The sequence below is a fragment of the Gallinula chloropus genome (genome assembly GCF_964237585.1).
Source record: "Gallinula chloropus genome assembly, chromosome: Z".
Classification (NCBI taxonomy): Eukaryota; Metazoa; Chordata; class Aves; order Gruiformes; family Rallidae; genus Gallinula; species Gallinula chloropus.
The window spans coordinates 22348701-22492879 of NC_140089.1; the positions used below are offsets into that span (position 1 = coordinate 22348701).

General features: G+C 39.9%; 2 protein-coding genes across 2 annotated transcripts; one reads left to right on the plus strand and one right to left on the minus strand.

Annotated features, from left to right (window-relative positions):
- Nucleotides 1-20944: 20944 nt before the first annotated feature.
- SRFBP1 (serum response factor binding protein 1) lies at nucleotides 20945-92729 on the plus strand. Its single transcript, XM_084278910.1, has 8 exons — nucleotides 20945-21081; nucleotides 45533-45621; nucleotides 46494-46566; nucleotides 69518-69589; nucleotides 89114-89195; nucleotides 90147-90900; nucleotides 91296-91333; nucleotides 91983-92729. Exons 1-8 carry the CDS (start codon nucleotides 20953-20955, stop codon nucleotides 92168-92170), a joined length of 1425 nt encoding a protein of 474 aa, XP_084135036.1. The 5' UTR covers nucleotides 20945-20952; the 3' UTR covers nucleotides 92171-92729.
- Nucleotides 92730-103503: 10774 nt separating this feature from the next.
- LOX (lysyl oxidase) lies at nucleotides 103504-110882 on the minus strand (the record flags this gene model as incomplete). Its single annotated transcript, XM_084278224.1, has 6 exons — nucleotides 103504-103623; nucleotides 103754-103849; nucleotides 106013-106169; nucleotides 108156-108293; nucleotides 109555-109663; nucleotides 110147-110882. 6 exons carry the CDS (start codon nucleotides 110880-110882, stop codon nucleotides 103504-103506), a joined length of 1356 nt encoding a protein of 451 aa, XP_084134350.1.
- Nucleotides 110883-144179: the final 33297 nt, after the last annotated feature.

Genomic DNA, 144179 nt, shown 5'->3' on the forward strand with positions numbered 1-144179 from the left:
ATTACAGGAATTTAAACTTTTCTTACAAATTGCATGTAGATAGATGGAAAAACTAAATAGCTAGAGTAGCAGGGGAGTTTAATTTTCCAGTACCCATGAGATCTTAAAGTAGTGTCTTACCATGACTACTGGCAATGGTAATTAGCTGAAATTGACAAGATACTCATTGTGACATATTATGACAAGGAAGAATTTGTATCACATCTCTACTTTAGCACTTCAACATGTTATAATAAATTAGTCTCATGGCCTTGAAAGGATATTCAAGTTTCTTTCTTTTAATGTTTCATAACTAACATCTTTTCTGGTGTATTTCTCTAAGTATACCATCAGGCTGTTTATAGGAGTCTCTATAAAAAATATGACTTGTACCTCCTAACCACTGGCTTGATTGTTATCTCAATGCATAGCTGCATAGAAGAATTCCTGCTAAAGCAGAAAAACCTTACAGCATAACTCCCCGTTTACCTTGAAATACAATAAATCTTTATCACTTCAGAAATACTCATTCTGTGTTGGTCATCTGATTTATTAATTGTTTGGGAATTATGAAGTTTTGATCTTTCTGCTTTTGTTAGCACTGCATTTTGGTGTATCTCAGAGAGAGAGAAAGAGCAAAGGAGTGTTGGACCATGTTAAAACTGGTTCAATACTTTATAACCTGTGCCTGCCTGAAGCTATTAATGACACATCATCAGAAACACTAGATGCCTGCCTAAACTTTACACTAATGACTCCTAGATGAAAGGATTTTTGACATGCAAAACAGCACAGGAAGACAGCCTAGGAGTAACTAGAAGAGAATACTGCATTTAACTATTTTTTTTTTAAATTGGTTACTAAAGAAAAATGAGGCTTTTTTGCTTCAATCGTAATGTGCAGTGTAGGGAAAAGTGAAAAGTGCTCTTTCCTTCAGCAGTAGTCACAATGCCTATTAATGTAAACACCGTGGAAGTTTTCAAAATCTCCTGTAAGCTATTGTTATTCAATCAATAGTTCAGCATCCTAAACTGAATTGGAAGCTCTCCAGCAAAGGCAATGTACAATTAAGTATTTAAGCAAATTGAAAAGATAAACAAGTCTTTTGTCTTTTAAAACTTAGAGCCCATGGAGCATTGATACATCTTTTGTTCTGTGTCAGATTTTTTATAATTCAACAGTTAAATATGATAATTTCCACTTAAAAATCTTGATATAAAAAGTTATAATTAATTACTGGAAAGCTACAGTACATAATATCTAAGGGCTTCTTTTGGGCCTATGCAATTGTCTGGCCCAATTATAAGAGAATTGCTTCAGTGGTACTTTGTGTGCTCATTAAATGCACATGAACATAAATGGAGGGCAATCTCCTTTCGCCACTCACTTGACTTAATAATAAATCATAAACCCTGGGTTCTCTGAAGAAAAATACTATATTTGGATACCATCACCAGTACCTTCGCATGAAGATTCTGCACAGGGGTGCCAGTTCATTTCCTTTCAAAAATTAGCAAAGCAGCAGTTCAGCGGTAGGAAGACTGAGAAATTGAGGTGATACTGTTAAATCTGTTAAGTCACACAAAAAAGTAGAAAAAGTCGTCATTTGTGTTTCAGATCCTGTGACTCTTCCTGAAGGTTGTTGGATTCAGATTAAACATTTATTAGAGCTACCACACCTTCACATGTGTAGTGACTGAACAGTTGTTTAATTAATATTAATAATAAAGCTCATTGTGATTTTTCCACATGAATGATTTTATATAAAACCTGATTTGCTGATGTAAAGTAAAAAATCAAATACTTCATTGCAGGTGTCCAACTCATACATTTTGTGCTGTGCCCAAAAGGACACTTATTTTTGAAATAACAAAATACGGGATTGCATTTCCCAGGCACTATACTGCACTACAGAAATTATGCACCAAGCTTCCAGTCTGTCTTGGCTTAGGCTCTCCAAATTACTTTTCTTACAATGCAATGGGAACTCCTCTCTGTTCAAGCTGTGTGGTGCTACATGAGAGAAAAATCTAAATTAAACTTAGAAGGAACTGGAAAGCAGAAAGGACCCTGGATGCAAAGGCACTGCGTAATGTGTTCAGATTAGTCTTTTCTTCCCTTGTCAACTACTGGAACATTGAAATGCCACTGTATAGCAGTTCAGAAAAGAAAAAGCTGAGAGCTGACTGGTATCTATCAAAGCAGTGTTTATCCAAAGTTCTGTCTGGGCAAAACAGATGATAGCCTCCATTAAACTTCCTTTGCCTTTGTGTGTACCACACTCTTTTACCACAGACTTCACTTTCTGTGCTGAACCATTTTTTAAACAAAATCCAGAGACCCAACATTTTCACTAATAAGAAACAACATGTTCCTAAACTGTTTCCACTGGACTGTTGATGAGGCAGAAGATGGGTAGCACTGCAAATTCTTGTCAGTGAAACCAGGACCAGCTCTAACAGACTGCTTTGTCTTGACAATTCTTTGGAGCGTCTTGGCTCTTCTGAGGCAAGTGCTCACAAAAGAAGGATTGCTGCCCATTGAGTCCTGGTAAGTAATTTTCTCGTGAAGGATGACTTATTCCAGATCAATCGACTGGCAGATCTATTTGCAGACCACAATCTCTAAAACACCTCTTGGAACCTGATAATCATCTATCAGACGTTTTTTGCTGCCTTTCTTCCATCTTAAAGTTGGATAGATTTTTTTCCCTTGGAGAAAAAAGAATAATGGTGAATGCACATTCACATGTTCGGTGCTGTAAAAAGAAAACATTGCAGAACACTTTTGCCTGATCACAGTTTTAGGGGACCAGAAACTTCTTGTTATTTCTTTGTCCTTTTGGCATCTCCATTTCAGAATGAGGCCCAGATGGGGCCGGGAAATAAGGCAGCACAGAAAGTTCAAATAAGAAACAGATGTTGGAAAAAAGTGTTGAAACAATACACAATATTCCAACAGCTATTTGTTTCAGCACCCAGAATACCCCAATAATGAAATGAAAATATAGTACAACAAGGCATTATATCAGTATGGTGATAGAAATGAATAATATAGCAGCTTTTAAAAGTAAATTTATAAAGTAAAAAATTCTGAAAACAGAATTCCATATTTAAGTTGTTACTTATAAACTAATTAATTTATGATATATTTAATTACATTCTAACCTAACAACATCGAGCTTGGTAATACAATTCTGTAAGTTATTAGACAGTAATTACTCTGAAATTAAATTCAGGCAAAAAAAAATTGATGTGAGTGTTGTCAGTGAAATGCTAACATTCCACTAGCTCCAGCAGGAGCTTTTGTGACTACCATGGTTTCACTACATGCAGAGTAAACTAAATGCAACCTGGGCTGTGAGCAACTTGATCTAGTAAAGGTGCCCTTGCTTACTGCAGGGGAGTTGGACTGGATGGCTTTTAAAGGTCCCTTCCAACCCAATATATTCTAAGATTCTATAACATTATATAACTAATGACTGTGAAGGTTTTCTGAACAAAAAGACCCATTTTGCTTTAAAAGTCACAATGTAGACAGACCCAACTAAGGACACTCATGCACCATTTTTATCTCTACAGGCAAGCTAACTTCCCTGTTGAGTTAGATACTAACACAGTGACATCTCCAAAGATCTCAGAGCATGTATAGCAAGACAGTTTTTCTATCAGAATGTTATATAAATTTCCTGCTCCATACAGTATATGAGTTTGGGAAGAGAACATGCCATATGGAATAATTGTTCCTTCATTTTCTTCCTGTGCAAGAGGGAACTGTTATATTACATTCCACCCAGGTGACTGCAGGTAGTTGGTTAGCCAGTCTAAGGGGCTTTCAAGGGCACTTTGTCCAGTTATATTTTTTCTGAATGGAATGCCACCTCAGTGCATGCTATTATACTTCATAAAGAAGTCAAAACAATTGAAAAAATGTACTTCTTACCTTGGTTGATCTGGTTATAATTCACATACACATTCATATATTTATGTACTGGTTGAGCTGTATCACAGTATATATCTCACTACTTCATATATTACAAATCTTGAGGTTTGGCACCTTTCCTGCAGTAGTAAAGAGGCCTTTTTTGAAAAAGTTCCAACATTTGATTAAGTTTTAAACTCAACCCCTCTCTGAAGTTACTTTCTAACTTCAGCTCCTGTAATTTCATGATGCAACATTGCTTTCAGCCCATCATACTCTTTGCCACAAACCACATTGGCAACAACCATTTGTAATGACAGCTCTCCTACAAAAGGCTGCTACAATAATCACCTTGGTATCAAGCAATTTAGATTGAATAACAATAATATCATTGTTAATACAATTCTGTTCTTCACTGTCTAGAACTAGAGGTTGCAGACATAAGATAGTGTTCACATCTAAACCTGGATAACAGTGGCTTGTAGATAAAAGGATTGATTTTAAATCTTCCAGAAAATTCCAAAATTCTGACTGTAATTTATTTTGACTTATAAGGACCTGAATATTAAAGTAACTTTTAGACAAACCTTGGTGGACCTTTTAAAGGAAAGTCTGGTATTCCCAAGAAGGCATAGGATTTAAGGATGTCCATACAAAACTGACTTCTGCCAATATCCAAAGCTAGAAGGATTTAATGAAATAAAGCAATTTTACAACTATGTCCTTCCCTATACATAAAAACTCTGAAATGCATCCTTAAAGTCAAGATTACATCTAAGCATTGCATTATATGCACTTACATGTATTATATCTAAATATTACACATTCTAAATAAACAGCAACTGTATTTTAGAAGAACAGTTGCTAAACTTGTAATACTTGTAATATTTACTTTCAACGCAAAGTAAAATCACAACCAGTTTCTTGTAACTTTAAATAATATTAAGAACCTTGTGATTTAATTCAAAGTTCAAAAAATATTCACAGAATTTAATTCACTGAGATTTCTGGGTCTCAGATATTAAACACAGTTAAGAGAAAGAATTCCAAGGCATTAAAATCAGTTAAGGATATGCATGCATTAAGAGTTTTGTTATCTTGAAAAATAGATCTCTTATGGTCTGAACATCTCTACATCTCACCCACATTGTCAAGATTTTCCTTGAAGACTCAAAAAGAAATTATTCTCTTTAACAGTGTGAACTTTCAGCAAACAGTGTGAACATTTAGAAGGCTGTCCCTTCTAGCAGTGCCAAGTCCTTGAATAACTCCAGCAGTCTTCATTTTCTTTCTTATAAATAAAACCAAAAGGATTTTGGTATCAACACAACAAAAGATGAGACACACGGGCTGATAAGCACCTTAAAGTGTCTACTCATGGAATACTTGCCTCCCAAAGGTGCCTCCAGGTTTTGGTGGTAGAAGACATGCTATTTATTTGTTAGTTGGCAAACTTTGTAAGAACAGCTGCAATACATGATTAGATCTGACTCTTGAGTGATGTCTGAAGGCATTGCTCGTTGATATTAACAGCTGGGGAATTTCTCCTTCCATATCCACCTTGATTGGTAGTTGCATAACATGAAGTTAGAAATACCAGCTTCATGTTTTTACTCTTTTAAGAGGAAAAATTGCATACTGCTCTAATACATGTAATGTGCCCCATGGCCATATCATGTGGCTAACTATTTTCACAGGCTACTATTGCTATCTTGTAGAACTATCACACATCAGACCTGCTTGCCATACTTTAACAGGTTTCATGGACTTGTACACATAAACAGACAAAATGTGGCAGTGTTACTTTAAAATTGTAAACTATTTTGTCTCTGCTGAATTAAGCAGACTGAAAATCTATTTGATCATTATATCAGTAAAAATATGGTACAAAATGTATCTGAACATCCATGTGAATGAATGCTGGTGGTTTCAAACCTCCTACTGATAACAGCCAATAACTAACTCTGTAGGATTTCTTCAATTAGATACATTATCCTAATTGGAAATCAGCTTTCTAAGACTCATGGAAGTTTTTTCAAGACATATGCAAATTTACTAAACGTTCAAAATACATTTAACGCTTCTGGCCATTGAACTGACAAACATAGCAATGACAGAGGTTTAGTTACAGAGGCTCTAAGTGATATGCTGCAGAGATAAGCAAATTTTAATAATTTCTTTTCCTGAAAATTCTATCTGTAGCCGACTGAGAGCTATAAAAAAAATTGGGTTAAACCTACTTATTTCAGAGAACAAAAATGGAGGAATAGAAACCAAAGACTAGAGGAATTCAGTAACCAAGGGGGGGAGATTGAATCTTATATTCAAAGTCCAAATGTTGAGACTACTTCTACTTTATTCTTCACCACAGGTACCAGAACAGCTATCTCCTATGACAGTATATTCTAAGGTGGATTTTAGTTCTTTTTGAATTTGCTCCATTAATGTTTTTATTGGGTTGGAGAGACAGAGAAAGTGAGGAGGATTCTATTACCCATTCTTTAAAGAATGTAACACAGAGAATAACAAAATCTGGACTAAACCTTGCTGTACTGAACAGTGAATCTGTATAACTGCAGAAGGTAGATGTAAGATCCATTCATAGAAGAACTTAGAAGTTCATACACAAGAGCTATGAAGACAAACCAAGAGAAACTGCAACTCCTAATGCATGTTCAAATACAAAATTAGGTGGCTGTAACAGACTTGAAAATATTCAAATGACTGGAACATTAATATTAATATTAATATTAATATATAACAATCTTCATTGTGAGGAGATACATTTTGTGTGTCAAGAACACATACTGTGTTCAGGATGCAGAGGTAAACCTGCTGAAAATATCAAAACTTTGATAAAATCAGAAAATAAAAGTTTATCATTCAGTAGTGACAACACTACAAAAGTAATCTAAGAGAGACAACACAAATCAGGAACATCAGGTGGATCAGGCATTTTGTGAGTCAATAATAGAATCCTTCAAAGCATCACACATGGCAGCAGCTGGGGCTTTTAACCATTTAGACATCCATTAAGAAAACAATATGGCAAAAAAAGACTGTCCAGCAACTTCTGTTGAAAGATGTAGCAAGAAAAACTTTTATCTTCCAGATGCTATTCCAAATGCTTTTCTACATAGTAAGAAATAGGTGGTTTAAATGGGAAGTACAAATTTGGTGCAAATGACCACTATTTTAATTTCATAATTAGGTAGTTTTGAACTTTTTTTTTCTTCAAGTCTCCAGGATTGACACTAGGCCACAAAAATTAATTATTCACACAGCATTTTTCAGGCTACGCATGCAAGGCGCACCTCCTCATTCCTTTTGTTGTACTGGCATAGTCCATGGAGGCTCATCTATTACTTTAATGACTGTATAATCATTTTAAAAGCAGTGTGGATATTGGCTTCTCATATTTTTCACCAGTTTTTCATTTTAATGGTATCATAAACAAACTCATCATCTCTAAAAGAAATACCTCCTAGAGGTAGCAGAAAAATCCCTATCAGTCAGATCATTATAATGAGAGTAACCTTCTCCCCCCTCCCAAACCACTCAGGAGTCAAGAGTAATCTTAATTAGGGAGCTTTAACAAGATACTTGAAATAAATTTTTATTAAAAAAGGTCTGGTTAGGTGGATGAATTACTTACATGAGCTGAAGCCGAACTATGTGTGAATCCTATGCACAAGGGTGCTCATGCAGTGCAGATTTCAGATACACCGATTTCAGTCGAGATTTTCTGGTTCCCAGTTGAGTTCTACTTAGCAATTGAGTTTTTGCCAGTTTTGAACTTCCAGCAGTCCTGCAATTGGCTTATTTGACCCTCATATAAATTAAAGCATCCTGATAGCTTGTTGCAAATAACTGCAGAACAACTCACAGAATCATTAAGGTTGGAAAAGACCTTCAAGATGATCTAGCCCAACCATCCCCCTACCACCTATACCACTAACTAAACCATGTTCCTAAGCATCTCATCCAATCTTTCCTTGAACACCCTAAGGGACAGCGACTCCACCACCTTCATGGGCAACCCCTTCCAGTGCTTAACCACTCTTTCTGAGAAGAAATTTCTCCTAATTTCTAACCTGAACCTCCCCTAGTACAACATGCAGCCATTCCCTCTTGTCCCATTGCTCCTTATCTGACAGAAGATGCTTTCAGGTAGTTGTGGAGAGACATAAGGTCTCCCCTGAGCCTCCTCTTCTCCAGGATGAACAGTCCCAGTTCTCTCAGCCGTTCCTCATAAGACTTGTGCTCCAGACACTTCACCAGCTTCACTGCCCCTCCGTGGCTAAGGACCATCCTGACCTTTCTTGCTTTCCCTGGGAGCTTCCATGTCAGGGTGAGGAGTACCATCAGAATCCAGCTTTCTATCCACTTCCCAAAAGTATTCCGTTGAACAACAGTTATAAATTAATAGTTATAAATGAATGAGGAAAAAGAAGAATAGATGTAAGCTTCCTTTGGAAACAGTAATTTAAATGTTCTTAAAACAGTAGATATGTCACAAAGCTGAAAAACAGAATCCAAATCTATTTCCCTGGCTTGATTACAGATTTGAGCAAGAACTTTTGAGTAAGCCACTCAGGACCTTAACAAGTTAAATTCTTAAATCCTGAGCAGTCTGAAAAGGCTTTCTTAAAATGTCTGTTATGGCCGTCTTTCTCTCTAAAATTATCTCACAGGTGGGTATGCATCAGTGGACAGAAGAAATCAGAGGATGTGAAATCATTTCAAAAGAATTCTTATTCATATATCTCATTGCTCTTGAGATATGCTTCTTTCTGGTTGGAACAAACTGAATATACTTTTCATTTTCCAGGCATGACTGACATGAATGGGAGAATCAGGTATTAATCAAGATGCTATTTCAGTCAGTAGGGATTTTGAATGTTCATTGGTAGAGAAACAGACAAGATCACTATGTGCATGCATTTCTTCATAAAATAGCGGCTATTCATTCAGAGCTTGTATCACCAGAGCTGCTGTCCACTTACGGATATTCACTTACGGTGACCACTTTCAGAAGAACTCATATGCATATTTACTTATTACATCAAGCCAGTCACTGCTTTCTAAAATCAAAACAACCCAAAAGCCAACAACCAATCCTAAAATACTGTGACTGAATAATTACCTGTCACTGTTGTCAATGGTTTTAGGAGTTTCCTGTAGCAACAGAAGCAAAAGAGGCCAAGTAACTTACTGAACTCCCATAGAATCATAGAATGCTCTGGGTTGGAAGGGATCCAAGGATCATAGAGCTCCAACCCCCACCGCCACAGGCAAGGACACCAACTTCCAGGCCTGGATCTACACAAGGTTGCCCAGGGCCCCATCCAACCTGGCCTTGAACACCTCCAGGGACGAAGCATCCACCACCTCTCTGGGCAGCCTGTTCCAGCACCTCACCACTCTCTCTGCTATTCTATTTGCTTCAAAAGAAACAAAATCTGAGCATATCTGTGTCTGCACTAACTCAGCTGTGCAGATGCTGCTGCACCAGCCTTAAGAAGGAAGACTTTGTGAATGAATTACTGTAATTTTTTCTCAGTAGTAGAAAAAGCTTTTCTTATTCTCTCATGCAGTAGCAAAACCAAGTCACAGGTCCATGGCATGTATGTGCACACACTCACAGAGAAGTCAAAGAAAGATAAAACCCAACTAATGTATGATAACTTATTTATTATCAGGCCTAATAAATTTGCTAATGCCAAAAAATCAAGACAAATAAGAATTTAAAATATTCTTCCTACAGTTCTTATAAAGTAAAATGCAGAGTTTAATAAAACTGCTGGAGTGATAGCTGAGAACCTCAATGCATTGGAAGGTTGAAAAAAAAAAAAAAGCCAGCTCAACAGGCGTTACTACTTTCACGTTCTGTTTAACAGCTTATTGCATCACAGGCAGGTTTTTATTACCAGAATGAAGGGCAGCCCAAGTTAGAACAAGGCCCAGACATCTATAATTTAAGCAATTTGAAAAAAAGACAGGGAGCAAATCAAGAAATCCCTGACAATTACCAGGCAGAGCCAGTATTCAGGCTACTCTTAAATGGACTGAAAAGCCAGGCATATTTTGGAGAGTAGGAAGAAAACCATGGCAGGTTCCCAAACTGTTTAGGCATTAACACCATTCATGAGTCTTATATGTTCTAGAATGTTCCCCCACTCCCTTGCTAGAGAAAGTCTACCCTCCTAAAAAATTACATGTCAGAAAATGAAAAATCAGAAATAGAAATGAACTCTTTTGTCCAAATCATTCATGTCTCATAACTAATGTCAGTTTATCATTCTAGCAGAAAGCCAGATGACCAAAATGCTGTACTCTACCACTGATGTGTTACCCTAAAGAACTGAGACATGCATCATAAACGCTGGTCAACTAGGAACTGGATAGACCTTTTTTCCCATCACTTATATATGCTCTGTTCTAAAATAGTAAAATAAATTTAATTATAACCTGGTTTATTATTATTATTATTATTATTATTATTATTATTATTATTATTATTATTATTATTATTATTATTATTATCATTATGTTTGTTCCCATTACCTCTTGTCCCATCAGTGGGCACTACTACTTCCATCAGTTATTTACACACCTGATGACACTCCCGAGTCTTCTCAAGGCTGAGCAGTCTCACCTCTCTCACCTGGTGCTTGATGCGTTAGTCCCATAGTCATTCTCTTGACCCTTCACTCAATTTGATCCAGGATGCCTGTAACTTTCATGCACTGGGGATCCCAGAACTGGATAGAGCACTTGCGATAGTGCCCTCTCACCACATTTAAGTAGAAGGGAAGGATCATCTTCCTCAATGGACTGGCAGCACCTTTCCTAATGTAACCCACCAGAGTGATGGCCACCAGGATGCACTTCTTGCTCATGGCCAGCTAGCACCCACCAGAGCTGCTTTCCAGCATGTCAGCTGCCAGCACAGATGGGTGCAAGGCTTTACTGCTGCCCAGGGGCAGGACTTGCCATCCTCCAATGATAAACTTTGTGAGATTCCTCTCTGTCTGTTTCTCCAGCTGTCGCACATCCCTCTGAATGGCACTACCACCAGCTGGTGTACTCTTCCCTGTTTTTATCTTCCGTAGGCTCACTGAACACACGCTCTGTCCTATCCTTTTCAAATACCATAGATATGACTGAGCCCAGTTTTGAACTCTGCACTATGCCACCAGTTACTGGCTTCCAGTTAGGCAGTCTTCATGCTGCTATCAAAGCCCTTTTTGTCAGCTTTTGAGCCCCTTTACCTAGTCCCTGCTACTTCACTTTGCCTGGAAGGATGTCAGGGGATACGGTGTCCAAAGCTTCCCTAACATAAACAATCACTGTTTATCTTGCCCACAAAGATAAACACTGTAGAAGGCCATGAACTCAGGCACTGAAAATCTATGCTGACTCTGCCCGGTCAGCTGCTTGGCCTTTCTAGTTCTGTACATGGCTTTCGGCATTGTTTCCTCCACTCATCACCTCGGCAACTGAAGAGAGGCTGCCTGGCCTGCAGTACCCCTGATTTTCCATCTTGATGTTCCTGAAGATGGGAGTGACATTGGCTTCTTCCCAACTCTCAGGAATTTCTTCCTCTCCCACCCCTTTATCATCACTTCCATACAAACACATTTCAAACTGAACATAGATAGGAGCTACTGTGTTGCCACCGATGTTACTTTGAAACATTTCTACAGTAGAGAAAAGGTGTATTTTAAGTTAAAAATACTATATATTAATTATTTAAAATTCAGGACATTATGTCCAGTTTCGGTTTTTACTGATTTTACAGCAAAGATTCAACAATTGCTTTGACATCAGAAAGACTGCAGATTTTTTCCATCGTTCTGTGGCTTGAAAGCTCAGTAAATTTAACGTTTGCCAGAGGATCACATTACATAAACTCTGGGTATAACACACAATGTACTCTTTTGCAATGGTACAGAGTACTTCTAAAACAAACCCTTTTTGCTGGATCGACGTCTTTGTAAATTAAGAAGACATTAATTTTTCAGCTTTATTTTTCAACTCCATTTATAAAAACCTCAAAACACAATTCTGCTAACGCTGCTGCATTTACAGATTCATCAGTCAGAGTTTCCACTACAGGCTTTTACTCTCAATGCTATATCATGAAATTGTGTTTAGCTATTAACATTAGCTTCAGATTGCTTTCTAAGACTAATTGCAAACTATTTTAAGTCAGGACTACATAAACAAACTAACAAATAAACAAAAAGCATAAGGTCTCCCATTTTTTTGTTCCTGCAAATTGCACAAACCAAAAAGCAGTCTGTGTTATAAACCACATTTTGAAGGGAGATTTTCCAAAATTTTTAGTTTTATCCCTTTGCTCATTTTGATGAAAGAAATGATGCATTAATCTTTGAAATTTTTTTACTACAAATTAGAGTCCCTTGATTGGACTCACATGATTATGAGTAGAATTTACTGCTCTAAAGTTGCTACAATACTATATCAATCTTTAAATTGACCAGCAATGCACTTTTCTATTCAGAGCTGTACCAGATGGCCAGGTGAAGACATAGAAGGGCAGTTTATGTATGAGAACATAAATTACAGGATGCATCTAATACTGTAACTTCGGTCGTGTTCTTAGCTACCCAAACCTTTTAGAACCTACTTCAGTTCTGTGAGTACGCTCACAAGTGCTAGCAGCTGTTCCTTTAAAGCCAGAAGACCGATGACAGAAAATGTGACTGTTCCAGGAACTACTGCAAATAACTAATTACTTTACAAAGACTTATAGTGCATTCTAGACTTCTGTTTACATTTTGCTCATTTTCTTTGGGAAAATAAAAGGGGGATTTTTTTTTCTTAGTATAAATTCACTTTCCTTTGCGAACAGGATATACTGAAACAATCCCCTTAAGAAGCCTGAGTTAAAATGCAACAATCCTTTGCAAATATTGGCAAACCCCCCTAAATTTGTAGACTGAAAGAAATTCAGAGAATTTACACCATTACAAATTTGTTCTTGTATGTCTGTTTTCTTTCTCAATATATCAAAACCATCATTAGTATTAACACTGAAAGTGGATTCTCATTAATCAACACCTAACAATATTGTGCAAATATGCAATTCCCAAGCAGTACTCTTCCAAATCCTGATTATGAAACATCTAATCATCTGAGTTAACAAACTAAGGCTTCACTTAGAAAGCAAGAAGTCTCCAACAGATTGCTTTAATCCACCTTTGGGTTTGTGAAGCTATCATTTCCTTTGACTCAACTCCTCTGAGAGAGGAATCATCACTGAATTCTGCTCAATTCCGCAGACCTAGATAAGTTTTTAAAGGGGAAAGAAAACAGAGAACAAGCTTTATTAATCCGTGTCCCTTGGAATACACTATGAGAATGCAATCCCCCAACTGCTTTTGTACACAAACCTGATGAAAGATGACACTGATTCCAACACTGCTTTTAATTACCACTGGGAGTGGAAATACCTTGTGATATCTGTAATAAATTACATCTGTTTATGATTTCAGACTTAGATAGAGAGAAAATACCAAATATACTGTTCACATTTTTGACCTTTTCCTCACAACTAACACAGTATTCATGTAAATACTCATCTGACTCAACTAATTTTAAATTGAGGAACTAATCACCCTAGACTTCCACTGTCCTCAGCAGCAAAATCCTAGATAAACGTAAACATTTTTTTGAAGATTCCCTCTGTCTCCCACTGAAGGGAATCTGAGGGATGATTAATGTTGTTAAGGCTCCTGTTTAAATACCCTGTTTAAAAGTCTAACATTGGGTGCAATGAACTTCGGTTCTCAGACTTTTCTATGCAGAAAATTTATTCTTAAAAAAATTAAATTTGGAAATTAAATAATTTCTGAATTGTCAGAGTACAATTAAACTATGATGCTTTGCTTTATATTTTCACATAAGTAACTAACATTCTATGAATGCTAAATTCTCTTTCATTTTAGAAACGTTTCTCATTTACTCACCTATGCACACCTCTACATTTGCACTAAGGACCCCAAGCTGTTCCTGATCCTACTTACTTTCAATTTTATACTACAATTTATCCTTTCCTTGCTCTCTCATTCGCTGCAGCTTTTTCTTTACAATAGTCAGCAGACAGCTCCACTAATGCCATCAGTCACTCCAGCTACTATCCCATAGACCCTTTCCCTATCTCCAAACTCCGTCACCCACTTTCAAATTCCCTTCAAGGGACATAGTATTAGGAGTATCCTAAATGGCTTTTAGCCAGGTGATACATATTCCCAGTGCACCTTTTATTACAAATTCCCACAACCTCCCTCTGAGGAAGTCACACCAGCTTCTCCAGTCTACTCTTTTCCAGCACAAGAGTTGTTTTCGTCCTGTGACAAAGGACCAATGTTAACCTTGATACCGTATGCTCATACAGCTTCTGCTCATAGGATCTCTTTAGAGAGTTTCCATAGCTTAATTACCACATGCTACTCCTGTAAGGGATCAGAAAGAGCTCATTCTTTTGTCCTTTTCTCTCTCTAAATCTTACCTTTGAGTAAGCTTTTCTGCTATCACAAAATCAGCAGTCATTTCTGGACTGAAACACAGAGACACAGCTTTCTACTCCAAATTGCCCATCAGTCAAACTCATGTTTCAGCCTGTCTTCCTGCTATCTTGTCAAGTCTAATCATCAACCAGGCTAGTACCCTAATTTTATCCTCTAGCCATTTCTCCCAACTCCTTTCTGAATCAATGACAGCAGCACCACTGCCATCTTTTCAATAGACATACACTAGGCCTTGAAGAGAACTTCCTTGTCTAAGGCATAATGATTTTGCCTCCAGCATACCGTCCCTCCTATCCACTCATGCAGCCAGTAGTCTCATCCAGGTTTCTGTTACTGCTTTTGTATTACATTTATTGTCACAGCATAGTGGCGTTGACTAGCACAGCCTGTGCACTCCATACACAGATCATCCCTCTCAAGAGTGATTTTCACCTTAGCACCCTTCCCTTTGCATTAAATACAAGCTTCTTGTCTTCACTTTCAGGATCTTAATATTCCTTCCAAGATCCTACCGGAATCAACAGAAAGCCATATAGACGTTACCGTGGTGAGCTGAAGGGAGTCAAACCTGATGTCTGCCTCTCAGTGCTGCTCACTAGTGCAAGGAAGTGCCACAAAGTTCACATTCATATGTGGCTTCTGAACAACTCTGAGTGCTTCAAATATGAGCAAACAGCATTTGAAATGGGTGAGAGCACTTTCACGTCTGTTCACAATGTATTATGTATTTACAAGGTGCTATGAAAAGGAGGACAATACACTAAAATGGCATTAAACGAGGAAAAGCAATAATCCTCTGCAGAAAACCCATTATATGCTCCTTCTCTGTCCATTATCGAACTACACTTATACATTGAAGAATGTCAATTTCTTAGTATTATTTGAAAAATATATTTTGAAATAGGTTTTTTACTGTTGTATGTTATTATAATGCTAGCACTTTTCTCTCAAGAACTTTTGAGTACTGCCACTGCTCTGGAATACCTTTAAATAGCAATTTTCATTGGAGATAGTGACAGAATCCACCATTTCCAAAGCAGCTGCAATGTTTCTAGACTATCCCATATTCAATATTTTAAATTCTTACAATCACTTAGCCCATCATATAAAAAAAAAATAAGATTATGACATGTGAAATGCTTTCTGTTTAACTTTTTTTTCAGTGGTGCCCAGTGACAGGACAAGGACAATGGGCATAAACTTGAACACAGGAAGTTCCACCTAAACATGAGGAGGAACTTCGTTACTACAGGGGTAGCAGAGCACTGGGACAAGCTGCTCAGAGAGGTGTTGGGAGTCTCCATCTCTGGAATCATTCAAAACCCACCTGGATGCTGTCCTGTACAGCCGGCTCTAGGTCATCCTGCTCTGGCAGTGGGGTTGGACAGATGATCTCCAGAGGTCCCTTCCAAGCCCAACTCTCCTGTGCTTCTTGTAGCACACTTGCAACACAGAGAATCTACCATGTCACATGCGTGTATGTACAAGCCCAGTTATAGCTGGACCTTGCTCCAGTCAACATGCTGCAAAATGCTGGTGTCATTATGTTTGTAAGGGTGTGTTTTGTGAATGCCATGTAGTCACTGTAATATGGGCAATTAATGATACTCATACCAAAAATCCAGTGAACATGCAAGTGAACATCTTTAGACAGAAGGCCAATGGTATCCTGAGCTCCATTAGAAGAGGGGTGGCCAGCAGGGACAGGGAGGGGATTGTCCCTCTCTACTCTGCCCTCGTGAGGCCCCATCTGGAGTACTGTGTCCAGGTCTGGGGCCCCCAGTACAAGAAAGATGTGGAACTGTTGGAGAGGGTTCAGAGGAGGCCACAAAGATTATGAGAGGGCTGGAGCACTTCCCCTACGAGGAGAGGCTGAGGGAGCTGGGCTTGTTCAACCTGGAGGAGAGAAGGCTGCAGGGCACCTCACTGCAGCCTTCCAGTACCTGAAGGGAACATACAAACAGGAGGGGACTCGACTTTTTAAAAGGGTAGACACTGGCAGGACAAGAGGCAATGGATTAAAACTAAAGGAAGGACGGTTTAAATTGGATATTAGGGGGAAGTGTTTTACAGAGAGAGTGGTGAGGTGCTGGAACAGGCTGCCCAGAGAGGTGGTGGATGCCCCGTCCCTTGAGGTGTTCAAGGCCAGGTTGGATGGGGCCCTGGGCAGCCTTGTGTAGATCCAGGCCTGGAGGTTGGTGTCCCTGCCTGTGGCAGGGGGGTTGGAGCTCTATGATCCTTGGATCCCTTCCAACCCATGCCATTCTATGATTCTATGATTAGCCAGAAAATGCAATTTACATTGTTGTTAACATATGAACAAGCCAATGTTAATACAGAGTGAACCTGGCTAATAATTTAATTATATTGAAATATGAATTCTTATTTTTGTAATAAAAACATTGAAAAAATATATGTAAAACGTTCCTTGATAGCCCATAAAAATGTTTCATGAAACGAGTTATTTTGATTTTCAGGACAGAAATAAAAAATGCTTGTGTTACTGAGGGCTTGTTTTTTTTATTATTCTTGTAACTTGTAAAAGTTACTGTGTTTTCATACACACTTACTGGCTCCTGCCCTTGTTTTGCACATAGTAGAACACGATCTTCAGTGAAATCAAAGGTATTTCAATCCAAAGTGATCACATCCTTCCTTTATTGAAGCAGAAGAATTACATCCTCCTTAGGACATTCAGCCATACTGTGGGCACTGAAATTTCAAAAATATGTCTTAATTTAAGAAATGTTTAATATATATGCTAAACAGAGCCTGGAAAAATGATCTTGTGGTGAACTCCAACCTGGGACACTGCTTTTAAATGCATAATCACATTGTTTACTTCTGCAATCCATCATAAATCACCTAATAATTCCTATAGCCTACATTTTCTGTTTCTAAGAAGCAGTTTCAGTAGTTCGCCTGGCTATTTCAGTTCCTTCTTGTGTGATACTGAAATTTCCTCTTACTACACATATGTAGAGAGAAAAGAGGGGGAAAAAAAAAGGATCCTAATGTCATACAGATTGTTTAAGTGTTATTATAATTAAAAAAACCCCAAACAACCAAACAAAATTTCCAATACAAAAAAGGAAGTGAGGCCAGAACAGACGCTTTGGTTTCAGTAAAAAGAAACTCCTCCTGGAACAGTCAAAGCAGGAGCTGCTATACAGCAAGCTGCAACTCACAGAATACCTTCTGGGTTTGTGGTCCTCAGTGTCTAGTTGTGAAACTTTGCAAATTCTTACATTTGGTTCACAAAACATGAACAATTATTTGAAACTGCTGCCATTTACTTACCGTCATTTTCAATCCAAAGCACACTCAATGCACATTTGATTACATTTGTGCTGTGCCTATGAGTGCAAGTGTCTGCAATGATCACAAATTTCAATAAGCACTCCAAAAACACAAATTATATGCATGGCCTCTGGGATCAAGCCCAGATGTAGCTGCAGGATGGTCTGCACAACTGCTACCACATTATACAAGCCCAGAGAGTGCCCAGATAAAGGGGACCCAGTCATAACCCCCTTTTTCCTCCAACAGCTTAGCACTCCAACTCCCCTGTATTGTTCTGCAATGTATACGTGCTGCCCTGCCACGTGCACACACAGACAGAGGCCCTCAGGAGCAGAGAAGACGGTCCAGAAAAATGCCTTCAAACACTGAGGAAGCATGCCAAAATATCCCAGTGAAATACTGACATGAAAGGAAGGGAGGTCAGAACAAAGCATCAAAGTATGAAAGTGTTATACAGGGCAATGCCTCAAAGCATCCTGACTGTGACAAGCTGACAAAAAAATCTTGACTTGAATGAGTTTAAGTAAAAAAAATAGTATGACAAAGAGCCAATGAACCAGCTGTGCGGCACAGCAATTCTAAACTCTGGAAGGCCACTGAGGTTTAAAAAGATGAAAGCAACAAAAATACTTATTTTCATCAGTGACTGACTGAGTAACTAGAAAACAGAATTGTTGGACGAAGAAGGGCCAGCAGTATGTCATCAGGGTCTATGAGAAACTTCTAAAGCACTAAATTCAGTGTCCAGAGGAAATGGAAAGGAAAATTGAAGTTATGACCCAGCAGGCTACACAGGCAGAGAACAGCCATAATTGATGTGAGGCCAGGCTGGCACTGGATGGAGTCACAGAACCGTAGCTAGGTCTTAGGTCTCAATTTTTTTCTTCTTTTTGCTAAGGTACACAATGGAATCTAAGCCTGGCATATCTAGGGGTTAGTTTTGCACTAAAGTTCAAGACAAAGGGAAGCACTTCTTTATTTTCCTTGGAAAATCTTGCCTTACTTAGTTTCTGATCCCAATTTTGTACTCGGTGCACACAAATTCAACCAAGATATGAGATCATAGTCTTTCATTTTTAAAAATACACTGACAGTATTGTGCATCACATCCAAGACTGCTTTATAAGCAGACATAATGAAATGCAGCTACTTCTCATGTAGAATACTATAGCTGCTTGCCATCAGTAGTACTGAGAAGCAAACAGTCAGCTGACTTTAGGCAGGCCCAAGTCAGAATTTTTCCAACACAACGCTGTGGTAAACACCCCTCACCTGCAGTTAAAGCCAAAGCATTCTCAGCAACTACGTTTAACCCAAAATTCACCTTTACTACACTATAGATAGGTTCAAAGTAGTTTCAGTTGGTTCTTCCCTGATCGAAATGAAACATGGACTGGTACTGAACAACCAGTACCACTTTCTGAAATATCCTGAACAGAACTCTAAAGTTTTACTTTGAAGGACTGGGCTGGCCTGATCCCGCTTGCACATAAGACTATTATTTGCATGTAAAAACTAGAGCCAAAGCTGCAGGCCACTTACAGGAGATACCTAAGCACCAGTTAGAAATCAAACACAAAAATCTAAATATTAGAACCTGTAGACAGAATGCATTACAGAGACAACCGACATCAGTTGTATTTATTTAAATATTCAGACTTCAAAGCAGAAGAGTTCCAGGCACAACAGTGCCATCCAGGGGCCAACTAACTGCTGGTGAACGTCCAAAGCACTTCCTGAAACTGATTTTAGCCATAAAAAACAAAAAGCATTTTTATTTAAAACAATTTTCCCAAATATTTTCAAATATGATCTCAGCTCTTTTGTATGCTGCAACATATCAACAGTAATGTGAAACAATAACTGATTCGTTCTCTAGATGTGCTAAGACTTGCTTATATTGAGGCTTGAGTTCTGTTAAGAGTCACGTTTCAGTAAAACAGAAAAATATTTGTAACAATTTAAATCAACAATTCCTTCTAGCACAAAGAACTGGAAATAATGAGGAAAAGTTCTGACAAAGCTTTGCCAAACTTTTCAGTGAAATCTTGCAAAGTCTAAAGCACATGCTGGGCCTCACTTCACTACAGCTACTTAAAATGCATACTGCGTATGGAAACTTCAGAGCTAAAACTTTAGATCACTTATATTTCTGCACAACCCATATACTGCCTTCTGCACAAAGGTAAAAAAAATCAACCTGAAATATTTAAAGCTATTTGAAAATGTGGGTTTTTTTTCTGTGTGTGTCCCCTGGGGAAGGGGTGGAGAGCAAGGAGGATGAAGCAAAGTCTTGAAAGAATGTCACTGTTCGTGGTTTACTCAAGGTTTTGACTATGTGTTTGCAGTTCATTGTGTAGTTTCTGTGGAAGACAGAGGGAATTAGCCAGCCTCTTTTCAGTTGTCTGTGGAGACTGGACAAGGGGCAACGACCTCAAGTTGGAGCACAGGAAGTTCCACACCAACATGCGGACGAACTTTTACAGAGTGAGGGCAAGAGCCCTGGGACAGGCTGCCCAGGGGGTGGTGGAGTCTCCTTCTCTGGAGATATTCAAGACCCGCCTGGATGCCTACCTGTGAGACCTGTCCTAGGGAACCCTTTTTGGCAGAGGGGCTTGGACCCGATGATCTCTGGAGGTCCCTTACAACCCCTACAACTCTGAGGTAACCTCTTGTGAGACTAGCTCTGTAACGGCCGCATCAGGACGAGCAAAGCACAAATCACGGATTATTTCTGGGGCCACAAATGATGCTGCGGGCGAGGTGCTCGGTGAGCAGCGGGTGCGGAGGCGTTTCTCAGGCCCTGGCCCCAGCCACCTGACCCAGCGGCAAGGCCGCACCGCACGCCAGGGACAACTGCCGACCAAACCTCACGCCGTGGCACCGGCACGCCGGACCCGCGATCCTCTTCCTGCCCGCACCGTCGCCCGCAAGAACCCAAGGAAACTCCTCTTCCAAAGGAAACGGGACCCGCCCCGCACGCCCCGGGCCTACCGGCGGCCTCAGCCCGACCGAGGGAAGGCCGGGCCCGGGAGCAACGGGACCCCGCGGAGCGACGGGAGCGCAGATCTCACGGAAGTCACGCGGCAAGGGCGGAGCTGGAGGACCGGAGGCCTTCGAGATCTGCCCTAGAGAGTCTCTGCTCATAGAGAGTCAGCCTGGAGCGGGCCCGTCGCGGGACGCGCGGCGCATGTGCGTAGTTTCGCTTAGCGCCGCCTGTGCAACGGCGTGGGGACAGGTCGCAGGGGAGGCGGTGGGCCGCGGGCCTCTGCGGGCACGAACCGGCGCCATGGCTCCCGTCCTGAACCTCAACAACGAGGTGAGCCACCCGCCGTCGCGTCCTGTGGGCGGCGGTCAGGGCAGGCCGGCGCGGGCGGTTGCAGCGCGGAGGGCCCGGCAGGGCACGTGGGGTAGCGGCCGCTGCAGGGGGACGGGGCACCGGGGCGGGCGGGAGGGGGGCAGAGCCGGGCGGCGGCGTGTTCACCCTGCGGGCGCGCCGGCCTCAGCCGGACGCCACCCGCTTCTCCGTGGGGCCGGCGTGGTGGCCCGAGGGGGCCGCCGCCGCCCCCCGGGAAGCACCAACCCGCCTTGCCGAGGTAAATCACCTTTAGGGGCTCCGGCGCAGTGTCTGATTGGCGGCAAGTTGGAGCACAGGATGTTCCGCACCAACATGCGGAAGAACTTTTTCCCAGTGAGGGTGACAGAGCCCTGGGACAGGCTGCCCAGGGAGGTGGTGGAGTCTCCTTCTCTGGAGATATTCAAGACCCATCTGGACGCCTGTCTGTGCAATATGAGCTGGGGAGCTGTTTTGGCAGGGGGGTTGGACCCGATGATCTCTCGAGGTCCCTTCCAACCCCTGTGATTCTGTGATTCTTGAGTTCCTGTGGTCTTGCTCTGGCAGGGGGTCTGGACTAGATGATCTCCAGAGGTCCTTTCCAACTAATGTTCTGTGATTCAGTGTCTTGTCGTTGAGAGTTGTGTCATTATCCTATCATGTCTTCCTGTGTTTGCACTGTAGTTTTCCAGGATCTACCGAAGTCTCAGCTGTCTCTCTCTTGGATAGCAAAGATAGGATGTTTCCTTGGAGATGGGGCAGGGATCTGAGAATAAGGATCTGAGAATAAGATATTAATGGGTTAGAGCTAATGTCTTCCTATTCTGTGAGAAGCTTGGTGTTTCGTATTTCCTTCAGAATTTATTTGTTCTCCACAGCATGAATTAAATTAGTTAGTTGTTTCACTTGTGGTAGGTTTTGACTATGTGCTTGCAGTTCATTTTATATGGTCAGACACAAGAAAACCAGCCTCTTTAAACTGTTGCTGCAGCACCTAAGGAGTAGCTGGCAGTTCTGCTGAGCCTGTGTTCTTGTCAGCTTCTGCAGATGGCATTGTGCACTTGTAGAACTCCTGTGGTTAAAGTTACTGTTTGTCATCAGCAGAACCTAAACAGCTGATTATACAAATGTTCTCAGATTACACTTTTATTTAAAGTAAGTTTTATGCTTTAAGCATATAGTGACTCTGGGAGATGTGAATTTGCAAGTCACGAATTGAATGAAAGCCCGTTTGCCAGAAAAAATGTACTTTAGTAATACATAAAGATGTTTACTCACAATGTAGTACAAGCTTTTGGACCTCTGTATTTACAAATGTAAGGTCAAATGTGAGTGATATCACACTGAAATACACCAGTGAATCACCAAAGAAAAAAGAGAGTATTTCATTTGTTATTGAAGCAGGAATGTTTTGATTTATCAAGTTCAGGTGGTGATTCGCAGTCTTTCACCAAAGAGCTCCTCGTGTAACAAGGAATAAGCAAAGAAACATCATTTGACTGAAGCGTGACCAAACAGTTCTTTAGGAAAGACAGAACACAGTGAGGTTCTTTACAAAAGATTGAAAAATTTCAGTAAAGGTACTGAGGATGTTGTTCCCTGTTATAGCTCATTATCCTAAGAGGAAAGTTCTTTAATTTTCTGGAGGAGGGAGCTTTCATCAGAGCTTGGACAGAAAGTCAGCACTCTAATAATAGATCCTTCTGAGATAGTAGGAAGGTAGTACGGCGACTGAAATGGTGATGCCATCTCATCAAGAGGGATGGAAGGTCAGACTGGCAAAGAGTAGTGTGAATAGCTGGAACAATTTTTTCATTTTTGAAATGTTTTTCATAAACATCAGAGCTGTATGAACTACTACTCACAAAGTCTGAAGTAGGCGCTTTCTCTACTGATAATTGGATATCCTCTGTGTATTTATTAAAGCTACTGAGGTCCTCTTGTTACAACATGTTTTACTTGTAAGAAATATTTATTTTCCTCTAATAAAGGTGAAATGGTGGAATTTGAGTCTCAAGTAACTATTTCAGAAAGTCTGTTTTAAACAAACTATTGAATATTTTCTCATGTAGTCTTCCAGTTAACTAAGGGAAAGATCTACTGTAATTACAAAGCCATTTTATACTCCGTGTTTTTGGAATTCCACAGCCAACCAATGCTGGGGATACAGATTTCTCTTCCTATTAGGCTTTACCAAATAGACATGATGGTAGTTGTTGCAGAAGGAGCTTTGTGGCATTTATATATCTGATAAACCTGGTTGTCTTAGCTGGACTTAGAGTAGTTCCGTGTAAGGCCTTGTGAATTCAGTTGTATTGCAGTTGCATATTCCAGATTTTAATTATGGCAAAGGCAGACTTCTGCTATTACATAATATCGTAAATTACAATGGACTGCTAAGTGATGGAGATTACAGGATGATAGGTTTCAAATTTTTTTACCTGATCATTTTATAGTCTAAGAAGTATTTCTCAGTAACATAAATTGACACCTTTCTTACTATTAACTGACCTTTATTTTCATTACTTCCTGTTATGTGTTTGATTCTGGCAATTATTAAACAAATAGTTATCAATATCCGAAAACTTATTTGCTTTTCTGTCTACATAACTTTCCCATTATTTATGGTGTCCTGGGTAAAAGTTGTACAGCATATGCTTTGCACAGATAAGATATATTTATTTAGCTTATTTCTGAATAGGAAGGATAATTGCATACCACTTGATCAGGTAGCTTCAGTTCCATGTAATACAGTGGAAGGAGCTGTTCTGATAGTACCATCCTGGTGAAGGCAAAACACCCTAACAATCTTAATGGAAAGTTTTGCTAGTACAGTGTAAACCTCAAGCCTTTGATTCCAGTATTAAAATTAAGTGTATATGTGTTTTGAAATTAAAGGACTTTTTATTGGGTTATGACTTACTGGAACTAATGGAACTTGGAAGTTGAATGTTATTAGTATTCAAAAATTCTAATCTTCCAAGGAAATGAGAATTTGGAAGGGAGTGGAGGCCTCAAAAGTGTGAGGTTTTGGTTGTTTTAAATATCAATTGGCAAACAAATGTGCCTTCATGAAGCATCATGCTCCCAACTGTTCCCTATTAGAACAAAGAATGAAAAGGTCATACTGTTTAGGTGTTTATATGAGTAGGATCTGAAGTTACTGTAGAGTGGTAAGGATACTGAGTGAAAAGAAGAGGGAGTGATTTGAAGAGGTGAAATACGACAGCAAAATATAAGAAATTAGTCATAATTATTTGTCTGTTCACAGACTAATTAGCTTAGAGGTTATATTCCTCATTTGTTTTGTTTTTTTAGAGTTGTTTATGTCAGTTAAACAGCTTCAGAAACTCACACTATTTCCATGTTAACAAATGGTTATTGAGCCAAAAGTGTATACATATTCCTGTTCTTTTTCTCTAATTACATATATACCAGGTAATAACAGCAGAAAACAAGATCTTGGTGGAATTCACAGTTAGAAATCACCAGTTTGTTGCTGATACACAACGTTGGTGTGACTGTATGACTGAAAAATTAAAGCTGAATATGTGTTTTTTTTCACTCAAACATCCCATTCCTTTATGGGATTATTGCATTTTAATTTTTGTGCCCAAGGAAGAGTTGTGGGAAGGAGGAAGTACAGGTTGCAGAAAGCTAAAATGAAGCAGTGAAGAGTAGATTGGGGAGGGGTGGTTGGATGGAGGGAAGAAATAAAAAATGGAGTGTTTCTTACCACTTTCTACCCATCACGTTCTTTTATGCAAGGGAAAACATAATTTGTAGAATGAAAAGGTTCAGTTTTGCAGTTGTTATGTATCACTGGTAAACGATCATTCTTTTTCAGGGTTTCTGTATTAAACCTTAATTGTATTATCATCTTGTGTTTAATTTTGTAGTCATGCAGGCTGAAGGAATCTTCTAAAAAAACGCTGTTGCTGACTTGTATATGGTTCTTACTTAAAAAAAAAAAAGTTTTAAAAAGTTAAAACTTTTATAGAAATGCTTGCTAGATGGCAGCACACAATCATCAACTGCCATACACAAGGGTAAGTTTAAAGGGAGATAGCTTGTGTTTAATTTGAAAAATTATCCTTGTTGATCGGTGATATGCAGTAGTGTGAAAGTTTTGAATGGATAACAAACCAGATGTGTTTTTTGCAGAACTCATGCTTCTTAAATTATGTTGTTCTGTTTTTACAGTCATACTCTGTTACCAGTGTCATATGATTACAACAAATGGTTATCTCTCTGCCCACCATTCTTCTTTTTTGTAGTTAAACTCTGCTTACAACTGCCTTAAGGAATTAAGCTGAAGGATGTCCATGAAACTAATGCAAACGGTGTCTGAACGAATTGTTTTGAAATAAGCATTCTAATTTGTATCTACGTGGTGTCTGTGGTGGCTGAAGACGAGTATTAGTACAACATCATATTATGTAAAGCAAATTTATGTCTTCTCAGAGTTGAGAGTTGTTTCTGTCCATGGGAGATACGTATTGAATTTGCCAAACTTTCTTGAGTATGGAAACTTTGATATCAGGCGAATGTTTCTTTTAGATTTGTATTTATTAATCAGTTCCATGCATCCAAAGTAATTTCTTTCTATAAAAATGTTAGGGGCATCATACTGAATTAGAAAAAGTTGAGTTTTATTTACAAAGCTATGATTTTTAGGTAATAAAAGCTGATGTCTACATATGCTTATCATTGATAGTTGTTCATTGGTTTTTTTTTTAATCCTAAAAATGTAAAAGTATTATCTTCAGAGTTATGTATGTGCACACATATTTTTCAGTCTGCTGAACAAAGTGCAGATTTAAAAATATTATGTAGGGGGCTTTGTGATGAAGCTTAAGGTGGTGAATCCATTCAGGAGTGTGTTGTTATACTCAATGCTCAGGCCTTTTTATTTATTTAGATTAGGACTGCCCTGCTGACCTCTCAGTTATCTGGGCTGTGGTTTAGATGAATTGCATGTTCAGAAAGCAATCTGGACATGTGGCTGTGGACTTAGGCTGGTATACAGCAAAGTCAAATATGGATAACGTGTCTAGTTATGAAAAAAAATTGGACAAAAACCCATGGGAATTGCCTTAAACCTTTGACAATGGACTGACATACAGTGTCTGAAATTGTAGTCTGAGTTATATCTGCAATCCTGTAAATCTTGCATATTTTATCACTGGGCAAACAGAAGTAAAACTCTATTTGAGGTTGCTTGTGTAAAGGCTGGGTTGGCCTGCTATATTGTGGGTAGGTGTCATGTTTGTCATTAGGTGGTCAGATGCAGGTAACAGATGTAAACAGAAAACGTTACTGAAATTGCTTGTATACATGCCTTCAACTCAAACTGCTGAAAGACCAAATGCATGCTTTTGAAAGTAAATCACTGTTGATGATCAGAAGTTCTGTATAGCAGTAAAAAGTATGTAGTCTGACTTGGATATCACGTAGAATTATTAAAGAGTGGGGAGGGGAGAATGTGAGAGAGTGGTATATTCTTCCCAAAGCTGAATTGACTTGCACAGCCAAGAACTGCATCATGATTTTTGTAAGCATTAAATGTGAAAAAAAATATTACTTACGCATGCAAGTGCATTGTATGATTCTGTTATTGATGTAGTAGGTCCATCATGCTTGCATAGATGACAATTTAAAATTGATTTGGAATTAAATTAACTTAGAACTTTTGTCATTGAATGATCACTGTGTTTGCAGAGAAACATTCCATAATAAGTGAATTTGAGACTTCATGGTATTTATTTGCAATTACTTAAGATCTTCCTTATTTTTAGGCTTCATCATTATGACTGCCACATCACTCAGGCGTGATAAGCCACTCTGTGTTTTCATTGACTTAAGATGATCATAATTTAGACATAGTTCAAGATTTTCTTTCTAACTTTTTAATTTTTTTTCCCCACACACTGTAGGATCTGGGACAATTTCTAACACTGAAAGTGCTTTCATATGAGGCTTTTTGTGACAACTTGCTTTCGTGATCAGTGTGTGGCATCTCAGACAGGCATACAGTGTGTCCCCAGGGGAGTGTGATTCTCTCAGGCAACTGGATTCACTGCTTCTGAAGCTGTTCCTTGTCACTCTTCTTTCTCCTTGTCCGTTCCAGCCACACAGTTTTGTCTCCCTTCTCTGTAAGCAGATGTTTATGCTAGGATAGTTTTCAGCTACCACTTTAAGGCAGCAGGGTTTTATAGGGAGTGGGAGCAGCCAGACCATAAGACCAGAGATGAATGGCAGGGGAGTGGAGAAGGGATGGAGACAAATTGTCCCCCTTCCACCACAGCAAGCTGTTCAGTTGGCTGAGGAGGCTGGTAAAACTGTGCTGTTCATCATCTTCAATGTTTATCTCTAGTGACATTCTTGTGCAATAAGATTTGGGGAGGGTGTTCAACCAACAAACCCTGAAATAGTCAGGATGATTATATGATGTGCAATTGTGTTGTCTGTCTGGTGTTTATCTTAGAGAAATTAATGAGTGGTCAAGCCTACAAGAGCAGGAGAACTAGAGGGTTTGAAGGGGAAACCAAAGGAACCCTTGCATTTGTTGGATCTTGATAATTTTACATAATGAGTTAATTGGAGAGTAGGTACAGAACAACTCAAATCTTGTAATCTCATTGTTAAATAAGTTTATTTTTTGAAAATATGATGAAGGGTATATCTGAGGTGGGAGGAACAACCCTGCTCTCTTACCTGTTTGTTGCAAAAGAACCCTTAAAACGAGTTCCAATCCAGTAATAAGTAAAGCAAAATGAACAGTTAGGCCTCCTTTGTTCAGTTTTATTTAAAATTGTTTTTCACTACCAAGTTGAGGTGAGTGTTCAGTTTTTAATGTATTATATCTAAATGACTAGTGTTACCCTAAGGTATGTTGTGATATTATAGAGTGTATACCTGGACCTTCCTAGTGTAAAATAGAACCCTAGATGGAAACTTAAAATAGTGACTGAGCGTTGTAGGCATTATGGTGTTTAAAGCAGTCTGAAATACTGGGTGGCTAGTCCAGTGTGGTGATCCAGGCTTCTCTTGGAAATAAAGGAGCTCCCCCCAAAGATGTGTTTTGTGTGCTATCCCCTGGGCTATGGGTGAACCTGGGAGTCCTGTGGGGCAATCTGATGCTCCTGTGCACTGCCTTTACAGCTGTCAGAATGAGAGGTGAGGCATGAAGTGAGATAGCTGACCAGTTACCTGGTACTGTGAGGTGTCTTCCTGCTTGGAATTCAAGGCATGCTGCTGTCTGATTTGGAAAATACCATTAAACAAAAAGAAGCAGTTTAGCTGTTAGAAAACTTTCCAGTAGTTGAGAAAAGGAACCGCTAAAGCACCTCAGTCTGAGGTGAGTAGAGTCCTGGGATCTCAGTGGCCAGCAGAGTGCAGTCATCACGAGTACTAACAAATGCTAACGCTGGGCTACTGTCCGGCAGAGAAAGGAGATACTAGGGGTTGAAGGGTGCCTGGTCGTGTATTTCACCAGTTTGAGCATTTCTGTAGAAAAAGGCCTTGGCAGTGCTCCAAAGGCTGCTTATCCAACAACTAACATAAAATACATGAGCCCTCTCAGAGGAAATAGTGGAACTCAGAAGTTTTTACCCTTGAGGAGTTTGTTGTTGCTGGTCTACAGATGAGTTCCCTTTTGTTATTTTGTCTCTGGCTTATGAGCCTTGTTTGTTCCAGCACCTACCCAGAATTCTGGCCCAGCCTTTCTCTTGAAATGGAAGCATTTGTCCCAAACTCCCCCAGATTAGAGGAGATCTGTAATTTTAGACATTTCAATTCCAGTAAATGCCCCAACATTTAGACTGTTCCTCAGATAACAAGTTCTGATAGTGTTCCAAGCTATCTCTCAGCATGGTTAAGCTGTATCAGACACACTTTGTCTCCTGGGCAGTTTAAGTCAGCTTTGGGTTAACAGTGTTGATCAGTTCAAACTTATTCTTAAGGTAAAGTGGTTAGTGCTTAGCTACTTCTGAAAAAGTACAGGTGCCTAGGATGGTTTGTGGTCAAAATTGAAACGGGATTAATTCTGGCACTGCTGTAATCTGTGTATCCTTGGTTCGCATATGGTTTTAAGTACTTTATTCAAGCTGGTCTTACAGTCTCTTATATGTCACTTATAAACAAGTTATGAGAACTGAGAAAAAATACATTTATACACAGTCAAAAAACCAAATAGCTAATATATTCAATGAATTTATTTCTCAGTATGCTGGCATATCACTACTTTTTGTCATAAATTAGAAATCTCTGCAAAGTTAAGAAGCAAACAGGACTTTCTCTTTAAATGCTGGAATACTTGGCAGCAGTCATTTTAGCTCTATGGAAATACATGTAAAAATTCTTGCATTGGTTGTGTTACTAATAAATAATTCTAAGGACAACAAGGAGAAGAAAATTGTGCTAGATTGGGCTTGAACTCTGCTTAAAACAGTTCAAGTGTTAAATTGCTGACATTCTTTTACAGACCATGTAAATGTCCTAAGGAAAAGGTCTTTTGAAAGCTTATGAAATTTCCAAACTTATACTCTGTGAGATAGAATTCTGAGGAATTGTGGCTTTTTTTTTTTTTTTTCTCTCCCTAGGAACTATTCCAGCAGCTGTTTCTAAAGTTTCTGGAGTTGCCACATCATCAGTTGTACTAATATTAACAGCAAATTCTGATCTGCTGTTCACACAGATTTTGTTTCAGTAGATTCCTGAAGCAATTAAACATGGCAAACTACACAGTTTTTTGCTTCTGGCAATATTGTAGACAGCCGTTATCAAACTACTGTACTTAGGGCAGAAATGAGAACTTTTCCTTAGCTCAAGTGGTTTATATAAAGCGTGTGTGGTAGGCCACGTAGACTAGTAAGATGCTCTCATAAAACAAAACATCTGTGGTTCCTTGGTGTGGTAGTGTACAATATAATGAAAAAAACATGCAAACATAGTCATGGGAAATTTTGTAACTCTTATTTTAAAGGAACTGTGAGATACTTGCAGTACACAGTATAGTCTTTTATAAAATGTAATTTATGGGTATATATGCATGCATAAAATAGAACTTTTAAAAATGATTCTGTTACAATAAATATGCTTAATTGCTTACTGCTGTCATTGCAGACTTCTTTCCACAATCTTTGCATTGCTGGGCCTGAAGCTTCCTGCCAAATGAAGGAGGAAGCAAGGCTAAAATGGCTGTAGAAGGGAAGGGGTGGTGTTGAATTTTTTCCTAATAGAATTTCTGGGCTTGGGGAGGGGAGGAGTTCCTAGAAGGACAATAGTACCTCTTGTGAATTCACTGCAAATTTCCAGTTGGTATAGCAATGATAAAATTCCTTTCATTTTGTTCAGTGATGTGGAGGGCAGTAGTGAAAATCAAGTAAGGAAAGAGATTTTTAGGTAGGGTTTCCAACACAAAAGTGGCAGCTACTAAATTCAGTGGGCTTTTTGATTGTCCATTAAATAACAGAAGAGAAAGGGATTTAAAATCCTTGTACTAATTTTATATGAGAAAAAAGCCCCAAATTAACATTACATCATTTCCATTGCAAAGATGGGTCACGATGATACCTCTTTATTTGTATGGTGTTTCATACCAAATGAAGCATGTGTGTATATAGTCAAAACTAGCATGTAAATCAAATAACCTTTTTTGTTGGAATGCAAATATTTTGGTCTTTTTTATTTTTCTGTAATTACATTAGTCATGTGTTTCTATTTGGTAACTTTTTATTGAGTAGACAGGTCAAAGATAGGTTCAGCAGAGTATTTGTGTGATGGCTTTTAGAGAACTGCCATATAAATCATCAGTAAGCATGGTACTGAGATCTCTGACACCTAAAGTAAGGTAGGGGCTATAATTCGCAATATAATACTGTATAGTACCTTGATGTAATAAGAAGATTAGATTGCAAGGTCTTTGATAGAATATGAGAATTCAGTCTGAAAAATTTGTTACCCTGCCTAGAAGCAGAAACAAGTACTAGTCCAGTAGGAGAAGGAAGTCAGTGAGGAGTAAAATGTGAAGGACTTTGCTGGTTTTAATGAGTCAAATGTTGGAATTAGTGCTTGTCATTCTCTTAAAAGATACTGTGTTAAGTGCAAATGGAAGCAGTGAATCTGGAATAGCTCTTTGTAAGCTATTTTAGAAAAAGAATGCCATTTTAGGATTTGGCTTGCTCTGTTTCCAAATAACTATAGTAATGAGAATCAGCCAGTAAGTTTCAAATAAAAATCTCCAAACATGCTTTAAAATGGCTATAAAACTGTGTTTATTCCTTCGTTAATTCTTCTTTTTTTTTTTTTTTTCCTTCTGATGCAATTCAGGAGTAGTTCTCTAATTTCCCTGGATTCTAACCTTGATAATGTCAGGAGAGAATGAAAACTAGCCAGCAAAATGAGCAATGGAAAACAAAAGTTACTCCTCCGGGTATAACTCGTAGTACTTTTTCAACTAATAGTACTGACATGTTTACAGGAAGCCCACCTCTTTTTAAAAAAAATTAAAACTAGCAATGTAGAAAGGCAAACAGAAAAGGAATCTTCAATAAAAGCCATACTTACAGTATATTACTAACATAGAGCCACCAGTAAATGCTGAACATGGATATCTAAATCTCTTAAGTGGTTAGGGGAACGTTTTCTATTAAATCGGTAGCCATGATAATGTGTCAGGTAAATGGCACCTTGAAACTTCTTACTGTGGTAACAGGCTAGCTTAATTATTTTCAGAATCAGCTATACTCTTGGGACCCACACAAGGATGCTGAGGGATCTGTCAGAAGTAGGTGTTCCCCAAGCCATATTCCATCATGTATTAGCAGTTCTGGATAATCAGCAGGTCCCAGTTGATGAAGGGTAGCTAGTGTGATGCCCATCTACAGGTGGTGCCTGAAGAAGAATCTGTGAAACTACAGGACTGTTAATCTGACCTCCAAACTAGACATCAAGTGTAGGGTCCTGCGCCTGGGTTGGGACAATACACATTATTCATACAGGTGAGGAGATAATTTGCTAAAAATCAGCCATGAGGAAAAGGACTTGGGGATACTTATGTATGACAATGTGCGTCTGCAGCTCAGAAGGCCAGCAGATGAAGAGAGGTGATGCTGCCCCTCTACTCTGCCATGGTGAGATGTCACCTGGCATAGTGTGTCAAGCTTTGGAGCCCTCAACACAAGAAGGACATGAACTGGTTGGAGCACCACTTCTATGAAGATGGGCTGATAGAGTTGGGCTTGTTCAGCTTGGAGAAGAGGAGGCTCCAGGGGCTTCTTATAGCGGCCTCCAGTACCTGAAAGGTGCCTCTAAGAAAGCTGGGGAAGAACTGTTCACGAAGGCATGTAGCAGTAGGACAAGGGGTAATGGTTTTAAACTAGTAGATTTGTGTTGGATACTAGGAAAAAGTTCTTAAATATGAGGGTGGTGGATCACAGAAACAGGTTTCCCAGAGAGGAATATCTCCATCCCTGGAGATATTCAAGGTCAGGCTCAATCTGTTGAAGAAGTCACCGCTTACTGGGGCAGGTTTGGACTAGATGACCTTTAGATGTCCCTTCCCAATCTAGCACATTCTGTGGTTTAGTGGTGGACTTGACAGTGTTAGGTTTGCAGTTCAACTCAGTGATCTTAAAGGTCTTTTTTAACCTATGATTCTTCTTTGCTGTTTTTTTGAAAGTACATTAGAAAAATTCTGAGGTCATGTACAAATATGCTAATGTAGGAAGAGATGAGTGAATAGACTGGTTGCATGAGAGGCTGGTAAGAATTGTTTTGAATAGCAACTGGTTCAAAGGAATGAATAAAGGATTTCATCCAGAGGCAAAAATCACTGGGGGACTGCTGCAAAGGAAATGAGTACCATAGGAGCAGGAGAGCATAACTTACACTTAGTTGCCTGATGAAATAGGAATTCCAGATGATAAAAAGCAAAAGGGCAGTTAAGGTGATTGCTTGCTCATAGAGAAGTTCAGAAATAACAGGAAGGAAAGAGAGAGATAGCTGGTAATTCTTTAAATATTACAGCAGTTGGAAATGATAGGTGGCTAATGAGGTGTGCAGGACAAGAGGAAATAGGATAGGGAATGAAGAGAGCTCTTAAGGAGGGGAAATACATGTTTAATATGGAAAATCTCAGTATTTGAAGAAAGTAGAAAGCTTCAGAAGATGGGAGTACCCCAACAGAATCAGCACTTGATGTGGGAGAGTAGTTCTAAATGGTTTTACAATAAACATACAATACCTGAAATAGATGGGTAATGTGAGAGTACTTGTTCTGTTACAGGGAAGAAGGTTTTGCAGGAACCTTTGAGCACTGCTCTAAATTGTTAGTAGCTAATACTGGAATAGTTAAGCAACCCCCTGTAGTTCCTGTCTTGGCAACCACCTGATAGACAACTAATTAAAGGTATAAACTTTAAAAATCTTTATTCCTTCTACTTTTCATACTTGTCCTTTTCCCCAACTTCTATTTTATGTCTTAAAAAAACTTCCAGCAAGAATGCAATTTACTAGCTTTTTCTGTTGGTTGGTTTGGGACATGAAAAGCCTTATGCTAGACTTGATACTCCATTACTAAAAAGTCTGAAACCTGCTTTTGTTACCATTTTTTAAATAAGGAGAATTTGATAATCAGTGAGGAAAGTAGGCCCACTTGGGAGTTAGGGGTTAGCAAAAGGAGAAGATTTTATCATTAAAGAATACCTCCGTAAGAGAAATTCCTTCAGCTTGTGAAAGAGTTTAGTACAAGAGCATCTTATTTCTCCAAAACATATCAGTGCTGGTTACAGTTGCTAATATGATGAAAATTAGGTTTGTTGCAAGGTTTAAATTGAGATGTGATTTGCTTCTATCCAAAAGTTAATTAAGCTGAGTTTCCCTTTAGCAGCAGGAGTCAATAGATGAGATCTCCACCTTTTTCGATACTCTTCACATACCTAAAGGACCTCCCTGCCTTTTGGTTTTCTAGTAATTTTTCCTCTTCTTGCATGTATGGACAGGTACGAAGTATTACTAAGGATGAGTTTGAGGAAAAGTAGTTTAGATTTTAAAATAAAAAAGTTTATTTTTCTTATCATAGCAAGAGCGGTTACTTTTACTCTCAGGTTCACAATACCAACTTAAACATAGACTTTATAGACAATCTGAAAATCGTGGTATGTGGTTATTTTTTTACCCTTCAGATTTATAGAGAACTAGAGAAATCACTTAGCAGTTATTTCTCCAACCTTATCACTCCTCAGCTGATGCTCAGTTTTGCTTTATTTGTTCAATGAACGTTAATCTATTTTTCCTTTATGCTTGCATAATAACAACTACATATTGAAATTGGAATAGAAATTTTAAAGTGGATGAGGCTTAGTACAGAATGAGTGGTGTTGAATGACAGACTCACCAAAAAAATGCATTTTCTGGTAATATTAAGATGTGAGTATTTGCAAAAAGTTATTCCTATTATAATGTTGCACAGGCTTCCCCTTTTGTTTCAGCACATAGAACTAGTGTAAGCTGAAGGTAACTGCACTAGCTATAGCTCTATTTTTATGTGAAGTATTTTGCACAGAATAATCTCTCCTCCTCATATCTGGTTCATCAACCTATTAGTGTTCTAATTTTCCCTTGAAGTTTCAGTCACCAGATTAAAGATATCAGTCCAGTGAATGTGATAAAACATTTTAAGTTCAGGTTGCAGAACCAGTAATTCCAAGCTTCTTACAGCTTTAAATCCAGTAGTCCTTGGAGCTTCATGCAAGTATCCTAAGTTATTCCTCTGTCTCTACATCTATTTTTACTGTATTATCCTTGGAGTTGCTCTCTTTGGGTGCTAGTGAGTAACTGTAGCTTCGGCCCGTGTTTCCCACCTGTTTGGCTTATCAAGAGATGTGACTGGTGTTCTGTGGCTGGTTCAGAGCCAGACATGCTGGCAAATGAGTATGGATGTACTAATTGGCAGCCAAAATGGAAAAGATTTGAATTCTGTTTATGTATTACTTCCACACTAGGCATGCTAAATTTAGTCCTTATCTCCCACTTGGCTACCAGTTTTCACAAAACGTGTAGGAGCTCTGGCTTGTGCTGATTTGTCAACCTCTGTTTCTGTTTAGTAAGCCCAAAGGTTACTGGGGAGTGATACTGACAGGAAAACAATGTGATGACAAACTTAATTTCCTCAGAAACCAGGTTAACAAGTTTAATTCCAGAATATACAAAGTTTTAATGTTCCATTCTCTCAGGATAGCTAAGAAAAGTTGTAATGTATTGGCTTTAAGGACTCCAAGGTTTTTCTCTGGTGATGTAGGAGGCCAGTAACGCCATCTCACTGCAAAATGATCATTAATTAAACTCATTTTGAAACACTGAGCAGCAGATGAATTCTGAAAATTAAATTTGAACCAAAGTTGAGAAAGTACTTTTAAGAGGACACAGTGTAGGCTATGAGGTTTTCCCTTTGTCCTGGTTTTGGTCAGACACCCTTTTTTTGAGCATGTAAATAATTTATCATGATATTAATGTCACATAAAAGTAGTTATACAAATTAATGCAATGTCTAAACAACTTCAAGTCTAAAGAAATTATTAAAAAGCAAAATGTAAATAGAAGAATGAACTTGGCTGTCAGCCTTCAGAGTGAGCTCAGGTGCTGAATCTGTCACCTTGCCTTTAAGTCCATCGTAAGCTGTTCCACCCTTCTGGATGTAAATAACTGCTTTCAGTGGGTGTTGTCCAAAGCACTTCCAAAACAAATGAATGGGAAGTGATTCTGCCCCTCTACTCCAGTGTTGTGGACCCCACCTGGAGTATTGTATCCAACTCTGGAGTCCTCAGGACAGGAAAGACATGGAATTGTTGGAGCGAGTCTGGAGGAGGGCCACAAAGATAATCAGAGGGCTGGAGCACTTCTTCTATGAAGACAGGCTGAAAGAGGATCTGTTTTTTACTGGAGAAGAGCTTCTGGAGAGATCTTATTGCAGTCTCCCAGTATCTGTAGGACCCTACAGGAAACCTGGAGAGGGGCTGATTACAAGGGCGTGGAGTGATAGGACAAGGGGTAATGGCTTTAAGCTGAGAGGGATAGGTTTAGATTAGATAGAAGATACAGATACCTTTTTTTATGAAGAAGATGGTGAAATACTGGAACAGGTTGTCCAGAGAAGAGAGGTGGTAGATGCCCCATCCTTGGAAACATTCAAGGTCAGTCTGGACAGGGTTCTGAGTAACCAAACTGAGCTGAAGATATCCCCACTCAGGGCAGGGGATTGGACTAGATGACCTTTAAAGGTCCCTTCCAACCATGACTATTTTGATTCTAAGAGTATTCAAAGGCCAAGTGCTATGTTGAAGCAAAGTCGTATGTAAATGGGGGAAGGTGAGAAGAATATAAGGAAAACAGCCCTGCGTTTACAGTTTGCCAAAGTTTATTCACTCTCTTACCACTCCTCATATGTAAACATTTCTACAGGACACTTTTTTCAAGTGACTAGTACCCCATGACTGAGAAAAATCAAACAGGTAGAATAAGGGAAAATGATCTGATGCACTGGTTTTTCCTTTCAGCTGTGCTGCCAAATGGTTATTCTACTGCTGCTTTTCTTGCAAGGTGGAGTGATACCTACTTAGGTGCTTTAACTCTACATTCTGCTTCAAAGGTGTTGGTGCCTAACAGATGTCTTCCTGGCTTACATAGCAAAGAGTCTTGCATCTCTTGGTTCTGTCAGACAAGCTCATCCCTTGATGTTTTGTGGCTTTGACAAATGGTGACTAGGCTAATGAAAAGCCTAGTGAAGGGGTGGTGAGTGCTCAATGCATTGTTACTCAGACTCCGTTTTAGATACAAGGAGGTTAATCTTTAAAAACTCTACATTAACCTGAGTTGGTTTATTTTTAAAATATGCATGAAATGGGTTTAAACAACTGCAGTTTCAACAGAAGGGTGTGTATTTTATTTGAAGTGAAAGAAGAGGGAGAAGCAACATAACTGTGTCTTTAAAAGGGGAGAAAAAGCCAAAGCAATCACACACACATGCCAAATTAATACTGGAAATGCTGTTGTTGCATTTCTGGCTTTGTTATGTGAAAGGTGCCATAAATGGTTTTGTCACAATTTTCAGGATAGCATTTCAGCTCTACAGGTTTGTATAATGTTTACAATTTTTATGATTAATGCAAAAAATAACACAGATTGTTTGTGAGTTAGCATAAACAAAGTGAAGTGTTATGTTTCAGATTATGTGAGTGTAATAGAGATTCATAGTGTTGTCATGGTAGCAATGCTCTTTTTTCATCTGCTTTTAAAAAAACCACCATTTTAAAAGAAGAGAAAAAAAGCTCACTACTCTCTGTGCCACTATTGTAGCTTTTGCTATTACTGTCTTCCTGTGAAATCAAAGCTTAAGAGAGTGTGAAATTCACATATGGCTTGTAGTTAGAGCTCTGGTTTAATTAAGAAATCCTAGACATAGAAATCCATTGATTTGAGCTGGGCTGTGTTGACTGGCTTGACCGCATCCCCCTGCAACATTCCATGGAAGTATTTTTAGCAGAGTGCTAGCTGGGGGTTTTCAAACTCGTGTCCAGCCCATTGATTAAATACAGAGTTAGAATGTAATTATTATTTCCATGTAGTGACCTATGCACCATTTTATGTAATATAGTATCTTTCAGTTAGTTTATCACAGTTAGTTCTTATCTGGACATTTACAACTTCTGCTGTTTATTTAGGATTTAGAAGCGTGTCTAGCCAGCTCATGATCCTGGTTTGGATTTAACAGCTCAAATGCTTTCTCAAGTACTGCATAAAGCCTGAGTCCATATAGCAAGACACTGACTTTGAAGCAGTAAACCCATTAAATTTTGGTCTTTGGCAATGAGCATGTAATTCTAGACTAGCTTTACTCCCTCCCAACTATCTGAGATATTTGGAACTGCTTTTCAAAACCTTTAGATGAAAATCATCTTTGCTAGCAGTCTGAGTACTCACTGTGGTTTCCACTTGGAGAAATTATGCAAGAAATGACAACTGTTCTCTGTTCAGGAGGAAGTATGGTGCTATGTTGAAAAAAGAAACTCGTATTTCAGTGCTTCAGTTGAGAAAGTACAAAGAAAGCAACATGGACAGACTGTGGAGAACAGGTTTGGTGGTAGCTCTCAAGGAATGTTTACATTACTGTTCCCGTGAGAAAGGCCGAAACGTGCCCAAATGGGCTGTGTGCTCTTTTCCAATTCATTATAGCGACAGGACAAAGGGCAATAGAGCAGGGTAGGTTTAGGTTAGGTATTGGGAAGAAGATCTTCACTAAGAGGGTGGTGAAACACTGGAACAGATTGCCCAGAGGTGATGGAGTCCCCATCCCTGGAGACATACATGGGCAGGCTTGATGGAGCTCTGAGCAACCTGCTGTACCTAAACACGTCGCCGCTTACTGCAGGGCAGTTGGACTAGATGACCTTAAAGGTCCCTTCCAACCTAACACATTCTGTGATTCTGTCATCTTTAGCAATCTTCTTGGGAACCTGACAGAGAGAGTGTCCAGAGGCTTGGGAGGCTGTGGATATTTTGCTTTGTGGGTGTCACCACCTGGTGAATAGCACTTGATGCCATCAGTGTGGTAATACATGCAATGATGACATGTGATGATGCTTTGAGCAGCAGGATGCTGTATTTTAGTCCATAAAAAGTTGTCTTTGTTTCATTAACTTCTCTACGTATTGTTAGACGTACTGTGATATGGTTTGGATGTGTTTGCATGTAGCTGAAGATGACAGGGGCAAGATTAAAACTACCATCATATGGCAAAGAAATGCGTGTTTCTTAGCAGTCTCTGTCTGTGATTTCCTTATATTAAATGAGCGGATAGCCCGTTGGTTATAGTCTGGTTTTTCATAGCTCACCTCTCTATCTCCTGTACATTCTCACTTTGCTCTTTTGTTCTGGTATTGTCTGGCATTCATGTGACCATGAGGGCAAACAGTTCATACTGGCTGAAAACTTAATTTGTTTTTATTATTGTAAGGTTAGGATATATAAGATCTTTCTTTTGTGTGATTATTTGTGTAAAAGTGTCATAGAACTGAACAACTGCTCTGATACATCACATAGGTGCATTTATGTTTTCTTGCTGTCTTTACCTCCCTACTTATATTTGGGTTTATAATGTAAATATATGAAGCTACAGTAAGTCTAAGACTGGCTTTTTCCAGATATTTTGATATACTGTAATACAGTGATTCTTTTTCTAAAAATGAAAAAAAGTAAACTTGGCAATTTCTCACTTTTCCTAAGAATCTAAAAATCGTTAGATCTTTCAAACTGACATTCCAGATAATAGAGAGAAATATTTGTAATGAAGTTCCAGAAACATTTTTTCACTTAGATTATTCACTCAAAAGATTATGTACTATTGTTAGTTCTGGCTAACATGTGATCCAGCTGCAGGTGTTTTGAATTTTAAAACTCTCTGTTGCCAAATAGCACCAAAAATTAACGTTTAGAATACTCTGTTTCCATGGTAATTTCTTGGTTAGAAGACTGCCAAGTAACTATAAAATGAAACCAATGCTTTTGGTGTGCCCTAAAACTAGGGAAAGAAAGATCAGTGAGAACCGAAACATTACTTAGTTCCATGTTTTTTCTTGTAAGTATTGGAGAGAACTTGAATGTTCAAATGCATTTAACTCTTTATTTTAAAAAAGCTGGATTTCTTGATTTGACATTTGTTGGTGTGTAATTTGAGCAACATACACAGCTAGTTTTGGTGTCATTTTGATTACTTTTTCCCTTTGTAATTTATCAGTCCTACTTAAATTTGAGGGGGTTGAGTAGCAAATTCTTAATACAGTAAAATCAACAAGATACTGTGTAACTTTGGGAATGTGTAAATTATTTTTTTTATTTATTTACTTTGAGAAAGTTTGATGTTAATGGAACAGACTCTTATTTCAACCTGTTAGGGTATGCTTGGCTCCACTCGGACTGAGGTAGAGCTTGTAGCTATGTTTTCATTTATCGTTGCTGTTCATTCACTAGATCTAGTTTGTGCAGGTATGTGGTAATTTGTTGGTAGCAATATGATCAGGTATATTTAAAATAGATTTTTCCTTTCCTGAGACAGAATTTACAAGGGAGATTCTTGATACAGTCTCACTGTCATCACACTCTCAGGTGGGACCTTCATGTCAGATAAAGCCCGTTATCCTTGTGCGTGCAGGAAGAAACCTTTATGATTTTGCCTGCCCCCATCCCAGGCATCAAGTGATAAAAAAGAGACCTTACTGCAAAGTGTATTTTAACATATCTATGTAAAATTACAGAAGATGGCTTAGAAATGTTATCTTAAAACTGTGAATGATTTTTTTTTTCAATTGTGTCTGGACCTTGAATCCATGAATGTCTTCATACAGAAGAGATTTTATATTGGGGGAGGGAAGAGAGGACTCTGTTTAATGGCTGTGTGCTTGTATATCATTCCAGATATTTCAGAAGAATATAAACGCTTGCAAAAAGTTTTTTCAGTGGATGAGGTTAGGTAGAGTGTTCTTGAGGAGAACAGAATGATTTGTCTTTTCTGGTTACTTGTACAAGAACTAGGACTAGACTGTGTGCTGGCATAAAGCAGAAGTGGATGAAGAAACTCCAGTCTGTCTAGTGCTGGTTGTTTAAGGATTTAATAATTTGTCTAAGTGCATTATTGGGTCAGGACCAAAATCTTCAGCACCTCGTGGGCTGAAGCCCAAGAAGAACAGTTGTATGTACTTCAGGCGGCTTGGAGGAAAAAGACATGGCCATCAATTTATTGGCTTTCATGTGTTTTGGATAGCTGAGGCTGACGGCATAAGTAAGCTTTTGTTAACTTTGAGTTACGAAGAATTTAAGACATTCTGGGTCTTTTAGGTATTTGCATGTACAGTACTAGCTTTTGTGCATGGTATCATGAAAAACCACTTTTGAAATTCTAGACCTACATGGTTCTAATATTTCAGTGGTTTTGAATAGAATATATTAAGTCATGGGCAAAAACATGTTACTGCTTATTTTTTTCCCTTAATCAATTGGATTAATATTTTCTTAAAGAATGATTGGGATTTTGGATTTTTTTTTGTCTAGTTGATACTGTAGTTCAGAGTAGACACATACCTTTCTCGATACACTATAATCTTTAGTCACACTTTCCTTTATTTTTTTCTAATTGGCTGAACACAGGCTTAGTTGGGAGGCATGTTGCCTGTACAAACCTCAAAACAAGTTTCAGAAGTAGCCAAGTATAACATTTTATTCTAATGTAGTGTTCATTTGAGAACTTTGCTGCTGTTGTCTTAAAAATGTGAAGGCAAATACCTTTGACTAGTCATGTGAATTTGGATGTAATATTGCGCCCGTTCTGTCATTTTGTCCACATTGCTCCGTGTGGTTTTGTTGCCATCACCAATATGAGGACTACTCTGTAGTGATTTAGGTTTCTGGAACTTAAACTACTTTTTTGGTTTGGTTTGGTTTTGTTGTTTGATACATCAACTTTCTCTTCAAGGAACTTGAAGATTTTCATTGGAGGTTTTCTACAGCAGCGTAATTGTGCGAGAGGCTCTTAAAATAACTTCCCATTCTATTACATATGTTTTGTCTTGTATTTTATACAATAACCATGTCTCATTAATTTAAAAGGCATATGTGTGTATGTGATCAGAAGCCATTTGCAGTGCAACACTGATTCAGCCCTTCCAAGATTTTTGTTAGTTGAAATTAAACAAATTATGACTGAAATATTAGTATTCGAACCAATCTACATTTTGCAAAAAACTAGGAGGGAGTTTAGAGATCAAGGGTATGATTAAACAATCCTGTGTCACTTTCTCTACTTTTATTCCCCTTGCTTGGGCATGAGAAGGAGTTGGACGTGTTGGTGACTGCATTGGACTACCACTTAAGAGGACAGATATCTAGGAATGGTTATTAAGCCTTCATAGGCAGGAACAACCTAGAATAAGAAGGCAAAGTGTCTGAAGTTGGTTTATCCCTTCCTCAGCTGTAAATTATGGGTTAAATATAGTTCTATGCCTTCAGACACTCAACTTCTTAGATTATTTCTTTTTGCTGGAAATCACCCTCTTGGTTTGACATATATCCTTTTGTTCCTTTGTACCATGCCAAATAATATCCATCCGTCCAAATCTGGGCTCCTTTTATTGCCAGATACTCCTGCTACTTACTAGCAGTGAGTAGTGAGAACTATGCAGGTTGTGCTGCTGTCAGCAATTCCTGTTACAATCCCTAACACCTTGGGCAAAGGTAAATTACAAGAGAGGGTTTCTAGTTTTTATCTGGCTGCTAATCTGCTGATCCCTGTGCTCTTTCTTTGCCCTTTCTCACTTGAAAAAGCAGCAGTGACTGTCTGCCTGTGGCTTGAAACACCTGGTTTGCTGGTACACATGGTGTTTTCTGTCAGGCTGCAAGCTGTTGGGGTGATGGAATCCTCTCTTTGTCAGTACGTGCGTTTCACCTTTGTTTAGGATCTGTAGTAAAAAAAACCCAGAATATACTGTGGAAGGCACAGTGCAGAATGAGTAGATTTTTATTCCTAACCATAGCTTTTGAAAGATGCTCGTGTGCTTTCAAGCTAGGCTTGTTTTTGAGTCAGTTCATTTCCCCTAGGATTTCCTTTAGATTTAATAAATTATATATTGTCTATATCTATCCTTAGTTGTATATTATCTATTCTTTATTACATACTACCTATTCTTATCTGCCATTTAAGAATTTTAATTAATAAATGTGTATTAATCATGAATAAACACAGATTTATTTTTTTTTTTTAGTATTAATAAATAGTGATGACTTACTTGCCTCATAGATAATGTTTTCCTGTGGAATAAAGAGGTATCTTCAAGGAAGGAAAGCCTCTCTGGTTCTTTGTTGCAAAGAGTCCTTGAAGTGGTTATTTTCACTTAGAATTGCAGGCTGCTTGAATTTCCAGGAATTATAGAATGTGTCCCTGTCTATAGATAAACTGTTTACTTTAAGATTTGCCTGTGATTACAATTATTCTTTTGCATTTACTGCCATCTCTAAGTAGATTAAAAATCCTTATTGGCTGGTCTTAAAGCATTGCTCAGACTGACTTTTACTGCAGCTTTTCTAAATTTCATTACAAAGACTTCTCATTTTCTTGATGTCTTTGCTTAACCTAGTTATAAAAAATACTACCTTATTTATTACGAGTAACTGTTACTGTTTTTAAATATCTACTACTGCTTGGGTGGGGAGGGGGTTGCTGGTGCGTTTTTTACCCAAAAGGAGTAAATGCTCATCTCACTTTAACACGTTAAAGAGGCAGATAGCTCAGTGAGTCCTACGACCCACCTTGGTGGTCTGAGCACCATTGTTCAGGCACAGTGTAAATCTAAAGCAAAGCTCTTTTGATTTCTGTCCCAAAGAGATGACTGTTTTCTTGAGAACTTTATAAGTACTTCCAAGAACACAGTTGATGCATATTGTCCCGTGTGAAAGAAATGACTGTGGAATACATAAATTGATATTCCTAGTCTGCCAAAGAGCAAATACCTTCCCTCATTCCCCCTGTCGTATATCCACACAACCTTCATTGGCTGGCAGTGAAGGAGGCTGAGTTTTGGCTCTCATAGGCCCCGGAAACATGCTGTGTCTCCATGAATATTTCTATTTAAAAATATATTGTAATTGTTTTAAAAATATTTTTAAAAATTATTTTTGTCGAAGTTAAATATACTTTGTGTTTGGATACACAGTAGCTAGCACACAAAGTATGAGTTACTGAAGTTAAAATGTGTTTGTAGCTCGTGGATGTCTTTAATAGTTATTTAAAAACCAAAATAACCAACCTTCCCCCAAAAACACTTTCTAAGAAGGCATACCCAGATAGTGTCTGAAGTGCCAAACTCTTTGAACATGCATAGTATCGAAGGCATTCAACCAGAAGACGCTTAATTTGCTTTCTTCACGTAGAAGATGTAACGTAGGGAGCTGTGGTAATTCCATTCAGTGTCTTCTAAAACTAAGAGTCTACATGCTCAGGTAGCACATGGTAACGTTAAGGCTTTTGTCCTTTGGACAGTGCTGCTGTGTAACAGAGACTGGGCACGGGTGCTTTATGGCACATGGTTTCTGCATTTCATTGAAACAGAAATGATCTGTGTGCAGAGTTATTTTCACTTCAGTAACCAAGGTAAGTATTAACCTTTGCTGTACAAGTTTTAGAACAGGAGACCAATTTTAAGTCACCTACTCTTGTCTCAGAAACTGTTTTTGCTTGTTCTCTTCTCTTTGTGCGAATGCTGCCCCAGTACAATTCCTCTCCCTTGCTTTTCAGAGAAGTGCTGCTCCACACACCCTGGCAGAGGCCAACATAATCAAGTGTGCAAAATGTGTCATTCGATTTGTTGGGGTTTTGTGGGTTTTTTTAAATAAGTGATAAGGTTTCGTGTTGGTGATCTCTGCATGAGGGATATATACTAGCCAGGCTGCCCATCACAGGTATGAAGTGTTCCTCTGATCTTTGAAGATTTATTTATTTTCCTTTTCTTTTTTTTATCAAGCTTGACACAGGTTTATAATACTGTTATTCCTGGGGGATCTGACTTGATGATGCAGTCACCATCAAGCATCATTTTGATGCTTGTGCACCACTGACAAGATAATGTCTAGGCCTGGGGTTTCCCATGCTGGAATTTACAGTAAAAGATTCACATGATTTGTCTGCCTACACTGCATGTATAATAGTAATTGGATTTCTGTCTCTTATTTCGGGGAATGAAGTAAGACCAAACCATTTTTGACAATTTCTTTTAATACTGTCTACACTGAAATGCATTTTGGGAACAGGTTATTGGATAGGGTAGAAAGTCAAAAGAGACTTCCAAGTGAGTTGGAAATCACTTAGGTTTTTATTTTCAACAAATACGTAGAAAAATGTTTTCATGTTGAAAATTCTGTTCTGTAACAAATAATGTTTCATTTGGGAGTCTTTCCTTAATCTTTCAAAATGTTTCATAATGAAAATGCTTTTACGTATTTTGTACTAACAGAAAAGTATTGGTGCTCTTTCACTGGGACAAAAAAAAAGATGGCAAAAGTTGGTGAGTTTTCAAATCTCTAGCTCAGTCTAGCTCTAAGAATAATATTAAAGTATTGGCTAGTTAGGAATGTCTTGTCTTCTGTTTAGATCTCAAATACGTTTTTAGACTGTTGGTTGTTCTTTCTCTGATGTTTATGGAAGCAGTTTGATTTTTAAATGAAATCTGAATTCATTTGAACTGGGATTTGGTTAGCAGGGGAGTGCATTCTGTTTTCAAAAATGGTTCTTTTTATTGAACTAATTTCTAAAATTTAAGTCCATGTAATGAAGGTATTGTATATGGAACCTTATCAAGGAAAACAGGCTTTATAATGTCTTCCATCTTTCTGACAGGTTGTGAAGATGAGAAAAGATGTGAAGAAGGCCAGAGTCCTAACTATTCGCAAACTAACGAGACACATCGGAAAATTAAAGCTGAAAAAGTCAGTTTTAAATATCAGTGTCTTTATTCTCAAGAACAGAGAAGTGGGATAAATCAATTCTGTGGGAAGTGGGAGTGCATCAATTCTATGTCTTAGTTTTACTATCAATTCTATGTATTAGTTTTATATCACTTTAGATTAAAATGCATTTAAAAGGGATTTAGTGTGTTGGAAGGTATTCCCCATCATTTAGAGCACCTTTTACAGGTGTCTGAATTAATCTTTTAGGTTATTCTGCTGTTGAATGTATGTTGTGCAACATTTGCTCACTGCAGTTGCCTGCAAGGTTCTATAGCAAAAAATACTGTTCACTTTGCATAGATACACAGGTCATACTTGATTTTTAATAATTTGTATTAGTATGTACATAAATAGTTAAACTATAATTTTTTAGATTATATTTTTAAAGATTACAAGCCCAAAATAGTTTATGATGTGTCTTATTGAAGACAGTGTAAAATATATCTGTAACAGTGTTCAAAGTGTAAATTAAGCATAATCTTCTCTCACAGTTTCAGCAAATAAAGAAGCAATCCCAAGGTCTTTTATATTTAAATAATACAGATCTTAAAATGTAATTGTATATGAGATATCAGTGCGTGTTGATAGGGCTTGCAGTTACTGTTTTCTAATAAGGTAGTAATTGTCCTTCTGATTACTCTTGTAAATCCCCAGGTTTTTTTCCTCTGTTTTGATCAGCATTAGACTACATTCAACTCTTTGCTAAAATGCTCATTTAACAACAAGGGAACGTGATTGTGCTCACTCTGGTGGTATTTTTGTTTTGCTATTTAGTGTGGGCACAGGGGGAATTGAAGTGAACAGGTTTTTTTTATTTTTTTTTTTTTACTAAAGACAGACTTTATTTACAGGGGTTCAGAAGACTTGAAATTAAAGAACCAAAAACGAGTTGAGAGGCTAATAGAAGAAATCCATGCCATGAAGGTAATACCATGTTTAGATGCTTAAATATTAGATGCAGTTAATTTTAGTAACAAAAGGCTTTGTTTTCTGGGATTACATTACTGAAATTTAACTGAAGTATTTTCAGAGTCAGCTTGGTCATTACTGTGACACAGCTGGAAAATCGTTAATATTTATATATTTCCATTATTGTTTGCTGCATTTGTCAAAGTATGAGACAGTTTGAGTCTTAAGGCTGTCAGACTAAACATAAATTTGTTTAGAATCATGGAATATACTGAGTTGGAAGGGACTCATAAGGATCATTGAGTCCAACTCCTGGAAATGAATGTTGCTTCAAGTCTTTACTGTTAACAATTAAAGCACAGAAATTAAACTTCTTGTGCCACTCAGGAGTGTGGAAAGGGATTTTGTATGTCTGACAATACAGTATCTTCGTTGTCATTTTTCTTAACTTGAAGTGTGATGCTACTTGTATTTTACTTCCCATTTCAAAGTTTTATAGTGGCTTGAAATTTTAGCTGCAAGGGACTGCTAATGCTTGATTCAGGCCTTCTTTTAAATTTATTTTCAGCCTTACTGTCAATTGATGCTGGTTTTGCATTTTACATTTTATGATATATCAGCAACTGCTTCATAGGGTTGTGTACTAGTTATATGTCGGTTTTGGCTGATGCTGCTTCAGCTTGTCTGTGTTGAAAAGAGGTACAAATTCCAGTCACAAGACATGAGCATGAAAATACTGTATATGCCAAGAAAACTGTTTTCAGATAAAATTACCATTTTGTTTGTTTTTCCTTGATGACTTTAGTGATTAAATCACTCCCTACCTTTTTATTAGTATTATTTTAATCTTTCCTGACCCTTACACACATCTTAGTCTTCAAAAAAACTGATAAATTGAAAAGCTACATTGACCCATATAGATGTGCTTTGTGCCAGGTACATCAGGTGAAATCATAAGGATTTTTAGCACAGTGCTGACAAAACAACAGTCCTCACAAATCAGTAAAGGGGAAAAGAAAATGGGCAGCACTGGTCAAGCAGCATGACGTTCATATTGAGGCATTCTTCTTTTCTGGCTTGCTGTCAGCCTTAAACTTGCTCTCGTGATTGCTGGTTTTTTTGATGACGTGTTTATGTGTCTGTTGGAGCACAATGATGATTCTAGAAACATCTCAATTTGTGAGAGTATAAAGTGATCAGGTGTGGTGCAACACTGAGCTCCCAAACCCATGTTTTGTGGGGCTTCTGTGAGGATTTCACTGGAAGATCCGTTCTGCGCACATCTCCTGGAAGTGTTTGCTTTGCCCATGCTGTCCTTTTCCTTCCATCATGGGCTAATACAGAGATGTTACAGGCTGTCTGCACTCAGGACTGTATTGGCCATTCACATTCAAGCTGTTTCTTCAGTCGGTGTTAATGAGCGCACAGATTATGTTAACTTTGAGAACAGTTGTAATCTGGAGAGCTGAAGGCAAATAAATTTTGCTTTGAAACAGGTTATAAAAAGTGAGGAGTCTTCAGAGTGAGCAGCTGACAGGAAAAACTCCCACTTTTCAGGCAAATACCTAGTAAATGCACCTGGTTGTCTGAAATTGTGCTATCAGTGGTCTCTAAAAGAAATGCACCTTTATATTAACATTATTTTTGTAGCAGTAAGGTTGGTTTTATTAGTCTTTGAAAACGGCAAATAGACGCTAGCTTTGCAATGTATTTTATTTCCTAGACAAAAGAAAAACCATTTTCTTATGAATTGCAGCCTAAAAGGCACTGACGGTTTGCATACTTGTTCACCATTGCTGATTTCTACCCTGAGAGCTTTTTTAGAGTTGGTGTAGAAGTATTCCTCATTCAGCATAGAAGAGTACCACAGTAGCTTTCACAGAAATCGTTGATATTATTTGAGATAGTAGGATATTTTTTATTCATGAAGCATCACTCCCAGTAACCTTTTGTCTTCTTGATCATAAGTAATTGATTGTAGGATTTCATAAAGAACACTTTGAGTAACCTGAATGTGTATTTTAGACTTATTTTTTTTTATTTTAGGAAAGCAGTCTACAAAGTTGCAAGTTATACCAGGCTTGTATTACCCAGACTGTTCTAGTAGTTCTGGTGTGTGGATGCAGATCCTTTCAAAACTGATTGACATTGAAGTATATGGGAAGTTCATTTTCCATATAACATGCAGAAATAGTCTATAAACTTCTACTTACATGTTTTATGTAAGGAAAAATGTCTGCCTTCTCTGTTACTGAATTTTTAAGCTTGAGGAGTGTAGCAAACTGCAAAGGGAAGTTCAGCTGAAAAGACAAAAACAAAAAATAATTACACCAGCTGAAGTGGTTTGGAGCCAGAAAGTGGATGTTGCACCAGAGTCTGACAGCATGTGTATTTTCAGTTTAAAAGATTTTTTGAGATAGCTACTTACCAATTCCAGAACTTCTTTATTGGTTGGACAAAAACACAGAAGGTTGCTGTAGATTGAAGAAAATAGGTCTCTTGAAAGAAAAGGAAAATAGTACTATTTTTTTCTGAGTTTTTCCCACTTGTAAAAGACAGCATACCTCTCTGAATATGCCTTTTTCTTCCATCAGTCAAGAATAGATCAAGACCACCTTTTCCCCTACCACATAACCAGATAAAAAAGCCATATGGGGACTCGTGTAATGAACAGGGTCTTTTGTGAAGGACTTCATGTGTCCTGATGACCTCAGAAGACATAAGAGGAGGATTTCGTTTCACGAGGAATTTGTTTCAAGATTGGGGAGAAGGACTGAAATCCTGGGACCTTAACACAGTTTTGTGTCTTGCTGAAATCTTTAGTGTGATGCCTAAGTTTCTCTCACACGGAATAAAAATATGAGGGGCTGAAATCTCAGGAAGGGGGAATTCCTTGCCAAATTCAGAATTACATTTCTGCATTCAGCTGCCTGTAAACCCACAAACCTTTTGTACTACTCCATTTAGTTGGGGAATCTGTGTGGCATGGCTGCCACCACTTTTTTATCTGGACTGTAACTACAGCAACAAAATCAATTGCTATTAGTGTGTCTGTTGTTAGAGGCAGGCTGCCTGCAGCTCAGCAGGACCTGTAAGAGCTGCAGTCCTGAATGACACAAATGTGAACTTTCAGTTACAGGATGGTAACCTCTCTCTCTAGTGTGGATCTTTAATAACTACAGTCTGATATTATAGGAAGGAGAAAATGCTTGCCACTCCTGTCTTACGTCTTATCCCTAACTCCTGGAGATGTTTTTCTGTCTTCAAATAGCCTCTAAGCAGACATTGCTGATCTAATGTTCAGTTAAATACAGTTTCCTGGGAGTAGGACATGATTAGATGCTCACTTTTCAGCTTAAATACTTTATGGCTGCTTTTATATATCCTATATATACTTGCACATACACAGTTCTGAATATATTGAAAACCTAAGAAGTATTGTTGCTGGGCTGTATTAAGCTTTTTGTTATTTAAGTTTCAAATAGCATGTATTGTGTTACTGTTGGGATGACATTTAATTTTTGATTCTATATGTTTACATTGTTGGAACTGGGGATTAAAAATTCCATAATTGGCAAATAGACTTAATAATGTCTTGAGCACAACAATCAGAAGTAAACATTGTGGGAAATGAGAGCAGTTAAAAATTCCAGCTACGTGGATCCAGGAACTGGGTTAATTGTTTGCAGGAGTTCTCAAAGCTATTGGAATAGTACACTGTTTTTTGAGTTCAGAAGATTTCAATTTGCCAAAACCGTATAAAATATTTATTTAACAATTCATGAAAGATGGGAAAACAGAACAGTATGATCCTTTCTAGTCCTTCTACTATGATACTACTTTTTTGAAATACAGAATTATCTGTCATTGCGGAACTTTTTTACGGTTTTGTCAGGCTTGATGGTAGTCTCAAGATGGATTCATTATCTATCCGTTGCAAAGGACTTCTTACCCTGTTTAGGAAGCTATGATATTATGAAAAGCTTCTTTCCACAAAAGTAAATGATTGGGTTATTTTATTGGTTTCTTCTTTAACTTTTCTTGAATTATTTAAGTTTCTTGGCTGACATTATGTCTTTAATACAACTATACATAGTTGCTTTCCCATGTGTTTAGAGGTAGGTTTTGCCTTTATCTTACAATGAAAACCTCAATATTGGGGCAGGAAATGATACAGCAGTATCGTGTTTAGAGGATGCCCATTAATGAGACATGGTAGAAGAGCTATTTGCACTCTTGAAGTCAAAATGGATACCAGTTGATGGGCATGAACAGCAGCTGTTACATGGCTTGGGATGATATGTTCTTTATTCTCAAAACTATCACTGAAGAAATAGATGTCAATACAATGTTTTTGTTTTGGTGTACTTAAAACACAACATTTTTTGCAGAAAAATAATTTTAGTAGAAGAAATGCATGAGAATATGGTTATGCTTTACTCAAAATTATTTTCTCTCAAATTCACATTTTAGAAAGACATGAACAGCAGTAATGTGTAAACTTCAGTATTACTGTCAAATTTATGAAAACCAAATTGGTTTTTAAAGGTAGAACTGGAGTCTGAGGGATATTTTTACAATCTTTGGCCTTGGAACAAAAATCATCCAATTTCCTAAAAGTAATAGTGGTGTGGGTGAGAAAGGACTTTTGCTCAGGACTGGGTAACTGATAATTTTGTAGTAGGTGAGCTGAAGGAGCTTGATAGGTCGGTCTTAGAGAGCGGTCTTTTTGCATAAAATTTTTGTATCCTGAAATACCAGGATATTTTTAAAACATATAATAGTCTACTAGTAGTATTTTCATTTTAGTTAATGCTTCCATCTCCTGTAGCCTTGGTTTCAGTTAACATCTCACAGTAGAATTGTCTTAAGTGAGAGTGAGGACTAGTGCATATTTCTGCAGTTTTGCTGTTCTGTTCTCCTAGTGTATGTTTCCAACAACTGTCTTGCATATTTCATTTCACAACAGGTATCAAACTTTCATAATAATTTATAAAATCTTTAACCTATAAACGTTTTTGAAAGAGTAATGGGAAGCTCTTAAACTCTAGTAAATTAGTATAGGAAGGGTCCCTGATACTTCATAACAAAAGGCAGAGGGAGGCATGGTCTAGTTTTCACACTGGTATGGCCCAGATGACACTTACAGACCACTACAGGGAAGGAAGAGGTGCTAGAACTCAAAGTCATTCAGCTCTCTTTCAGTGTCAAGTCTCTGGCATGTTATATCCTTGCAGGTACACTTCACTGCTGTAAGGAAGGAAAGGTGATGCTTTGAAGGGTGGGCAGGTCCTTGTGTACATTACTCAGCTGTACTGAGCAAACAGTCAGGCACATGATTCTACTGTTCTGTGGTTTAGGAAACACTGAATTTTGCTGCTTGTGTTCTCATCAGCACATTCTACTTTGTCAGAGGCATTACATGTATCTTCTACATAATGTGTGCCCTAGTAAGTAAAATTGTTTTTGTTATACAAACTGAATATTCATAGACTGGTTTGGGTTGGAAGCGACCTCAAAGCCCATCTAGTTCCAACCCTCTGTTATGGGCAGGGACACCCTCTACCAGATCAGGTTGCCCAAAGCCCCATCCAGCATGGCCTTGAACACTGCCAGGGAGGGAGCAGCCACAGCTTCTCTGAACAGCCTGTGCCAGGGTCTCACAGGGAAGAATTTATTCCTAATATCTAATGTAAATTACCCTACTTTAGTTTAAACCCTTGACACCTTGTCCTATCACTATACGTCCACTGGAAGGTACATTTAATGGGTATCTCAAATTCTGTCAGAGCTGAAGTAGAAAGCTCTTCCAAGTAGGAAACACAAAATAAAGTGCATCTAACAATGCAAAAGATAATTGCATGGATAAACAGTGTGTTCCTCAGCCCAAACACAAAAAAGATGTCTACCCAAAGTGGAAGCAAGAACAAGACTATCTTTGAGGGGTGAAGAGACACTGCCTGAATGCACACAGTGTTAGGAAATACGAAACACAAATAAATTTCCAGTTAGTCAGGAGTGTGAAGGTCTGCAAGAATGGCTTCTGCAAGTACACTGGGGGCAAAAGTAAAGCTAAAGGAAAATAAGGAACCACAGTTCTGTGAGAGGATATGGGAAGGGATCAGATATTTAGGGTGTTTTGGTTGGTTTGGGTTTGGTTGGGTTTTTTTTTTTCCCCCTCTTGCTTTTTACTGGTCACTTCCACCCTTTGGCTTCTCAGTTTCCAGAGCCTACAAGCAGAGACTGTGGGAGTGAACTGATGCTTTTTAATCAGTTGGGCATACTATCTACTGGTAGTACCAGTTCAGTAGTATGAACTAGCACAGAACAGAATATCCATAAGTTTATCAATTAAAGCAGAATTAAATTCCACTGTCCAGACAAGTGGAGCAACAGTACTGCTCCACACAGTATGTTCTCAAGCACTTGATGAAGCTCCCTGTATTCAGTACTGTTTATGATACCATTCTGCACACTCTTTGAAAGGTAAATCTACACAAAAGCAGTTATTTAGGTATAGCAAAACATAGGCATGCAACTATTGACTTACTCCCAAAACTATTTCTTGAAGAGGAAAAGAAACACCTGAGTTATATGGTTTTCATCCTTAACTAAAGATAAGCTATTTTATTGTACTTCCAGTTTTACCACTCCTAAATTTAAAATCCCTCCTACATATGATTGTGTAAATGCAGACTTATGTAGGCTGGAAGAGACCTCTGCATCCAGTGCAATCTTCTGCCTAAAGAAGCTCTAGACAGAAAAAAGACGCCATTCAAGACCCTTGAGTTTTGAACATGTCCAATGACTGACATCCCACACCCTCTTTTTTCTACATATTTCAACATTTTATTACCCCTGAGTTGAATGCCTCCTTCCTCATCACACAGTGAGTCAATTACCTGGGATAAATCTTGTGCCTATTGACCACCACTCTCCATTAGACACCTCTGAAGACTTCTAGGACATCTTAGGTAACTACAGACAGTAATAAGGTTTGCCCTTAGCCCTTTTTCCCTAAGGGTGAACTAACACAGTTCTCTTTCCTTGCATTTCATATGATCAAGCCCCTAACCACATCTCTTCAGTATACCCACTCGCTTTGAATATTCCTCCCTACCACCTTTTGCTGACACTGTTCTTAAAATAGTGAGTGGGCAGGTTGCTACGCTCACAGCCAGAGTTCAGTTCTGTTCTTAATCTTCATAGCATTTCATATTATTTTCACTCATATATTTCTTCTATTCATGCGTAAGTATTAATTTAACTTACTCTAAAATGAGAAAAGCCCTATTTAATAACTGCTTTCCCATGTCAGTTTCCTATTTGCCTCTCTTGTGGGGTCAAAATATCTGAAATGAGCAAGTTTTGAGAGTCTCAGCATGAGAAAATTATTGAATATACTTTTTTCCTCAGTAGCAATCATAAAATAGTACTTAGAATTGTAAGGAAAACTGAGAGAAAACTGTAGGGGAATAATCTTGTACAATTTTGATTTGAAATGATAAAACAACTGACATCCATTCCTACTGCTTTATTTGATTGTAGTAACAGAAGTAATGATTTTATTTACACCAAGTACTGTTTTGGATTGTGTAGAAAAAGACGGGCTGCATTTTCTAGACACAAAAGTCAGTAAAAATATCACCAGCTTCATTTTCAAGACTTCATCTTTGACAGGATACTTAAATAAAAGCAGTTATTATGTGCTCTTCTTTCTTATGCACTAGATTCTTAGTAACAAAGTGAAAACAGACCATGAAAGCAGCTTTTTGATAAATTTGAGACAACTTAAGGAAAATATTAAAGTAGGTTCTAAGTAAAGATTGTCAACTATCTTAAAAATATGGCTGGCAGATGAAGCTTTTTCCTCTTGAGTCTTGCGTAAGAATTTTACTATCATTTTTTATAAGGATGCAAAATAAGCTATTTTCACTTTTTAAAAAATATGGCGTGCAGATGACACACCATCTTTCTGAAATCTGCATAAGTATTTCTATTGTTTATTTTAATAAAGAAGGCAACCTTTGCAGTATTACAAAAAACAAATTAATGCAACCCATATGCCTTAATTTGTTTAAAAATGGAGCAGTGATGGCAAACCAAAACACTTGTTATTCAAAATAATGACAGAAGTGTCAGCATGCTTCTGTGCTCATTTTGAAAATATTCATGTATATTCCAAACAGATACTTTGGCCTTGATGACTTCTTTCATAATCCCAACACTTGAGAAGCATTTTAGTGCTCCTGCTTGGGCCTCTTCATTAACCTTCTGCATAATTCACCTGAACTTGAGATAGAAGAGAATGTTTCTGTAAGCATTACATATGTTTCTGTATATTTTGCCATCCCATGCAAAGGTAACTAACAGTTGCCAAATAAGTTGGTCCTTGTGAGATCTCTTGAGGCAGTTCTAGTTAATTTCTTTTTGTATATGAGCTGGTTGTTCTACTTAATTTATTCTGCAGAAGCTCAGAACAGCTCCAATAAGTAGTGAAGCTGCTTAGCACGGTGGGTCAGTATTGAACTTTCAGCATGCTTAATCAACTGTTCTTTTTTGGGACTCTTTCTTCTGAAGAAATTTCCAACAGAAATCAGGTATTTTGGTCTTCACAGCTGTAAAAGAAATTATTATTGAATAATCTAGTAAAGGTTTTGTTCTCATTTATTCTAATTGGAGGGTTTGGGCGGGGTGGGGGAAGAAGAAATTGGAGACCTACTGTAAATATCTTTATAGTCACTTGGAAACTAATTAATTCAGAATGGTGATTGCAGCTGCTATGACTCCTTATTCCAGTTGATGCTTTTGTATATAAAATCTTACTTCCCCCGTGGTTGCCTCCTGCTCACAAAAAAATCCCCACATATATAAAGTTGGTTCTGGGAATGTAATACTAATGTAAATATGACTTCAGTGCTGGACAGACTCATTGGCACTTCTCTTAAAGCATGGATTTAGTGAACATGTGGATGAGTAGGATGAGGCAGAATAATTGTGGCTTTAGGAGATGAAAGTTGTGCCTTGCAAATCAGTGGGAGTTCTTTAACGGCATAAATACATATACAGTGGATATTGCTCATTGAGTCTATAAATTGCATTGAATTTCCAAAAAGCCATTGTCCAGCTTTCACCAAAGCCTCTAGTGGTGTGGTTTGGTTTGGGTTTATTTGTTGGGTTTTGTTTGGCTTGTTTGTTTTGGGATTTTTTTTTTTGGGGTGGGGGGGAGGAGTGTCAGTGTTTTTTTTATGTTTTTTTGTGGATATCAGTTCTTTAATTTTAGTTAAAGGTGGTAAGTTCTGTAGGGTTCAGTGCTGGAAATGATTCAGTAAAAAAGAATGAGTGATGGAGCTTGATCTATTTCAGGATAAAGATATTAAGACACTGAGGCATAATACTGCAAAACTGAGCTACATGGCAGTGAAATAACTAAAAAAATCAGTAGTGATAAATACAAAGTAATGCATTATTTCCAGTGATTCATTTTCACTGGATCAAAATGGGCTGTTCCTAGTGAGGAGATGGGTATTAGAATTACCAAAGATACCTGTGAAAATTATATATTGCTATTCTTTGTTTTCAGGCAGAAGACAATCTGTCTGAAAGATCATTTATGCAGTGATCTATGCACTGCATAAGTCATCTCAGTGCTTAAAAAACAAAACAAAGCACATCTACAGAATGTGTTACAAAATTGGAATAGAATTTCCTAGATTAGAAGATGAACTACCAATATTGGAGATTTATGCAATTAGTATACTTGTCCTGGATAATTCTTTTGCACATTGTATAGTAGTATCTTGCTCAGGAGCTTTTAGAAACCCAATTTGGAAATCTGCAGTTACAGAAAAAAGTCTTATTTTTCATTATGGTAGGATTTGTTGCCAAATCTCCTTTCAGCCTTTATCCCTCTCCTTGGGCAAACAAGATAGCAGGTTTGTCTTGCACGAGTTTGAAGATCTCTTGGGAAAGGGCAAAAAGTAATTTGTTTCTTCCCCATGGTGTTCTATGATAAGAGTGAAGGAGAAATACTTTTCCTGGAGTTAATGCATACTGAGCACAGGCATGAAAAAGGGAAATGCCTTCTTTCCCCATTGAGTCTAATCTTTGAACTCTTTATGCCCTCTGGAAGCAGACAAAGGGGCTGCATATATGGCTGTGTGTATTCACACTCTTGTACCTCTTTCTTTATCTCTCTGTGTTCTTCTGTCTTCATTGTTCATTTTTTTCCTTACCTATTTCAAACCTTAGTCTAGGGTGTGGGGAATACTAGCTGGATTCCACGTATTTGCCAGTCACTGTCCTCATTGGGAGCGTTGTGAGAATACAGCACATCCTTTTCCTGGCTGCTTTGGTGGCTGTCTAGCTGGCTCAAGCTCCTGCTGGGAGAAAAGATTTTGAATTTAGAAGGTTGTGCATAGCGTCCCCTTCTGGCAGGTGACGCTGTTTTTCTTTAAATTTTACAAAAACAGTTCATCTGGCAACCAGCAATACTGGCAACAGTTGTGAATACCGGGGATAGTAATTCAAAACCAAAGATAGTTCCAGCCAACACAGGACTGCTTGGAAATATGTTAACCCTGAAATTACATGTGGTTTTTATTTTAATATTAGAAAAGCACCATGGAACAAATTGCCAGGACACACTGAAATTACAGATTGTACCAGTCCAAGCAAACACTGACATTCAGAAACAAAAGATGTTTAAAGCAAAAGAATATCCAGATAAATATAATTTTGGCATAATCATGTTTGCTGTAGTGAATAATCCAGTGAGCTTGTTTCTGCTTTTCTTTTGAATGCTTATAATTTGTAGCTTACTTTCATAATACCTTTTACTTCTGAAATTGTCACAAGATTACAGACTTGCTAACTTTTTTTTTTTTGTATCCTATGGTAAAAACAGTGATTTGCTCCTTGAATGTGGCTACTGAATCAGACGGGAACCTCCAAAATTAAACAATTCATTTCATCTAATTGACTAAGTAAAATGCCAAGTTCACAGTGTTCATCTTGGTAGACTGATGTAATTGCTGGCATTTGACTTGCATACCTCTTGAAATATTAAATTAGTTTATAAACGTGGCAGAAGAGAGCAGCCTATACTTGCCAAATAAAGTTTGGGTATCTTACAGCAGCTTAAACTAGACATGTTAACTCTTGTTTAGGGAGGTTTTTTTATGTTTTTGTTTTGTTATTTAACTGTATGAATAGTTAGTCTTTGCTTCAGCTGCATGCTTTGCTTTTAAGAGTGCTTATATAGCATAGCAGAATAAGACTATGTAGCTAGAGGAAGGTAAGCATTTGGGCAAAGTTATGTTTATAGGAATATTCTGAAGTTTTGCTTGGTAAGTATTTTAACAACAGTAATTTCCCAGAGAAAATAAAAACAGAAAATGAAAATTTTGTACTGTGAAACTTAGTAGATGAAAACTCACAGGTTGACATTCAATTTCACTTGGATCTAAACTGAGACAGCAATACTGTAGACATTTAGTAATGTTTAAAATTGGTGCCAGCAAAAACCTGACACCAGTGTAGTTTACAAAAAGAACAATTGCGAGACAAGTTCCACTTGAAATACATTCTTGCATTCCCAATGATTAACTGTAATTTTGGAGTGCTTTGGTTTTTAATCAGGTTAGTATTGGTTAATTCCCATCAAAATCAAATGCGGGGTATTCATGTAAAGTAAGATGATTAAACAGCTTTGGATATTTTGGGAAGTTCTATTCTGCTAATTTCCTCTAGTGACTTCTTCGGTTTTGTTATTTTAAGACAAAAATTAAGTTTTACTATTTTTTCTTAATCTATTCTGTAGTATTCCTGCCCACGTTGTTATTAATATAAGGTTGAAAATTAATCAATGAAGATTTTGTTGATAGGTTGTATATTAAAAGGTACATTAAAGCATTACATTCTATAAAGCTTATGAAAATAGGGCAATTGAAACATCCAAAATCATTTAAAAAACATGAAATTGCCTTTAGCATATATTTTAGAAAAATTAGCAACTCTTGAACCCTTTCTTTTTATCTTTTTATTTGTCTTTGTAATATGGAATATACAATCAAAATGCTTTAGATTGGAAGGAACCTCAAAGATCATGTAGTTTAAACCCACTGCCATGGGAATGGACACCCTCATTAGACCAGGTTGGCTTGTCCAACATGGCCTTAAATGCTTCCAGGGATGGGGCTTCCACACCCTCTCTGGGCAACCTGTGCCTCTGCCTCACCACCTTCAGAGTAAAGATTTACTTCCTAACATCTTACCTAAACCTACCCTTTTTCAGCTTAAAGCCATTGCCCCTTGTCCTATCGCTGCACTCACTGGTGAACAGTCCCACTCCTGCTTTCCTGGAGGACCCCTTTAAGTACCGGTGCGATGCAATTAGGTCTCCTTGTAGCTTTGTCTTCTCCAGGCTGAACAAGTCCAATTCTCTCAGCTTGCCCTCGTAGGAGAGGTGCTCCAGCCTCCAGTCACCTTTGTGGCCTCCTGGGGACTTGCCCCAACAGCTCCATGTGTTTTCCTGTACTGGGAACCCCAAAGCTGGACACAGTACTCAAGTGTGGTCTCACAAGAGTACAACAGAAGGACAGAATCACCTTCCTTAACCTGCTGGCCATGTTGCTAGTGATACAGCCCAGCACTTGGTTGGCCTTCTGAGCTGGCCACAATGCCAGCTCATGTTGAGCTTGTCATCGATCAGCACCCCCAAGTCCTTCTCCTCAGGGCTGCTCTCAGTCCATTCTCTGCCCAGCCTGTAGTTGTGCTTGGGATTGCACTGACTCACATGCAGGACCTTGGACTTAGCCTTGTTGAACTTCATGCAGTTCTCATGGGCCCACCTCTCTGATCTGGGAAGGTCCCTCTGGATGGCATCCCTTCCCTCCAGCGTGTCAACCTCACCACACAGCTTGGTGTTGTCAGCAAACTTGCTGAGGGTGCCCTCGATTCCACTGTCCATGTCATCGACAAAGATACTGAACAGCACTGGTAACAGTATTAACCCCTGAGGAGCATGACTTGTCACAGACCTCCCCTTGGACTTAGCTGTTGCCACAACTCTTTCGGTGCAACCATCCATCCAGTTCCTTATCCACCGAGTGGTCCATCTGCAAAATCCATGTCTCCAGTTTAGAGACAAGAATGTCATGCCAGGCAGTGTCAAAGGCCTTGCACAAGTCCAGGAAGATCGTGTCCATCATCACTTCTCTTGTCCACCATCTCTGTTACTCCATCATAGAAGGCCATCAGATTTGTCAGGCATGATTTGCCCTTAGTGAAGACTTGTTGGCTGTCACCAATCACCTTATTCTCCAAGTGCCTGAGCATAGTCTTGAGGAGCATCTGCTCCATGATATTACCAGGCACAGAGGTGAGACAGGTATGTAGTTCCCTGGATCTTCCTTAAAGGGCAAATTTTTAAAAATGGGGGTTATATTTCCACTTTTCCAGTCAGTGGGAACTTTACCAGGCTGCCAGGACCTTTCAAATATGGTAGAGAGTGGCTTGGCCACTCCATCTGCCAGTTTCTGCAGGACACATGGATGCACCTCATCAGGTCCCATGGACTTATGCACCTTCAGGTTTGTTAGGTGTTCTTGAACCTGATCTTCTTCTACAGTGCGCAGTTCCTCATACTCCCAGTCCTTGCCTTTACCCTCCATGAATTGGGCGGTGTGGCTAGAGCTCTTGCCAGTGAAGACTGAGGGGGAAAAAGTCATTAAGCAGTTAAGCCTTCTCCATATCCTGGGTAACAAGGTCACGTATTCCATTCTGGAGAGGGCCCATATTTTCCCTCATCATTCTTTTGTCATTGATATACCTCTAAAAACTTTGTTTGTTTCCCTTTACATCTCTGGCCAGATTTATTTCTAACAGGGCTTTAGCTTTTCTAACGTGGTCACTGGCTGCTCGGATGGTTTTCCTGTATTCTTCCCAGAATATAGATGTTTGATAAGTTAAAAATGCTATAACTATTGTAGGACATAATAATTTTAAACCTTAATGACACAGGGGAATGTATTTAAATTATAATTCACTTAATTTGTCTGCAATTAGATAGAAAAATGTCTTCATTTCTACTGGATAAAATCTCTGGTTTCAGTATGTGATGATATGGAATGAAATCATCCGGTCAGGTTGCTGGGAAAAGCTTTGCTGGCAGACTGGTAGAATAAAAAAAGAACAATGGAATCTTTTTTTGTTGCTGTTGTTGTGGTTTCGCTTTCCTGTAGTTGTCTGTTCTTTATGATGCAGGTATTTATAGTAAAACTTGACTTCTATGGAAAGCTGAATCTATACATCTACATGCTTTGAACTTCTATCAGACTTACTGCATTGATTGTAAGCTTAGCCGAAGTTTAACTTCTTGGAAGTCATTTGTGAAAAGATGTCATTCCTGAAAATGCACATTCTTCTAAAATAGTACTTAATCATTAGGAAATATGTGTAAAACTGATGGTATGAAAGCAGTTTAATAGTGAGAGGTTCCCACAACATGCAGAGTGTTGCTAATTGGAAAGAGATTCCTGCTGCCATTGTAATGTGAAAAGTTATTTTCACTTAGAATACATTAGCAATATGCCAATTTGTTTGTGTTAATTTTCAGTGCACTTATTGCCTCAACGTGCAGTGTTTGCTTTGTCTATATATTAACATTATGCTAGAGGAGAAGAGCAGGAATCCATCTTCCCAAAGACATTCACTACACTAATTAATATTTGTCTTTTATGAGCTCTGTTGGTACCAATACAAAACTATGTAGATTTATAAGCTTTGCATGTTTGCATCACTTAGAGTTTATGTCCATCTGTAGTTTAAAAAATAAGGGTTTATGCCAGTGAGGTGCCAGTGACTTACCAAAGAGATCAAGACAGTAGCTCCCTCACTATCTTTGTGTGAAAGGTGCAAGCTGTGGCATATTAAGTGCAAGCACTGAAAATCCAGAGTGTCATCTTGCCAGGAAGAATGGTGAGTCAAACTGAGCAAGGCAAAGACATCTTAAACTTTAGTGTAAGTATATTAAGCATATGTTGTCTTTAATTTCTTTATCCAGGCATGTGGGTATGTGTTTCTATGTCTGTTTTGAGTTTTAACTGCATTTTATTGAAAACTAGCATGAACCTACCGTGGCTTGGGAGGCATAGCAAACCCCTTCTCTGTGTAGTACAGGGGGGAGCTGACATCCTGAAGCTTCCCGGCACATCCTCTGCCCTGACCCCCAAGTGTGATTCACTCAAGAAGTCCAAGAATGAATCCCTATTTCAGCTGCATGGGCCAGCTGGTGAGCTGACACTTCTAGGGCTGGTGGTTGCAGCATTTTCCAAATGTCTGATTAAAGGAAAAAAAAAAAAAAAGTCAGGGAAGCTTTTAGTACAGAGATACCTAGATACTTACTTGATTTATGAATGGCAGTAATTTTTCTGACAAGTGGCTTGGGAGTCTGCGTATATCTTCTGAATTTTCTGGGCATCGGTGAAATTCAAACCTGTGACAGGGATGGCCCTAACAGCACCATCCTAGTGAATCAGCCTGCCTCAATTAAGAGTGTTTTTTGGCCCTCACTGGGTTCTCACCTGTGAGTTGAAAACTTCCGTCCTTGTCAGCACTATTTTGAAACTCTTGGTAACTGTGACATAATGGTTTCACATCCATGAATGTGAAGCATTATGTAAAGTGTCCGTTTGCAGTCTGCTGCAACAGGAGGCAATGGCAAGTCTTTTTAGAATTGAGATGCTAAAATCCTGGATCGAAACCCTGATTAAAAAAAATCTGGTTTTTACTTGCCACGCTTTCAGATTGCTCTGTATTTTTCAGTAAAAATACTGGTGTACAGAGACTAGAGATTTCTTGGAGCTGCTAGCAATAGAATTTTTAGTATCCAAAGTAGTGATACTGTATCCATTTAAATTAATGAATCAGTTCATATTTTTGTTAATTGGGAATAAAACATTTTAATGGCTATCCAGTATATTTCTTAGTGCCAAGTAAAATAAACGGTGCAGTTGCATCATTCAGGCTTTCTCATGTTGTCCTTCAGCCAGAGAAGATAAATGGGTTTTCAGGATTACTTGTCACAGTTTGCAAAGCAGGAAATCATTTAAACAAAAGCCATAGGTGTTTAGGTGTCAAAAGCTTGACTGCAAAAGGTGGGGTCACAAACAAGTAGCAAATGCAGTGTTCTGTGTTTACCTAAAAGTCAGAGAAACTTGAGAAAAATTGGTAGACCTGTCTGGAAGGATTTTATGTAATTTAAAGGTGATGGATAAAGATGAGAGTGACCTGGATTGCCTGGATTCCATTGAGGAAAAAAGTAAAGCCAAATGTAAGATTAAATTTCCAGGAGTAAGGAAGGCTTGGACTTTCTGTCCAGAATGAGAGTTCTCTCCTCCCTTAGGATACTACCAAGACCGAAACTGCAAACCATTTTATTCTTATTTTTTAAATTGTAGTTAAAAATGAAAGCAAATGCAAAAAAGACTTGACGGAGTTTACATACGGTCAAATTTTCACTCTGTGGTAGGTGAGGTTCAGGACATTTAATTACTCAAAAAGAGGCTTGAAAGGTGGTAATACTTTTTTGTAAGCACTTTCAGGAAGGCAGTATGCTATTGAAAATGGCTTAATTTTGTCTGATGGTAAAATTATATAGTGATTTTATAATAAAGCAAATATTTCTGTGTAGCGCTGGTCTGTTTAATAAACTTACTAATAAGCTTAAGCCACACTTAACTAGACAGTACCAGATTTTTACTTAGCAGTTTAAGTTTTATGCCCTACTGCTCTGTTTATTAATTTTATCCAAATTTCCCTCCTGGCAATAGTATTCATGTTGACTTCACCTCTGGCAAAATTGGGTGCTAGGGACATACAATGTAGGGGGTGGATTTTATTTTTTTTACATAGGCAGAGTGCCATTTAGCTTGTTATGGTGGTCCAGTGATTTGACTTATATCTGTAGAAATTCGTGTGTGTGAGTCTGTGTGTTTGCATATATATATATTTTTTGGGTCATGGGTACTGAGAAAGGATTTGGATTTTTAAACTGACAATGTGAAAAAGTCCCTTTTTCTTCATAATCAGTTTGGTGTAGCCAGTTAGCTACATTTCTCGAAACTAGGCCTTCATAACTGAAATGAACTTGCACTCTTACCATGGATTTTAGTGTTTTTGAAAAACATTTAAACTCTCAGATGAACCATGGCTGGCAGAATTTACTACTTTCAAGATATTCTGCATGTAAGTGCATGATCACACTTTTGTAGTTTCACTTAGCATACACTGAGTCAAAGACTACTTTCGTGCTGAATGACTAAAATACTGAACTTTCACAGACATAGGGAAACAAATTTGTTATTACAGGAAACCATGCACATAGTAAATTATAGAAGGAATAATCTGAATACAAACTACAGTTGAAATTGCACCTGAAGTATTTTAGTTTAGGTACAGATGTTCTGTTACCCACTTGAATATGCCCTGATTCTGTTGCTTATTTTTTTATAGTAAATCATCCATTCTAAGAAAAAAATCACCTTAAAAGATGTTATATATGGACTGATTTCTTAAGGAAAGAATTAACACATATACAGCTAATTAAATGTCAGAAAATAATGAGGAAAATTAATTAATTACATGATAAAGGTAAAAGAAAAATACTAGTCAAAACAAAATTGAAATTAAGTAGGTTTTAATAGTATGAGGACTTCTAAATTGCTTCTACAGTCCACTACTGGCAGAATTCTTTTTTCCTGAGTCATCTAAAACTACCTTAGATAGCATAGCTGAGGATACATTTTATGTGAATAATCTTGCATTTCTGAAATACGTCAACCTCATGTGACAGGGATTTTTTTTTTATGTATCTTTCCTGTCTTCCAAAGGCTATTCAATAAATTACATTTCCATGCCTGTTAAGTTAGAATCCTCAATATCATTTGGGTAGTGTCATCTGAGCAACCATGATCAATACTGGCATGAAACTTTTTTTTCAGCTGCAATTTATTCTTGACATACTTCTGTTTAATATAGTCTTGTCTAGTCATGTAGGACAGTTAAGGTTTATTTAAGTTATTCATTTAAAATAAACTGAAAAAACCCTCAAACTTTGCTATTCTAAGTTTCTGTAAGTAGTGGGTGAGCTTTCTGCCTCTGTTGCTATGGAGCTTGCTTCAGGAGAGCTGTGCCGCCATGTCCTGTCCTGATCCCTAGCCCCCCTTTTCCCAGACAGGGCCAGTCTTTGCCCACCCGTAGTTCCTTTTTCCCCAAATGTGGTTATTTCAGCGTGACTTCACATGCAGTCTTGACTTGGCGTGATACTACCATTACAGTTACCTCAGTACTGTCAGCCTTGTGGGTGTCTCCCCTTTGCCCCAAAAGCTGCCCTGTACTCCAGCGTTCCATGGAGTTTGTCTAGTTTTCGTGTAACTCTCCCTTCACGATCTGTAAAATCCAGCCACTCTGTCAGCTTCTCACAGTCTGTCACATCCAGCAGTTTTCTTATGTCATGTCCAGTAGTTTTTCACATCCTGTTTATTCAGCTTAATCACAGGCCAAGGCCTAGTCATCCACCTGTAGCAGTGACAAGGTCCAACTGGCTGACAGGTCAGTTTGCCTGACATCCCCTCACTGGAGCACACAGCAGCTTTTCAAGCATCAAATGCTTAGAGGAGCCTTAAGTTATCCACACTGTGAAAGTTGTTGAAAAGCTGCAAATCCTGGCTCTGAGATTCAGGCTGCTGCTTTACCACCTTTGCTGCCACCTCCCAGTCTCATCTTGGTTGCTTCTGTGGCAATTACCGGCCCAGCTCAGGCACCAGGATGAGAACCATATAATTGTGCTTTCTGTTGTGTATATTGGCCTGTGGAGAGTCTTCCCTTGCTCATGCTCCAGTGTCTTTAAAGGATTTCATGACAGAAATCGAGATAGGAATGCTGTCCATAATTAAAGGAAAATTCTCTGTTCCCCTTGTTACTTACTATCCGTTATCTATCAGTGTGCCAGCATTTGCCTGCTAGGGCATGGGTACCATAGATACTGGCAGCTTATCTGAAAGTCAGTAGCTCTTGCAGTCTTTCCCAAAAGAGACAATATGATTACTATGCCAGGGAGAAGGGTCTGTTGATACCAACAATTATTTTTGATCATCTCCCAAGAGGATACCTCCTTTTTCAGGCTTTTAGGGTTTGGTTTGAGTTTTTTGGATTTCTCTTGGGTTTGGGGGGGGGGGGGGGGTGTTGTTTGGGGGGTTTTTGTTAGGTGTTGGGATTCTTTCAAATGTTTGAGAGATGATTTTCAAGAAGAGGAGAGTGGGTGTGCTGATTGGTAGGGTTGGTTGATTTCTCTGCTTTTACCTAATCTGGGATTATTGTGGACTGTTTATGAGCAGTCTTTTCAATACCTAGGGCATAATAAGTGGTGAACAAAAACATGGAGAAGAACAGAACTGCTAGACAAGGGATAACCAGAGATAGTGACAAAGTCTTCAGTCTGCTGTTACGATTACTGAACTGTTATGTTCTAAGTGAAAAGGGAATGCAAAAGATAAAAGGGAACCAGTGTGTGCCCTGGGCGCAGTGAGAGGTGAGACTGGGGTGAGGGGATCAGGTGATTCTTGGCACAGCATCTGAATTGAGACCACAGGTCACAACTCGTGCCTGCTGCCACAAGATGATGGTAGAGTGTCTTTTTTCATCATACTCAGCAGTGTAGGTTGGCTCTGCTTGTGTGTCTCTTGCTAGTGAATTACACATGCCAACTTTTAAGATGGAGTAGCAGTGAGTGGGAAGTGCTGGGTCTGGGTAAGGGCATCAAGTGGGCAGAGGGCTAGTGTAGGAGGGATCTGTGAGCTTAAGGCACTTGTAAAACAAGAATAACACTCACAAGAGTGTGAGTGTTCCTACCTGCTGGTGAGTTGCTGCCAGCCAGCAAGTAGGAGGCCCATAAGATGGGTAAAAGGGCTCTGAACCCAAGCAGGGGGATATTGGATGTACTATACTGTGCTGATACTTGAGGGATCCATGAATGTGTCTGTGCTTGTGAATCTCTAAGGAGTGGAAAGGGACATCCTCTCAATAGTGAGCTTCAGTCCTGACCAGACAAAAAGGAGAAAGAGGTTTTTGTTGAACTTAAGTTCATGTGAGTCCTCAAAGCTTTATGTGTGGCTACTGCTAAAGGCAGTGCTCTGTCTGTGGGAGCTAGTTACATAGCTGAGCTTCACTGATTGAACCTGCTGGTGTGAAAGCAACTACCGCATCTACAGACCTGGATTGGAGACCTCCTGGTCTCTGGATGCAACAGGCTGGGCTCCAGTGACAGGGCAGGAAAAGTCACTGGAGATGTTGGAGGGGGCAGCCACTTACAACATCCTGTAACATACTTGGTGAAAGATTTCATAATAGATACTCAATGCAAAAATTCTCTTTGTGAGTCACAAGTTCTTCAGCTCTGTGCATCTCGAAGTTGAAAAAACTGGGGAAGATATCACTGTATCTTTTTGGTGTTTTCCTGTATGCTGTTGGTTAATAAACACCGAAGTTATTCCACTAACGTGACTTAGATGGCTGCTTTTACAAAAGCAGGGAGCTGCTGAAAAATACTCATTTATGAGTAAAAAATGCTTGTTTTGCCTTAAATCTAAAAGAAGTAAAGGACATGCTTTATAAATTTGAGGTTTTAAGTTTTAAGAGGAGATTCTTGGCCTCATTCTGTATACTAAGCATTTCAGTGAACAAAAAAAATTCTGATTTTGCATTCCAAACTGTAATTCTTTCTCCATTATTGTCCATGATTCTGCAGTGTTAAGAGAATTCTGCAATATTGTGATATAAAAAATAAAACTTCAACATTCTAGTATAGGGATTGCTGACATTCTTTCCTCCCCAATCAACCAGGTTGATGAATTTAAATCCTAAAGAGACACAAATAAGGCAGTTTTGTTGGGGGGGGGGGGGGGGGGGGGGCGAGATGAATATAGTTAGCATTATCTCAGTTTTTAATAAAGCAACATCATGGTTTAACGATTATTGGCTTCTAGAGACTCACTCATAGCCCCCAACCAACTATGTGACAGTAAGCATGTCACTTTCACCACTGTGTCCTACTTTGACCATCTGTAAAATGCTTTGGAGAAGTCATGGAAAACTGAATCATAGGTCTTTTCCATCTCTAGATTCTATTAAGTCATCCAACTGTCCATCTGCCAGTAGAAGATTGTTTCCTACATCCACCAGTGTTTTTCCAGTCTGGATTCTGTCCTCCAAGTGATTGAGCTTCCACCAGTACCTGTGGGAGATAATTTTGGAGACTTCTAGACCTCATTGGCAGGAAGCCCATCTCACATTCACAAAATACTAATTTTGGGGTTTTTTTTCAATTAATTTTGTTCTGTTACTTTATTTCTATTATATTCTTACGGTCCTAAAACATACACAATTTTTGCAAAACCTTAAAGATCCAGGTAAAATACAAACTCAGTGTGAGACACTTAATATATAGAAGGAAGGATAACATAAGGTTAATTAAAATGCAAGGTATTGCCCTCTATAAGAAAATATGCTATATGGTTCTTCTTGAAATTACATCTAGGTAGGTGTGCAGACTGTTCCAGATGTAGGACACAAAAAGGATAGCATATGGCAATTTAAGAGTGGAGCAGGATGTTAAATCAAAATGTTGGATTTCTTACCAAGAATCATTGAAAGGAATGAGTATAATTTAGTTACTGGACATTAAAGTCTTTCCCTATTATATAGTACTTTTAAATTATATCTACTGTAAATTGATTTGTATTTGATTATTTGCTAGTACATTAATTATTCTGAGCCAATAGTCACCATAGTTACCTTTGAGGGTTTTCAATTAATGTCTTTCTTGTCCTGATCTGAGCATAATGTTAACTGTAGGTGCAGGCCAGCTACCTGGCCACTTCTCACTTTCTCAGACTATAGTATTTTTTTATGGACAATTCCAGTTTAGGTTTTCTTCTTTATTGACTGCAAATGTTATAATATTACTGTGTTTTATATTTAAAGTCACCTACTTTCCTGGATTTTTAGAAATTCACCAAACAGATAACTTTCTTAAGGTATTGTATCCACTAGCATTGTGATGCAGGCTATATCTAGCTAAGTATGTTTTCCTGTACAGTGTTTTTCATTTTTCAGAACTATGAATGTGTGGAAGTTAATTGGGCTCTACATAACAGTAGTTAAACTGTTTTTAAAATGGCCATCTGGCAAACAACTAGTATGTAACATGATTTATTTGACACAGTGCCCTAAGAGGAAAAAAAAATTGAATACATTCAATTGGCAAGAATAATAGAGAATTTTGTAATACAACATATATAAAATATGTATCTTAAAATAACAAGGAATGGGTCAAGGGAGCATGGTGTATAAAATATTCAGCTTTTAACAAAATCCGCTTGTCCAGTCTTTTCACTCATCTCTTGCAGCTGCCAATGGAAATTCCTAAGTCTGGGAGTGAAAACTGCATGTGTTGTCAGTCCCTTCAGAAAAGATAATTATTTTTTTTTTCTTACCAACTTCGTTTCATTGTCTTACATATTCACATGTGTTGAAGAGTTCTGATGTAAATCCTGATTCTCAAATAAGTGGGACATGTCAAATCTTCCAAAGGTTATTTGGGCCATAACAATTTAAAGAGGCAGTTTAAACATTCCTGTAAATGAAATGACCCTTCTGCCTATTTTGCTGTTGAAAATGTCTGTTGCCCTCAGTAGGTACACTCAGATTAGGTGTAAGTAAAGTTTAAGAAGTTAGTAAGTATATTATTTACAGGCACGGGAAAAAAAAATCTCTGTAACAAGCACGTTTTCTTCCTTTAAGAAATCAACTGGGAGATGCCATGAGGTTAAAATGTTTGAAGGAAGTGAAACTTTGAAAGAATTTTCAAAGTCCGGTCATAACAAGAATAAATGTATCTTGTCCACAGGAAGTAAAGCCAGATGAAGTTACCAGACTTGCTCTTAGGACAGAAGTTAATTTTGAAAGTGTCTGCAGAAAGGTAAGGCTTGTTTTTTTGGTTCTTTTCACTTGCTTCCATGGGTGTGAGATAGCTCCTTAGGAAAAACGTGCATGTATGTGGGTGGGAGTATGTGCATTTGCACAGTGTATTCTCCATGTTATATGGAGTCTTCATTGTAGACCTTTCTTCCTTTTCTAAGGAAATTCACCCACTAGGACATATCAACAAAAAATTGTATAGCTGTTTGCTGGAAGTGGCTTGTCATCTAGGCTGGTGGCCTAATCCATAGTAACTGGAATAGAATACTGGGAAGCATAGTAGTTGGTTTTGAGTCTTTACAATCAAGTTTGCTTTGTTTATATAGGACATATACATGGATCAGTTAGTATAAACAATATAGGCTTTCAGCTTCCTTGAAAAGGGCTCTGAACACTTTTAGATGCAGAGAAAAGTTTCCACATGTGACCATAACATGACAAACATTAGCCTGAAAGAAAGGTGGAATTTTAACACCCCTGTGGCTCATTAATTTCAGTATAGTCTTTCTCCTGAAACCCACAGATGGTATGTTATTAACTATCTAAGTAGCGATGTCTGTAAGAGATGGAATAAAGACATACATGTGGGAAGATCAAATAAGCAGTTGAGATTGAGGGCAGATAGGAAATGAAAGGAGTGAAGAAGAGCACAAGTAAGTAGCATTTGAGCTGTGTGGCAGAAGTGATGCCACAAACCAATTCTGAATCCAAAAGTGTCAGTGTATGAAATTGTGTATTTTCTTCCACGGTATCCTAAATTCCTATGGGTGGTCCAGGAAGGGAGTCTGAAATCTGAAATGTTTATAGTCAGCAAACTGAGTTAACATAAGAGTTGGGTCATTTCCTTCTATAATGTCATCATTAGTTTGTAATAGAACTATGCTGTTGGAAAGCACAGTCATAGGTGATGTAATTCAGCTATTAGCATAGTGTGCAGCAGGATTTCCAGGCTTCATTTGAGCCATATCAAGTTAGTAGGAAAATATCGTAGGAATTTGGTATTTTGTCAGCAGTGTTTGGATGGAAGTATCTTTCCTTCTCTTAATGATCTAAGCAAGTAAGTAAAAGGTCACAAATATACTGACGTGGAGCCAAAAAGCAGCATTCTTTTAAATTTTCCAGTCTGAAGGTGAGGTATGCAGCTACTGATTACTGTAACTTTAGAAATGGTGCAGAAGTGAAAATTCTGGTCATGTGAGGACACAGAGAGGGATTTTTCGTACTTGAAGAGGGATGCTAAATTCAAACAGTAAGATACTTTTCACTTGTAAGAGATTATTTGCCAAGAATTAAAATGCACTAGGCTTCCACTGGATGCATGAAGCACAGGAGCCTCAAAATTAAATAATACTATTTTAAAGGAGATGGAATTTTGATTTCTTAAAGGACAAATTTAATGCCAAGAGTACTGAAGAAATATGATTAGTCTTACTAGTTTATTTTGTGCCATTGTTTTTGATGTATTCATAGTCATGGCTGCTTATATGCTTTCCATATTTCCTTAAAATAGGATTTCATTTAGCTGTTACCCTTGAAAATGCATGGTACAGGTACCTTCATGGAATTGGTTTGCGTTTAAAACCTGTTATTTCTGTTACTTTCTACGGCTGGTCTTGTTTTGCTGTGGTATGTCTGTTAATCTCACACCTTGTAGTGAATCAGTCTCATGTTTCAAATCAAACTTATGGATGGGTGTAGATACTTTTTTTAACTATAGAGGATTTTTAACTTCTGTGCAGTAGAGCAACATGTACAATGAATTACTACAGTTCTGATGACAAGTGTTAAATAAGCTATCGTAACTTTATTGTTTGCTAATGGCCGTCCATATCATACCCCCAACTGTGTTTAACAGGAGTTAATTTTCCAACATATTATTTCTTCTTTTCCCACAGTTATGGAATTTACAATAAAAGTAAAAAATCATTGATTTTTCTATCCCTGGTAATATTCTGTAGGTCGCATGAAATGCAGACCACATTGTTTACCTTTTCATTAACTTGAGTTTTGAAATATTTGAATGAAAACATCCTGTGGCTGTTTTCATTTTCAGAGTAAGTTTGTTTTCATTGATAAAAGGCAATCTGCTTTTAATTCACCATGGAATGCTGAATATTAGTTTTGTATAGTGGACATGTAGTCAAGGTATTTTTTTAATTTCTTCTGCCCACTGAGATTTGGTGTTCTGTTACTGTATTTCCCCATATATTTTTCAGAATAAGGTAAGCATACTTCTCTATTTAAACAGAGTTTACATATATTTCAGTCAAGTGCAATGAAATTGTTCTAAGTGTTTAGCAAGTGGAACTCAAACTTGTGTTCATATGATTTAGCTGTCAGTATTGCTGTACTGGTGGCTGCTAATCAGCAAATGAAATTTAGAGTTGCAGAGTTGCTAAGAGTTGCAGCAAGATACAGAGCTTGCCCTGTTAACATAAGACAAGAAGCAGTAGGTGAACGGTTTTTCTCTGTGCACCTCTTCTGAAACCTTTTTAATCCATTTTAATATTGCTGCAGCTGGTACCATTACTATCAACAATAAATTCTGTTGTAAAAAAACTCTAATGCAAGTTTAACTACAATTTATACTCTTGGTGCTTAGTTAAACTGTTGAGAAAAATAATGGAACGTGTATTTTCTAGGTTTTCCGAAGTTTTTGTGCACTTGGCTATACATAGTTCTATACTGTCTGCAACAAATGCATTTTCTAGCCATTAATAAAACTTAAAAACTTGTTGTAGGTCTGTTTTCTAATAGGTTGGGGAGTGGGGGAGAGGTTAAACTGGTATTTCCAGGTGTGATTGCATTTTAAAGTGTTCCTTACAGCATATGTAGCCAAACTGCTACGGGTTCATTAGCATTGTGTTCCAGCACATCAAAGTTGGAAATCAAAAGGTAATCCTAAAAAGAAATCTGCTCATTACATTCAGGGAACTGACTTGGGGACAGGCAAAGGTTTTAAGCACTGTCTTCAACTTACTGCTAACATAGGTTTAAGGTAACTTAGGTTAACATAGGCAGGATAGATAGCTTTTAATGTATTAATACTTCTCCAGTATTAGAGAAGTTATCTGTACTGTGTCTTCAGAGAAGGGTGACATTAGTTCATTTGTGAACACCGTTATAGGCAGAGTTAATTTTGTTACCTTTCACTGGTGCATTTAATAGATACTGACGGATGTATTGTAGCATCTCACTTAGTTTTTCTTCCAGTAAGTCTCTGGTATATAGGACATGAGAAAAAAACAACTGTATTCTAAACACTGAGAATGACAGACTCCCCCAGCGCAATGGATCACTTTCTACTGCACGCATTGATCTGGAGTGCTGCCTTGCCTTAAGTCCAAATACTTGTTATTTTTTTCTAAATATTGTAGTCCATGTGCATCAAAATCCAGAGACTTGCAGATTTGTGGGGAGTTGGAAACTGAAACTAAAACTGAAAAGAGCTATTGCTTTTTTTTTTTGCCAGTGAAGAACGGAGTACCAATATTCATTGTTGTCAGAGTGTATTTTGCCATGTTACTTCAGTGCTGTCATGTTTGAAGCGTTTAGATGCTTGTCTGCAAAGAGGATTCTGAACAGAAAATTTTAAGTACATTTTGATCCTTCAAGTTTGTTGGGGTCATGCCACAAAACCTCTTGAGTGTCAAGGTTACTGAAAAGCTTGCCACAACTAAGTGTGTTGAGAAACAACTTCTAGACCAGAAATGGTAAACTGTTACTAGCGCTTGTAAGCATTTTATTTTTTTGCTAGTCTAAGGCCTGGTGAGCTTATTTTGGATTGCTTCATGTTCAGGAACCAACTTGGTCTTGTTTGGAATTTAAAAGGAATTCAAAAGCTTTAGAAACAGTCTCAGGCAACTCATGCACAGCCATAGAGACACATGCCAGGATTTGGCTGAGCAGCCTGGTGTACAGTATGATTTTGATCATTAAAAGTTGAAGCTGCCTGATGAGGACAGCTGTTGTTAACATGATTTTAGAGGGATGACATTAGTACTGTGTAGCTTCAAGTCCAGATATTTTTAACCTGTACCAAAAAACTGTTATGCTACAGTTAAAGTTCTGGGTGTTATTTCTGGAGTGACTGAACTTACTCGCTGTAGTTCTTTACCTGTGTGGCTCAGGTAACTTTGGGATGAGGGAAAGAAAATGTTTTCTGTTCTGCTGCTTCACACATGGAAAGACCCTGCTTCTCCTCCCAAATACTTCTAAGAATTCACTGGATCTCTGGTGTGGGACTAAGAAAGTCCTTGGGCAAGAAGGACATGAGAGAGATTTAGAAAGGTATTTCTGCCCAGTGTAGACAGGAACAAAAACGATGAAGTTACGGGACTGATTATGGTTTTATTATCTTTATTCCTTTTGAAAGAATGTTTAAATCACATTATCAAAATAGCACTAAACCATAAAAGAGACCTAATGCAAAGTCTGTTGGAGTTTAATTGAAAACTTTCTTTTAACTTCAAAGACTTTGAATCAGAAACAAGAGAGTAGTTGCTGTTCTTCATTTGGGCTGTGGGGATTTTTCCTTAGACGCCTCCTCTTCCCCACCCCTCAGCCCCTTGACAAATTCTACTCACTGCAAAAACATTCTGATTATGATAGATGCTGTATAAAACTTATGTTTCTGTTGTTACTGCCTTTAATAGCAGCATAACTAGATAATTACTTATGTGGATTTTTAACATTCTTTGCTTATGAAAATATTTTCCTTACAGTCCATAAACCATAGGGAGAAGACTGCTGTGTGAATCAGTCTTTTGTGTAATACCAGTGTGGTGGTATCGGCTTTGTATAATATGCTTATCATTAACTCTCTGCACTTGGCTGTTTTGCAGTTCAATTCTGGCAATGTGGGGGTGAATAGCTGGTGGCTTTGAGACCCTCTTTTCTATATAAATTCTGGTTGCTGCACTCTTGTTAAATTAGAATTAGTGTATAGACAATGAAAGCACGATTATGAGAAGAATATGTGATAATACTTTAATGATCATCCCTATGAAATTTCAATCTCCATCTCTAATCCCTCTTACCTTCTGAGTATTAGTTATTAGAAAAAATTGTTACCAGCTTTTGCTTCAGAATAAGTGTATGGCCTTGTACCTGCAGAGATGTTTCCATTTTCCAATAATGTATTTATGATGAGACTAGTAGAACTGTAATATTCAATTTATTTTATGTGTTAAAATATTGTGATCCTTTCTCATTTCAGTGTAGAAATAAAGGTATTAATTTGCCTATCAGATACCAGATACACTTTTCTCTATGTAATAGTTGCATCTGGCAACATCTGGAAATGTGTTGCAATTGATTGAATAACACAATTTCCTGTAACACAGGCTAAAATAATTGGCTTGATGCTGGGAATCAGTGTTGCAGAGGTGAATTATTTTTGTCCTGAGTATTTTGACTCTGTTTCAATGGAAGTTACACTGAATGTATGAAGCCACTGTTCTTTGAGAACTTTCCATGTCAAACACCAGATGTTATCATTTAACAGGAATGTCTGTGGTCTTCCTAAGACTACTGATGAAGTGAAGAATTTTGCATACACTGATGAATATCACATTCAGGCGTAAATACTTTCTCTGTGTGACTGATTGTTTTGATTGTTGTTTGTTTTTCTGAAGGTTCCTCATCTTCCAAATTAGATCACTTCAACTGCAAGCTGTTCAGCATGCCTTTTATGTATATTCTCCTTAATATTTTAGAGCCTAGAATCTATGGCCATGGGCGCAAATGAAGTTTTATGTCAGTGTAAAACTAAACCGTCGGGTTTTGACAATTTTTTTTCTGTTTTTCTCCAACCTACTTCTCCACCCAATTGTCTATGTGTCTGCAAGCCCAGCCAGTATCAATTCCTTCCCAGGCTTCCACTGGGAGAGTTCAGGTTCCTTTCTGTGATATGTTTTGTCCATTCATAGAATCTTACAGTATCCTGAGTTGGAAGGGACCCATAGGGATCATCAAGTCCAACTCCTGGCTCCACACAGGGCCAGCCAAGTCAGAGCATGTGACTGAGTGCGTCGTACAGATGCTTCTTGAACTCAGCCAAGCTCAATGTTGTGACCCCTTCCCTGGGGAACCTGTTCTAGTGCCCAGCCACCCTGTCAGTAAAGAACCTCTTCCTGATACCCAACCTGAACCTCCTCTGCTGCAGCTTCATGCCATTGCCTTGTGTTCTGGTCACCAAAGAGAGGAGATAAGTGTCTTCTCCTTCACTCCCCCTTATCATGAAGCCACAGACCTTGATGAGGTCTCCCCTCAGCCTCCTCTTCTCCAGGCTAAACAAACCAAGGGAATTTAGCTCCTCCTTGTAAGACTTCCCCTCAGACCCTTCACGACCCTCATGTCCCTCCTCTGGACACTCCCCCAGTAGTTTCATGTCCCTCTTGTACTGGGGCACCCAAAACTGCACACAGTTCTCAAGATGAGGCTGCACCAGCACAGTGTGGAGTGGGACCAGTCCCTCCCTGGACCATCCAGCAGTGCTGTGCTTGATGCACCCCAGGATACAGTTGTCCCTCCTGGCTGCCTGGGCACACTGCTGGTTGAGGTTTAAGTTGCTGTTGACCAAGCCCCCAGATCCCTCTTAGCATGGCTGGCCTGCCCTTGGTTAGCTATGTCTTTAACTAACTAACTAACACACACACAGACACACTTTCCCTTATTTTCTCTGGTAGCCTTTTTGCATTTAAACTAGGCTACCACACATGTGTCTCTGTAAATCATCATTTGAGAGCAAGGAGACTAGTGCAAAGATACCAATGTTTTCAACAGCAGAGTAGCAACTGCAGTGATCTCAGTTTAATTTCAGCTTGGCTTTTGTCCATTCTGGAATGAATCTTGTTAAAGTTCAGTATTGAAATAAACTCTGCTAGTACCTCTGGCAGATTTGTTTTGGGGTTGGTTTTTTTTTTCACAGATACGCGATGTTTTCTTGTCAAATTTTAAATTACTAGTTCAGGAGATCTTTCTGTCACTCATTTGTATTCCTGCAAAGCTGTATTACCTAACTTTGTTGCCTGACTGCACTGATTGTTCAAGATTAATAATAAAGTATATTCTTTTCTGTAGATAAAAAGTTCAATCTCAAAAATTATGTGGTTGCTTCTGATTTGAATCTGCTCATTTCACTTAGTTGCTGTGTCAAACCAGAAGGTGGGCAGGCATATTGTCAGTAAAGTTGAGAGGGAGTTAATTGAGGATCTTATAGGTGATATTTGACTTGGTTCATCCAAGTAATGCAGACACAATAAACACATTTGCAAGAACATAAATGGACTAAAACGTAGGTAGGGAAGAACAGTGTTTTTTAAGCTCAGATATGCCTCTCATGCTTATGTTGGCAGTATATGGTGTTACACATGAACCTGGCTGTATTTTAGCAGTACCAGAAGAACTCACAGCACTCATGAAAGACAAGCAACTCGCAACTTCTGTTCCTATTTTAGATGAATCTTTAAGTGCTGTATATAGATAGATTACTGGATATGAGCCATCATGGAAGCAATAGAGAAAAATGTTAGTAGTCTTAATTTTATGCTTTTCTAGAAGAAAATGCAGGGGGGGAAATGTTGCATAACAAAAGGCTAACCTAGGCACGGTGGCTGGTTCGGCTTTTCTTTTTTGTTATTGTCCTGGTTCTGGCCAGGATGGAGTGACCTATGCAGCCAGCACAGGTGAGCTGAGTTAGCCTGGCCTGTTTTCCACACCACCTGACATCACTCCCCTGTAGAAGGGGTGTCATGGGGGAAAGTTGGTTGGGCACAGCTCCAGGACAACAACAATCATCTTTTTGGTGCCAAACTTGGGGCTCAAACCCATCACCCTTGGATTAAGAGTCCCATGTTGCCCCAGCTCTTTGAGCCCATTGAAGCCCCTTTGGCCAGAACTAGGGCAGTAATTATAAATAAAGGAAGAACAAGTTACAGCTGTACAGATTTTACCTTGGTATACTTCAGAATACCCTTTGAACTTGCACACTGTGCCAATGAAGCTGGCAGAAGTCACGGAATGATTGGGGTTGGAAGTGACCTCTGGAGATCATCTAGTCCAACCCCACTGCCAGAGCAGGATCACCTGGATCAGGCTGCACAGGCGGTTTTTTTACTGTCTCCAGAAGTGAAGACTCCACAGCCTCTCTGGCCAGCCTGTTCCAGTGCTCTACCACCCTTACAGTGAAGAAGTTCCTTCTCATGTTTAGGTGGAACTTCCTATATTCAAGTTTATGCCCATTGCCTCTTGTACTGTCACTGGGCATCATTAAAAAATGTAACCCCATCCTCCTGCCCCCCACCCCTCAAGTATTTATAAGACTGATAAGATCTCCCCTCAGTCTTCTCTTCTCTAGGCTAAAAAGTCCCAAGTCCCTCAGCCTCTCTTCGTAAGAGAGATGTTCTTGTCCCCTAATCATCTTCATAGCCCTTTTTTGTACCCTCTGCAGTAGCTCCCTGTGGTTCTTGAACTGGAGAGCCCAGAACTGCACACAGTATTCCAGATGTGGCCTCACTGGTGAAGAATAGAGGGGAAGGAGGGGGTCCCTCAACCTGCTGGCCACACTTTTCCTGATACACCCCAGCATGCCATTGGCTTTCTTGGACAAGGGCACACTGCTGGCTCCTGGCTAACCTGTTGTCCACCAGCACTCCCAGGTCTTTTTCCACAGAGCTGCTTTCCAGCAGGTCAGCCTGTACTGGTGCCTGGGGTTACTCCTCCCTAGGTGCAGGATCCTACACTTCCCCTTGCTCAGTTTCCTAAGATGACTCTCTGTCCAGCTCTCCAGCCTGTCCAGATCTCACTGGATGTCAGCACAGCCTTCCAGCATGTCAGCCACTTCTCCCAGTTTTGTATCATCAGCAAACTTGCTGAGGGTGCACTCTGTCCCTTCATCCAAGCTGTTGATGAATACATTGAACAGGGCTGGACCCTGGACTGACCCCTGAGGAACACCACGTGTTACAGGTCTCCAACTAAACACTCTGCCACTGATCACAACCCTTTGTGCTCTGTCTTGCAGCCAATTTTCAATCCACCCCACTGTCCATTCATCTAACCACAGTTCCTAAGCTTGCCTATGAGGATGCTATAGGAGACTGTGTCAGAAGCCTTGCTGAGGTCAAGGTAGACAAAGTCCACTGCTCTCTCTTCACCTACCCATACAGAACCCTTGTAGAATGCTACCAGGTTAGATGTGTTTTCTTGGTGAATGTGCTACATGCTATTTCTGATAGCTACCTTTTCCTCCACATGTTTTGAGATGACCCCCAGAATGAGCTTCCCCAACATCTTTCCAGGGATGGAGGTGGAGCTGATTGGCCTGCAGTTTTCTGGGTCATCTTTCTTGCCCAAGTGACATTGGTTTTCCTGCAACCTTCAGGCACCATGCCTGTTGTCCAGGACCTTTCAAAGATGATAGAGAATGGCTTAGCAATGACTTCTGCCATCTCCCTCAGCACTCACAGGTGCATCCCATAAGGGTCCATGGAGTTGTGGATATCCAGTTTATTGAACTGGTCTCTAACTAGATCTTCCGCAACCAAGGGAACGTCTTCCTTCCACCAGACTTTCTGTTACCTCCGAAGTCTGGGACTCCTGAGGACTAGCCTGAGCAGTAAAGGCTAAATCAAAGAAGGCATTCAGTAACTCCACCTTCTGTACATTTTCCTTCACCATGACACCTGCCTCATTCAACAGTGGACCCACATTTTCTCTAGTCTTTTCTTTTGCCACCAGTATACTTGAAGAAGCCCTTCCTGTTAACCATGACATCCCTTGCCAGGTTTAGGTCCAAGGAGACCTTCGTCTTCTCATTTCATCCCTGCATACCCTGACAGCATTCATGTAATCTTCCCAAGTGGTCAGTCCCTTCCTTGAAATGTAGACTTCCTTTATCCACTTGAGCTTTTTCAGAAGCTCTCTGTTCAACCAAGTGGGCCTCCTGCTTCCCTTGCCTGGTTTCTTGCTCTTAAGGATACACTGATCCTGAGCTTGGAGGAAGTGATCCTTGAGTATCAGTCAGCTCTCATGAGCCCTCTGCCTTCCAGAGCCTTGGCCCATGGGATTTCTCTAAGCAGTTTCTTAAAGAGGTCAAAATTAGACGTTCTGAAGTCCAAGGTTGCAATCCTACTTGTTTTGTACCTACTACCCATGATCTCATATCTTCTCATGATCACTTCAACCAAGGCTGCCTCCAACCCTAATGCCCTCCACCAGTCCCTCTTTGTCAGCAGTAGGTCCAATAGTGCACCTCTCTTTATGGAACCTGAGGCAAAAACGTATAATCTGTACACTGAAGGAACCTCCTGGACTGCATGTGCTTGGCTGTGTGACCTTCCCAGCAGATATCAGGGTGGTTGAAATCTCCCAGGAAATCCAGAATCAAAATGCTTGGATGAGAGTATCGTATAGAATGAAGAGATTTAGGTGTTTGGGGAACCTCTGGGTCGAGAGGAAGCTGGACAGGAAAGATGAGCTACATCATAATCAAAATTGTGCCAGGCTGCTGGCACTGAAAATTTTAAAGGTCATAGAGGAATAATTAAACTAAAAGCAGAGGGCAGATGATAAGCATGGAGGAACATCTGATTCACAATGACATGACCAACAGGAGGCATGTGGCAGCTTTTCAGGGTGTCTTTTAAAGGCCAAGGAGGAAAAAACTTGATCCAATAAAAAATGAAGGTAAAGTTAGACTACCTACAGTGCCAGTTGATTGCCACCTCCCGCACAAGGCTACAGAGTGTAAATTATGAATATTTCCTTACCAATCCTTAAACCAAAAAAATAGAATACCTGACATACAACATCATCACCAATACAATAGATGCCATCCTTCCATCAGGTCTTCAAGATAATTAAAGTAAGGTACCATCTTTACAGGGATAATGGGGTAAGCTGTATATACACAACTGATGATAGATGTTTTGAATTATTCTGTTTAAAGAAAAATCTCATCTGTTGGGATGTAAATGAATGTAATTGCTAAAGCCAGCTACATGAAGGAGTTGCAGTTTGAGACCATTAGTTTACAGCATTTTGCCCTTCTATGGTAAGGTTACTAGGTAAGGAAAAGTATGGGAAACGTGAGGTAACTGGTCACATTGTGAAAGTATAACTGCATTAAATTTAAAGGGTAATGGTCTGGTTTTTCTTGGGCTTGGAATACAAGTAACTGCATGACGATTGAAATGGTTGAATGATTACACATTAAGAAAATTCTGTGTGCCAAAGTTAAGTAATATTATTGTAATGGCCTAGAAGATTCCCAAGAGCCTCTAACCATAAAGGTGACTGTTCTGTGTGTTGTATAGTGAAATACCTGCTATAAAATGTGAACATCCAGGATTTCCATTTATTTTGCATCCTTCATCTGCTGATATGCTTGAGTAATATCAGGGCTTCCATATATATCTGACATGTGTTTATCATTAGAGTAAGTTTCAAATGCATATGGACTCCTCAATAGATTTAACGATGGAAAATCTACCTTCGGTTGCCAAGGAACTGGTATGTTTATCTCAGATGTTCTAATAGTTTTTCAGTGAACTGAATTTGTATTTCCATTGTCTTTCCATTTCCAGAAAGTGGCTGAAAAAGCATATAGATTAAAAGAAATCTGTTTTCAATTGTGCACGAAAATTGCAATGTGGTATGCCAAGAAATGCTGTCTTGTTTTGAATAGCATATTCTAAAATGGCCTGCCCCTGGTTAGTTTGTACAGCGTTCATGAAGTCTTCAAGTTGTCTGTACCTACAAATCCTTGGCTCTCATATTTAGTTCCTTCAGCAGTACTCTGAACATAACTACATCTCTCATGAGAGTTTTATCAAAACATTGATCTGACAATACTTTAGTTCTATATAGGTGTGTTCCCTTTTAGTAGTACTTGTAAAGGTGAATGTCTGAGCAAGACAGAGTTATTTGGCAGGTATAAATCTCTTACCTTTATGCCATGAATTATCTGAAATATACTTCATTAAATCGGAGCTTATTGTTCAAGTGTTAGCTAGTTTTGAAGCTTTGCATCTGTTTTAAATTTGAAGGTCTGAACTATGTATACTTTCTCTGTACAAACAGCCTTTCATATGTGCTTATACATATGGTGCTGTATTGGGCTGTATCTGACAAGTGATAATTTGAGGTTTGAGCATCTGTTTTACAGTAAAATATTGCAAGGATGCCTCAAGATTACAACCTTGAAGGTTTGGTACTGAGTTTTGTCACCAAATTGACTTTATAAGGAGGCTGGTGGATATCTCAATTCTGTAACTTCTCAGGTTTGTCCAAGGCAGGATACTGTGAACTACTTGGCCCATTAAATAGTTTTAATAGTGTGGAGCTCATGCCTGTATCTCACCAATGTATTTGCTACCATCTGCTTCCACTCAGTCTTTGGACATGCCTGTGATGCACAGCTGGTTCTCGATGGCTGAGATGCATTCAGGTTCTTGTGAACTCAGAGAATTCTGTTTCCTGCTCAGCTTGCAGCACTGCCCAAGTGTTGGTGATTTGCTTTGTGTTTCTGCTCTCTTTTTTGTAACAAATACGTAATCAGGGTTTTTTAAATTCTGTTTTCTCAAATAACAGTTGTTTCAGATCTCATTTTGAGATTGGCCAGCTTAAGTCGTTATATGGAGCTAATAAACAACTGCCTGTTTTGAGTCTCTAGACCTTCGTTCTAGGTGGACAGTTAAAAGCAAACAATCTGCCAATTTCACTTCTCTGCAAAAATCAGTCATGGTTTCAGATCTGATACATGGTAGTTGTCAAACTAATTTATATATGACCTTTACTCCAAATTTCATTAAGTTCTCTGAGGAAAACCATGTGAATTTTCCGGTGAAGACCTTTCTCTTTGTATTGCTCACAGCTACTGCCTGCTATTTTGTTTCTGTTCCCTTGACATACGTTTTTTGCTTCAGGGTTTCTATTTCATTCTGTTTTGCTTTTCTACTTTACTTTCTCAATATAGTTGTCTCTTGCCTGTTTTAGGGGGAAGGGGAGTTCCTGTTTGCTTAGGTTGGGGGAGGAGGGCAGGGAGGGGCGATGGTAGCTTGTTTATTTTTGTGGTGTCTATTTTTACTCATCTTTGTGCCATTTTTTTTACTCAGTTTGGTAAAAGGTATGTATTTCATAGTGTTATAGTACCTCAACTGTTCACATGTCAAAACATATGTAAAGCATATATTTTTTACAAAGCTTTATATAAGAAGCAAAAATATGTATCCTTTATACTGTTAGGGTATATGTACTTGACTTTACATTAATCAGAATTGTACAAATTTTATACCAATTAATTTTGCTGGGTGTACAATTCAAATTTTGTAGTATTTTAATATTAATTATTTCTTAATATTTTCTTTTAGGATCTAAAGTGATTAGTACTTTAATCACAGCTGCTTTCCAGTAGGAATTTATCCTCATCATAGACAGGTTCTTCCATAGCATAAAGTTCAACATGCTTCTAGGTTTTCTCAGCAGCCAGAGAGATTTTGGTAGTCACAATGAGGTAGACCGCCACAACTGTGTGGAATTGGCACAGTCCTCCCTTTATATCCTCTTTCATAACCTTAAGAAGTTAACGTACTTGTTTTAAAAAATGTGTGCTTTCTGGGGGATGACAGACTGAGGGGATTGTAGCCGTATGTTCTTACTTGCCTGCAAGAAACGAAGAAGACTTGAATTTGAATTTTCCCACAGTCTTGCTGTTTCAGCTAACACCTAGAGTTGACCCTGTTCTCAGTGGAGAGATAATTAAGAATCTATGCCTGCTTTATGCTGTTGGGTATTCTTCTCTGACTTTTCTTTAGTGAAGCAATCATAGGAATTACTGTACCCATGAATATGGAAGGAATTAGTACTCAAGGTACGTAATTTGTACTTGGGCGGGTCTGGGGTTTATGCCAAACTCTGCTGTAGGTCATCATGGTGGTTTGGGACACATTTCTCTTAGACCAATCTGAAAAATAAGCATTTACCTCAGACCTTTAAGGTTGGCTAAATTAGTTGTGACTGATTAATCCAGAGTAACTCTGTTGACTCTTTGATACTCCAATTAAGTAAGGTCTTCTTACACTTGTAAAGTCCTAACCTACCTAAGGGCGTTGTAAACTTTATCAAGTGCTTAGCTAACATGTACTTTTTATCATGCATGTAGCATGAGCCTGATGCAACATGAGCTTCCCATGGAGTCACAGCCTCCTTCAGATACCTCTACGTGCTCCAGCATGGGGTCCTCCACAGGCTGCAGGGGATTCTCTATGGGCAGCAGAGGGACAGCCTGCTTCCCCACGATCTTCTTCAGGGGCTGCAGTGGAATCTCTTTTCTGGCTCCTGGAGCACCTCCTCCCCCTCCTTCTGCACTAACCTTGGTGTCTGCAGAGTTTCTTCTCAGTCCTCTCCCTGGCTGCAAAAACAGCTGCTCTTTTTTTACTCTGTTACCACAGGTGTGCTGCCATCACCACTGATGGACTCGGCCTTGACCAGCAGCATATTTGTGTTGGCATTGGCTGTGTACTTCCTAGGGGAAGCATCTAGGAGTTTCCTGCAGAAGCCATCCCTGTAGTACCCCCTGCTACCAAAGCATTGCTATACAACCCAAAACAGTTACACTCAATATTAAACTTCACTTCTAGTTAGTGGAGTATGATGGGCTTCAAGGTTACGCTTTGTGTTTTGGCTTTTGCCATATACTGCATATTTGTCAGAGGGGTTTCTGGCTGCCTTTATTTGAATGTCATCATTTTAAATAAATAACAGAGAGATGATCCAAAGTGACAGGTGTGGGCCGCCAAGAATTACCAATCTGGTAGCCCTGTCCTTTGATCAGGGTGAAGATGTAGTAGTAGCTGTAGCAGTATACATTTTACCAGCAATCTTATTTCTGGTAAGACATGCAAAAAAGGCAAACCCATTTTTCTGCAAAAGCAAATCAAAGAATGAAAGTATGACTTCTTCTTTTTCCTATTACTGATTAGAGAAGAGAGGATATGAACAAAAGTAGGCTTGAACTGCAAGAATAATCAGAATAAAGCACTGGTCAAAAGTCTTCATTTCATGTTCTGTCTTAATCCCAGGTTTCTGCCTTTAATTCTTCCGGCAACTCTACTGTCTCAAGCATGGTAACGAGATAACTCCTTTCAACTCCTGCAATCCAATCTGCCCCAAGGCCCTAAGACACTGTTTCTCATTATCACTTTATCACCTGTGTCTTATGAATCAGGTATTACCCACTGTCCTGATTCTGGCCAGGCCAGAGGTAACCTCCCCAGGCAGCCAGCACAGGTGAGCTGAGTTAGCCCGTGCTGTTTGCCACACCACTTGGCATCACTCCCTCATGAAGAATAATCCACACACCTTCTGTGTGACATTTCCATCACACTGCTTTTTTTCTTTTTTTTTTTTTTACCCAGTGCTGCCAGCTCCCAGGTCTGCTGTACTACTTCTGTCTGCTATTCTAGTACATCTCAAAACTTAACTTGTGAATGTTTTTATCTTACAAAGCTTGTGATGTCTATTCTCTTCCCAATTATTGCCACATTGTATGATGTTTGCCTCCCTTATGTGGGGTGCACATGTGTAAGTTATGCAATTGCTGCTTTATTATGGTATAACAGACATGTTATGTTTTGAGGTTTGTGTATCCATGTACACATCTACCATTCAGGCTGATGAATGCAAGCCTATGCAGTTTCAATTTCTTTTTATTTTGAGAGATTTTTAAATTACAGAGATTGGTAGTTAATTCAGTTAAATGTCCACATGGAATTTAATGAAACATGATGATGATAAATAAATGTCTTTGATACTATATACAGAAGGCATGGCTTACCAAGGTCATGGAATCACAGAACATTAGGAGTTGGAAGGGACCTCAAAAGAACATCTAGTCCAGTTCCCCTGCCACAGTGGGATCACCTAGACTAAATCACACAGGAACACATCCAGGCAGGGTTTGAATGTCTCCAGAGGAGACTCCACAACTTCTCTGGGCAGCCTGTCCCAGTGCTCTGTCACCCTCAGAGTAAAAAAGTTCCTCCTTACATTCACATGGAACTTGCTATGCTCCAGCATGCACCCATTACCCCTTGTCCTATCGCTGCCCATCACTGAGAAGAGCCTGGCTCTGTCCTTCTGACTCTCACCCTTTACATATTTATAAACATTAATAAGGTCACCTCTCAGTCTCCTCCAAGCTAAAGAGGTCCAGCTCGCTCAGCTTTTCCTCATAAGGAAGGTGTTCCACTCCCTTAATCATCTTGGTGGCCCAAGGCTGGACTCTTTCAAGGAGTTCCCAGTCCTTCTTGAACTGAGGAGCCCAGAACTGGACACAATATTCCAGGTGTGGTCTCACTGGGGCAGAGTAGAGGGGGGGAAAGGACCTCTCTTGACATACTAAAAGACGGAAAGTTTGAGGAGACTGACTTTGGTTCAATATGGTTCAATATGTAGCTTACAGCTTTATTCACCTTGCACTGCCTCAGTTGCACACTGAATAGGGGACAGTGTTCTGTGGAAAGTACTTGGACATTCTTGCATGAAAAAATTAATAACTCAAAATAATACAAAAAGTTCAAGGAACATGTGACAATAAATGCATACTATACCAGTATATGCATGATTAAACATACTGGGAGTAAGGGGAGACGGAAAGCACATTCTTGCTGTAAATGCAGCTGACATTTTCTTGTTAAGCTTCATATTCTAGCAAGGTTTTATGTACTGGAAAATACTTGAGGAAAAATAAATTGAGCATTGGATGTGCCAAAAAAACATAAAAATTGGAAATTTTAAAGAATGTGAATGTCATATTGTGTGTTTGTTGGCTACTGTCTATCAGTGTGAGTAGTGCTCATGAAGTATTTTGCTATAAGGAAAAAATGTGGTTATTCCATATGGATTGGCATGTATATGCTTAAACCCTTTGTATAAATATTTGAATTAAAGGACACCAGATGTTGCACAGAAGCTGCTGCTGCTTTCTGAACTTCATGGTATATTCTTTCAAAACCCACAGGAAGTAGCTGAGGGAAAAAGTGTATTAATTAAGGTCAGAAATAGATTTTCCAGCTCTAGAAAAACCTCCAAAGAAAATAGCGTTTGATCCTCAGAAATGTGAGCTTGCTGTCCCAGGAATCTGGTGGCACTGTACAGTGCTGTCACGTGGGGATCAAAATTCAGATTTCAAGTTCTCAGAGCTAGGCAGGTCTGAAAGCAAGCCAGTCTGTGGCCCTTGGAAACAGCCACATTTTTTGACCCATCTCCTCTGGCCAGTGTTCATAGGTCTGTAGGCAGTCTACAGAGAAAACATTTTTCCACTTTTTCTTGACCTGAAGAAATAACATTCTAATAGCAGAGACTTGATGAGAAGGGAAAAGTGCTAGAATTCCCAGATGCTCTGCACTTCAAACATGAAATATGAACGGACCTACCCTAAGTATGTTTTGTAAGCTCTAGACCTATGGCAAAAGAAATTTGTGTTGGTTGAGGAACATCTAATTAAATGTTTCTGCATTTGGCTGTGTTGTAGCTGTTAAGTGTCATCTGCTTTTTCCTTCAGACCAGAGCACCTCTTCTGCTCTAGCAGTTGGCATGAAGCCTCTATCTATCTTTGTGCAGCAAATACATAATTGTTTATACTAAGTGGTATAATTTTGCTGGAAGAAAATGTACATATAAGCAAGTAAGATTCCCCACTGAGCACTCTTGTGTCAAGCAAATCAGATACTTTAAATCCGCATTGCTGATGAGTTAGGTAGTGTTCATGTCATGTTCATTTGACCAGCAGTTGCTTTTCCCTGCAATCCTTCAGGATGAGGATATTGTCAGAAGAGGAACAACTCATAGCTTGAGACAAGAACATTTCAGCAAGTGAAGCGAAGCCATACGTGCAAGCAAAGGAGAATAAGGAATTAATTCCCACCAGCAGGCAGATGCTTAGCCACATCACAGAAAGCAGGGCTTCATTTCACATGATGGTTACTTGGATTGGCAAGTTCCCTAACTGCAAACTCCCATTCATTTCTTTTTCCTTGAGCTTGTATTGCTGAGCACAACTTGATAGGGAATGGAATATCCTTTCCATCAGTTTGGATCAGTAGTCCCATGTGTGTTTCCTTCCCAGTGTCTTGCTCCTGCCTGGTTGTTGGGAAGGCAGAGTGAGAAACTGAGCAAGTACACTGCTCAGCAGTAACTCAAAAAAATTAGTGTCTTACCAGCTCAAAAGTACCGTAGTCACAAATCCAAAGCCCAGTACCATCTTGCCTGCTATGGAGAAGGTTAACTCTGTCCCAGGTTGGAGCCAGTACAGTTTCCAACCTTTATTTCCTATCGTTTACATACCTGTCACTGGGGCTCCATCGCAAGGTGATCACTCATGGCAGTAAAGGCAGCATGTTGTGTTGAGTTGTTTGGCACCAAAACCAGCTCAGGTCTGGTCACAGGGCACTAGCCTGGGTCACTTGCTCAGTTCTTTACAAGGCTCATTATCTGTTGGTTCCAGTGGCTTCTGCTGTAGTACTTCCTCAAATGTATAACTCAGATCACAGGTAGTAGCAATTTAACCATATATCCACTACAATATGACTAGAAAGGTGTGTCTTTTCTCCTTTCTCCCAAAGAATTCCGCTGCAGGCTTTAAAAAATCTTCCTGCTAATTTGTGTTTTACAAGCCTCTTATATCCCCTTTCCCTCCCATCAAAAAAAAAAAAAAAAGAAAAAAGAAAAAGCTGTCATTGGAAGTCTTGGGATACCTCTGATTCTTTTACTCAAGCAGTCACAACAAGAACCTGCAAATGAGATAGCTTTTATGATGTGTCATACCTGTGACTTCTAGTATACAAAGAGTTGTATACTGTCAGAAAGTCAGAAATGGGAAAGCAATTCCTACTTTTCTCCTTTTTCTTTAAATTAAAGCATGACAATTTTGTTTGTTCTTTGACTCAGTCTGCAGAGTTCCATTATGTTCACACATCAAATTCAAGTTTGTCTTTAAATCAGGTTATACCTTGCCTATCAACCACATTTAATACACATTCTTTCAATACCTGCTATGTGTCTACTTTTATGGCACCCATACTGCACCTCTTGTAAGATACTGTATTCCTTCATGCAGGGTGCATCTACTAATATGATGTTCTTTATTCAAGGAGTTCATTCATTTGCTTCGTATGTGTAAGAAATAGTTAATGTAAAAATCAGCATGTTAGCTCTGAAAGATGTGTTTTTTATGCTTTTAAAATAAAAACCACAGTATCCCTATTTAGTACCTGATAAATAGCAGGTATACATGGCTGTTGTGTTTCTATCAGTGTTTGGGCAGTCGGCTCTTTTCCTCATTCACAATGACAATAGTAGAACAAAAATAAGAAATATTTATTGTAGTGCCCTGGGGTTTTTTTTCTCTTGTTCAGTTAATACTCCAGAATTACATTAATATGCATTGTAGCATAACTGATGCAGACCCATGTGAGCGTTCTTCATTCTGTTGACGTAATGCTTCTGAATTTATGTTATATAGCCAGATTGTACTGCAACTGAGAGAGCCATTGCAAGACTTGCAACACACCCCATCTTGAAACCCAGATTTGTTGAACTTAAAGGTATGACTTGTTTACGCCATTGGTAACTTACTGGTAAATTAACTTGTTCCTGTATGTTCCTGACATGAACAAGCGGTATAAAAAATATAATAAAAAAACTGAGAAGATCCTGAAAAGAACCTTAACTAGTTTACCAAGTGTCACAAGCTTGTAGTCATTTCTGTTGGTTGAAATGGGCTTATGTCAGTATAGTATATGTTACTTAAAATACAAGATGTGGGAAAAACAGGGCTTATAATGGGAAGTCTAAAAAAGCAAGTGGATATGAAGTATCTCTAAATAGAATAGGACTGAACCAGCAATGAACACATTAACATGCAGATACAAAGGTAAAAGGAGTATTACCGCTGGGTTTCCAGAGGTAGCTAAAAGATTTTGCAGATTGCTCCTTTAAACTTCCCAGGAAACTGTCCACAAAGCCCTTTGATAATCTTTCCTGGTTCTTTTAATTATCTTCTGTTCTCGTGAAACTCAAATGGTCAAGTCATAATAATAATAATAATAATAATAATAATAATAATAATAATAATAATAATAATAATAATAATAATAATAATAATAATAATAATAATAATAATAATAATAATAATAATAATAATGTCACAAATTTACTTTGTTAATAACAGAGCATGTCAATTATATCTGAGCAATTTACTATTTGTGATTTTACACACAAAGTAATGCCCTAAATGAATGTGATTTCTTGCTGAAAGAGTTCACAGTTAAATTCAAGTTTATCAGTGTATTCAGTTGGCAATAATACCAGGTTCTTTCCCTCGCTTCTGTTGGTGCTGTACTCTGATGGTAGTTCCTGCCCCATGTGTTCAGTAAAGAATTGATAAAGACACTCAAAATACGCTTTCTCAACACAGTGTATTTAACTTGCAAAAATGCTTTATTAAATTAAACTAACTTGTGTAAGCTCATGTGTTTCTTCTCCCCCTTGTGTAGCTGCTGTAAAAGCTTTTAAGGATGCGAGAAAGAACACAGACGAAGCCTCTCCTTTGAAAAAGGAGAAGTCAGAAGAACAGCCTGAATCAGCACAACCTTTCAATAGCAATTTGGATGACCAAACTCTTAAACCAGCTCAAAAACAGCAAGGATGTGAACACAAAACAAAAACAAACACGAAAGTAGAAACTGACAGGGTGGCCAAAGAACTTTCTGAGAGCAAATCTGAGCAGAAAACTCTGGAAATGGAGATAGCACAAGTTTCAGAAGAATCTTCATTTCAGGCAGTAAAGAAAACACAAGCAGTCCCTCAGAATAAAACAGGAAAGAAACTTGACTATCAGAAAAGGAAAGAAAATATGAACATGAATAAATTAAATGCAATAAAAGAAATAAATAATGATGATAGTGATCAAGAACAACCTAGTGAAGAGCAGTACTTTGATGATAGTACTGAAGAGAGGTTTTTTAACCAGTCATCAGATTCTGACAGTGACAGCAGTGATGATTTCTTCATTGGCAAAGTAAAAAAAAAGAAAAAGACAGCAGCAGTTACTGATCTTTCTTCAGAAAAAAAGAAAGAGAAGGATGGAATTCAGAAAAACATAGTGAAGAAAGAAAAGGACACAGTGCCAGGGACAGCACAAGATTTGATCATGGAAGAAGGAAAGCCACATGCAAGAGCAGGCAAGCTAGAATCAATGTTCTGCAGTTCTTTGTCTGCCTCCAATCAGAAATCTCAGAACAGGAGAAGGTAAACTTTTTCCTCTTGTTATGTTCTCCATGCCCTTCCTCCTTCTCAGTAATGGAAATTGTTGTGATTTTCAGTAGCCATTACCAAAAAAAGCAAAATTTCACCCAATTACAACATAGAAGATTTTCAGATAAGCTACTCTGTAGTCTTCTTTTGCTTTCTTAAAACTTAGTATTTTTCATATTTGCGTTAGCACGGACCTACATATAGGATTCCTAATTAGACCTGCATGTCAATTAAATCACACAGAATACTTCTGGTTTTATTTCTTTATTAACAAATAGGAAACAATATCTAAGGGTTTTGTATGTGATGCTTGAAAGACATTGCACAATTAATTTACAGATCATCTTGCAAGTTTCTTGAAAAATCCTAAATTCTCTTTTTATTTATAGAAATACAAAAGACCAGCCTTTCAAAAATGAAAGAACAGGTATGTATTACTTAACCTGGTAAAGCTTTAAGAGTGAAAACGTCTTGATGTGTTGTAGATTCCACAGTCTAATAATAATTGGCTGGTTTTTTGTTTCGTGTCAATGTTATGGTGCATATTTTAACATTTCTTGTTAAAATTGTCAAGTTCTTGAGCTTTCCTGTTAATCTGTCTTCATACTGAGCAGTTAGTGTTGCCTGTGCACAGGTAAAGGTGTCAGATTGTGATATTTAACAAATGGTTTGTCTTGTGAATAATTTCTTCAGTAGCCCCTTCAGTATTTTATTTTGTTTATAGTTTTATGATTCCATTTTGGAATTTGTTGGATCAAGGACATCATTACAATCATAATGGATTACATTGTGTAATACCTCCTCAGTTTACTGGGAAGAAAAAGGTTGAGATCATGATAAATACTTGTTTACACCAATTTTGAATGTGCTCAGTAATAATAAATCTTACATATCTGTAGCCTAGCAAGTGACAATTTACAGGGCTGCAAGATAAGGAAATCTTGCTGTGAACATTAAGATCCATGTGTTCCCCATGGTTCATTAAGAAATTGCTGAAAATATCTGTAATACCAAGGTTTAGCATATTTTTATGACGGACCCTGATGTATTTAATGTTTTTTGTACTTCTTGTACAGCTCTCTTTAAAAAGGAACCACAAGTCAAGAAGCAACCTTTTGCAAAAGCTGCAGGTATTAAATGCAACAATAAGAAAACATGTTTGGAACAGCCTCTTCATCCTTCATGGGAAGCAAGCAAGAGACGCCGGGAGCAAATGTCTCAAATTACAGCCTTCCAGGGGAAAAAGATTAAATTTGATGACTAAACTAAATGTAAATAGATAATTTTTTTTTTAAAGTGTCATGCAGATTTGTGTCCCATGGTATTTTCTTTTGAAGTAACAACTACTGTTTGAACTTTTTTGTTATACTGTCCTTATGCCTTGCAACCTCTAAAATAGCAACTGGTAGGACCTCTCATCTGTTAATAATGAAGATTGCTTCATTTTTTCAATCTACTGTCTGTTAATGAATGTATGTTCATGTGGTGTTGGTTCACAAGTCCCATTATGTAGTGCCACCCCTTACGAAATACACCCTAATGTCAATGAATGATTCTTAGGACCATCATTTGTGCCCCGTAGGAATAGTACAGATTTTTTGGAACTTTTTTTTTTCCTTGTGAAAAAACGTACTTTATATGAGAACTTGGATATCAAGAGAGAGGAGAGAATGCAAAATACTGAGGTGATAATCCTAGGACCATATTATCAAACACATCTCAACTGAGAAAGAGAGATTTTTAAACTCTAACAGCCTTCACAAATTCACTAAGGTATCAGGTACCTGGAAAAGTCGATCAGCAGTATGCATGATATGAAAATTTCTGAAGACAAATAAAATGTTGTCCTGCTGAATTATGATCTCTGTCTTTTGATTATACTGCCAGTTTAAGGAACTGAAATAGTCTTTAATTCTGTTGTCCCATTTAATATCTTCATTGACGACCTTGATGAGGGAATAGCATCCACCCTCAGCAAGTACACCGATGATACAAAGCTGGGAGGAGTGGCTGACACACAGGAACACTGCGCTGCCATCCAGAGAGACCTGGACAGGCTGGAGAGCTGGGCAGGGAGAAACCAGATGAGGTTCAACAAAACCAAGTGTAAAGTCTGGCACCTGGGGAGGAATAACCCACTGTATCAGTACAGGCTGGGGGATGACCTGCTGGAGAAGAGTTCTGTGGAGAAGGACCTGGGGGTCCTGGTTGATGACAGGTTGGCCATGAGCCAGCAGTGTGCCCTGGTGGCTAAGAGAGCCAATGGGATCCTGGGATGCATCAGGAGGAGTGTGTCCAGCAGGTCAAAGGAGGTGATCCTGTCCCTCTACTCTGCCTTGGTCAGGCCCCACCTGGAGTATTGTGTCCAGTTCTGGGCTCCCTGGTATAAAAAAGACAGGGATCTCCTGGAGAGAGTCCAGAGGAGGGCTACGAAGGTGATTAGGGGCCTGGAACATCTCCCGTATGAGGAAAGGCTGAGTGAACTGGGACTGTTTAGTCTCGAGAAAAGAAAACTTAGGGGGGACCTAATTAGTGTTTATAAATATCTTAGACAAGGGACGCAGGGGGAAATGGCCAGCCCCTTTTCAGTGGTCTGTGGGGACAGGACTAGGGGCAATGGCTGTAAGCTGGAGCACAGGAAGTTCCGCACCAACATGCGGAAAAACTTTTTCCCAGTGAGGGTGACAGAGCCCTGGAATAGGCTGCCCAGGGAGGTGGTGGAGTCTCCTTCACTGGAGATATTCAAGACCCGTCTGGACTCCTATCTGTGCAATATGAGCTGGGGAGCTGCTTTGGCAGGGGGGTTGGACCCGATGATCTCTCGAGGTCCCTTCCAACCCCTACAATTCTGTGATTCTGTGTATCTTCGTGCTTCAACATGTCCATCTAGCACTTTCTGAAAGAATGCTGAAAAACTGAAAGATCTTTGTACACTAAGAAACATTTGACTTTCAAGTGGCATTCTGAATTTGTGAGTTCATTAGATTGGTATGTCAGGTCAAGTCATTGTATTTTTCTTCGGGGACTTTTCTTACTGCTTACCCGAAACAAGTTCTGAACAGGTAATTAATCTTTAACAGTCTTGTTTGCTTAAATATAGTTACCTGTCATAATCTTGTCTCTTTCATAATCTAATTAAATCAGAAACTTGGTAAATGACTGCAATGTGTGTAAAACACTGCATCTCCCCTATGAGGATGGGCTGAGTAAGTTGGGACTCTTCAGCCTTGAGAAGAGAAGACTAAAGGGGGACCTTACTAAAGTTTATAATTATCTTAAGCAGGGGATGCAGGGGGAATCAGGCAGCCCCTTTTCAGTGCTCTGTGGGGATAGGACAAGGGGCAATGGCTGCAAGTTGGAGCACAGGAAGTTCTGCATCAACATGCGGAAGAACTTTTTCCCAGTGAGGGTGACAGAGCCCTGGGACAGGCTGCCCAGGGAAGTGTTGGAGTCTCCATCTCTGGAGATATTCAAGACCCGTCTGGACGCCTATCTGAGTGATATGTCCTAGGGAGCTGCTTTGGCAGGGGGGTTGGACCTGATGATCTCTTGAGGTCCCTTCCAACCCCTACCGATCTATGATTCTATGATTCTATGAAAATACACTGTACTGTTCAAACTGCATTTTGTAAGGCCTAAGAATAGCCCTGCATCAGATCAAAGCTCCCTCTAGCCTAATAGCTTCAACAGTAGCCAAACAGGGATGTTTTAAGGATAGAGGAAGCACACAGTGATACATCATCCAGCTTCCAAATGTTAGGCTTTATAGCAGAGTGATACCTTGTGGTATTGCTACGTTTAATGATCCGTACTGAATTTCTTTTATGCAGATTTGTCTGGTCTTAAGTCCATTCAACTTGTGGAGTCTGTAACCGTTACAGCTGCAGAAGTTCTTCTGACATATTACACTCATAGGAAAAGCGATCTTTTTTCTATGTGTTGACAAAGCAGGCCAGCATCCTCCTGGGCTGTATTAGGAAGAGTGTTGCCAGCAGGACAAGGGAGGTCATCCTTGCCCTGTGCTCATCAGGTGGGTCCAAAGTGCTGGGTCCAGTTCTGGGTTCCCCAGTACATGAGGGACATGGACACGTGGGAATGAGACCAGCAAAGGGTGACCAAGATGATGAAGGACTGGAAGTCTATGACATGACTAGAGACTGAGAGAGCTGGGGCTGTTCAGAATAAGGACAAGACATGAGATCTTGTTGATATGTATAGATATGGGAGGAGATGGGGAGTGTGAAGGAGACCAAGAGAGACTCAGGGCTGTGGAGTGGCAGGACAAGAGGCAATGGGCACAGAGATAAGAAACTCTGCTTAAACAAGAAAAACATTTTTCACTGTGAGAGTGATGGAGTACTGGCACAGGGAGGTGGTGAGATGTGGTGTCTCCATCCTTGCAGATAATCAGAATCTGACTGAACACAGTCCTGGGAAATGGGTTTGAACTAAATGATATCCAGAGGTCTCTTCCCACCTCATCTACTACTTAAGACTGAATAAAGCAATGACTCCCTAACTCTCAGCGGCTCCAAGGGGGAGTTACCGGATGCATCTAAAACACACAGTCATTGTAATAGCTCAGCATACTCCACTTGGGATAACTAATGGCAGGAAGAAGTTTAGGGCTTTTCAACATGCTGTTACTCTGTTGCTGGCATGGCCACCTCTCCTGCAGACTTCGCATCTTAGTATTTATAGCCCAGCAATTTCTGTCCATTCTCCCATCCTCTGTGAAATTCTTGAAGGCTAAATGTTCTGTTTGGTCCATTTTGTGTTACATACCTAAGCATGTCTTTGCCCCACTCAGCTAGGCTCTCTTTCCTGCCTCCTGAACAAATGTCAGTATATGTCATATTACCCTCCTGAATGGCATAACCTCTCAGAGGCATTAGAAATTCAAATAACCTGAAATTTCCCAGTGGGTTTTTTGTGGGCTGTTGGGTTTTTTGGGAGGGTTTTTTTGTTATTTTTACTGTACCATATACAACAACATTTAAGGCCAGCAGCATCAAAATAAAACATGGAAACGTTTACAGTGGTTGTGTGGGGAATGATCATATTGTGTAGAAAAAAATCCATGTTTACCTGCTATATACAAACTTTGCAATTTTTCCAGATGCAAATGCTAATCCGTAATGCTTTAAATAAGTAAGTAAATCCTAGCCTAAATAAATCCTAGCCAAATGCTTTGCCAAACAAATGTTTGGTATGTGATTTGGTTCCAATAAAACACAAGAAAAATTTCTTTTGGTAGATGTCATACATGGACAGCTTATCTTCCTTTTAGCAGATGACCACCCTGTTTAATAGTTGATTCGCATTAACAACCAAAAAGTTAAAGATTACAAATAGTTTGAGGGGAAAAAAAAAAAAAAGCTTATGTTCTTAAAGTGCTTTTTTGCGTGTGCTTAGAGATCTAGGAGCATTGGTTTATCTTGGCATTTGAGCAAGTTTCTTACTCAGTTCTTACAGCTGTAATTTGTGGCCACAGAATTCTTCCTGAAGGAAGTTGGACTTATCAAAACTTTTTTTTCGTCTTCAAAAACAATTCTGAGCTCGCTCTTTAAAAAAAAAAAAGATAACATGCACTGAGCATGAATGAGAGAAGAGAGATTAGATTACTGGCATTGCTTCATATTTAATGGCTTACTACTACTTTTAGCTGGTGCGTAGTGACTCCCCTGGATCACAGCCTTAATGGACTATTCAAAGGAGTAGTGATGATGGAGACGTGATAATATTTTTTAGGTGCAAATGGGCAGTTTTTTCTGAACTGATAAACCCAATGAACTTGCCTGGAGGTGGTTGATAACGTTCAGAACATTTTCTCCTCATTGTAACAACAAAACATTTTCAGTATACACATGATTTTAACTTAACTTGTATCTGTAACACTGTTTGGACAGAGACCTCTCAAAGAGTACTACCCATGTATGTTTATAGTGATACGGGAAGTTACTTCATTCTGCTGTGACTAGATTTTGTAAAAACCTTCAGAACTGCTTCCCAGTCAGTGTATGATAGCATGGAAGAAACGTTGTCGGTCAGGGAACGGTACTGTCGGGTCCTAGAGTGCTTCAGGTGCACAATTTTTTCAATTCAGACCTATTGGCAAGACAGTTGCAGGTTTTTCAGTATCTTCTAAGGGAGTCAATGTTGGTTTAAATGTGATACTAATTTTATTTTTTTTTTTTTTAGAAAGGTATAGTATTCATAGCACCAGTTTGAAGGTTTTCAGTCATTAATATTTCATCAGCTTCTCCAGATGACTTAGATCAAAAGTAGGGCTTGAATGAAAATTCAGTTACAGTGGTACTTTCTCAGTGTTGGGTTGCTTTCTAATTTTAGACTGGACAGTACTCGACAGGTAATCTCGTAAAAATGAGATAGTAGAATAGTAGGTAGAAGATACTTGGAAACCAGATGTTTTCAGTGTTGGAATATACTTTGTGCAATAATTATATGCATTTTTAACTGCGTATTTGTATTTGCATGGATTCTGATCCACACCCAGTTCTGTGCTCTAGGGACAGACACTTGCAGGAATTCTGTTTGAAGCTCTTAGCTCTAATATGCAGTTGTATAGCAGTATTTTTAAAAATAAATTATAGAAACATCATCACAACATTGTTTACATCTGAAATAATTCTACATTTATTTTATAAATTTCAAAAGATATTACATCCGTTTTGTCTCCAGTTACTCAAAGCCAGGAGTGCCATTTGGTGATACGTAAGTGTTTGACAGCCTCTTACTGGAGTGAACATTCCAGAGCTTTTAACCGCGCTCTTCTGTATTAATCCCTCAATGAAGGGACACTAAATGATTCACAATTCAGCCTATTTGGTCATTTTAGAGTACAGACTGAAGAGGCAGCAGGACGTTGGTTTGTACTCAGAGAATGTAAATAACATAGGCTAAAAAGTCTTTGGAATGTGTAAAATGTGTCAGTTTTCTAGAGTATGTAGACTTTCTGCCGTGGACTGCTGGAGTTCACTTTCTGTGAAGGTAGAGGTTTTGGAACAGAAATTCTGGAAGTGGTTTCCAAGTTCCTGCTCCTTCAGAGACAGCCAGTATGGTAAGGAAACCTTGCATTCCTCGTCCTGTTACGCCTTCAGATGTTAAGCCTTTGTGTAATGTAAGAGGTAAATTATCATGCCTTGCAATTTTTTTCTGCCTTGCTTCTAACTAGTTGTGATTTTTTGTCTGAGACCACGTCAGCATGACAGAATCCTCCTCATGCTCCTACAGATCCAACTTCAATTGAAGCTTTCTCACTGAGAGATGCATCTGGCCTGTGTGTTAAGTATAATACTTCAACAAGTAGAACGCTTGAAACATTTTATTCAAGTCATTTTCACATAAATTTGCAACCATAATACGGGCATGTAACACAATATGAAAGTGCAATGAAGAATACAAAGCTAGTGCCTGAATATTATAAATAAGAGCTCTTCAGATAAAGATGCAAAGTTATTGAAACTAAGACTCTTGGAAGAAAAGTGAAGGAAATAATGAAAAACCTTCAAAAAGTTGCAAAAACAAGTGGCATTTCACTGTATCTGTAGCATTTAGTTGCATAATAAAAACCTCCCAAGAACATACTCTTTGGTTTTAATTCAAGTTAAAATCTTTAAGCACCTTTTAGGATTTGGAGAGAAATGAAGATGCCGTACGGCATACGTGTGAGACACAGGATAAACCACCTTTCAGTGTCTCGTGTGTGAGATTCGCCCTGCTGGTCCTGACTGAGCGGGCTGCAAACAGCGCGCGGACTGACTGCAGGAAGGTACACCTGGTGTTTGCACTCATTCCACACTGCATAGTAAACTCTGGAGCAGAGAGAAAACGAGTAAAGACTCTTACTAACACAAAAACATCTCTTCTACACAATATGTTGGTTCCATTGGTGACCAATCTGTCATTTTTGTTACACTTTTACCTAGAAATATGCAAATATCAAATGTATTTCAGGATTAAAAAAAATATATAACGAACCCCTCCTGTAATAAGCCTGGCATACAACATGTTCCTTATGTGCAATTTTTATCTAAAGATCTGAAATGTGGGAGGTAATTGCTTCACACACATTTTTTTCTGCATTTTTATGATTTGGCTTTTCAAAGAGTATTTGGGACTGCGAGACAGCAAACTCGTACTAGAATTCTCACAAAATTTAAATCTGATTTTGCTCCCACTGAGACCAATGGAAAGATGTCTTTCAAAGATGATGGGAATAAGCCCAATGTCTTTTTAAAAAGGATTCTACAATACAATTTGCTGTATAAAAGAAGTTTTTATCAAAACAGTTTCTATGTTTTTCAGCAAAAATGCACGTAATCCCATAAATATATTCCAGTATGAAAAAAAAAAAAGTAAGTTAAGGTGTCTGGGTCAAAACTGCAGAGCCAAGATACTGAAAATACTGGCGGGCACTCCCCTATTTAGGACTACTTATACACATGCTATATAATGAACTGTTCTACCTCTAGTGCGTTGTGATTTACTATAGTTAAACAGGGGAAGTTAAAGTCACATTCCTTCATTTTTTTTAATCCTAAAATCCCTCGTTTTTCTAAATAGACTGTTCATGTCATCTTCGGCAATTTTTGTGCTATTGTACAACACTGTCATGTCGCTTAACACACATTTCAAAACAAATATAATATTTTGCTACGGAAAAAAAAAAGCCACATTTGTGTAGCTACAATATCCCCAATATTCAAAGTTATGGCGTTCAACACCTTTCTGAACCAGGCCATTCCCACTGAAAGGACCAAGTCCAGTATTACAACTTGCTCCACCTACACAGATGCTCAAGGTCCTCTGGCTCCTTGCTGACTTCAGTGGAGTTCTGCGAGTAGTTTGGGTATAGACGTGTGAGCAGGTTAGGTGACTGCCTCGTAAGCCGAGGGATAAACTCGGTTTCTGTGGCTGCTCCGTGTCCAGTTAGTGCTCTCTTATCCCACATTCAGCATCAGGCACAATGAGGTACGAGCACAACTTCTTACCAGGAAGCAGCCCGTGCCCACAGCCTAGCTTCCGTTACAGTAGCTTTTGTGTCCATAGCCCAAGCTGCTGTCAGGACTTTCACCCCAGTTTTGACCCAAGTCTATAGAAAGGTGAATGCACTTGCATCCCTTAACACCTTTTAATCCTAAAAACTCTTCGGGCTGAGGTTTCAGAAGCCTGGACTTTAAACAGACCCTCATTTTTGCAGACATATGTAATAAATGGCTTTCTAATAAATCAGGTTTCCAAATTTTGCTTCTGTTCGTTGCCCATACTGGTGACCGATGGCTAAAATGGATCTCTCAGCAAACAAAGTGGGACCTGTAGGTACGAACGGTACTCGTTCTGCACCCACTCCCAGTCTTGGGTGGTAATCACTGGGTCACTGGTTCCTAGATTCTTTTTAAGTACTTGCAATGTTATGATTAAGGTGGAAATACTTGTGAAATACACTTAAATATATGTACTAAAGAACAAATTGATCCTCAAAGGATATTACAATTCATAAAACTTCCAAATTAAATCCATAGGGTTGTGCTGCATACAATACTTCCAAGTACCACCTGAAGTATTCTCAATAGCGGTAGTAAAACCTCTCTATACTCCTCAGATTTCTTTTTTTTTTATACTGAATAGCACATGTATTTTTCATTTTTAAATGCATCGAGATTTCATCATTTAATTAAGTTTTGAACTGCTGAATACTTAACCAATACCAATCAATATTTCTAAGTCCCTTTGTTTCAAAAATAAATCCTTCATTTTACATGATCAGAAATGCTCTGAACAAAAAAACCAAAGCCAGATCCCCTTGTGATATGTTATTTCACAGTTTAAAAATAAAATCACAGCTACTGTAGCTTACAGCAGAGTGCACTGCAAAAGCAAAATAATTTGGGGATGGGAGGAAGGAGTGGTGTACCCAGCACCAGTTAAGCAGTTCAGCAAAAACTTTTAGATTGGGCTGGAAGTTTCTCCTCTTAACAATGTTGTATTTGGTTCCTGAACAGCCTAAAATAGGATGTTAAATACGATGATTTTCATTCTCCTTCTATATATAGTATATTTTCAACTTGTTTGCATACTGAGATATACATTTTAAAAGTCAAATACAGTACATAAGGGGGAAGTAGATAGTAGGCTTTTTCACAATAATACTGGTTAGAGATTCTGACCTACTTCTGTTTGTGGTGCCACCTGAGTTAATTGCCTGCATTATTTTGATGGTTAACCTGTTCGAGCTGGATGTTTTTCACAGATGACTATTACATCAGGGACTCTTCATCATCTCCAAGAGCCCTTGACAGGTATTTATTTTTATCCACATTAGGTTTGCAGAAGTCTTTTAAAAGCCCCACCTTGAACAATCTCTTGAACATAGAAAGGTGGATAAGTTCTTTAATTGATTTCCACAGATGAAAGGTTTCTTTCAAAACCCCATCTGTTTTTCTACTTAAGAAAATGGAAGAACTTATAATGTATTAAAAATGTAAACATAACTTTTCTTGTAGGGGTATAACTGATATATATATATATATATGTGTGTATTTCTCTGCTATATGTTAATATTCCTTGAAAACTGAGCATACTTTTCTCATTCATATCAACGTGTCCTAGCGAGTTTTATTTTAATGGCACTGTAGCATTACTCTTAAGCTGTTTTTCATTCTGACATTTTCTGAGATAGCTGACATTAGTACTTTCTATTGCATTTTATTTAATTCATTTTACATAAATTTTTGCTACCTTTTAAAATATGTTCAACTCATTCACCAGTAATATTCCCACTGAAGTCTATTATAATTGCCTAAACTCCAAATTTTCTGGAGGTAAGAAATGTTCGTGTGTCTATGAATGAGTTAGAATTTCAAAATTTAAAATATCCGTGCATGAATCACCAGTTCCACACATTTCAATAGTAATAAAAATAATGCCAATTTAAATGCTTAAAATCCAGTTACAGATTCGTTTGAGAAGCAGGTGACGTGCTTCAGAATCACATAAGGTGTGTGGGTGTATGTGTGTATGTTCTGTAGTTTGTTTCTATAGTGTTTACATCCTATTGAAGTTTATATAATGATACTTCAGTTCAAAACGTTTAGCACCGTCTCATCCATTTTCTTGCCTCTTCCTCAGTATCTGCCAAAATAAAAGAAAACTGAGTTATGTCTCTGCTAAATGTGGCTGTGTCAGCTTGAAGGCACAGGTCAGCCAACTAGGGCAGAAAACGTGTTTCCTCGCCGGCATGGAACTTACAGAGATGCTTGATGACATTTGGAGAGGTGAGATGGGGGGACAAAAGAAAAGTTAAAAGACCTGAAGCCTAAATTTCCCTTCCATGTGAACGTGAGCAGCTACAGCGTTCCTGCAAGTACCAGTCAGCCAACCCCGCTACAGCCAACGGCTTCAGAGGCTCCTGCCTCGGCTCTGCCAACACCAGTCGCTGGTGACCCGCAGGATCCCTGCTGTCCCTTTTCCCTCCCTTTCCTGCAAGTCTGACCACCACACAGTGAGAACAAATAGAGGATTTTGCTGAAGTCGTTTCACTTGTCGAGTTTATGACCAAAGTAAATACGTGATTGTAAATATGGATCTCCAAACAGGCATGAAAGAAATTTTCTCACTTTAGCCTACTACTGGCACCCTAATACATAGTAGGGAATTAATACTTTAATTGCTAATTAAGCAATAGTCACATTAATTCAGTATGTTTGTTTCACTGATGCTGTTAAAGCAGGCTGTACTGGTCATTTATCTTTCATTTACTGGTCCAGAATTTCTCTCGTATGAACCTCTATACAATGTTAATGCTCACTCCTTAGGCAGTCTGTATGTTTTACAGATAAAAAGCAATCAGCAGATCTACCATCAGAACATTAATTAAATGAATTTGCCTTTTTGGAGGCAAAAAAAAAGGGGCCTAATTGAGACATTGTTCAAACTTTTAAAGAACCAAACTAAATGGGGCGTCTGGAAGAACGGTTTCAGGGAGGATGCCTGCTGTGGCAGCAGCAGCAGCAGCAAAGTAACATACATGTGTGGGATCTTGCAGAATGTTTTAAGAGCTCTGTGACTGCTCAGCAGTTCTGTGTGGATGCTACAAATGAGCACTGATTGAGCACAGAAAGGATTTGGTGCAAATACAACAAACATGAGCCAGAGGTAGATATCTGGCAGCCCAGACAGTAGCAGCAATTTTGAAAGTGTTATGTATCATGGTGGCATGACTGCAGGAGCGAAATTCTCACTTATCATTGTTTTTCAAGCCTCCATAATTTTTAGAAGTCAGAGCTAGCCTTATGGAAATAGATTACTAGAGGTCAGGATTTGGAAGTTATGCAGTTATCAACAGTAAAGCAACTTCTCCCATCATTCCTGCCAAAAAAAAGGCTTCTGAAAGGTACCGTCTGAATTCTGAATTAACACTCTAGATCCTGAAGCCCAAGAAACAACATACTGAAGCACTAGAAAGAACGGTGGGAGTTACTTCTTCTGTATAAAGTAAAGCTCTGAGCTTTACAGGTCTGCTTGTCAACTTTAATACTATTGAATATAAACAGCTGCAAAGACAAAGGAAGGTACTTACGGTGAAATTGTACAGCCAGAGGCGTATGCATGGTGTCCTGTATAGCGTATATCGCAGCGTACTATATTGTTGGAGTAATCAGATTCAGGCACCAAATAGCTGGGGTTTACACTCACCTTAAGGGGAGAAAGCAGAGTGTTGTCTACTGCCAGGTTTGAGTAAGATAACATTAAAAAGGACATAATGCATATGATCTGCTTATTTAAAAAAGGGAAAATCCCACCTCCCCACTCCCAGTAGCCTTACCTTCAGAATGTAATTGCCAGGTTTTACGTCTGTAATATCAATCCACTGGCAATCTATATCAGCATTGTAAGTGTCATAGCAGCCGGGGCTCAGTCCCTTAAAAATTAAGATGGATGTCACAAAATCATTAGAAATAGTGCCATTCTAGACATTAGGGACACTCAGACAGAATTTCACTTAATCATCACATTTCACTATGGAAATTGCCTCAGGAAATGAAGCTTATTTTTTCTTGGCATTTATTTGAACACCTGACCTAGAACTCTTAACACATCACTTTTATAGAAAGCACTGTACTACCACAGTATAAGAAACACCTATGCTATTCAGAGTCTGGGATACCTGTACTTTATCTGCATTTTATTGCCATTTGTTATAGTACTCAATTTATCTAAGTATTGTTGATGCTGTTACTCACTGTTCTTTATAAAACATGAGAATAAAACAAAACTGACCAAAGACAGGACCTAAATATCTGTTAATCTCAAGTAAATAGCTTCTGAGGTTCTTGAGTACAAACTTGATCACCATGTTGGTACCTGCCTCTACCCTTAGGAGTGATGCAACTTTTTCCTATCGATGTACTCTGCCAAAGTGCCTTCTTTGAACAGTAAGAGTCAAGGGCCATCGTCATGTTGAGCTTTGCATGAAAATGGCATCTCTTCAGGCAAATAGTGACACAAGAATCTGAAGGAACTGAAAATACAGCCTTTCTTCCAGATTAATCTTTTTTTGAAAACTTCTTTGCTGTTAGGAACTTTAGTGAGACTCTCCATGTGTGAGTGGTTCAAACCTGATGTCTTCAACCATGGCCAACAGAGATTGCTCTAGGCAAGCTGATCTGTTCTGGTGAGACACAGAGTGCACAAAATCCTGCAGGAATTCCCTCCTGACCCAGCTGGTGATCAGCTCAGACTCTTGCATGTATGTGCCAAGTCTGAGGCTGGAGGAACATTTTACAGTCCAATTATAAACCCCTGAAATACGGGCTTCCAGTGGAAAGGCTGACACAGCCGTGATCCTAGTGACACAAATACTCAGCTGTAAAATATGTTGCTTAGTTAGATGTCATAGTCTACAGAAGGAGAAAAGATATTTATAAAACATCAAAGCCTTTATGTATTGCAAATCATTCATTATATTTAAAATTCAAATGTGGACACGTCAGCCAGTGAAGCATAGCTGTCATTTCTCTGCGATAAAATAACTACCTCATAGATAAAAAATGCAGACTAAGGGATGTACGTATGACCACATTGAGTTAAACCACAGATCCATCAAGCTCAGTGTCATGTTTCTGACAGTGGTCAGGAGCAGACGTTTAAGGAGAAAAGAATATAGGAAACGGGATGTGTAATGTCCTTTACCGAGGCAAAATCCTTCTCTGGGCTTTTAACTCTATTTAAGACATCGGGGACCACCAGAATTTTATGTTTAATTGCCTCCATTACTGTGTCTAAATTTTTATGAACCCACGTAGATAATTCTGGTCTCTGCAACATCCTAGCACCAAGAAGTTTAACACTCAAGATCTGGTATTATTTCTGGTTTTCCAAATGGAATAGGCGATGAATTCTCTTAATGTGGTAGCCATGCTGCACTGCTGGTCATCCTTGTTCTCCTGGGGGTGGTTGGTTTGGTGGTTTTAAGCTTTTCTGTAGCACTTTTGAGAAGTGGTGGCCAGAACTCCATGCAGTATTCAAAGTAGGAGTCTGTCGTGGATTTGTACAGTATCATAACAGTACATTCCATTATAGTAAAGCCATTAGCTATAGATACTAATATAGATGTATATATTAATATATTCAGCACCTTGCAGCCTCAGGCTCTGCAAGGGAGAAAATACAAGCTATTTTATTTTCTGGGACCAGACAGGGCAGTTTGACCCACACTGAGCAGGTTGTGGGGGTGAATACTGGAATCCATTTCTTTACTGACTCTGCCTTGAGTTCCCTTTGGCTCACTTAATCAGTCCTATAAACACAAGAACTTGTGTTCTGTTTTCATATAGTTCAGCTACCAGTGGTGAAAGGCTTATGAATGTCCCTGCATTTAATTAGATGCCCACATTTAGCAGCACCCGGGCAAATTAAAAATTGTAAGTAAATTATAGCCTCCAAGTTGCTATCCTGGCCTCTATCATAGACAATGTGAGAGCTGTCAGAGAATTTAAAGCATCAGATGATTGGTAGAAAAAAATACCCAAAGATAAATCAGAAGGGGGGAAAACCACTTGATTGTCCCCCAAGCAGCTCTTACCTGCGTGTGGGCCGTGCAAGCATACCGTCTGTAATACCCATAGTCGCAGGAGGTATCTTCAAGGCAGAAGCTCGCCTTGTGTCCTTCAGCAACTTTTCTGTGGGAGCTTGCATCCAGCAAGTCATAGTGGCTGAATTCGTCCATGCTGTGATAGTGCCTGTTGAACCACAGGTACTTTATTAAAGATAAAGTAACATTTTAACATATTCCTGTTTGATCTACGTTCTGATACATCTGGCCAAGTTTTATTTGTTACCCAGAACTCGTGTGTTAGAATACATTCCTATTGATGGACATTATTTTTATTTTCATTCTGTTAATTTTCAAATACTATAAAAATGCTATCTTCTATAAATAAATAATAGATTTTAATTTTTTAAGGGAAAGACTCTATAGCATCACTCTTTTTCCAAAACTTCCTGGGTTTGGCTCTTTTTCAGTAACAATAGCAAATATTAAGTAGTTCATATTTGAATTGTACCTCCCATCACTGCCTTTACCCAGAGTTTGGCTAGGAATGCTTACTGTGCATGCTATAAATTCCAGGGAAGTTTGCTACTTGCTAGCAAAAATCCAACAAATTACTTTCACATTTCCGTGGTCCTCAGTGGAGGTAACGTGTTCGTAACACCAGGGAAAGCAAAGTCTGCATAAAGCCATCAGCTCCTGTGCCCCAGCAGCGTAGAGCCCATCTGATGCAGAGGACTCAGATGTCCTGGGAAAATGCAGAGGAGCGCAGCAAGCCCCTCAAGCACGCATGTCAGGAACGCTAAAGCCAGTCCACAGAAGATGATGACTAAGTCTGATGGCTAGCCAAACTAATTGCCAGTTGTACTTCGTTTCCAAATGAGCTTCTTTCACTGTCATGGAAACGATCACGAGAAATGCATTTTTTTTGTAGGCAGTTTTCTGTCCACGAACTGAATCAACATCTGAGACACTTTGCATCTGGATAGCCATAGCTGGGCTGTCGTGGCAGAGTAAGAAGCTGCTGCTCTACAAATGGAAGATTCCAGTTGCTCTCTATCCATGTCATCCATTTATCAGCTATGTAAGCTCCAGGGTTCAGTGTTGGGGTTTTTTTGGTGGTGACATTTTTTTTCCAGGGTTGGGGGTTAGCTAAAGCATTTATTGGAGACTTTTTAAATTTGCTTTTAATTACTTCTAGCTCTTTGATCCTTAATAGATTTATAGACAAGTAATATCAGTTCTTTTTTAGGGTTTTTTTTCCCTAAAGATACTGATTTTTCATTCCAAGCTTAAAGCCTCTGGAGCTAGAGAGAAATACTCCATTGGCTCCAGGGGCCTTTAGATCAAGCCCCCGTTACACACAGTATTTTTAACAGAATAGCATTGAGTTATCTCTGATGTACGAGTAGTGAGGTGGAAGTAAGGCAGGCTTTCTGGTATTTTACAATTGGTCCTGCTGTGAAGTAGTGAAAATTGGAATAAACCTGCAAAATACTGGACATAAATTTTCTGAAAAGATGTAAGTTTGCAGTGTTACCTGCGCCCAAAACATGTTGAAAATGTTCTACTACACTCGCCTTGACAGTTCTCCAGTAATTTTGCTCTTTCTAGAGCAATACTGCTATGTGAAGGTACCATGATATGGTAAGGATATTGATAATGGGATCGGCCAACCCAGTATCTTCTCTTTTCCATATTAACTAGACCATCCCTTGTCTTGCCCTTGAAATTCAGGACAAGAAGTACAGGTCAATGTTTACAGCAATGGATCGTAGGGAACTTGCCAGCAAACGTACGTTTTAGGGTTTCCCCAGTTACTTCAGCATGATCGGAACGTTTAGTTGCTGGTTCCACTTAAAAGTAACTGGAGAATAACCTGTGTAAGCTACACTTACAGGGAGAAGGTGCAACTGTCAAAACCGATTTGAGATTTGAATCTATAATGAATTTATACTTGCAGGAGTTTTATACTTCTAGATAAGCTTCGCAGCCATTTTGGTTTCATGTGTCTATGTAAAGAGCAATTACCAATGCCAGAAAACTGATCAGACAGTGAAAGGCAGTTTCCCCACGGCTTCCCCACGCTTTACTGCGGTTTTAGAAAACGTCACTGTGTAAGTGGCAGTTTGCTAGTGAGGCAGGTAGAAGGTTCCATACTGAGGACTTCACTCACTGGTGACAGCTGTGCCACTCCCATGAATAACGGGGTCTGCTGGGGAGAAAGTCTGACGTGCCTTGATTTTTCACTCTCTGGGGGAATCTCAGGAGCACTCGATTGTCATAGTCTCTGACATCTGCTCGATAAGCTGAACTGTAATAATGCAAAAAACAGCCATAAGCATACGCAATAAACACTTAAAAAATTAAAAAAAAAAACCTTTATGTTGTCTCAGAAGCAACTGGACACACAGATCTTCTCAGACCCCTTTGCATTGGAGGCGCACAAGACTTCCACATGGTGTGCTCAGGAGTCCCCGCTGCTAGACCAAGACCTAAGTGAGACACTGATCTGCTTCTAATATTATAAACAAGAACCTGACCTCTGAGTCTCTGCCTCCGTCTCCGAAGCAGATCACCACTGAGCTGTAAAATCACTCTGGTACCAAAACCACAGTAGTCGCTCTAACCAAAATAATTCCCTGTGTATGTAAGATCGCCTGTTTGCTTCTGTTGTAAAGTAAATTAACAAATACATGTCTCAAGCATACTTTCCTATTTCATGCAGCTATTATCTACAGTCTTTTAAATGCTGGAATATTTTAATAAATCGATACCCAGCAAGAACATTTCAATTAGCCTTCACTGTAAAGTTAGCATTATAAATACTGCTGCTTATGCCATGCTTTCTATTTTCAGCAAGTGAACTAAGAGCATGATCCTGGAAACAGTCTGACATCAATTAATGATGCTGGTGAATAAATAAATCTGTTTTGCATGATAAGGTATCAAATGGTTAAAATGGTTAAAAACAGACATGTTGATTTCTTTCCAAATAAAACAGGAAAAATCCCTCTTTGCCAACTGGACGGGTCCTAACTTCATAGCAAAGCTGTTATTTCAACCCAGTAAAAGGCTCTGAAACACTTTTTTGGGAGATTTTAGTCTTAAGAGACATTATAAGGCACAGGCCCAGAATCAATTAGCGTGTTATAATTTCAATAGTAACTTGTACTGGTTAAGAATAGGGTGGCTTTTTAAATGGAATAAGCCAGTTGGGGTTAGAGGAGGGAGATGACAATCACCAGATTCAAGTGGGGTTTTTGGTGCCTCCTTTTTGCAGAAATTCAGGTATGCTTGAATGAGCCTGGTAACAGAAACATGCAGTGAAACTTTTCACAAGATGTACTTTCTTCAAAGCATCTGTAGTTTGTCTTTCTAATACGGTGGTATTGTTTTCTCACGTGCACACCTTGCCATCTGCCACAGGCTTAGAAGGTTACAGACTGGGCTGTTTCCTCAGATCCCCCCAGCCCCACTTTTCTCTGCTCCTCTCCGTGTCCTCAGGTGCTCTGTGGTGGGTGCAGGAGCACAAGAACCCACAGTGAACAGCCAAAAGCCAGGGCGATGCCTACCTTGCCAGGCAGTTCTCCTCAGCAGCACATCTCAAGTTATACATGGACATCCTTTGGACGTATGTGGACGCCTGGATGTAATAGGGATCCGGGACTAAGTCAGGGAGACCTGCAGTTCATCAAACCAACCACATAACAGCAAGATCAACCCAGGACACGTCTGCAAATACTTGGCTTCCATCCCAATCGTTAGGAGCCCTCATTTTGCTACGGACCCCTGCCCTCCATCAATCTGCCTCTCCCTTTTGCTTCCTTTGAGGCCCTCCGGTTTGTCTCAAAAACCGCAAGGCAAGCACGACGCCCCGACCCCCGCGGCGGGCGTCCCGCCGTGCCCCTCGCAGCCTGCTCCCTTCCCCAGCCCCGAGGGCTGCCGCCCACTGGGCTTCCCACGGGACGCGACCCGTGCGAACGCCTGCCCGGCCAGGCTCTGCCCCGAGCGAGGGGCAGGCAGCCCCGCCGACCCCCCGCACCGCGTCCCGCCGGGACGCGCCGCGCTGGCACCGGCGTGCGAGGGGGCGAGCGGCGCGTCGGGGCCGGTGCCGGCGGGAGAGGAGAGACAGGACGGGAAAGGCAAGGAAAGGAGGGCTCTTACCGTACTGGAAGTAGCCGGTCCCATAGCCGGGTCTGTACCTGCTGCCCTGGCGGGGCCTCTCGTAGGTGTCGTAGTAGTTGTAATAGGGGTTATCGTCCGTGTACTTGTAGGGGTTGTAGGGGTCGTCTCCTACCATGACATCTTCCCGCCCGGGTCTGAAGCTGCTGAGGGGAGGCAGGCTGCCGGCCCCGGCGCTGCTTCGGTCGCCGTCGGTCCCGGTGCCGCCGGCGGGGCTGGTGGGGGCGCTGGGTCGCGACGCCCCCGAGGAAGCACCCCTGGCCTCCCCGCCGGCCGCGGGGGTGGCCGCCCCCTGGCTCCGCTGCCCGGCGGCGGCGCGAGCCCCGGAGGAAGCCTGGTAGCCGGCCTGGAACCAGTGCCGTGCGCCGGAGCCCCCCCGGCTGCCGGCGGCGGGCTGGGGCTGCGCGGCGGTGGCGGCGACTCGGGCGGCGGCTCCCCGCGGCAGCGTGCCGTTGTTCCGCAGCAGCAGGATGGGGCTGCCCGCCGCCTCCGCCGCCTGCCTGCGCCGAGGGGGCTGGTACTGGGAGCTGAGGCTGAGCAGGCTGTACACCTGCCCGTTGTTCTCCCACTGGATCCGCTGCCTCCAGGCGGCGGGGGGCTGCGGGAGGTCGCGGCGCGGCGGCGGCGGCGGCTGCTGGCAGCCGGCTGGCCACAGGCAGCTCCAGTAGATGCACGCGTGGAGCTGGGCGAGCAGGAGCCCCGTCGGCGCGAAGTGCATCTTCTCCCTTTTCCTGGGTGCTGGCGGGGGAGAGAAACGGGCGAAACGTGGGGCGAGGAGAGAGCGAGGGGTGCCTTCCTAGCCGGGATGGGGCGGGGTGTGTTGGGGGGGGGGGGGGGGGGGGGAGGCGGGTGTGTATGGGGCGGCCGGGGGGCGCGGGCTGCTCCTCTGAAGAGTTAGGCGGGCAGCGGGGTCTCAGACGCGGCGGCACGCAGGCGGTGCCATCGGGCAGGTCGGGCCCGGGGGAGGCGGCGGGAGCAGCTTTTCTTCTCCCCGGTATTTATAGGCGAGGGGATGCGAATGGGAGCCGGAGCAAACAATCAGCCTCTCATCGTCCTCCGGCCCGCGCTGGTGTCTGGAGCAAGGGAAGGAGGAGGAGGAGGAGGAGAGACCAGGGACTTTAAACTTGCTGGCACGCTCGCAAAGTTACACAAGCCCCGCTGGCTGGGCTGGCTGCGCCCCCGCCATTTGTTCACGTAATGCGGCTGGAAACGTGCGGCCCTGACAGTTCCCCCACAGCCGCCCCCCGCCCGCCGCCGCCCGCCCTGCGCGGGGGCGGCCGGGGGGGAAGGGGGGAAAGAGGGGAGGCGGCGAGAGCCGGCGCGGCGGCGGGGGCTCCCCATCGTCCCTCCATCCGTCCCTCCCTCCCTCCCTCCTCTCCGTCCCTTCTTCCTCCCTCCCTCCCTCCCTGCCTGGCTCCCCCCGCGCCCCGAGCCGCGCCGAGCCGAGCCTGCGGCGGGCGGGCGCGCTCAGACACACGTAGGCTGCCAGAGTATGCCGTGGGGCAGCGCCAAAGTATGCAAAGGAAAAATGCTATTAGCTCATCAGCGCTGGAGAGACTAGAAACGGGGTGGCGGGGAGGGGGAAGGGGCCGCTAGCGAGCGAGGAAACATGTTTCTGGAAAATCTGCTAGCCGGCACATCTCCCGGGCTGGAGCAGCTGCTGGGGACCTTCGTCTCAGCGCTGAGTAACAGTCGGATCCCCTTAATGACCTCTTAATTAGAAGAAAACCTCCATCAAATAAACTCTTGACTATTGACTTTTGGGTTTTCTGTGTATGAGTCACACGAGAAATATACTGGCGGTGCTCCTCCCGGAGTGAGTTTTCATTGAAAAGTGAAATTTCACATGGGAGAGGCTTAGCCCCGTCACCAGAACAAATAAACCTGCCTCGGGCAGCGTCTCCCCAAAACCGTGCTGGAGAAGAGTAGTCGTCTGTGGCCCGAAAGCCTTTCTATCCTTTCCTGCTTTTACAAGGAGTTCATCGACGCTGTGTTTTGTTAAGTCAAATCACCCAGCGAGGCGAGCGAATTAAGGTCCGTGGATTTCAGCCAAAACCCCTTTTGGGTGTATTTTTCCAAGGGCTGTTTGCTTATGAATCCTTTCAAAGGAATGGAGGAGAATACACAAAAGTTCTCCTTCACCGAAAGTTGGGTGGTGAGGGTACTTCTTAAGCGATTCCCGTCAAGGACAATCAGTCCAGGCTGTGGGGTTTTACCTTACGGAGGTAGATGCAAGGCACTTCCCAGCTACCCTAGGTCAGGATAGCAGTCCACAGGCTACCAGCCAGGCAAATATTTGCCACTGAATATTGATGTTCTTTGCACAGTTATCCAGACATTTGTTTTTGTATTGTGGTTTAATTGCCTATTACTTCAAATCATTTTCAGTAATCAAAATCATGCAAAATGCAGTCCTGCATGGTGCTGTGATGGACCATGAATGCTGATTGAAACTGCTGTCCAATCAGTAGTAGTACCTAGCTTAAAATCAGCAGCTTATAGCCCCTGAAAATCAGTGGTGCCATCCTGGGATAGCACCCAGTTACCCTCCCGGAGAGGTGGGCCAGAGGTTGTGGCCAGTGCCCCAGGCTGGCTGCTCACCGGGCCAGGCTTGCTTGCTGTGCTCCTGATGTTGGGAGACCTGTGCTGCAGAGAGATGTACAGCACCATTCACTTCTCTGCAGTCACCCAGACAACTGAGAGGGTTAAAATCACTGGGAAATGAGCAGTTTACTGCAAAAATTCCTGATCTGGAGAATAGCAAGAAGTTGTACAGGACAAGTACAAAGAGAACTTACTTGGGAACACCCTCAGTAACAAAGTGAGTGTCTGTCATCACTGCTAGCCAGCACCAGGCTGGTGGGGAGCATTTGCTGGACCGGGTCCCCAACAAGAACCAGTAACTGGTGTCTTTTCATGAGTGGGTCATGCGTGACACCCCAGTTCGTTCTAGTCCGGACAGCCTGCTACAGAGGTGGTTGGGTTTGGGTTCTCTTAGTCATCATATTTACAGACTGCTTATTCATCCCCTCTGTTCATCCCCTCTGATCTTTCTCGTTGTGGCTTTGAAAATATTATTCTCGATCTAAGGGTTTGCCTGGAACAATCAGTGACTAAGACTGAGTGAAATGGAAAGGTTGAAGATAGGGAAAACACAACACTGAAGGAATGAGGTTTCTGTCTTTCTAATCTTCCTCTAAATCTTACTAGTGTTACAAACAGCAGGTTGTTGCCCAATGGGTTATATTAGAAAATTTTTCCACACAGTGGGATTCCGGCCATTTTTTTTTGTGATTAAATAACTATTTTTCATGAAACCAGAGAAAGCATAATTGAGGCTAGTCCTGACCTTTTATCAGCCAATCATGTTGTTTGCCATTTTTCCTATAGCACAAGTTTGATTTGGTAGTGAATTTAGGTTTCATAAAACCTGAAAAGTACGGTCAGCATCCCTAGAGAGTCATATCTTTCATTTATCATTAGGTGCCTAGGTCCATTTGACTACTTTCTTTTCCTAATTATACCTAGCTTTTAACCTTGGGTCTGTCTAGACCATCAAAAAGCCCACCAGTGTCTGTGACCAGAGGTCTGGAGGCAAAGAATTCTCTGCAATAACTTAAAGGTCTTGTAAGCAAGCCAGGTACTGTGATTTGCTTTTAAAACGCCCTAAAAACTGTTGAGTACTCTGGTACTAAGCTTCTTGGCAAAGCCCAGTTCTGGTACTAGATTACAATTGATTTAGTTACTTAAGCATTTACCTTCCTCTTTGTTTTTAGGCTGGAATGACTGGTATGCTTGGGTACTTGGTGCACTGGGGGTTTTGATTGCTACCACCTACAGAAATATGTACTGTCCATGTCAACCGAGAAATTACATTTTCCCTTACCAGAAAATGACAGTAATTGAAGCAGGAATCAGCAAGTAATTACAGGAATTTCTCAAAACCTGAGCTCAGAAGATATTTTATGTTTAAATTTAACCAAGAGGTTGTTACAGTCCCCATGCAAAGGCTTGAAGCAGAAAAGTGTCTTCAGTGGCATGTGTAGTATTTGGAGGCCTCTCTTAGTGTACACCACTATTAAGTAGCAGTTGTGAATCTCAAAAATGGAAAAAGATTAGCCTGTTCTTCCACAAAAGACCCCCAAACAGTACCAAAGATACTTGAATCTGGCATGTCTTAGCACATGTCCTAAGAAAGATATTTTAAGGTTCTCTGAGCTTGCTGTTTACAGTTTGGAGGAAAAAAGTGTGATAGTGTAGACAAGTGAAAGTTACTTTAAATTATAGACAGTTTACAGCAGTAACATTCTTTATTACTTCTAACTGTTTTTAAAAAAACCCTTGTTGTCAAAAGATGGCTATTTTGTGTTCTTGTTGAGTGTTAAATTGAGATTGTTTAGCTGGAGTCACATGTGTGAATAAGAAATACAAATAATCCTATAAAGTACTAACATGAAACTAGACAAACTTAATACGTGTTAAGTATTAATGTGTATTAATTTGTTTGGGACTGAAGGGCTGGTTATTGAAGAGATGCTGTGAGAAAAGTCTTGAAGAGTAGTGGTTGGTTTCATCTTTCTGTATCTGAGAAAAGTTTATTCATCCAAGTTATACTTGAGTAGACAAAGGACTTACTCTGGTTTTTCTGTTCACACAAACACTGAGTTGCAACTAGATTAATTAAATGTATCTTGTTTTGTAGATCTTGATTACTTTTATAACTTTGGGTTTTGCATTCAGGTCTTCAGAAACAGGTAATTTTGCTGTTCACTAGAACCCTGTGGAATTTTCTGAAGCACATTTTACATCAGGTCCAGGTATCTTTATTTAGAAATTTGCTTGTCAGTGCACTGGATTAAAAGGTTCCTAATTATAATGAATTCCCCTTAATAGTTGGAATTAGGATGTTAAGATATTCTTTGCAGTATGTGAACTTCACTATGAACTAAGATCACTGAGCATTTTCGGATTCAGGTCTGTAATGAGATTTTTTTTTCCAACAAACCAATGTAATTAGAGGCCATGGTTATAGATGTTTTCTAACATCAGTAGGCTTTGGAACAGACTGTAAGAATTTATTTTCACAAAAGCTAACCTAGTTAAATTTAGCTTCCATTTCTAGGTCTGATTTTGAAGTCTTTAATCAGGCAGCTTTCTTTGACCGTAAGTAATATGCAAGAGTAAATTTCCAGACTTTTTTTTCTGCTCTGAATTTATAAAAGAACACATAGAATTTGTTGCTTCAGTGAACTTTTCAATTTGTTGAAGAAATAAAATGTTAGAATTTTATTAGCAGGTAATCTCAGTTCAAAATTGTCAGCCAAAATGCCACCTGTCTCCGACCAAATGTATTTTTAAAGTGTAAAGCATTCATATGTTGGTAAAGCTGAATATGGATGGTTTCACAGCATGGTTTCACACCTGGTTTCTTACTTGAACAGGTAGACATGGCGCTTTGGGAGATGTTTTAGTGGTTATGGTGGTGTAGACCTGACGGTTGGACGTGATCATCTTGAAAGTTGTTTCCAACCTTGATGATTCTACGAATCTAACCCAGATTTTTAAAAGATTGTAGTGAAAATTAAACAAAAAGCATCCCCCTTCTTGAATATATAGTTTGTTCCATCTCTGAATATTGTTTTCTTACTTTTCTATTTGTTTTCTGTAGGTCTCCCAAAGGTTCTGTAGCAAATGAGAGTTATAAAAAAGTGAGACAAATGGACAAATAGGCAGCTACTGCGAATTCAATGAGAGATTTGAAATGTGTAGCATCTTTTTATTCATAGCCATTCCTGAATTTGCAAGGCTGTCAAAGAGACAAGTAGTTTTCTTTGCTAAACTTCAGTATCTCATAGAATATCAAGGGCATTAGAAATAGAGTTTGCAGTTTATAATCAAAAGTAAATGAAGGAAGAATAGAAAACAGATGGATGGGCCAACTACTCCACAGCCAGATCTGCTTCTAACAGGACACAGAAACCTACCTGACAAAAAGTCTTTTAATAGAGTTGCGGGTGCAGACTTGGAGGTACCTTGTAGTAGCCAAGTTCCCATAGAAAAGCAGACAACCACCAGTCCTTAATCCCTCCTAGATGTTTCCAGCACTGTTTAGCTGTATCTGATGTTGTCAAAATGTCTGATCAGGGGGTGAGATGTTTCTGAAAGAAATACCCTCACATTTGCAACTCAATTTTGTTTCATAGCTTGGTATTGGCAAGAGAATGTTTGATATTAAGACACATTGTCTCTATTTTGCTTATTTCACAGTTACATGTAGACTGTTTAATCTTTAAACCCAGAAAAAGGTTTTCTGTGAGGATGAAATAAACAGATGTGGTGCATCCACCTGGAATCTATGTCAAGGCATCTGGGTGACAGGTAAAGACAGACAAAATGACTTCACCAAGAGCAAAATTCAGTAAGTTACAGTCAACAGTTCAATATCCAAATAGAGTTGAGTATCAAGGGGCTATCCCACAGGGGTTCATACTAGGACCATTTCTGCTCAATGTCTTTATTAATAACACAGACAGTGGGATTGAGTCACCCTCAGAAAGTTTCTGGATGACACCAAAGTGAATGGTGCAGCTGATTTGCTTCAGGGAAGGGATGCCACCTAGAGGGCCCCTGACAGGCCTAAGGAATAGACCCATGTGAACCTCATGATGTACAAGGCCAAGTGCAAGGTCCTGCACATGGGTCAGGGCAATTCGCCAGTACCAGTACAGACTGGGGAATGAATGGATTGAGAGCAGCCCTGTGGAGAATGACTTGGGGACAGTGATAGATGAAAAATAGTACATGACCCAGAAATCTATTCTTGCAGCCTAGAAAGCCAACAGTGTCCTTGGGCAGCATGAAAAGCAGTGTGACCAGTGGGGTCAAGGGAGGTGATTCTCTGCTCTCATGAGGCACCACCTAGAGTACTGCTCTGGGTCCTGAGTACATGAAAGAGATGTGGACTTCTTGGAGCAAATCCAGAGGAAAACTATGAAAGCGGTCAAAGGGATGAAACACCTCTGCTGTTAAGACAGGCTGAGCAAGTTGGGGTTGTTCAGCCTGGACAAGTGAAGGCTCCAGGGAGATCTTATAGCAGCCTCCCAGTATATGAAGGGGACTTACAAGGAAGATGGAGACAGACAGGTTACAGGGCCTGTAGTGGCAGGACAGAGGACATCATTGCTTTTAAACTGAAAGCAGGTAGGTTTAGATTAGTTCTAAGGAATACGGTTTTTATAATTAGGGTGATTGGATACTGGCACAGGCTGCCCAGAGAAGCTGTGGTTGACCCCTCCCTGGCAGAGTTCAAGGCCAGGCTGCATGGCGCTTTGGGCAACCTGGTCTGGTGGAGGGTGTCCCTGCCCATGGTGGGAGGTTTGGAACTAGATGGGCTTTGAGGTCCCTTCCAACCCAAATCATTCTGCGATTCTACAATTCTAGAAAAATAGATGTATTTGCAGTCCTGAAACAATCAACTTACATGCCCCAGTTTGCTTAAATTGATGGTCTGGACTGGTGAACATTTCTTGGCTACTGATCATTTCTTTCTGCAGGCACAGCACAGTTATTCTAGGAAGACTGAAAGCAGTGGTGTCTAACTGAATGAGTCTTGGGAAGAACTGACTTTATTTATTTGCTATTCTTGTAAGATGAAGAGAACACTGAACCTATTGGGATACTGTTTGTTTTTCGTATTCTCATCCTATCCAAGTACATGGTCTTGTTCCCCTTTTCTCCTTACTACTTTCATGTTTTTTTCCAGTTATGGTCTTCCTCATGACAGATTGTGAGCTCTCTGGGGCAGGGACCACGGCTTCCTATGACGGGCTCAGTTGTGCTCACAACAGGGCACTGATCTGACTGTTACTTTTGGCCACCACTGCAATATGAAGAGCAGCACTGAATACAAAATGCTGTATTGAACAGATGCAACGTTTAGAACATGTGAAAGCCATCGTGCAGCTGTGTGTATTATTAAGCAAAGTTAACACCCAGCAATTCTGACTCAAATAAAATACCCGTGGTGGTTTTCCTTTTGGTCTAAATTTCATCATAATATTTTGTCTTACATACCAATATTATGAACTATTTTACTATTCTGCCCTATAGTACATCCTTTTTGAAATACATTCCTAATCTAATTCCTATTTTCATCCACAGGTAGTGATCAGAATTTACTTTTTGTCTTCTTATTGCTCAGATGCTTGGAAAAAGTATTTCAAGTAAAACATTGAATCATGCAGTTAGATTGAAAGGAATGTTTATAAAAAGATGTTGAAGGTGTATCAGGGCAATGACTGTAATATTTGCTTTACCAACTAAGAGTAGAAGAAAAGAGATATACTTAGAAAGTGTTTGTTTGGTTTTAATGACCTGAAGTAAAAATGGTGGTAAATACTATTTTCTTCTCACAGTAGACATACTCAAACAGATACTAATTGAAGACCAATCTTTGAGGGTAGGCTAGGAAACTGTCGTGGTGTGCCAGGTTGATTTCATTGAGTGTATTCTATCTGAGTCGAAGCCTAACAGAGTAATTGGTTTAAAGTGCACTGTGTTTGTGTCATTTCAAGACATTAAAAAATACCTCAAAATTTGATGTCATGTAGCCAAACAGAAACTTCCATGAAAATAAATACATTATCCAGAAATGTATACACTCAGTTGTGCTACTTCCAGTTGAATACTGTAGTGACAGAGATGGTTGCTGCCTTTGAGAAAGTGGAGTCCTTTCCTCACTCCTCCAGCTGTCTTCTCCTGTTTAGCATGATACATGCCTGGGCTGGGTGACTGCATCAGGTCAGGCCATCATAAACGATCCTCAATTCTTGCCAGAAACTTCCATAAAAATCAGCTGAGTTACATCAGGGCAGGACTCCGCAGCTGACAGTAGGACATTTAACAGGTTTGTGTATGTCCTGTAATGTGTTCTGTAAAGAATGAAAATTACTTCTGATACTGTGTTTTTCACATTTTTTTATTGCAGCTCTGACTTCACATTTCACTTTGCATTAAAATCAGAATGGTTCCCAGCACAACTGTCCTGTTGTAAAACTTTGATTAATTAAAGTTTAAATTTGACTATGGTAAGATATAGGTTCAGATCACAATTGAAAATAACTGAATTAATTAAGAAGGGCAAGACACTCTCTCTCTCAAGCTAGCATTTTCCTTTCCATTGTTACTCTACTGCCCTTAAAGGTTAGTATTTGCTAAGGACTAAACAATAACAAGTAACAACTTCAGTTTGCATTACATCATGGAAAATTCAAAAGCACATTATAAAAATCTCTCCCATCACTGCTCTTCGCACACCACTGAGGAAGAACATGTCATCTTTGTTAAAGTAGTGTTAATGAGCAGTGTGGGACAGGAAGAAAATGAGATATTCTTTTATAGAAACCTCTGGGGAAATCTGTAAGCAAGATTACATGTGTTGGAATTTAGATTGGAATTTGGATTTACAAAATTTTGAAGCCAAGAAGGACCTATCCAGTCTGATCTTCTGTATAACACAGGCAATGGAATTTCACCCAGTAATTTCTGCATAAAGGTCATAATTAGTCGCTGAGCTAAGATATCTTTTTTAGAAAGACAGTCTTGGATTAAAGAGGTCAAATGACAGAGAGCACACCACATCCCAAAGTCAATTGATGCAATAGGTTTTCGCCCTTCACTTAAAAACAAAACAAAAACAAAACTGTGCCTTATTTCTAATTGGAATTGAATACCTCCACCAAAGTTCTCATTCAGGTTACCACCTGTAATAAGAAAGCACTTACTAACAGAAGTGTGAACATGCTTTAAGCATGAAAAATGGTGACTGGAGAAGTAAGAAAAATAAAGCAAAGTTTCTTTCACTGTTTTTTTTCATTCATCTTTGTAAGGTCCCACACTTTTCCTTTCTGGCTGCTTGCTTCAAGAGGGAGAGCCAGGGTTGTGCTGAAATGCTGCAGCAGCTTCGAAGCACCTTTTGAAATGAACCCTACCAATTATCTGGTCCTTGTAGTACCAATTATCTGTGTCCTTCAGTGTTTTTCTACCTGTGAGAAAGCAGAATGGTGCTGCAAAGGAGCAGCTGGGGATGCAGCATCTGGTGTGCTGAAAATGTATTGACCTAACTTTGAATTTTTCATGTCAAACAACGGAGTGCTACTGGACTGGGGAAACCACCAGTGACTGTCAGCTGTGGGGGAAGAGACCTGCTTACCCCCCACAAGCATTTCAGAAAGTTTTGGTATCCAAGCACCTGGAGACAGTCAGATGCCTTTTTCTCAAGGAATCATAAAACATGCTAATTAAGAGAAATTGCTAAGTCTTCTCTTATGTTACAGAGGTTTTGCTTTCTAAACCCTGGGATCAGAATGAGTACTTCATTGCTTGAAAAAACTCAGTTTCCTTTACGACTCAAAATTCATGTTCAGAACACTCAGTCATAGCTGTAGTTTATAAAACCACATTTAAGATCCATGTTCTGGTGAAAAGCCATACTGTGTGGAGGGACTACTCATAAAAAGCCAGGGACAGGGGAATGCAGAGCTCCACGTATTCAGTCCTACATCATGATTTGCAGCTTTTGCCCAGGCCTAAATTATATCAGGTAAACTATATGCTGGAATAAACTGGCTGCGTTCTTTTCTATGGGGTTAAAAGACAGGAAACGGGGCAGAAAAAAAGGACACACTGTGATTAGTGTGGCCCAGTCAGTCCTGTGTCACTTCTGCAGTCCCTGTGAGTCCTTTGCACTGCAGAGTCTCTGGTGCATGTCCCACCATATGTGTTCAATTCCTTACTGAGACAGACTTCTCCCAAGAAGCCTGCAAACAAAATGAACGTTCACTCACATACTTTTGGTGGCTGCATGGCATCTACAGACCATCTCTTATCTCTTCAGTTCTTAAAATACCATTGAGATAAATTTGTCTTTGGTTTTATTTTGCTCACTATGGCAGCATCACAGAATCACAGAATAACAAGGTTGGAAAAGACCTTTGAAGATCATCAAGTCCAACCGTTCCCGTCCTGTGCTAAACCATATCCCTAAGTACCTCATCTACCCTTTTTTTGAACACATCCAAGGAAGGTGACTCAACCCCCTCCCTGGGAGCCTGTTCCAGGCCCTGCCAACTCTTTCAGTAAAAAATATTTTTCTAATATCCGATCTAAACCTGCCCTGGCACAGCTTCATGCCATTTCCTCTTGTCCTATCTCCTGTCACCTGGCTGAAGAGACCATCGCCCACCTCTCTACAACCTCCCTTCAGGTAGTTGTAGGTGGTGATAAGGTCTCCCCTCAGCCTCCTCTTCTCCTGGTTATAAAGGTAATGCTCTCATTAACATTTGTTCTGCTAAAGAACATAAGATTTAGTTCAGTCATTTCATGGGATAGAAAATGGTCATGTTATTATCTCTATCTCATTAATTCACAGCTAATTAAAATATTTCAGAAAGATGTTCCAAGCAGTGAACAAACTATGTATGTTAAGTGTGAGTTAGTGACATCATTAAGAAACACAAACTCAACTCATTTGAACCCATAAAAAATAAGCACCAAGGTCAAACCATAAAATGTGGTGGGCAGTTTCTCACTACGGTAAACCACTAGACTATTAGGTATGCAGGCAATATGTGTTTGCTTGCTCCCGTAGACACTGAAAATATTCTGGATTCCTCAAGACTTTAAATATTATGTTATAAAATGTTAAACCAATACCTTTAGGACAAAACCAGAATCCAACACATGCCACCTAAATTGCTAAGGTTGAAAAACAAAAAATCAGAACTCAAGCTTCTGAATTTTTTTTTTTAATGGAAAATATTTCACTTCAGCTATAAAAAAACCCTCCAGTTTAAATCCCTGCACTTGTTTACACCTGAGAATAATGATGTACCTTATTCATTTGCTTTTGGAGAAGGTTATTTTTGTTTCAGTCAAAGCAACTCTTTTTTTTTCTTTCTTTTTTTTTTTTTTTATTACAGCATCTTTGAAGTTAGAAGTTACCCTGTCTTTTTAAAGGGAGTTTCCTGTTAAAGAAAACTAAGAAAATTATAGGCCTCAATCCAGCAGGACAATTTATTGTTGTTTATGTCTGCAACAGACCTAACAGCAACACATAGAGCAGCAAGTTTTCTTTCTGGGAAAACCAAACAGATGCTCTCCTCTTTTCGTAAATGAACAGATAAGATTTTTCAGAGTTCACCAAAAGTTACACGTTCTGAAAGAGTCCAAAACACACTTAACAGGCTTCTTTAAAAAATTATATGTGTTGGGAAAGAAGTGCATTCATGTGAAGACTGTTGTGAAAACAGTTTCTTAGAACACTTCTTTTTCCACTTCTAAATGCTGATTGTTGTTTTTCTTAATGCAAATTTCTGTGGCATTAATTCTGGGAATTTGTCCAGTTAAACACATTCTTCCATTCAGCCCAAGAGGAAACTCTCGGCAGCAATTCTGAATTGTTTTTTTTTATTTTAGCAAGATTGATGTGGAAACCTTTGTTTTGTTCTGAGACACACATAGACCTATCATGTGCAATATAATGATATTTAACCTCAGAAATGCATCTTCTTCAGAGCTTATGAGGGGGCAAGTAAATACTTACCCCTTTAAAAAAAGGAAAACAGCATACCTTTCAGGAACTCTATCCTTTCTAGCTATCGCTAATATTCTGTGTGCTCATTGCCCTCTCCTGGTTTAAACTGGTAATTTTTTTGGTCTTAAAATATCCAAAATGGGTCTCCAGAGAACATTATGTCCTCTGAGAGATCCCTAACTGTTATGACCTGTTATCTCATAATGGCTCAACGCACTGGAAACAAGCTAAAAGGCAGCACTGGGGTCAGACCAGTGGAACTCTCCCTGTGCCTTCATGGTATTTATCTGTGCCCATTAACCATGCAACCCCTGAATTCAAAAAATTGCTTTTGATAGCATCCTGCATTGAATACTTGCAACAAAAGGAAGCCATTGTGAAATAATAGGTCATTACAGGTAGGGATCTCCCAGAGGGCAGAGATGTTCTGTTTCTTCACAAAATGACACAAGTTTTAGCAGTTTGTTCAGGGCAATGCCCAGATAAATTCTGAGTATCTTCAGGGATGAATATCCCACATGTTTTGTGGGCCCATTCAGGCATTTAACTTTCCTCATCGTAAATTATTTTTCTTTATATGACATCAGAGTTTGCCATGTTCTAATTTGATGATCTTGTTCCTTAGAATAAGATGTTTCATTTCATAAAGGAAAAAATGGATGAATGCAGAAGTTAAAAATTATGACTGGTACAGAGAAGGGGACTAGGGAGAAATTATTTTAGTATTCCAAAATATGACAATTGCCAAGTTTACATTTTAAAAAATAGCTTTTTTCACCAGGATATGATTACCTTGCGGTCTCACTAATACTGGGTTATATAGAGAGCACAATGCAGGAATTGTGAAAGGGACTGAGAAAATAATGAAAGACAAAGCCATAAGCAGCTGTCAAAGCCAATGGTCTGAAAGCAGCTGTGCTCAGGAGGGCTGCAGCCTGCTGAATTCTGCAGGTTAGGAACATAGTCCTAAAGTGGATCTCCCCAGATGCGGCCTATTGGTGTATTCCTGCCTGTCCTTCCTGTGCTGGGTACTAGCAGGGACAGCAGACATTATACAGGTGACATAGATGCTACACTATTATGAATTAAGGGGCCCAGCGCCTGTGTTTATTGGCCAGAAGAACAAGACATTTTAAGTGCAGCTTCATGTCATTAGCACGAGATGGAAAACACACTGAAAAGAGAAGTAGCCCTCAGTCTGACTCCACGTAAACTGTGTTATGTGGGAGCATGGGATCTGACATCCCCCAGTTTTAAACTTGACATATAGTCTGAAGTTTCTTACTGGTACGTATATCCTCCTTTGATTTCATTTAGCGCTGCAAAGACATACTATTTTGGAGATATTTTTATATATTTGCTGGTATTTTATATATATATATATTTATAAATATATATATAGTGTGTATTCACACATACATGCACATGTGTATGTATGCATAAAATGTAAAAAGAATTACTGAATTTCAGGCACAGAGTTATTTCCTGATCTGCTGTCCTCTGTTTCTGTAACATGAAAATGTTGTAGTAGTAAAAGATACTTTAAAGGCCTGCAGATGGGGAAAGACTCTCATAGCCAAGGAAGCAGGAGGGATATCCAGCTAGCCAGGTGTCTTGTGAGGACACCTTTATAAGGGTCACATCAGCAGTAAGCCTGGAGATGTGACATCGTACTGAATCATCCCATCTTTTTCTGCTTTAAATGCAAAGCCCCATGGTTTATATTGCAAAATCTCATTCTTCATATGTGTCATTTTTAATTTACTAAATTTCCAGTTTAATTTTTAATTTGTTAGAACAATTGCACGAAGGTCAACAATTATTTAAGGAAAGTTTATGATCTTTCAAACTCTTACAAACATGCAAATGCAGTGTTATTATGAAAACCAGAATACTGGGACATTCTTGAAGCTTCACTTATCTCTTAGCTATGCTATTTATTAATGTTCTCTATTTGAAGATAATTCCATTCAGATCCCAAATTGTCCAGGAGGAATGTCAGTGGTTCTGGGACCTCCCAGGCATAAGAGAAGTCTTTAACTTGCAATGAGGCTTAAACTGAATGTTTAGACTAAAGAATTTGTCTAAAATAACTTCACATTGCTCCCAAAATAATCTGCCTGCCAGATTTAGCAGACCTTCTTGTAGGTCCTAGTGGAAATGTCCACATCCTGTAATCTGGCTTTCATATAACATGGTAACACTAAATGGAGCTAGGGCAGTTGGCTGTCCTTACGGCTAAAGCAATAAAGGGACTGTTGGTATAGTAGGTAACGTACATTAGTCACTAGGCACCATAGCCTGTGTTGTACTAGGTTCATCCTCAACCAGATTATAAAAGTGGTCACATTACATGTTGGGTGGAGGGAGTGAATACCTAAGGCATGTGTTTTAAGTTCAAGTTGGGAGAGTCCTGTCATTTACATTGAAAATGAGGAGGTATTCCAGAAGTGGATACACTTCTTTATATATCTACACACTTTGTTCAGAACAGGTCAAGTATTCCACATCCATGAAAAACTTCATGGCTTTTAAGGACAGCTCATGCATTACAAGAAACTATTAGAAAGGCAAGCATCACATTGTCTTTCCTTACATAAATCTTTTTGTTTATACAGTAGTTTCTCTACTGATGCACAGAGTTTAGTTTTAATTTCTATCAAGAAAGTAATTTTCAACAGAGAATAACACAAATACATCACCCCACAAGTGTGGTTTTACATCTCTTCTCCATTTTGTTTCTACTATGTATGAAGTTGTTTCTAAGCTAAATTTGCTTTCATGATCATCATCTTGCCATGTATTCTTTGGTAAGCTGGTCGCTTGCTTGTCTCCTCTTACCTCCACAGGTGTGTGTTGTGGGAGAGGGGAGAGCAAATAATTTTATTTTTCAAAAGGTAGCTCCATATTAGTTATGGTTTGAAAACATTATATTTTATGTGTCATTTTGTGCTTCAAGTTTTAGTGACATGTTTAAATAAAAATCTACTGGAGATTGAAAAGTGGCAAGTTTTTTGCCTTTTAAAAATTTCTTTACAGTTCTTTACAGGACATAAAGGATAACAAAAAGGGAGGTTTTTTAGATATGTGAATAGAAAGAGGATGACCAGGGATAATGTGGGTCCCTTGCTGAATGAGGAGGGTGTCCTGGTAACGGGGGATGCTGAGAAGGTGGAGATACTGAATGCTGCCTTTGCTTCGGTCTTCACTTCAAAGGCCCCCCCAGGACCCACAGACACTGGATGAAAGAAGTAATGTTTGGGAAATGAAGAGCTTCCCTCTGGTTGAGGTGGGGGTGGTCCAGGAGCGTCTCAAAGGGAATAGCACACATAAATCCATATGCCCAGATGGGATGCATCCACATGTCCTGAGGAAGCTGGCGTAAGTGTTTGCTGAGCCACTCTCTATCTCTGATAGGTCTTGGAGAACAAGAGAAGTGCCTGAAGACTGGAGGATAGTCAATGTCACTCCAGTCTTTAAAAAAGGGCAAGAAGGAGAGTCCCAGCAACTATAGGCCCATCAGCCACACCTCTGTCCCTGGAAAGGTGATGGAACAGCTTGTTGTGGGTGCCATCTCCAAGCAACTGGAAGAGAAGAAGGTCATGAGGAGCAGTCAGCATGGATTCACCAAGGGGAAATCGTGCTCGACCAATCTTGTAGCCTTCTATGATCTTCTATGATCATCACCGGTTGTGTAGATGGAGGGAGAGCAGTGGATGTCATCTACCTTGACTTCAGCAAGGCTTTCCATACTGTCTCCCATGACATCCTGATAGCAAAGCTGAGAGAGCACAGGATAGATGAGTGGACAGTGAGCTGGGTTGAGAATTGGCTGTCAGACCGAGCTCAGAGAGTGGTGATCAGTGGAGCAGAGTCTGACTGGAGACCTGTGACTAGCGGTGTTCCCCAGGGCTCAGTGTTGGGTCCAGTCCTGTTTAACATCTTCATTGATGACCTTGATGAGGGAATAGCATCCACCCTGAGAAAGTACACTGATGATACAAAGCTGGGAGGAGTGGCTGACACACAGGAACACTGCGCTGCCATCCAGAGAGACCTGGACAGGCTGGAGAGCTGGGCAGGGAGAAACCAGATGAGGTTCAACAAAAGCAAGTGTAGAGTCTTGCACCTGGGAAGGAACAACTTCCTGTGTCAGTACAGGCTGGGAGATGACCTGCTGAAGAGGAGCTCTGTGGAGAAGGAGCTGGGGGTCCTGGTAGATGACAGGTTGGCCATGAGCCATCAGTATGCCCTGGTGGCTAAGAGAGCCAATGGGATCCTGGGATGCATCAGGAGGAGTGTGTCCAGCAGGTCAAAGGAGGTGATCCTCCCCCTCTACTCTGCCCTGGTCAGGCCTCACCTGGAGTATTGTGTCCAATTCTGGGCTCCTTGGTATAAAAAGGACAGGGATCTCCTGGAGACAGTCCAGAGAAGGGCTACAAAGATGATTAAGGGCCTGAAGCATCTCTCCTATGAGAAGAGGCTGAGTGAACTGGGGCAGTTCAGTCTTGAGAAGACTAAGGGGGGATCTAATTAATGTCTGTAAGTATCTTAAGCATGGAATGCAAGGGGAATTAGCCAGCCCCTTTTCAGTGGTCTGTGGGGATAGGACAAGGGGCAATGGCTGCAAGTTGGAGCAGAGGAAGTTCCGCACCAACATGCGGAAGAACTTTTTCCCAGTGAGGGTGACAGAGCTCTGGAACAGGCTGCCCAGGGAGGTGGTGGAGTCTCCTTCTCTGGAGATATTCAAGACCCATCTGGACACCTGTCTGTGCAATATGAGCTGGGGAGCTGCTTTGGCAGGGGGGTCGGACCCAATGATCTCTCGAGGTCCCTTCCAACTCCTACAATTCTGTGATTCTGTGATTTTAGAAGCCATAAATATAAACTAAAGGAGAGATGGACATCATCTACTGCCACACAAGACAATAGGTGCAAAGCAATATCTTAAATGTAGTCTAGAAGAAGTTAGATCATATGTGGGGAGCTCTCTCCATCCATTTGAAAGTGTACTGCTACAGCATATAGCACAATATGGTGGTAATAACTTAGACGGTGACAGTTTACTTGAAGTCACTGCTACCAAACCCTGCCATCCAGCACAAAGGTAGGAAGGGCTGTGTTGCTCAAAGTACAGCATGTTACATGAAATGAGGGTGGACTCGGGGTTTAAATAACTTTCAGCCATTATATACCTAGAAGTGTTCATGAAAGAAAGGATGTTAGCCTTGGCATAAAAGCCAAGTTATAATATGAATGAGTAACAACTACACCCATGTAAATACCCCTTTATTCTTGCATCACACCGATTGACGCAAAAGCTGCTTGTAATTTATTTTCTTGTCAAAATAACACATTTATCAAATATATGTGAACAAACAGAGTTTTGCAAGGTTGATGTGCTGACAGCATTTATAATTCACATATTCTTCACCTTTATAGATGAATTCAATTTAACTAAGCAGAATAGTGGTTTTAATTGTCAAAAAATTACATCTGAAAATGTCCCCAGCCCAAATTAAGTTAAAGAATTTTTACATAGTCAAAACCAGACAACTCTATATAAAGCTTTAATTATACCTGTAAATGGTACTTAGATTTTTTTGGAGCTCTTGCCAATCTGATGGCCTATGATTCCTCATCAAGATGATTCCATGCTGGCTCAGTTGTGGTTACCCAAATACTTTTTCACTGAACTGTTCATCTATTTTGAGCATAAGGTACAGCATATTCTATTTTATTTTTTTTCTATTCAGTTCTTTTTTCTCTGAATACTCTTTTGAAGAGCTTCAAGTCTGCGTCACTGCTAAGCCATCCTATCAAACCCATTTTGTCCCAGATAAATGGACATGATTCTTCCATTGTTTTGTACTATCCTGCTTACAATTCCCTTTCCACAATTTGGCAATGAAGGATGCTGCAGCTGGTGGCCCTGGCATTCCCAACTTTTAGTCAGTATGAACCACTTCCAAGATACAAACTACAGTACTAGTTGCCTTAGTTGACTGTCCGATTTTATAGGAAAAGGACATTATTCCCAAATATTCATGCAGTTTATAGTCAAAGCAAAGACAAGATATTATTTGTGAAGTAAAACACACCTGTTTTAGCTAGATTAACAAGGATGTGATGGGGAAACTCCAGTAAGCCACCTGAAGCAAGAAATGCTGCACCACAACTTGTACTAGCATAGCCATCGTACTTCAGCTTCATTCTGGGACTGGATGTGATGCCATATATGTATGGACGTGGCTGTTTGGCCTTGGCTGGAGGCCAGCTGCCCCGAAAGTCACTCTATCACTCTCCTTTCCTGCTGGACATGAGAGATAATATATATTTAGAGGCTTGGGAGTTGAGAAAAGGACAGGGAGAGACCATTTTGCAATGAGTCTCATGGGCAAAACAGACACAACACAGAAGAAAGGAAAGAAAGCTCTCTGATTTAATTACACTACACTGCACTCCCAGTGACACCAGAGTTGGAAAATGAGAAGTGCAACCAGATCTTAAAGCACCTCCCCCCACTCCTCCCTTTTCAGCAGACATTTTAGTCATGATTTTGCTCCCTTCTTCCCCCCACATTGTGGCATGAGGAGGGGCAGGGACTGAGGAAATGAGGGTTTCAGTCAGTTCCTCATGAGTTGTTGTCTTTCTTAACCGGGGGTCATTCCTCACATCTTCCCCTGCTGCACTGTGGGGTCCCACCCACAAGAGACAGTCGTTCACAAACTTCTTCACCATTGAGTGCTTTCCCGTGGGGCTTCAGCTCTTCACCAGCTGCCCCAGTGTGGGTCACTCCTCTGGGGTGCAGTCATAAATCATAGAATGTCTTTCAGTGTCTCAGGCCCAGACTGCTCCTGCCTGGTTCTCCACGGTGTCACAAGCCTACTCTCCCACCACCCTTCTCTGTCATGGATCTCTCTCACTCATCTCTGTCTCTCTCCATGGGCTGTAAGTGCTGGCAGAGGCTTGCTCCAACACGGATCACAGCATCTCCTGTACGTCTCCACCTGCTCCAGTGTGGCCTCTCTACAGGCTGCAGGTGGGGTCTGGGCCTCTTTCATGGGCTGCTGGGGAGACATCATCTCCACAGACTGCAGAGGAATCTTTCTCTCTGGCACATGGGGCATCTCCTCTCCCTTCCCTCTTCACTGGCCTTGGTTTCTGCACAGTTTCTCACATCTTCTCACTCCCTTCTCTGGGGGCAAAAAGCAGCTGCTTGCAGGTTTTTTTTCTCCTAAATGTGATTCCCAGAGGCTCTGTGACCATCGCTGATGGGCTTGGCCTTGGTCAGCAACAACTCCAGCCTTGAGCCGGCTGGTGGTCGCTGTGTCAGGCGGGCAGAGAGCTTCTGGCTGCTTCTTGCAGAAGCCACCCCTGCAACCTCCCTTCTCCACCAGAACCCAGCCATGCAGAACTACAACAGTGGATAAAGAAAACACCAGAAATGGTCAGTTCTCATCAAAAGTAGGTCTCTCATTATGCCTATGACAACTGAATAAATTGTAAGATACAATAGATAGTAATTCAGTTGTCAAGTAAAAACACTACTTGTCAATTTAAGTATTCGTATGTATTTATCAAGTGTTTCAATTAATGGTTTCAGTAAGAGTTGAATGCACAAAAATTCCTGACCAAAGGAATCATTGATGTATTTTAATAAAATAACTATTTTGATTTTAAAAATTCTGGAAAAACAAACAAATCACAACTGTACTGCTATGAAATGTAAAAGGTTGACAGCCATATAAACTGTCTTTTCCTCCAGCAAAAGAATTCATAGATGCATCCTTTCAATGCTTAGTCATTTTGCCCCTGTCCTGACCTGGAAACACCTTCTAAAAATGAATTAAAATAGCTTGTACTTGATCTACTGCCTCTCTCTTTGTGTGCCAATGAGTTCTGAGAACAGGAGAGGGTTTATTTCATACACACATTGAGTGACCCAGTACAAATCATGGGTCAGTAGGAAACTGTCAGGCAAATTTCTCTAGGGCAGCACCACTCTTAAAATCTGTCAGCTAAAAGTATTCTCTTTTTCAAAAATAGTTTTAATTTCTTCCTATCATGACTTTTTAGTCTAGTCCTGTTTTCAAAAATAATGAAGTTTTGAAGATGCAAGAAAAAAGATATTAGGAAAAATAAGTATCTCCTAGATGCAAATAAATGAGGACCTGCAACTGCTTCTTGTGGAAACATAAATGTGCTTCAAAAAAGCAATTGCATGTGAAAGCATTTCCCTGTTTACTTCACCATACTTCAGGGTCCAGTGCAACCACAATGTGTTTGCATTACATGTATAATTTTTAACTTTCAGAAGTTTCCCTATGGCAGATTTTTCTGCTTCTTTGCCCACATGATACTCTCTCTGCACTTTATTGCTCATAGTGTGTATAAAGCTCAGGCCATTAAGTACTAAGGGGCTGCTGCAGGAAGAATTACTGGTCTCAAAAGTTCAGAACTTGTTTTAAAGTCTGTGTTTTCCATGGTTGCCTTCAGAATTCCTTTCTTTAGAATACTTGTTCTAGGTATAATTTCAAACAGATGCTGGTTTGTCTGTGATGTAACACAGATTGAATACAATATGCTATAACCACCAATGTCCACAACTAATTGCCTTTTTCAGCCAAGATTTGATACTGTAAATTGCCTTCCACACTTGAAACACAGTAAAATTTCCTTAATCCTTTTTATTTGACCTCTGTGCTCCTTCTAGCTTTGGCACACCACTGGAGAAATGGAGGGGGATCTTTTAAGGTACAGTTTGACCAGGTAAGTTACTGGCAGGTGACCACTGTGTAAGCCTATGTCAGTCTCCACACCAGTGCATATATTTTCCTTTTGCCATAAGTAATTGCATCCTTGGCTGTTTGCATTACCTCATAATGCCTGATGTGTGCAAGTTCCCAAATCACCCTTCCTCCTTCTCCTCACTCTCTTCCCTTCTCCCCTTTTTTCTTTCTTCATCCTACTGTTCTTCACAAGCACACATACGCATATCCATGTGTATCTGGCTTCTGTCTTTGTTTTGACTATTAAATTGTGGTAGATATTTTTTAAATTTATTTTCCTTTCTGTTTAATCTTCATATATGATTCAATCTATAAGTTTTTATAATGTTTACTGGAATGTAAGAGAGTGATGCAGAGAAATTTGCTGAAAAAAAAGAACATGCAGAGAATCTTTACAAATCTTCAACACTAGTAAGTTTTATACCTCATTCCAATCACAAATGGTAGTCACTTTGCACTACATAACACCACTGCGCACAGTGAAATAGCAAAATGGACACTATGGTAAGCACCTCTTTGTACAGCAAGGACGTACATTTGTACTGGGTGTACATGGCAAGGTTTTTGCAAGGAGGATGCTGCAGGGGTGGCTTCTGCGAGAAGAGACCAGGGGACTGCCCTATGCTGCCCACAGCCATTCCAGCTGGCTCTAGTAAACCCATCACAGCTGAGCCTCTCAGCCACACTGGTGGTGCCTCTGGGAAAGTCTATTTAAGAAAAGGCAGAAAATGCCAGAGGGAGAAGGAGGGAACAGAAAGAGTGAAAGGCAGCATTGGGAAACACTGAGGTCAGAGAAGCGGGAGGAGGCAGAGCAGATATTCCCTGCTGCCCATGGAGAACTCATGCTGGAACAGGTGTATCCCAAAGACCTGAAGCCCATGAAGAGGACCCGCACTAAGGCAGGGCATGAGATGAGGAGGAAGGAGTGGCAGAGATGTGCACTGATGTGCACTGACTGCAAGCCCCTGAACCACTCAGGATGGGATAGAGGAGTCAGGACTGAAGGAATGAATATGTGCCTGGGAAAGGAGGGTGCAAAGGTGGTTTTGTTGGTTGTCTTTGTTTCTCACAATCTGAATCTGTTTTAATTGCCAATAAAGCAAATTAAGCTTCTTCAAGGCAAGCCCATTTGGCCCATGGCAATCTCCCCATCTTTATCTCAACGCATGAGTCATCTCAACCTATTTTTCTCTCCTGGTCCTGCTGGAGGTGGGGTGGTGAGCAGCTATGTGGAGGTTAACCAAGGCTAGCCCATCATAGTATATTACTGCATTATGGTGGCATGCAGAGGTTTCAGTTGCCATTAGACCCTTGACTAGCCTTTAAACAGCGCTTCTTCCAAGCCCAGGAAAGGTGCATCCCTTTGATCAAGAAATCAGGCAGAAGACCTGCGTGGATGAGCAAGGAACTAATGACTGAACTCAAAGGGAAGCAGAAGGTCTATGAATTGTGGAAAAAGGGTTTGAATACCTGGGAAGAATACAGAAATGTTGCCAGGGCCTGTAGGGATGCGACTAGGAAGGCTAAAGCCCACTTGGAATTGAAACTGGCAAGGGACATAAAGGATAATAAAAAGGGTTTTTTTAGATACGTGAATAGTAAGAGGATGACCAGGGATAATGTGGGTCCCTTGCTGAATGAGGAGGGTGTCCTGGTAATGGAGGATACTGAGAAGGTGGAGATACTGAATGCTGCCTTTGCTTCGGTCTTCACTTCAAAGGCCCCCCGGGACCCACAGACATTGGATGAAAGAAGTAATGTTTGGGAAATGAAGAGCTTCCCTCTGGTTGAGGTGGGGGTGGTCCAGGAGCATCTCAAAGGGATTAGCACACATAAATCCATAGGCCCAGATGGGATGCATCCACGTGCACTGAGGGAGCTGGCAGAAGTGATTGCTGAGCCGCTCTCTATCATCTTCAACAGGTCTTGGAGGACAGGAGAAGTGCCTGGAGACTGGAGGATAGCCAATGTCACTCCAGTCTTTAAAAAGGGCAAGAAGGAGGATTCCAGCAACTATAGGCCCATCAGCCTCACTTCTGTCCCTGGAAAGGTGATGGAACAGCTTGTTCTGGATGCCATCTCCAAGCAATTGGAAGAGAAGAAGGTCATGAGGAGTAGTCAGCATGGATTCACCAAGGGGAGATCGTGCTTGACCAATCTTGTAGCCTTCTACGGTCTCATGACAGGCTGGGTAGATGGAGGGAGAGCAGTGGATGTCATTTACCTTGACTTCAGCAAGTCTTTTGATACTGTCTCCCATGACATCCTGATAGCAAAGCTGAGAGAGCATGGGATAGATGAGTGGTCAGTGAGCTGGGTTGAGAACTGGCTGTCAGACCAAACTCAGTGGATTAGAATCTGACTGGAGACCTGTGGCTGACACGCAGGAACACTGCGCTGCCATCCAGCGAGACCTGGACAGGCTGGAGAGCTGGGCAGGGAGAAACCAGATGAGGTTCAACAAAAGCAATTGTAGAGTCTTGCATCTGGGAAGGAATAACCACTTGAATCAGCACAGACTGGCGGATGACCTGCTGGAGAAGAGCTCTGTGGAGAAGGAACTGGGGTTCCTGGTGGATGACAGGTTGGCCACGAGCCATCAGTGTGCCCTGGTGGCTAAGAGAGCCAATGGGATCCTGGGGTGTAACAAGAATAGGCTGCCCAGGGAGGTGGTGGAGTCTCCATCTCTGGAGATATTCAAGACCCGTCTGGATGCCTATCTTTGCAATATGAGCTAGGGAGCTGCTTTGGCAGGGGGGTTGGACACAGTGATCCCTCGAGGTCCCTTCCAACCCTTATGATTCTATGATTTTGTGAATATGATTCTGTGGCTATAAAGCTTATCAAGAAGGCCACCCGGGGTCAAGACGTAGAACCTCGCCACCAACTTGTGTAGCAACTTTACTGTCGTCAGTCTTTCTGATGGTCTAACACCTGTCATTGCAGAAAAATGAAACCTTGCCATAAACACAGAAGCTTAATTGATACCTCATGTAAGGAGTAATTCCTGATTTACATTGCAGCTTTCAAAAAACTGCACTCCATGGAGCTTCTGTGGTGAGACACTGCAGTCAGGATAACTCTGGCAGCAGTAAGTGCTCATCAGTGTGTATAAAAATCAGCACAGGAAGGGTTCTTTCTCTTCAATTTTCTCTAGTGAATAGCAGCACATCGCAAGAAAATTTGACACCACTGAGATCATGACAATGTAAGTGAAAGCTGGATTTGGTTGGAAGAGAATTCTAGGGCTATGCAACAAGTCAAATGAGGTCTTTCCTCTGTATTGTCAATTTATTTCCAGCTGTCTTTATTTCCTTTAAAAAAAACCTCAAACAACAAAAAGGAACCTGAGCTGCTGAGACCTATCCACAAACAGCAGCACTCTTCCCATTCCCACACTGCCACTTATTCTCCTCTCAGGAACAGGGTTTCTTTTCTGTAAAATCAAATGAATTCAGTCAAAATCCAATGCAGCTTTAAACAAAATCTACTTAAAACACCAAAGAAAGAAGAATGGCTCATATTTGGTTTGTTTCTTTGGATTTAATGGTTTTAATTAAAAAAAAACAAAACCTCGAAGTCTATGCTTAAAGCTTCATTCTAAGCATATTCAGAGTGCATGCCCTCAACATCTAAAGATGAAAAGTTTTCTCTTAAGGGGCACTGGGTTGGTTGCCTGTGTTGCTACTTATTTTGGAATAGTGTGCACTCAGGAAATCTGGTCAGACTTTGGTAGTGCTCACCATCTAATCTGCTGATAAGAAAAGAACAAGTAAATAGTTATAGTGCTCATCTTTCCCCTTATAACAAGTGAATTAGCACAAGCAGTTTCCCTTTCTGTTCAGTCAGTGTTTATTGTTCTAGAGACATGTTGCCTCAAGTCCATTAAACTGTATGACATACAAGTGCCCTAAATTCATGTGAAGTTGCAACTTCAATGCATCTAGGATGTTTTTCTTAACTTCTCCTGTGACAGTAAGAGCACCTACATCTTAGTGTAAACATGAACATAATTATTCATCTGAGTAGTTATACATTTTGGCAAGAGATGTTGCTTTAATATTTCACAATTAAAAAGTAAAAAAGAAAAAAAAAACCTCAATGAAATATATGTAAAATCTTTTTGTTTACCCAGCTGGACAAGGCCTTTGTTAGAAATGTTTGAAGTGGATGGATACTGATGTAATTTTGGAAAATGCATTAAACGGGGAAAAAATGTTTTTCTTTTATTATAAGTCAATACCAGAAGGGAAGGAAACACAGTAAAATCTGCCGTAAGCAGTCTCTCAGGGGATCAGCAAAAACTGACTGCTTAACAGACGTGGTCTTCCAATAAATTTGGGGAAGAATTTATTGGATTTTTTAGGGATAGTCAGAGGCTGTTTGTAGACAGCGCTGTCTGATAAAGTTTCTGTTTTGTGTAGGTCTTACGTGTAATTTTGTTAAGGAGAACCTTTAGTTCATAAAATCGGTCTCTCAATAATAGCAGGGAGAAAACTTGCCCTAACAAGTTTCCAGATCAGAGAAGTGCAGTTAGAGACAAAAGGTACGAGGAGAAACTGTTCTTCTTATAACCCCTGCTACGTGAGTGTGTGAACTCTGCTTTTATTGAAAAGTCAAGTAACTTCTGATCCTAGGGCTCTGCTGAATCCGGCCTGTTAGCTCACTATAGGCCTGCAAAATGATGAAGTAATAGGGAGTATGAAACACTGGCTGTTTAGTAGAATATACACCCAGTGAACCTGGGACTCCCTTTGTCCATTTCGATCTTCCCTTACTGGTGAGCAAGGATTGCTTTCCCACTCACAAGGCAAACGAGAATAGCTCAAAACTGATATGTTGCTGGAGTTAAATCCCATGAATTTTAAACTATGGAAGGAAGTCATCACATTGAGAAAACAAAAATGCACTAACTAGAGTAAGAAGTTATTTTCAAATGCTTGCCTCCAGCAAGGAGTTGTCCTTTGTTAAAGAAATGAAGATGGTTTTGCACAGCTTGTTCTGTAGGGAGATTACACCTCACATGGACTCAACATTTAATGAATGTCATGTTTTATGTTAGGCTTTAGACAGCTGCTGTATCTCAGTGGGTACCTGAACGGAGGAAAACACCAGTCATTTATCAGGAGCTGATTGGGAATGGGAGGAGGTAAGAGAGAGGAAGTGGTAGGAAGTTTGGCTTTAGACATTATTTATTTATTTATTAAACTTCAGGCAAGTTTTTTCCTGTGCATTTCACTATTTTGTTTGCAACCAGGCAGATACAGGATTACATTACGTTGCAGACTGTGAAACAGCTTGACTTTCAAAAATCAGTGGTGGAAAGATATGAAAACTGGGTGCAAGGCAAAACTCAAATAACATGAGAAAACAACTCCTAAGAAAGAGCATGAAACTCATGGTGCTGTTAAGTGCTTCCAGTGGCTATTCTGGAGCTCCATCAGTTTCCTCCATGGAGGATAGACCACAACTTTTAACTTGGTAAGTTCCCTTTAAGGATCAGATAAACAAAAATGTCAATGACCTTGGCAACATGACTCGAGTGTCTTAGTTTCACTAGGATGAACTGTTCTTGGAAAAAATTCTGCCCTGTCTGAGTCACAATCAGGCTTTTCCTTCTGGAGTAGGAATGTGTGCTGTTCTTCCCCTCCTGCTTTCCCAGTCAGCAACACCAGCAAATTCCAGCTCGCTAGTCTGGCATTTCGATTTTGTAGGGTCTTCTCATGTTATGCCAGTGTAGAAGGTTTCACATTTTTTGTAACATTCTTTTCAAATGCTTCAGAGCACCTTGCTAGAGTTCAGTGGCTGGACTGAAAAGTTTGGGGTTTTGTCTCTGTTCACAAAATGGACAAAAGTAAATTCTATTCACTGGGGCACGTAACATGCAAAAAGACCCCTGCGCAATGATTGCAGAAGTTGTTGCAATGATTGTAGGCTCAAGAATACAGTGGTAAGGATATTCATGTGAGACAAAAGAAGACTACCATGTCATTTAAACATTGATTATATTGCGAACAATAGATCTTTTTACCTTCTGTTGAACAAAAAAAGAAGTAAAAACGTATGCAGTGTTCAGATCAAGCCCCACTTTGTGAGTTTCGTTCTTTCTGTCTTTCTTTCCACAGGCATAAAAACTCTCCTCCAGGAAAGTAATGCAAGGGTTTCACGTACTTTGAGACAGTGAATGCTGATGGCAGTGCTTTTAATCCTTAGTGAAGTGTCCAGAGCAGTCAGTGACATGGAGGATGCAGATGTCCCATCACAGGAGCTGTGATTGGAACAAAGAACTCCCTGTTCAGAGGGCTACAAAGTATAGAGATGGATCTGGTCTCAGCCCCTTGACCTGATGCTGCTTTGTTACAGAGTCTGGTCATCTTCACCATCAGGTTGGGACGTCCTTCTGTCTCCATAGATGTCGGCGCATTTTGAGCAGCGTAGGTTAAGTGTGAATATGTGGAGGTCCTTCCTTCAAACTTGCCTGTCCCAGTGGCAGGACAGCAATGTGACAAGTAGGTAACATTGGTTCAAGCCTTTACCCTGCATCAGGCTGAAAGGATTTTTACTGGGATTTCTGATCTCTTAGTTAGTCTGACCTTCAGTAACACCATTTTCTCCGGAACAAAGAAACCATACACTGGCATGAGTCTATTCTGTATTACACCACTTCGAAACAGCTCTGAACAGCAGTGTACCAGCCAAAAATAATTATGGTGAATTCTCCATTATCTGACAGAAAGAAACAAGCATTTTCCCAACAGTTGAAAAACATGGATGATGCAAGTACTGGGAGCAGTTATGGAACCAGTTCTCACAATACTGGCCAGACCTAAGAGTATCTCCGTACTGCACCCCCCCTAGCTCTCCAAACTGGAAGAGGACTTACTCATTGAGACACAGTGCCCGACCTGAACTAACTCCCTGAGCACACCACATTGCAACAGAACTAACAAGCTTTCTAGGAATCCAGAATGCTCTGCAGCATAGTGGAGCCAGACCATGCTTGATAGGGTCTGAATGCAAGTACATAAAATCTGCTGGGCTCATGCTGGCAGAGAAAAGCCCCTTGGATGCCCCTCCAGAAGGTTCCACAGTACTGGTTCCACATGCATGGTGTGGAGACAAGACTGTGACAATGGCAAGCCAAGCCTTTGCTATATTCCATGTAAAATCTGCCACAGCACATCTGTATTCTGCCCCAAGGTAGTAACTCAAGGAGCCGGGACAGGTTCTTGCAGATCCAGTCACATTGCCTCGTCTTCTGTGGCACAGTAACCAGAGGTCCAGATCCACTACTCACAACAGTCAAGTGGGGAATGTATGGAGAAATGTGTTATGCTCATGGTTTCTTGATGTGTGCTGTCTTGCTGCCTGCAAGTAGGACCTGGGAGTCAAACAGCACTGAAACCTTGATGCAATGTTATTGCTCTCTTTTTACCTTTACATGCAAAGAGAAGTAGCAGAAAGAATGATGTGACGTGAGGAGAAAAAACCTGATGTGAAATCAAGATAAAAGTAACCTAGCTTGAGTGAATATCCCAAGTACACCGTCTTTAGCAGTCAAAGAACTTCCATTTTTTGTTGATAGACTCATAACTTTTTATCATGGAATTGTACTAGCAGTGTAACCGATGCTAAGCCAGTAAGGACACAAGCCCCACTCTCACCTCTAAAAAAACAGTGAAGTTGAAAATGCAAATGAGTCATAGTCATTTTACAGTTGGCAGCTACCTATTACAAGGTCGTTGTTAATATTTTTGTTCTTTTTAATACAAGTAACCTCAAGATGAAGTAATGAGCAATGAGTTATGAGTTAAAATGAGGTCTAAGTTATACTGCAGGTTTCTTTTCACAGAATCACAGAATTATCAAGGTTGGAAAAGACCTAAAAGATCATCCAGTCCAGCCATTCACCTATTACTACCAGCTCCCACTAAACCATGTCCCTCAATACAACATCCAGTCTTTCCTTGAACACCCCCAGGGTCGGTGACTCCACCACCTCCCTGGGCAGTGCATTCCAGTGCCTGACTACCCTTTCAGAGAAGTAGTGCTTCCTAATGTCCAGCCTGAATCTCCCCTGGCGCAGCTTGATACCATTCCCTCTAGTTCTGTCACTGACAGAACCAAAAATTAAACCAAATTAACCCAAATTAAAAAACCCAACAGATACAGTATTTGCCATTAAAAAAAAAAAAAAAAAAAAACAAAAAAACAATGGAGATACGATTTGCAAAATTTTCAGATGGATTTCCAAACAATGTAAGGTAGACTTTTCTAAAGTATTTGATCATTCAATGTTCTTTAAAAATAACCTCACATGCACTGTTTAATCTGTATTAACAGCATTCAAATTGCAGTGCACAGTGAAGCTAAAGTGAAATGGCTGAGAAAGAACTCACACTCTCAATTCTCAGTAAACAACAGGATTGAGCATTATCTTGATTGTTTTCCTGAATATATTTAATTTGAAAAGCAGGATTCATTTGTAGGCAGTATCTCCCTTTTCCTAACCAAACAGGTGACAGAAATTCCACTCATGTGGAAGTTCCCATTTAACTCTGGCAATACCCAAACGTACTGTTCATATACATTCAGAAGCAGAGCACAGAAGTCTGCCATAGAATTAAGGATGTGAAAAACTACAAGGACATAAAGGGACACAAAAATGTGGTGTCCATACAACTTGTGAACAATTCAACAAAAGGCAACTATAAATTCCTACCCGGAGTGTCTAGATCGTATTACAAGTACCTGCAGCCAAGTGCAGGGAAAAATACCCAACAAAAAAACCAAACCAGAGCAAACAAACAAAATACCCAAACTGCCTGCAAAATGAACTGAAACACTGTTCTAAATCCTTTATTTTTTGTTATGAATATTACTATTTGTGTGTCCCTCCTGCAGCTCTTGGCAAACACTGAACTTAAAATATTTGGAAAAGTAGTTGGTTCTTCCCACCTCATCCGTGCCTTTTCTTAACCCCCAAAATCATCAAGCATTGTGGTGCTTGCTGAAATCCTGTTTACTAATGCTGGTTTGTTACGTGGGTATTTTCAAGTTTTTAAAGGAACTTTTTGTTCTTACGGAGCAAAGTCTCCTTGTGTCATGCTGCAGCCAAGTTAACCAAGGTGCTGATAGCCCCCTGCAGTGAAGGAACATGAGGGGAGAGAAAAAACTGGGGGGAACAGCACAGTCTTTTCAACCGTCAACATTTATTTAAATGTAATCATGAAATTTGGCTGTTCCTTGGGCCATGTGGTGTCTGCCCATTCTGCAGGGTGGGGCTGGAATTACTGCTGGCATGAATTTGTTTGGCCTCTTATTTTCATAACCCTTCAGAGCCACACAAGGGGAAAACAAGAGGCCACATAAGTACATTCGAGGGCTAAATGTTTGTCTGGCATGCTTGCATCATACAGGACTTAGAAGGGCAGAGGAAATCCTCTGAGCTTAGGGAATGTGAAGTGAGCTGCTTAGTTTAATGTGCAGACAGGGGGCTGAGGAGGATACAGGAAGGGAAAATACTCAAGCAGGTACTGAGAGGGGTCAATATGTAGGGATCAACTTCAGAGGATAAAAATGGGTAAAAGAGTAACTTAATTGCCTTCCATTACTATGGCTTTAAATCTAATTATGCCAAGAAGATTAATGGGGTTCTTTGTGCTGTGAGGCTTATCCTCCTACAGGAAAGTGATGGGCCCCTTCATTTCATCCAGCTCTCTGGATTTCAGAAGGCTTTTATGGCCACTTTTATTCCCCTGATTTCTCCTGTGCTCTCTTGGCTCTTACTTTCTCAGAAACCTTGTTGTAGAGCACTCACCTCATGTCTTTGCAGCTCCCTCCTCATGCCCAGGCAGATCTGTCATGTTCCCCACCTTTCCTTATGAGGCTGTAAGAAAGAGGGGGCTGCAGCAACTGGTCCTGCTTCTTACAGGCAGGAAAGATGACTTAAGCAGCTGATGCCAAGTGGAAATGGCTCCCAAGCTGTGTCTTCAACTCCTCTGCTTCTCTCCAGAGCAAAAAGTTAATATAAAATCACGAGAAAGAGGGAAAATCCTAACAAACTTGTGGGATGTGGTGATATCTAGAGAGGCTGAGAGAAATCTAGAAGACAACTTTCTACTGCTTCTCAGTAGCAGAAATATTGAAGGAGAACTAAAAGTGGGTGAATTAGGAGTTCAAGATGGTGCTTCCCACTTACTCATGTGCATTGATAAGTAAATGGAGATGTGCCGGAAGAAAACAGGTGTCTAGAAGAGTATCCCTGACAAACACAGATGGGTGGGTGTAGATGTTTGGGAATGTGAACATAAGACTGAAATGGATGAGCAGCTGAGAAAGGAGAAGGAAAATGCTCAAATGGTAAAACTGGGCAATGATTTAAAAAGGAAGAGCATGCTGAAAAGTGAAGTGAGAGGGAAAGCAAACTGGGGGGAACAAGATTAAAAAGCAAGTTGGAACTGGCAGGTTTGCCACAGGAGAAGGAAAGAACACTTGAAAAGTTGAGTGTGAAGAGGATACAGAGTATAAATCAAAAGTGATATAGAAAAAAATGTAAGAGATAATGAAAGATTACAAAATGGAAAAAGAAAGAGGAGGCAGAGAGAAGAAAGGGTGGTAGTGACCAATGTGACAGTGACAGATTATTATTAATTGAGGGGTTGGGCTCGATGGTCTCTTGAGGTCCCTTCCAACCCCTACAATTCTGTAATACAAAGGGACTGCTGATCTTGCAAAGTGCCCAGTCTCTGCTTCCAAGACCAAGACTTTGCTTGGCCTCTTTCAGAATATAAATCCATGTTCTCAGCAAAGGCCTTGGCGTATGTTTTACGTGTTTGGCATATGTTTACTCTGATGGCTTGACAAACTACACATTGGAGGCCTTCAAGTGTTTTCAGACCCATCTGAAAACTGGAGAATCTCTGACTTTCTTCACTGCCTGGTTGAACGCAGTGAGGTTTTAGATCCTGTGTCACATTTATAACATGCAGCTGTTGTTTCAGTGACATCTTGACTTAGAAGGACAGGATAAAAACTGGTCTATGTGCAGTGCTTGTCTTTTTTGGCTGTAATTAAATTCTGGATCTTGCTTAAGAGGCATTTTTTAAAGAAGAGCTGGAAATCAGTCCTTTCTGCTGGCATTATTCCTGGCTTCTTTAATTTCCAATGCAGTTAATGGATGGAAAAAGGCAAAGGATAGGGAATCACTTGTAGCTGTTCTACTTAGAGACCCATTTTTTTGGGGGGTGATACTTTGAAGAAGTTGAAATTGAGAGGCTAGTAGGTAAAGAAATAAAAATCTTTAACATGTAACTGTGAATAGGAATAGCAGAGGTTTAAGTCACTGAGGCTTCCAATTCCTGTGGGGACCACTTAGGAAGAATTACATGACTCACAGATTATAGAGCCAGAAGGGATCAACAGATTGTTAGATTGACCTACTGTGTAACATGGGCCATAGTATTTGACCCAGCTAATTTAGCAGCTAGCCTAAAGTGTCTTTCCTAAAGTCAGATGGGCTTCATTTGGTGATTTGAGGGGATGAAGGACTGAATGCATCAGTTAGCAGTTTGTCCTCTGGTAGTTTATTCCTTGTTGTTTTAAATCTGTTTTATATTTACCTCCACTTTACACAGATTCAGCCTCTGTTGTTGTTGTTGTTTTGTTATGCTTTTTCTGACTTATTGAAGGCCTTCTTTACCTACTATTTTCTTGATGTGAAAGATGCCTATGAAGTGAAGGATGTATGCTAGGTATAAAAGGTACATGAAAGAAAGGACATACTCTGTCCAGAGTGCAGTAGTATCAGGGATTAGAAGGGTTAATGTCTGTTCTCAGGAAAACTGCCTCATTCTGAAGTACACTGTGTGTAGCTGGGCTCCCCTGCAGCTGGTGGGGTGGTGTTCCAGTCTGCACCTCGGTATTGATGCTAGCAGCCTAGGGGCACATGGCTCTGCAGTAAGATAGTAGGGTAGAGCAGGCTGCCCTGGAGACAAGGTGATTCCAGCTCTTGGGACATCTTTTGGCAATGGTGGCTGCCTGTGTGGGATGTAATGAGAAGCAACAGAGAGTGAAATGGCAGACTGCAATGAGTCAGCCACTCCAAGGGGGCTGGAAGAAATGTATAGTCTGTATAGAGGAGCACTGGGCTGCCCTGAGCTGGAGGCGAGGCGTTCGGATTTCTGCAAATCCAATTCATCTGATGTTCTTGGCAGTCAGGGGAGGAAACTCGCAGCAGAGAGCTCTGGTGTGTGAGGAGTGATGACTCTCAGGCTGCCTTCTGGGAAGGCAGGCCAATAAACGTGGTTACCATGTACTGCAACAACAGTCCTGAAGAGGGAGTGTAAACTAATAGTAGTATCCAGGGCAATATAAATCGCCTTCTTTGTGATGGAGCAAGCAGTGTATGGCTGAAGGGTAAAGCACTGCACAACCATTTGCGGGAGAAATTTAAGTATAGGTGCCTCTCATAACAAATGATTTTACTCCTTTTTGCCAAGAGAAAGAAATTCAACTCTTTAATTAAAATTCTTCTTTATGCAGGATTTTTTTCAGGAAAGTTCATCATCTCATAATCTTCATGATGAAATTTATTCTTCTGTTACTTCTTCTGGGTTTGTTCTTTTTCTGT

Excerpts from the sequence above, each read along its gene's own strand:
- SRFBP1 (XM_084278910.1), top strand. The coding sequence starts at position 20,953 with ATGTGCGTAGTTTCGCTTAGCGCCGCCTGTGCAACGGCGTGGGGACAG. Across the intron at positions 46,567-69,517 it reads AAGAAATCCATGCCATGAAG|GAAGTAAAGCCAGATGAAGT; the intron begins GTAATACCATGT and ends TCTTGTCCACAG. Across the intron at positions 89,196-90,146 it reads CAGATTTGTTGAACTTAAAG|CTGCTGTAAAAGCTTTTAAG; the intron begins GTATGACTTGTT and ends CCCCTTGTGTAG.